The sequence below is a fragment of the Oncorhynchus kisutch genome, linkage group LG18, assembly GCF_002021735.2.
Source record: "Oncorhynchus kisutch isolate 150728-3 linkage group LG18, Okis_V2, whole genome shotgun sequence".
Lineage (NCBI taxonomy): Eukaryota > Metazoa > Chordata > Actinopteri > Salmoniformes > Salmonidae > Oncorhynchus > Oncorhynchus kisutch.
This window is the reverse complement of record NC_034191.2, coordinates 81,713,660-81,841,159: the sequence shown is the minus strand read 5'-3', so window position 1 is coordinate 81,841,159 and position 127,500 is coordinate 81,713,660. Positions and strand designations below refer to the sequence as shown.

Here is a 127,500-nt window from a genome sequence, read left to right as displayed (position 1 = left end):
GATGACGTTGTATCGCATCACCCAGAATGTGTACTCTGGAGCAGTAACCATGACAACTACTAGTATGGATGTATAGACTCAGTAACCATGACTACTACTAGTATGGATGTATAGACTCCGGAGCAGTAACCGTGACTACTACTAGTGTGGATGTATAGACTCCGGAGCAGTAACCATGACTACTACTGGTATGGATGTATAGATTTTGGAGCAGTAACCGTGACTACTATTAGTATGGGTGTATAGACTCAGTAACCATGACTACTACTAGTATGGATGTATAGACTCTGGAGCCATGACTACTACTAGTATGGATGTATAGACACTGGAGCAGTAACCATGACTACTAGTATGGATGTATAGACTCAGTAACCATGACTACTACTAGTATGGATGTATAGACACTGGAGCAGTAACCATGACTACTACTAGTATGGATGTATAGACTCAGTAACCATGACTACTACTAGTATGGATGTATAGACTCTGGAGCAGTAACCATGACTACTACTAGTATGGATGTATAGACTCAGTAACCATGACTACTACTAGTATGGATGTATAGACTCTGGAGCAGTAACCATGACTACTACTAGTATGGATGTACAGACTCAGGAGCAGTAACCATGACTACTACTAGTATGAATGTATAGACTCAGTAACCATGACTACTACTAGTATGGATGTATAGACTCTGGAGCAGTAACCATGACTACTACTAGTATGTGTTTGTACTTGCCAAAGTGTCAAATCATTACAGCTCTGACAAGCTCTTTACACACAATGTTATTCGATTGAAAATGTATTGTCTGGATATTTCAACTCCTTATGGCAAGAGTGAATGTCTGACTGCCTGACTGAAAATGTTTATGAGGCTACTTTGAGCCACAGCTCATTGTAGCTACGTTAACAATCTCATCACATCACATCAAGACTGCACGGTGTGGAGAATGGTCACGACCAAGTGAAGAACCCCACGTCTGTGTCACATTGTTTAGTGTCCTCGCCACTACGCTGGCAAGACACGACAGGAAAGACAGAGGCTCAGCCATGTTAGGATTTTAAAAGTTGTGTAGCGTCTTCCAGGCTTAACCAACCAAGAGGACGCCAGCACTGCTTCAGAAGAAAGAACCAAAATAAACTAAATCATGAACCAATCAAAGGACTTATATTTATAACGTTGGAAAAATAAAATGTAGAAGCAGAATAAAGTACCAAGTACAGGCTGAGTGACCACCGACTGGCAATAGAAACCGGCAGACATAAACCAACATGGCTACCCAAAGAGGAGCGTGTATGTGGTCACTGCACAACAGGGGAGGTAGAAACAGAAATGCAGAAATATTCCTCACCAAGAGATTAATTATTCACAGAAATTAATACATTTATTCACAATTGTAATTTATTAAATCCAGAGGAAAAACAAAAAATACTCATGGTTGAAGGAGAATTAGCTCCTCTTGAAGCCAAATATGTATTTTGCCCGAGGGCAAATGAATAATATCTGTATAGTAAGCAGTAACTTACTTAAATATTATTATTATTATTATTATTATTACTATAATTAGTAGTACTATAATTATTATTATTACTATACGTATTATTACTATACGTATTATTACTATAAATATTATTACTATTATTATTACTATTATTATTATTACTATTATTATTATTACTATTATTATTATTACTATAAATATTATTAGTATTATTATTATTATTATTATTATTACTATTATTATTACTATACATATTATTACTATAAATATTATTACTATTATTATTACTATTATTATTATTACTATTATTCTTACAACCATTATTATTACTGTTATTAGTATTAATATTAGTATTATTACTATAATTAGTATTAATATTATTACTATTATTACTATTAATACTATTACTATTATTATTACTATAATTGTTATTATTATTATTACTATCATTAGTATTACTATTATTAGTATTACTATTAGTATTGCTGAAAGTAGTATTACTACAATTATTACTATTATTATTATTACTATTATTATTACTATCATTAGTATTATTATTAATATTATTATTATTATTATTATTATTATTACTATAATTAGTAGTACTATAATTATTATTACTATTCATATTATTACTATTATTATTATTACTATTATTATTATTATTATTATTACTACTATCATTAGTATTACTATTATTATTATTACAACCATTATTATTACTGTTATTAGTATTAATATCAGTATTATTACTATTATTATTACTATAATTAGTATTAATATCAGTATTATTACTATTATTATTACTATAATTAGTATTACAATTATTATTATTATTATTATTATTATTACTATAATTAGTATTACTATTATTATTACAATTATTAATATTATTATTATTATTATTACTATTAGTATTACTATCATTATTGTTATTAATATTATTATTGCTATAATTAGTATTACTACTATTATTATTATTACTATTATTATTACTATTATTATTACTATAATTAGTATTACTACTATTATTATTATTACTATTATTATAACTATTATTATAACTATTATTATTACTATTATTATTACTATTATTATTACTATTATTATTACTATAATTAGTATTACTACTATTATTATAACTATTATTATTACTATTATTATTACTATCATTATTATTCACTAGTATTATTGTTATTAATATATTATTAATACATTATTAATGTTACTATTATTATTATAACTATTATTATTACTATTATTATTACTATTATTATTACTATTATTATTACTATCATTATTATTCACTAGTATTATTGTTATTAATATATTATTAATACATTATTAATGTTACTACTATTATTATAACTATTATTATTACTATTATTATTACTATTATTATTACTATTATTATTACTATCATTATTATTCACTAGTATTATTGTTATTAATATATTATTAATGTTACTATTATTATTATAACTATTATTATTACTATTAATATTATTACTATTATTATCAGTTTGAGTTTATTTTTACAGGGACAGTGCACATGAATCAACGTTTCAGTAAAAGTGCCGGTTTTAGCCAGCCGGCTAATTTTCAACCGCAGTCCCTTGGCAGGATATTAAAAACAATTACAATATAGACAATCATTGAGCAGTGAGCACACGCAGAGCAACATAGGACAAGCAAGACATAGCATGCAGACAGAGCGAAATAGAACAAGCAAGACATAGCATACAGACAGAGAAACATAGAACAAAAAGCAGCAAGACAAAATTCATAAAAGCAACAAAGTGTTTACACACCTCACAAGCTACAGACAACAGACAACATGGAAAGAGGCAATACAAAAGCTAGGGACCATGTTCACAAGTCTGATTGACCTTTAGCCATGTCTTCATGCATTTTGTGAAAGTGTGATATGTGGTGCAGTTATGTGTGTCTGATGGCAGTGTATTCCAGACATGGGAAGCTCTCACAGAGAGAGCGGATTTACTAAAGGTGCTTTTCCTTAAGGGAACTATACAGTCACCTCTCATGGCAGACCTGGTGGATCTGCTGCCATATGTTTTGGGTTTTCTGTTTAACCTCTCTGGGATATTCGTGATGGTAGCGTCCCACCCTGCCAACAGCCAGTGAAAGTGCAGGACATCAAATTCAAAACAACAACTATCTCATAATTAAAATTCCTCAAGCATACAAGTATTTTACACCATTTTAAAGATAAAATTATCGTTAATCCAGCCACAGTGTCTGATTTCAAAAAGGCTTTACAGCGAAAGCTCCACAAACGATTATGTTAGGTCACCACCAAGTCACAGAAAAACACAGCCATTTTTCCAGCCTAAGAGTGGAGTCACAAAAAGCAGAAAAATAGATCAAATTAATCACTAACCTTTGATGATCTTCATCAGATGACACTCATATGACTTCATGTTACACAATACATGTATGTTTTGTTCGATAAAGTGCATATTTATATCCAAAGATCTCATTTTACATTGGCGTGTTATGTTCAGTAGTGATTTTGCAGAGAGCCACATCAATTCACAGAAATACTCATAATAAACATTGATAAAAGATACATTATACATGGAACTTTAGATAAACTTCTCCTTAATGCAACCGCTGTGTCAGATTTTTTTTCAACTTTACGGAATAAGCACACCATGCAATAATCTGAGTACGGCGCTCAGAGCCCAAACCAGCCAAAGAAATATCCACCATGTTGTGTAGTCAACATTAGTCAGAAATAGCATTATAAATATTAACTTACCTTTGATGATCTTCATCAGAATGCACTCCCAGGAATCCCAGTTCCACAATAAACGTTTGATTTGTTCGATAATGTCCATCATTTATGTCCAAATAGCTACTTTTGTTATGGCGTTTAGTACACTACTTTTGTTAGCGCATTTTGTAAACAAATCCAAAGTTACGAGGCTCGTTCACTAGGAGCAGACAAAAAGTTCCGTTACAGTCCGTAGAAACATGTCAAACGATGTATAGAATCAATCTTTAGGATGTTTTTAACATAAATCTTCAATAATGTTCCAACCGGAGAATTCCTTTGTCTGTAGAAAAGCAATGGAACGCGAGCTAACTGTCTCATGACCGCACGTCACGAGCCCGTGGCTCTCTGCCAGACCTCTGACTCATTCCCCTCTTGTTCAGCCCCCCTTCACAGTAGAAGCCTGAAACAACGTTCTAAAGACTGTTGACATGTAGTGGAAGCCTTAGGAAGTGCAACATGACCACTGTATCTTCAATAGGGGCTGAGTTGAAAACCACTTCCTGGTTAGATTTTTTCTCAGGTTTTTGCCTGCTATATGTGTTCTCTAATACTCACAGACATCATTCAAACAGTTTAAGAAACTTCCGAGTGTTTTCTATCCAATACTACTAATGATATGCATATATTAGAATCTGGGACTGAGTAGCAGGCAGTTTACTCTGGGCACCTTATTCAGCCAAGCCACTCAATACTGCCCCCCAGTCACCAAGAAGTTAACAAAAATATGGTTGGGCTTCCTATCAAGCACTTTGAGAGCCTGTTTGTAGACAGACTGAATAGGTTGTAATGTTGTGCAGCAAGCTTGGGCCCAACTAGTCAAGCAGTATGTTTAAGTGGGGGAGTATCATAGATTTGAAGTACAGTTTTGCTACCTCTGTTGTCAAACAATATCGTATAAATCGTAAATTATCTAGGTTGAATATGGTTATTTGAATGACATTTTTTACATGCTTTTTATATCTGGTGAGTATGCAGGCCATGAAAGAACATGTTCAGCTTCTAGGAACTGTGTACAGATCCTCGCGGCATTGTCATGCTGAAACATGAGTTGTTTGGCGGCGGATGAATGGCACGACAACGGGCCACAGGATCTCGTCACAGTATCTCTGTACGTTCAAATTGCCATCGATAAAATGCAATTGTGTTTGTTGTCCGTAGCTTATGCCTGCCCATATCATAACTCCACCGCCACCATGGGGCACTCTGTTCACAACGTTGACATCAGCAAACCGCTCGCCCACATGACACCATATGGGTAGTATGCAGTTGTGAGGCCGGCTGGACGTACTGCCAAATTCTCTAAAACAACATTGAAGTCAGCATGCCAATTGCACTCTCCCTCAAAACTTAAGATAAATGGCCTGTTGTCTTTTACTATCCCCAGCACAAAATGCACCTGTGTAATGATCATGCTGTTTAATCAGCTTCTTGATATGCCACACCTGTCAGGTCTATGGATTATTTTGGCAAAGGAGAAATGCCCCCTAACAGGGATGCAAACTAATTTGTGCACAACATTTTCGAGAAATAAGGGTTTTGTTTGTGTGGAACATTCCTGGGATCTTTTATTTCAACTCATGAAACATGGGACCAACACTTTACATGTTGCGTTTATATTTTTGTTCTGTGTATATGCATGCTTTTCCATTTAATAATGATGAGGGGGAGCTTCGTCCAATTACAGGCCACCATCTGTTAGAATTTAAACAACTGAATAGCCAGACGTCAGGTCCATTCAATATAGAGAACGTACTGGAAGCTTCAGGCAGAGGTTTATTTAGTCAGCTGTCTGTCTGCCCTGTCGTTGGCCACTGTTACAGTCCTGCTGAGATAGAGCACACTCCTCCACACCAAGAGACTATGGATGCGTCCCAAATGGCTCCCTATTCCCCTTATAGTGCATTTATAGTGCACTACTTTTGACCAGAGCTCTACCGACCCTGTTCCCTATATAGTGCACTACGTTTGACCAGAGCTCTACGGACCCTGTTCCCTATATAGTGCCAGAGCTCTACGGACCCTGTTCCCTATATAGTGCCAGAGCTCTACGGACCCTGTTCCCTATATAGTGCCAGAGCTCTACGGACCCTGTTCCCTATATAGTGCCAGAGCTCTACGGACCCTGTTCCCTATATAGTGCCAGAGCTCTACGGACCCTGTTCCCTATATAGTGCCAGAGCTCTACGGACCCTGTTCCCTATATAGTGCCAGAGCTCTACGGACCCTGTTCCCTATATAGTGCCAGAGCTCTACGGACCCTGTTCCCTATATAGTGCCAGAGCTCTACGGACCCTGTTCCCTATATAGTGCCAGAGCTCTACGGACCCTGTTCCCTATATAGTGCCAGAGCTCTACGGACCCTGTTCCCTATATAGTGCCAGAGCTCTACGGACCCTGTTCCCTATATAGTGCCAGAGCTCTACGGACCCTGTTCCCTATATAGTGCCAGAGCTCTACGGACCCTGTTCCCTATATAGTGCCAGAGCTCTACGGACCCTGTTCCCTATATAGTGCCAGAGCTCTACGGACCCTGTTCCCTATATAGTGCCAGAGCTCTACGGACCCTGTTCCCTATATAGTGCCAGAGCTCTACGGACCCTGTTCCCTATATAGTGCCAGAGCTCTACGGACCCTGTTCCCTATATAGTGCCAGAGCTCTACGGACCCTGTTCCCTATATAGTGCCAGAGCTCTACGGACCCTGTTCCCTATATAGTGCCTATATAGTGCCAGCTCTACGGACCCTGTTCCCTATATAGTGCCAGAGCTCTACGGACCCTGTTCCCTATATAGTGCCAGAGCTCTACGGACCCTGTTCCCTATATAGTGCCAGAGCTCTACGGACCCTGTTCCCTATATAGTGCCAGAGCTCTACGGACCCTGTTCCCTATATAGTGCCAGAGCTCTACGGACCCTGTTCCCTATATAGTGCCAGAGCTCTACGGACCCTGTTCCCTATATAGTGCCAGAGCTCTACGGACCCTGTTCCCTATATAGTGCCAGAGCTCTACGGACCCTGTTCCCTATATAGTGCCAGAGCTCTACGGACCCTGTTCCCTATATAGTGCCAGAGCTCTACGGACCCTGTTCCCTATATAGTGCCAGAGCTCTACGGACCCTGTTCCCTATATAGTGCCAGAGCTCTACGGACCCTGTTCCCTATATAGTGCCAGAGCTCTACGGACCCTGTTCCCTATATAGTGCCAGAGCTCTACGGACCCTGTTCCCTATATAGTGCCAGAGCTCTACGGACCCTGTTCCCTATATAGTGCCAGAGCTCTACGGACCCTGTTCCCTATATAGTGCCAGAGCTCTACGGACCCTGTTCCCTATATAGTGCCAGAGCTCTACGGACCCTGTTCCCTATATAGTGCCAGAGCTCTACGGACCCTGTTCCCTATATAGTGCCAGAGCTCTACGGACCCTGTTCCCTATATAGTGCCAGAGCTCTACGGACCCTGTTCCCTATATAGTGCCAGAGCTCTACGGACCCTGTTCCCTATATAGTGCCAGAGCTCTACGGACCCTGTTCCCTATATAGTGCCAGAGCTCTACGGACCCTGTTCCCTATATAGTGCCAGAGCTCTACGGACCCTGTTCCCTATATAGTGCCAGAGCTCTACGGACCCTGTTCCCTATATAGTGCCAGAGCTCTACGGACCCTGTTCCCTATATAGTGCCAGAGCTCTACGGACCCTGTTCCCTATATAGTGCCAGAGCTCTACGGACCCTGTTCCCTATATAGTGCCAGAGCTCTACGGACCCTGTTCCCTATATAGTGCCAGAGCTCTACGGACCCTGTTCCCTATATAGTGCCAGAGCTCTACGGACCCTGTTCCCTATATAGTGCCAGAGCTCTACGGACCCTGTTCCCTATATAGTGCCAGAGCTCTACGGACCCTGTTCCCTATATAGTGCCAGAGCTCTACGGACCCTGTTCCCTATATAGTGCACTACGTTTTCCCAGAGCTCTATGGGCTGGATAATCCCAATGTCAAAGTAGTGCACTACATAGGGAATAGGGTGCCATTTGGGATAAACTATTACCACTGCAGGCAGAGTGTGAATAATTATGTCTCATTCAGGGGGTCTTAGACCCCTCTGGGCCCCCGTAGTTCTCACTCAGTGTGCTACCATGGCAACCATAAAGGCCAGAGCAAAAGGGTTCCAGTCTAGAAGCACAGTTTCCACTGCTCCAACAGTCTTGCTTCAGTTTCCACTTCTCCAACAGTCTTGCTTCAGTTTCCACTTCTCCAACAGTCTTGCTTCAGTTTCCACTGCTCCAACAGTCTTGCTTCAGTTTCCACTTCTCCAACAGTCTTGCTTCAGTTTCCACTTCTCCTACAGTCTTGCTTCGGTTTCCACTTCTCCAACAGTCTTGCTTCAGTTTCCACTTCTCCTACAGTCTTGCTTCAGTTTCCACTTCTCCAACAGTCTTGCTTCAGTTTCCACTTCTCCAACAGTCTTGCTTCAGTTTCCACTTCTCCAACAGTCTTGCTTCAGTTTCCACTGCTCCAACAGTCTTGCTTCAGTTTCCACTTCTCCAACAGTCTTGCTTCAGTTTCCACTTCTCCAACAGTCTTGCTTCAGTTTCCACTTCTCCAACAGTCTTGCTTCAGTTTCCACTGCTCCAACAGTCTTGCTTCAGTTTCCACTTCTCCAACAGTCTTGCTTCCGTTTCCACTGCTCCAACAGTCTTGCTTCAGTTTCCACTTCTCCAACAGTCTTGCTTCAGTTTCCACTTCTCCAACAGTCTTGCTTCCGTTTCCACTGCTCCAACAGTCTTGCTTCAGTTTCCACTTCTCCCACTTCAACAATCTTGCTTCAGTTTCCACTTCTCCAACAATCTTGCTTCAGTTTCCACTGCTCCAACAATCTTGCTTCAGTTTCCACTGCTCCTACAGTCTTGCTTCGGTAATTCAGTTTAACTAATGCCTGACCCAGAAAGACAATTTCCAAAGATGACAAAATTGTGAAGTCAGATTTCAAAATTCCTAATCAGACATTTCAGTCATCAACTTGTGCAAAAAATGTCTATTTAAATATTCAAATAATTGTCGCTGAAGGTGATTGTCACAGCTGAAGAAATTAAAATGTTATATTCATTCAATGTCTGTCATGTTTCTGTATGACATGATGAAGTAGTCACTGATCCCTGTGAGCACTGAGTGGTAGTGCGCACGTGAAGACGGACGTGTTGACTGGATGCAGAGAGAGGAGGGGGAGGGAATGTGGCTAGGAGAGGGAATGTGGCTAGGAGAGGGAATGTAGTTAGGAGAGGGAATGTAGTTAGGAGAGGGAATGTAGTTAGGAGAGGGAATGTAGCTAGGTGAGGGAATGTAGTTAGGAGAGGGAATGTAGTTAGGAGAGGGAATGTAGCTAGGAGAGGGAATGTAGCTAGGTGAGGGAATGTAGTTAGGAGAGGGAATGTAGCTAGGAGAGGGAATGTAGTTAGGAGAGGGAATGTAATTAGGAGAGGGAATGTAATTAGGAGAGGGAATGTAGTTAGGTGAGGGAATGTAGCTAGGAGAGGGAATGTAGCTAGGAGAGGGAATGTAGCTAGGTGAGGGAATGTAGTTAGGAGAGGGAATGTAGCTAGGAGAGGGAATGTAGCTAGGTGAGGGAATGTAGCTAGTAGAGGGAATGTAGCTAGAAGAGGGAATGTAGCTAGGAGAGGGAATGTAGCTAGGTGAGGGAATGTAGTTAGGAGAGGGAATGTAGCTAGGTGAGGGAATGTAGTTAGGAGAGGGAATGTAGCTAGGTGAGGGAATGTAGTTAGGAGAGGGAATGTAGCTAGGAGAGGGAATGTAGCTAGGTGAGGGAATGTAGCTAGGAGAGGGAATGTAGCTAGGAGAGGGAATGTAGTTAGGAGAGGGAATGTAGATAGGAGAGGGAATGTAGCTAGGAGAGGGAATGTAGTTAGGAGAGAGAATGTAGTTAGGTGAGGGAATGTAGCTAGGAGAGGGAATGTAGCTAGGAGAGGGAATGTAGCTAGGTGAGGGAATGTAGTTAGGAGAGGGAATGTAGCTAGGAGAGGGAATGTAGCTAGGTGAGGGAATGTAGCTAGGTGAGGGAATGTAGCTAGGAGAGGGAATGTAGCTAGGAGAGGGAATGTAGCTAGGTGAGGGAATGTAGTTAGGAGAGGGAATGTAGCTAGGTGAGGGAATGTAGTTAGGAGAGGGAATGTAGCTAGGTGAGGGAATGTAGTTAGGAGAGGGAATGTAGCTAGGAGAGGGAATGTAGCTAGGTGAGGGAATGTAGCTAGGAGAGGGAATGTAGCTAGGAGAGGGAATGTAGTTAGGAGAGGGAATGTAGATAGGAGAGGGAATGTAGCTAGGAGAGGGAATGTAGTTAGGAGAGAGAATGTAGTTAGGAGAGGGAATGTAGTTAGGAGAGGGAATATAGCTACTAGAGGGTTTGGTGAGGAAACACCACCACCTTGTGCAGAATAATATAGTCTGTCATGTCTCCACAAGTAGTATGAGGTTGACCAACACACTGAACTAAGGTCAAGTAGTATGAGGTTGAACAACACACTGAACTTAGGTCAAGTAGTATGAGGTTGAACAACACACTGAACTAAGGTCAAGTAGTATGAGGTTGACCAACACACTGAACTAAGGTCAAGTAGTATGAGGTTGACCAACACACTGAACTAAGGTCAAGTAGTATGAGGTTGACCAACACACTGAACTAAGGTCAAGTAGTATGAGGTTGACCAACACACTGAACTAAGGTCAAGTAGTATGAGGTTGACCAACACACTGAACTAAGGTCAAGTAGTATGAGGTTGACCAACACACTGAACTAAGGTCAAGTAGTATGAGGTTGACCAACACACTGAACTAAGGTCAAGTAGTATGAGGTTGACCAACACACTGAACTAAGGTCAAGTAGTATGAGGTTGAACAACACACTGAACTAAGGTCAAGTAGTATGAGGTTGACCAACACACTGAACTAAGGTCAAGTAGTATGAGGTTGACCAACACACTGAACTAAGGTCAAGTAGTATGATATTTTTTTTATTTTTTTTATTTCACCTTTATTTAACCAGGTAGGCTAGTTGAGAACACCTTTATTTAACCAGGTAGGCTAGTTGAGAACACCTTTATTTAACCAGGTAGGCTAGTTGAGAACAAGTTCTCATTTACAACTCTGACCTGGCCAAGATAAAGCAAAGCAGTTCCACACAAACAACACAGAGTTACACATAAACAAACGTACAGTCAATAACACAATAGAATAATCTGTATACAGTGTGTGCAAATGTAGAAGAGTAGAGGTAAGGCAATAAATAGGTCATAGAGGTGAAATAATTACAATTTAGCCATTAACACTGGAGTGATAGATGTGTAGATGATGATGTGCAAGTAGAGATACTGGGGTGCAAAAGAACAAGAGGATAAATAACAATATGGGGATGAGGTAGTTGGGTGTACTATTTACAGATGGGCTATGTACAGGTACAGAGGTTGAACTAACACACTAAACTGAAGGTCAGTAGTTGATGTAATCTGATCCTAGATCTGTGACCAAGGCAAACTTTCAACATGTATTTCTAAGAATATCATAGAAACATCAGATACTCAGGCCAAAAACAATGTTATTCATTTGAAAATGAGAATCACAGATTTACTCTTTGCAATGTGACACTGTAGAATACAAAACGTAAACTCATTCACTTTTGTACATCGCCTTGGTCCGTATAATTGCCCTTATTTTAGCGGCCAAACAACGTAATACTTCCAGATCAACTGTAATGTCAATACCATTGTAAAGCACCATTTCTCCCCTTTTCCAACAGAATCAATGACATGACCTACACGCTGCCCGGTTCTGCATAATTCAAGGCAATGAGCTCCGTCGGGTCTTTTTTTTAAATGGCAGGTGGGGAAGTGAAACTAATGCGTGATGATGAGAAGGAGAGATGTTAATTAAACTAATGAGTGATGATGAGAAGGAGAGATGTTAATTAAACTAATGAGTGATGATGAGAATGAGAGATGTTAATTAAACTAATGAGTGATGATGAGAAGGAGAGATGTTAATTAAACTAATGAGTGATAGTGAGAAGGAGAGATGTTAATTAAACTAATGAGTGATAGTGAGAAGGAGAGATGTTAATTAAACTAATGAGTGATAGTGAGAAGGAGAGATGTTAATTAAACTAATGAGTGATGATGAGAAGGAGAGGAGATGTCGTTTGGGGAAACAGCTTTTTTTCCCACTCGATCTGTCCAACTTATCACCTTATCGCCTCTAAAATGTCAATAAAACACTATAAAGAGTTTATATAATGTGTCATTACATACCTATTTTGAAGGTTTGTGTCGAATTTGAATCAGGTTTTTAGGGCGGTGCTAAAGTGATCTTAGAACAGCGGCTTTGAGAATGATGATCACATGCAATGTTGACGAAAAAATGACTAGGTATCCCCCCTTACCCCCATGTGTTACGGCTTTCTTCCATCGAAGGAGAGTCGGACCAAAATGCAGCGTGGTTAGTTCGATACATGTTTAATGAACGAAAATACGAACAAATACAAAAACAACAAACGGAAATGTGAAAACCTAATACAGCCTGTCTGGTGAATACAAACACACTGAGACAGGAACAATCACCCACCAACACACAGTGAAACCCAGGCTACCTAAATATGGTTCCCAATCAGAGACAACGAGAATCACCTGACTCTGATTGAGAACCTCAGGCAGCCATAGATTATGCTAGACACCCCTACTCAGCCACAATCCCAATACCTACTAAAACCCCCAATACCACAACACAACACAAAATAACCCCATGTCACACCCTGGCCTGACCAAATAAATATATAAACACTAAATACTAAGACCAGGGCGTGACACCGTCATTGTCCATTTCTTGTTTTTAAAGGATGAGACAAGTGCTACACCTGGTGGAGAGAGATTGTAAGACAGAAATAGTTGCTTTATGTGTGCTGTACGTTACGACATGACACGTCAAGATGTAACGGAGGGTCCGTTTTTTCAACTTTTCTCCAATACTATAGAGCCATTACCATGTCGATCAATGCTTGAATAGAAACCTAGTTCACACCCCCGATTTTGATGTCGACACAATCGTTACAGTCCCATTAGATGTCTTTGCAGCCTCGTTTGAATGTCGCGGTTGAGCACATTTGTACGGAACGGGGTGGGTTTACGTTATAAGTAATTTCAATAGGACTGCTTTTCTTGTACAGATCATATGTGGATTTTCCTTTCATGTGTCAATCAAACATTTCCCGGGTGTTTTATATGTTTTCCCGTCTCACAGTAGACATATAACCCACACGCACACGTGTGCAGCAGAAGGGAAGGAGGACACAGTCCAGTCAGTCAGGCCACAGACTGTCCAGAGGCTGATTGGATTCAAAGCCCTGTTAGGATACCTGTAGACCAGGGCTTGTGGATTTGCCTGGGTAGACTAGTCGGGGCTTGTGGATTTACCTGGGTAGACTAGTCGGGGCTTGTGGATTTGTCTGGGTAGACTAGTCGGGGCTTGTGGATTTACCTGGGTAGACTAGTCGGGGCTTGTGGATTTGTCTGGGTAGACTAGTCGAGGCTTGTGGATTTGCCTGGGTAGACTAGTCGGGGCTTGTGGATTTGCCTGGGTAGACTAGTCGGGGCTTGTGGATTTACCTGGGTAGACTAGTCGGGGCTTGTGGATTTGTCTGGTTAGACTAGTCGGGGCTTGTGGATTTGTCTGGGTAGACTGTTAGGGGCTTGGAGGGAGGGAGGGAGGGAGGGAGGGAGGGAGGGAGGGAGGGAGGGAGGGAGGGAGGGAGCGAGCAGAAGGGAGGGAGGTAGACTAATGGATATCGAAAGCAATCAAGACACTGGGAATTCAGGTTACCATTCTGACAAAGTGAAGAAAAGAGAGGGGGCCAGAGAGAGAGAGAGAGAGAGGGCCAGAGAGAGAGAGAGAGAGAGAGAGAGACAGAGAGAGATACAGAGAGAGAGATACAGAGAGAGAGAGAGAGAGACAGAGAGAGAGAGAGATAGAGAGAGAGAGACAGAGAGAGAGAGAGAGAGAGACAGAGACAGAGACAGAGAGAGAGAGAGACAGAGAGAGAGAGAGAGAGAGAGACAGAGACAGAGAGAGAGAGAGAGAGAGAGAGACAGAGAGAGAGAGCGAGAGAGGGCCAGAGAGAGAGAGAGAGAGAGAGACAGAGAGAGACAGAGAGAGAGACAGAGAGAGAGAGAGAGAGAGAGAGAGAGAGAGAGAGAGAGAGAGAGACAGAGAGAGAGAGCGAGAGAGGGCCAGAGAGAGAGGATTCATCAGAGTAAACCATTGATATTAGTTCTGAATCAAGTGAAAAAAGCTGTTTAATTTCATCAGGACAAGACAGGACACGGCAGCAAATTGTAGATATATAGCATTTTGCAAAAACACACACACACATTTTTATACACATCTAAAACCTATGCATGAAACATCTCAGAACAGTCATATTTTACACACACATCCAGGTACCCATAAGCAATCACTTCTGATGAAAAAACACAAATGTGAAAAATGTATGTATGTATGTATGTAATACACTGTATAACCAAGCAAAGAATTGACAAGCTACCAGAAGGTAGGAGGAACCACAGACTCAACTGACAATCTGACACACAAACTAAAGATGACTGAAAAAGTATATTTGGCCTATTAAATAATGCAATGAGCAAAACGGCAAAGAGAAATGTCCACATTATGTGAACAATAAAGTTATATTCAATAAAGTTATATTCTATTGTGTCTATGGTTTATGGACAATCCACTGCACCACAATGTACTGTACAGCAATGGGCAATGGTAGCTGTGTGTTACAGAGTAAAGCAACCCATTCTGGGTTTAAGCATATCTCTCTCTCCTTCCCTGCCTCTCTTCCCATCTCTCTCTCTCTCCTTCCCTACCTCTCTCTTCTCATATTTTACTCTCTCTCTCTGCCCCTGCCTCTCTTCCCATCTCTCTCTCTCTCTCTCTCTCTCTCTCTCTGTCCCTGCCTCTCTTCCCATCTCTCTCTCTCTCTCTCTCTCCCTGCCTCTCTCTCTCTCTTTCTCTTCCCATCTCTCTCTCTCTGTCCCTGCCACTCTCTTCCCATCTCTCTCTCTCTCTCTCTCTCTCTCTTTCTCTCTCTCTCTCTCTCACCTCTACCACCTGGTAATTAACATCCTGGTCTTCAGGTAAAGGAAGGCCAGGTACGTGGCTCCTCCCAGGATGCCTATGAGCAGCGTGGTGCCAACGAATGCTGGCGCGTGTTGCTTCGCCACCCGGAACGCGGCGGGTAGCACGGCCGAGATCAGGATGTTGTTTACGTGACCCAGAACCCTCCGGAAGGATGGGCGCTCCAGGACACGCTCGTAGTAGACCTCCAGGTTGCCGCGGTTCCCGTTGCCCCAGTAACGGCGGGAAAGCCCCAGGAACTTGAGGCGGTGCAGGGTGACAGCCAGGGAGACGTCGGCCATGCTGAAGAACTCTCCACACAGCCACGACTGACTACTGCCCTCCTCTGGTGGAAAGAAGAAGAGAAAGAAGATTTTCTACAGTGTCTTCTGTCTAAAAACAGCTGTGTTAATTATAAAGGCGTATTCATCTCTTCTCCTGTATGCTACCTGACGTCTCCTCCACCTGGTCCAGAACCTTCTCCTGTATACTACCTGGTGTCTCCTCCACCTGGTCCAGAACCTTCTCCTGTATGCTACCTGACGTCTCCTCCACCTGGTCCAGAACCTTCTCCTATATGCTACCTGACGTCTCCTCCACCTGGTCCAGAACCTTCTCCTGTATACTACCTGACGTCTCCTCCACCTGGTCCAGAACCTTCCCCAGTGTAATACCTACCTGGTGTCTCCTCCACCTGGTCCAGAACCTTCCCCAGTGTAATACCTACCTGGTGTCTCCTCTGCTCTCCTCTGTAGCTCTGTCTCAACCTGGTCCAGAACTTTCTCCAACTCATCCAGAATCTTCTTAAGATACTTCATGTTGTCATGGTCAAACAGCTTGTGCTACAAACGGAGGGAAACTGGGCTTTTAGGCTTTCATGACATCATGCAGAGATGGTAAACACTTCCAGGTTGAAAAGGAGTAGTAAAAGAGCCGTGTGGATTTGAGTCATGACGCTGTACCTTTAAACGCCTGGTTTTAGCCATATAGGCATCTTTTAGCTCTGGGTTTTCCTCCGCTAGCTTCTTCAGCTCCGACTCTGTGTTCCCAATCTGTGCTGTCACACACAAAGACAACCACGTCATTATTATACCCCCAATATACCACGGAAGTTAGTGTGTGTGTGTGTGTGTGCGTGCGTGTGTGTGCGTGCGCGTCTCACCTCGTATACGTGTGGTGGCGTAGGCTGGGATGTGTGAGTCCACGGTGATCTCTGGGTGGAGTATAGAGCCATGTGTATAGGCGTCCATCTGTAGAGAGTCCAGTAGTTCTCTGTAGTGCTGGACTCTGTGGTAGTACATACTGCCTTCCTCGGGGATCAGCTTAGCAGTTCCCTCTACAGACATACAAAAGGGACAAAGAACGGAGAAACAAAGATGGTTCATGAACAAGATCACTATAACGAAGCAGCATTACCCAAACCTCTCCAGCAGTACCCACAGCCGGCCCGGTTAGTTGATATGTCCCAGAAGTACAGTAGCACTGCAGATTCAACTAATGAAGGGCTTGATGACCATTTAAATGTGTTAGTTCTGGAATAAATCAATGAAGTGGGCTGGCTGAGGGTACTGGAGGAGAGGTTTGGGAAACAATGAGACAAAGGTTATTCTTCTGTTTTGTCTGAATATAGAGACAGACAATTAATTCAAAGTGTGAACCTGCAAAAGGTATTGCCATTAGGCATGGGCAAGTTTAATTAATACTACATTTAGATTTATTTGAAAAGTGTTTGTCAAATACAATCATATATGTGCTTGTATTTGAGATATAATTTTCAGACAAATCAATAAAAGCGCTCCTCTCCTCTCCGTATGCTTACCAGAATATCCCCTCTTATCTGCAGTAGACTGAACAACATGAGATGGATCCATTTCAACCAAGACAACAGGGGAACAAAATGAAACTGATAATAGTGAATGAAAACAATGAGCAAAGAGGAAAATAACACTAATAATGATAATGATAATAATAATAACAATACCAATAATAATTATGATAATAATAATAGTAAAAACCATAATAATAATAATAATAATAACAATAATAATAATAACAATAATAATAATAATAATAATAATAACAATAATAATAATAACAATAATAATAATAATAACAATAATAATAACAATAATAATAATAACAATAATAACAATAATAATAATAACAATCATAATAACAATAACAATAATAACAATAATAATAATAACAATAATAATAATAACAATAATAATAACAATAATAACAATAATAATAATAACAATAATAATAACAATAATAATAATGATAACAATAACAATAATAATAATAATATTAACAATACTAATAACAATAACTGCAATAATAACAACAATAACAACAATAAGAATTATAATAATAAATATAATAACAATAACAATAATAATAACAATAATAATGAGGAAGAACAAAAGATCAAAATGAACAGCTGGCAGAGTGGAGGCAGGGATGTTGAGAGTGGAGGCAGGGATGTTGAGAGTGGAGGCAGGGATGTTGAGAGTGGAGGCAGGGATGTTCAGAGTGGAGGCAGGGATGTTCAGAGTGGAGGCAGGGATGTGGAGAGTGGAGGCAGAGATGTTGAGAGTGGAGGCAGGGATGTTGAGAGTGGAGGCAGGGATGTTGAGAGTGGAGGCAGGGATGTTGAGAGTGGAGGCAGGGATGTTGAGAGTGGAGGCAGGGATGTTCAGAGTGGAGGCAGGGATGTTGAGAGTGGAGGCAGGGATGTTCAGAGTGGAGGCAGGGATGTTGAGAGTGGAGGCAGGGATGTTCAGAGTGGAGGCAGGAATGTTCAGAGTGGAGGCAGGAATGTTCAGAGTGGAGGCAGGAATGTTGAAAGTGGAGGCAGGGATGTTGAGAGTGGAGGCAGGGATGTTCAGAGTGGAGGCAGGAATGTTCAGAGTGGAGGCAGGAATGTTCAGAGTGGAGGCAGGAATGTTCAGAGTGGAGGCAGGGATGTTGAGAGTGGAGGCAGGGATGTTGAGAGTGGAGGCAGGGATGTTGAGGGAGGGATGTTGAGAGTGGAGGCAGGGATGTTCAAAGTGGAGGCAGGGATGTTGAGGGAGGGATGTTGAGAGTGGAGGCAGGGATGTTCAAAGTGGAGGCAGGGATGTTGAGGGAGGGATGTTGAGAGTGGAGGCAGGGATGTTGAGGGAGGGATGTTGAGAGTGGAGGCAGGGATGTTGAGGGAGGGATGTTGAGAGTGGAGGCAGGGATGTTGAGGCAGGGATATTCAGAGTGGAGGCAGGGATGTTGAGGCAGGGATGTTCAGAGTGGAGGCAGGGATGTTGAGGCAGGGATGTTCAGAGTGGAGGCAGGGATGCAATAAAAAGGGGAACAAAACTGAGCACTGAAAATCCATGTGTCAATTTGATCAGCGATTATACATTGACGTTTTGGGGGTTGTTGACGTGTCTTAGGGGGAACACCTAATTGGTTGCCCAGTCACCCTAGCCCTAAGGTTAGGGGTTGAAGGTTAGGGGTTAAGGGTTAAGGGTTAAGGGTTAAGGGTTAGGGGTTTAGGGTTAAGGGTTAGGGGGTTAGGGTTAGGTGTTAGGGTTAGGTGTCAGGGGTCAGTTACTTGCCATCTCTGAAGTTATGGTCTAGATAGTCCATGATCTGAACAGGGTCTGTGATGACGTTGTCATTGTGGACGAGGACTGGTACCTCTCCTGCCGGGTTCAGTCTCATGAACCAGGGCTCGTTGTGTTCACTAAGAGGCAGACTGACATCATACTCCTCACAGATCAGTCCCTTCTCTGCTATGGCCAGACGCACCTAGACAGGACAGTCACAGCACAGTTACATCTAGACAGGACAGTCACAGCACAGGTACACCTAGACAGGACAGTCACATCACAGGTACACCTAGACAGGACAGTCACAGCACAGGTACACCTAGACAGGACAGTCACAGCACAGGTACACCTAGACAGGACAGTCACATCACAGGTACACCTAGACAGGACAGTCACAGCACAGGTACATCTAGACAGGACGGTCACAGCACAGGTACATCTAGACACACCTAGACAGGACAGTCACAGCACAGTTACATCTAGACACACCTAGACTGGACAGTCACAGCACAGGTACATCTAGAAACACCTAGACTGGACAGTCACAGCACAGTTACATCTAGACAGGACGGTCACAGCACAGGTACATCTAGACACACCTAGACAGGACAGTCACAGCACAGTTACATCTAGACACACCTAGACAGGACAGTCACAGCACAGGTACATCTAGAAACACCTAGACAGGACAGTCACAGCACAGGTATATCTAGAAACACCTAGACAGGACGGTCACAGCACAGGTATAAATCTAGACACACCTAGACAGGACAGTCACAGCACAGTTACATCTAGAAACACCTAGACAGGACAGTCACAGCACAGTTACATCTAGGAACACCTAGACAGAACAGTCACAGCACAGGTACATCTAGACAGGACAGTCACAGCACAGGTACATCTAGACACACCTAGACAGGACAGTCACAGCACAGGTATACATCTAGACACACCTAGACAGCACAGGTACATCTAGGAACACCTAGACAGGACAGTCACAGCACAGGTACATCTAGACATGCCTAGACAGGACAGTCACAGCACAGGTACATCTAGACACACCTAGACAGGACAGTCACAGCACAGGTACATCTAGACGTACCTAGACAGGACAGTCACATCACAGGTACATCTAGACGCACCTAGACAGGACAGTCACAGCACAGTTACATCTAGACACACCTAGACAGGACAGTCACAGCACAGGTATATCTAGACAGACCTAGATAGGACAGTCACATCACAGTTAGTTAAGATGCACAGCTCAGTCCCTTCTCTGCTATAGCCAGACTCATGTACATAGATTGACAGATCTAGAATGAGATTATATTTCTAAGCACAGGACAACACAATTCAAAAAAGCAACATACCCACTCAGCAGCATCACATCTTTCTAAACTACGGCCCAGCCACACCTGCAATACACACCAGACCCTTCTCTATAATGATCAGACGCCCTACAATACAGCTCCACCTACAATACAGCTCCACCTACAATACAGCTCCACCTACAATACAGCTCCACCTACAATACAGCTCCACCTACAATACAGCTCCACCTACAATACAGCTCCACCTACAATACAGCTCCACCTACAATACAGCTCCACCTACAATACAGCTCCACCTACAATACAGCTCCACCTACAATACAGCTCCACCTACAATACAGCTCCACCTACAATACAGCTCCACCTACAATACAGCTCCACCTACAATACAGCTCCACCTACAATACAGCTCCACCTACAATACAGCTCCACCTACAATACAGCTCCACCTACAATACAGCTCCACCTACAATACAGCTCCACCTACAATACAGCTCCACCTACAATACAGCTACAATACAATACAGCTCCACCTACAATACAGCTCCACCTACAATACAGCTACAATACAGCTCCACCTACAATACAGCTCACCTACAATACAGCTCCACCTACAATACAGCTCACCTACAATACAGCTCCACCTACAATACAGCTCCACCTACAATACAGCTCCACCTACAATACAGCTCCACCTACAATACAGCTCCACCTACAATACAGCTCCACCTACAATACAGCTCACCTACAACAGCTCCACCTATAATACAGCTCCACCTACAATACAGCTCCACCTACAATACAGCTACAATACAGCTCCACCTACAATACAGCTCCACCTACAATACAGCTCCACCTACAATACAGCTCCACCTACAATACAGCTCCACCTACAATACAGCTCCACCTACATACAGCTCCACCTACAATACAGCTCCACCTACAATACAGCTCCACCTACAATACAGCTCCACCTACAATTCAGCTCCACCTATAATACAGCTCCACCTACAATACAGCTCCACCTACAATACAGCTCCACCTACAATACAGCTCCACCTACAATACAGCTACAATACAGCTCCACCTACAATACAGCTCCACCTACAATACAGCTCCACCTACAATACAGCTCCACCTACAATACAGCTAGAAGACAATACAGCTCCACCTATAATACCCTTACACTTGTGACATGTCATTATGAACCTGGAGTAGGACATCAAAGAATTCTCTATGATGGGGCTGTGGACTTCAAAGCATATGGATAGACTACATTGGAAAGCACAGCCGCGAGCTGCCCAGTGACACAGGCCAACCAGACAAGCTAAATTACTTTTATGCTCGCTTTGAGGCAAGTAACACTGAACCATGCATGAGAGCATCAGCAGTTCTGGGCGGCTGTATGATCACGCTCTCTGTAGCCGATGTGAGTAAGTCCTTTAAACAGATCAACATTCACAAGAACACAGGGCCAGACAGATTACCAGCACGTGTACTCCGAGCATGTGCTGACCAGCTGGCAAGTGTCTTCAGTGACATATTCAACCTCTCCCTGTCTGAGTCTGTAAAACCAACATGTTTCAAGCAGAACACCATATTCCCTGTGCTCAAGAACACAAAGGTAACCTGCCTAAATGACCACCGACCTGTAGCACTCACGTCTGTAGCCATGAAATGCTTTGAAAGGCTGGTCATGGCTCATATCAACACCATTATCCCAGAAACCCTAGATCCACTCCAATTTGCATACTGCCCCAAAAGATCCACAGATGATGCAATCTCTATTGCACTCAACACTGCCCTTTCACACCTGGACAAAAGGAACACCTATGTGAGAATGCTATTCATTGACTACAGCTCAGTGTTCAACACCATAGTGCCCTAAAAGCTCATCACTAAGCTAAGAACCGTGGGACTAAACACCTCCCTCTGCAACTGGATCCTGGACTTCCTGACGGGCCCCCCCAGGTGGTAAGGGTAGATAACAACACATCCGCCACGTTGATCCTCAACACAGGGGCCCCTCAGGGGTGCGTGCTCAGTCCCCTCCTGTACTCCCTGTTCACTCATGACTGCACGACCAGGCATGACTCCAACACCATCATTAAGTTTGCTGATGACACAACAGTGGTAAGACTGATCATCAACAACGAAGAGACAGCCTATAGGGAGGAGGTCAGAGATTTGACCGTTTGGTGCAAGTACAACAACCTCTCCCTCAATGTGATCAAGACTAGGGAGATGATTGTGGACTACAGGAGAAGGGGGACCGAGCATGCCCCCATTCTCCTCGACAGGGCTGTATTGGAGCAGGCTGAGATCTTCAACTTCCTTAGCATCCACATCCCCAACAAACTAACATGGTCCAAGCACACCAAGACAGTCGTGAAGAGGGCACGACAAAACCTATTTCCTCCCTGGAAACCGAAAAGATTTGGCATGGGTCCTCAGATCCTCAAAAGGTTATTCAGCTGCACCATCGAGAGCATTGGTTGCACTGGTTACATCACAGCCTGGTATGGCAACTGCTCGGCCTCTGACCGCAAGGCACTACAGAGGGTAGTGCGTACGGCCCAGTACATCACTGGGGCCAAGTTTCCTACCATGCAGGAACTCTATACCAGGAGGTGTCAGAGGAAGGCCCTAAAAATGGTCAAAGACTCCAGCCACCCTGGTCATAGACTGTTCTCTCTGCTAGAGCACGACAAGCGATACCGGAGCGCCATGTCTAGGTCCAAGAGGCTTCTAAACAGCTTCTACCCCCAAGCCATAAGACTCCATAACATCTAACCAAATGGCTACCCAGACAATTTGCATTGCCCCCCCTCCACATTGACTCTGTACCGGTACCCCCTGTATATAGCCTTCACATTGACTCTATACCGGTGCCCCCTGTATATAGCCTCCACATTGACTCTGTACCGTAACACCCTGTATATAGCCTCCACATTGACTCTGTACCGTAACACCCTGTATATAGCCTCCACATTGACTCTGTACCAGTACCCCCGTATAAAGCCTCAACATTGACTCTGTACCAGTACCCCCTGTATATAGCCTCCACATTGACTCTGTACTGGTACCCCCTGTATATAGCCTCCACATTGACTCTGTACCGTAACACCCTGTATATAGCCTCCACATTGACTCTGTACCGTAACACCCTGTATATAGTCTCCACATTGACTCTGTACCGTAACACCCTGTATATAGCCTCCATATTGACTCTGTACCGGTACCCCCTGTATATAGCCTTCACATTGACTCTGTACCGGTACCACCTGTATATAGCCTCCACATTGACTCTACACCGGTGCCCCCTGTATATAGCCTCCACATTGACTCTGTACCAGTACCCCCTGTATATAGCCTCCACATTGTCTCTGTACTGGTACCCCCTGTATATAGCCTCCACATTGACTCTGTACCGTAACACCCTGTATAAAGCCTCCACATTGACTCTGTACCAGTACCCCCTGTATATAGCCTCCACATTGACTCTGTACCGTAACACCCTGTATATAGCCTCCACATTGACTCTGTACCGTAATACCCTGTATATTGCCTCCACATTGACTCTGTACCGTAACACCCTGTATATTGCCTCCACATTGACTCTGTACCGTAACACCCTGTATATAGCCTCCACATTGACTCTGTACCGTAACACCCTGTATATAGCCTCCACATTGACTCTGTACCGTAACACCCTGTATATAGCCTTCACATTGACTCTGTACTGGTACCACCTGTATATAGCCTCCACATTGACTCTGTACCAGTACCCCCTATATATAGCCTCCACATTGACTCTGTACTGGTACCACCTGTATATAGCCTCCACATTGACTCTGTACCAGTACCCCCTATATATAGCCTCCACATTGACTCTGTACCGGTACCCCCTGTATATAGCCTCCACATTGACTCTGTACCGGTACCCCCTGTATATAGCCTCCACATTGACTCTGTACCGTAACACCCTGTATAAAGCCTCCACATTGACTCTGTACCAGTACCCCCTGTATAAAGCCTCCACATTGACTCTGTACCAGTACCCCCTGTATATAGCCTCCACATTGACTCTGTACCGGTACCCCCTGTATATAGCCTCCACATTGACTCTGTACCGGTACCCCCTGTATAAAGCCTCCACATTGACTCTGTACCGGTACCCCCTGTATAAAGCCTCCACATTGACTCTGTACCGTAATACCCTGTATATAGCCTCCACATTGACTCTGTACCGGTACCCCCTGTATAAAGCCTCCACATTGACTCTGTACCGTAATACCCTGTATATAGCCTCCACATTGACTCTGTACCGTAATACCCTGTATATAGCCTCAACATTGACTCTGTACCGTAATACCCTGTATATAGCCTCCACTTTGACTCTGTACCGTAATACCCTGTATATAGCCTCCACATTGACTCTGTACCGTAATACCCTGTATATAGCCTCCACATTGACTCTGTACCGTAATACCCTGTATATAGCCTCACTATTGTTATTTTACCGCTGCTCCTTAATGAATGATTATTATAATTGTATTTTATTTTTCCTTAAAACTGCATTGTTGGTTATGGGCTTGAAAGTAAACATTTCACTGTGAGGTCTACAGCTTTTGTATTCAGCATTTCACTGTAAGGTCTACTACACCTGTTGTATTCAGCATTTCACTGTAAGGTCTACTACACCTGTTGTATTCAGCATTTCACTGTAAGGTCTACTACACCTGTTGTATTCAGCATTTCACTGTGCGGTCTACTACACCTGTTGTATTCAGCATTTCACTGTGAGGTCTACTACACCTGTTGTATTCAGCATTTCACTGTAAGGTCTCCTACACCTGTTGTATTCAGCATTTCACTGTGAGGTCTACTACACCTGTTGTATTCAGCATTTCACTGTGAGGTCTACAGCTTTTGTATTCAGCATTTCACTGTAAGGTCTACAGCTTTTGTATATGATGCTATAACTTCATTTATTTTGTCATATCAGTGTTATTTTGATTAGCATGTCGCAATACCTTGCCTAGTCACGCAATCCACGTATACCCTTGAGGAGCTGTCCATTACGGCATGGTCCTGAAACACTCACCTTCTGCGAACTGAAGGACTGCGTCCAATGATACAGTGTCATTTTGGATGGTTTGGCAGTGGTACTTTCTGTGACAGCTCCGCTCTTTTGTTGTACCTCTTGAACATCACCCTTGTTGATGAGGATTTCTTTATCATCCTGAAATTCGGCGCTGTTTTCCGCCGCCATTTTAGCTATATGTCTGTCGCTGAGTTGTTGCTGTGTTTGGGACGGTTGTCACTAGTTACCACAGCCACAAAATCAATTTGTCTTTATCATAAAAATGCTTGAAAACAAAAATGTGGTTTTTGGACTTAATTTAAGGTTATGGTTATGCATAAGTATAGCATTGATTTTATGGTTAGTTTTAAGGTTAGGATTAGGTTCAAAATCAGATTTTTAAGAAGATAAATTGTAGAAGTAGGCGGGGTTTATATATTTGTGGCTGTTGTAACTAGTGACAACCAATTGGTTACGGATCCGAGCGAGGTCAGACCTCCAACGTATTGCGTTGCGTCATCAGCATCACACCCCTCTTAGTTTCATCAGGACTGATGAATGAGAGATGAATGGGAAATGGCCATGTTTGTGAGTACCTCTCTGAAAGATCACAACTTCGAGTAGTCCTATGTCTGTGTGTGTTATGAAAAGCCTCCGTGGTTGTAGATCTATATTTAAATTACCCTACGTAGTAGCTATTAATTTAAGTTTCTGTAACGTGTGTAAAATAATAGCAAGAAATATCCTTCTAGTTTTAGAAAACGATCTTTGTAATTTGATAAATCGTCGCTCGTGAGAGGTTGCGTTCCATACAACAGCTCTACGTAGTGTTGGCCATTGCTTCCAGTCATCAGCAGAGGTCGCTGCCATCCATTCCTTTTTCAAATCAATTCTATTCAATTCAAGGGGCTTTATTAGCATGGGAAACATATGTTTATATTGCCAATGCAAGTGATTTGTGATACTGTGATATTGTCAGTATTGTATTGATAAATGAATAGTTTCCCTTCGACTGAAGCTCATATATTTACATCATGTCTGAACTGATTGAATAATCAAGTTGTGTAGAATTAAGAATTAGAGTTTGACCTTATTATAGCCTATTTAAAAGATGCCAGAAGCTTATATATATGCAATTATAAGTTGACAGATTTAAGAAAATTACTTAAATACAACTGTCACAAAAAGTAGCCTTCAACAGCAAAGTGTACATATTCTTTTCATTACGACATGTTGAGAGTTTTGCCTGAAATCAGCGATTTCAGAGTTTTACAGTGGCCGTATGATGAAATTAGAATACGGGTTTAATCGGATCTTTATGGATCACACAGGACATTTATATTTTACCCACTGTTCACTCACACCTCAAAAAGAGCCATTCTGTAGAGGAAACACACACCTGTTCTATCGACGCGGGAGCGGCTATCTGACGGTTGCTCTGCTATTTGAACTATGTGATTTACTGGCGGACAGCGGCACATAATACAGGGGGCTAAAGCGGGTACACCCTCATAATTAGCTGAGGGGGTGGCAGTGGGGGTAGTGGGTGGGAGGTTCTACTGGCGTGACGTAGCAAATTGCCCGTGTCTTTCTTGTTTGGAGACTCGATGCTTCTCTCTCTCCCTCTGATCAGTGGAGGGGGGAGACGAGCTATCACACAGCGGCGGATACCGCGTGCGACTCCGGTAAATGACTCTTCCCCGTTCACACCCTACCCTAACCACATACACACTAAAGCCACTTCACGCATGCTTTTCTCTTTTACACGTCTATCGCTTGGAACCACACACTGCCCATGATCCCCCCCATAAACACTGTTTCTATTTGTTTGTTTTTAGTTCTTGTGCAAAACAGAGTCCTCTCTGTTTTCTCCACCTCTCCGCTCCCTGCTGGATCCCTTCTGGGGGGATAATAACACGACACCATTGAGTCAGCCTACGACCGTAGAGTTCTGGCTCCATTTCGAGGCTGTTCTGAATGACGGGCGGACGGTTCGACTTCGATGATGGAGGAACATACTGCGGAGGGTGGGAGGACGGTAAAGCCCATGGACACGGCATCTGTACCGGGCCAAAAGGCCAGGGCGAGTACGCCGGCTCCTGGTCGCATGGCTTTGAGATAGTGGGGGTGTACACCTGGCCCAGCGGGAATATGTACCATGGCTACTGGTCCCAGGGGAAGCGGCATGGATTGGGAGTAGAAACCAAAGGGAAGTGGATTTACCGCGGTGAGTGGAGTCACGGCTTCAAGGGTCGCTATGGACTCCGACAGAGCCACAATACACCTGCGAGGTACGACGGGACGTGGAGTAACGGGCTACAGGACGGATATGGGATTGAGACCTACGGCGACGGTGGTAAGATACCCGTTATAGGCTACTGTTATAAAGGATGGACATGTTGTTTTGGAAATTGCGTGTGTATCTCTTTAAACCGCGAACCAGTGGGATCCGTCTTGGCGATCTGTTGTGGTTTGGCGTGCGAAGAGGTTCATGCACATAGAGGCCAGATAATGGACATGTGACTGTAGGGTTATTGCAGGTTTATTATAGGGATGTTATTATATCTCCTAACATTTAGACTGATTGGGGATTTTGACTTTAGCTCTATTACGTGCATGTTAACATGCTCGCCTTGCATGCCCCATAAAATATTTGATTTAGTCCTATAATAAATAGGTTCCCCATAATTATTTTTGATAGAATAACATCCTTATTGATTTGTTTAAATACAAGCATCATTTCTAGGCTATCTGTGCTAGTTGTACAGGTATCTGACAAAATCAATTGTTATGTGAAAGTCTTAATAGGGAATTGGGCCGCAAACCAGAACAGCTTCAATGTGCCTTGGCATACATTCTACAAGTGTCTGGAACGCTATTGGACGGATTGCTTCACCATTATTCAACCTGACCTCAGAACATTTTATTTTATTTTCTATGCAAATCCTAGAAACTCCATGTAGGATGATATGTTGCGTTTTGTATGGTATGTATTCATTTGTGGATGTCCATCACCCATTTCCTACGATATATTACGAATTTGCAAAACTTAAAATATGTTATGAATTTGCAAAACGTATATGTTATGAATTCTAGCTAGGTGGCTAACTTTAGCTAACTGGCTTATGTTAGCTAGGCTAGCAGTTAGGGTTAAGTTTAGGAGTTAGGTTAATGGGTTAAGGTTAGGGAAAGGGTTAGCTAACATGCCAAGTAGTTGCTAATTAGCTAAAATGCTAAAGTTGTCAGTAAACCTCTATCTTATGTAACCATACCAAAGGTAACATATCTTACTAATTAGTGTCCCGGATTTACTTTACTATGTTACGTCTAGCCTATGAGACCAGGCTGTTCCACGATAAATTCCATCGTTTGGTGTTTTTGTTGATGTCGGGTGCTCTCAGGCGTTTCTCCAGAATCTCCCATAAGTGTTCAATCGAGTTGAGATCTGGTGACTGAGACACAAACACAAATCAAATCAAATGTATTTATATAGCCCTTCGTACATCAGCTGATATCTCAAAGTGCTGTACAGAAACCCAGCCTAAAACCCCAAACAGCAAGCAATGCAGGTGTAGAAGCACGGTGGCTAGGAAAAACTCCCTAGAAAGGCCAAAACCTAGGAAGAAACCTAGAGAGGAACCAGGCTATGTGGGGTGGCCAGTCCTCTTCTGGCTGTGCCGGGTGGAGATTATAACAGAACATGGCCAAGATGTTCAAATGTTCATAAATGACCAGCATGGTCAAATAATAATAAGGCAGAACAGTTGAAACTGGAGCAGCAGCACGGCCAGGTGGACTGGGGACAACAAGGAGTCATCATGCCAGGTAGTCCTGAGGCATGGTCCTAGGGCTCAGGTCCTCCGAGAGAGAGAAAGAAAGAGAGAATGAGAGAATTAGAGAGCGCATTCTTAAATTCACACAGGACACTGGATAAGACAGGAAAAATACTCCAGATATAACAGACTGGCTCTAGCCCCCCGACACATAAACTACTGCAGCATAAATACTGGAGGCTGAGACAGGAGGGGTCAGGAGACACTGTGGCACTGTGATACCCCCGGACAGGGCCAAACAGGCAGGATATAACCCCACCCACTTTGCCAAATCACAGACCCCACACCACTAGAGGGATATCTTCAACCACCAACTTACCATCCTGAGACAAAGCCGAGTATAGCCCTCGAAGATCTCCGCCACGGCACAACCTAAGGGGGGGCGCCAACCCAGACAGGAAAACCACGTCAGTGACTCAAACCACTCAAGTGACGCACCCCTCCTAGGGACGGCATGGAAGAGCACCAGTAAGCCAGTGACTCAGCCCCTGTAATAGGGTTAGAGGCAGAGAATCTCAGTGGAGAGAGGGGAACCGGCCAGGCAGAGACAGCAAGGGCGGTTCGTGGCTCCAGAGCCTTTCCGTTCACCTCCACACTCCTGGGCCAGACTACACACTATATGACCCACTGAAGAGATGAGTCTTCAGTAAAGAATTAAAGGTTGAGACTGAGTCTGCGTCTCTCACATGGGTAGGGAGACCATTCCATAAAAATGGAGCTCTATAGGAGAAAGCCCTGCCTCCAGCTGTTTGCTTAGAAATTCTAGGGACAATTAGGAGGCCTGCGTCTTGTGACCGTAGCGTACGTGTAGGTATGTACGGCAGGACCAAATCAGAGAGATAGGTAGGAGCAAGCCCATGTAATGCTTTGTAGGTTAGCAGTAAAACCTTGAAATCAGCCCTTGCCTTAACAGGAAGCCAGAGGCTAGCACTGGAGTGATATGATCAAATTTTGGGGTTTATTTAGTGATTTATCCGGGTAGCCGGAAAGTAGAGCATTGCAGTAGTCTAATCTAGAAGTAACAAAAGCATGGATACATTTTTCTGCATCATTTTTGGACAGAACATTTCGGATTTTTGCAATGTCACGTAATTGGAAAAAAACTGTCCCTGAAACAGTCTTGATATATTAGTCAAAAGAGAGAGACACAGACACAGACACACACACACACACACACACCCTTTAAACCCCATGTCCTCTTTCAAAGTCACTGAGATCTCTTCTTCTAACTGGGGTATTTTATACGTGATCCTAAGCATTATGGGATGTTTAGCATTATGGGATGTTAACTGCTTAATTAACTCAGGAACCTCACCTGTGTGGAAGCACCTGCTTTCAATATACTTTGCATCCCTCATTTCCTCAAGTGTTATATTTATTACCTGTATAGTCATTCAGAAGAGAGACTTTAGCATTTATCTATGTAGGATAACCATTATATATACCACAGTGTGTGGAGCACACCCCTTGCTGACAGATGTAGATGTTTCCAACAAGTCAGTTTGTAAGAGTTCTGCCCTGTTCGAGCTTCCCCGGTCAACTGAAAGTGTTATTCTGAAATTGAAAGGTCTAGGTGCAACAACGGCGAGGTTCGTACAGAAATGGTTTGTCAGAAATGGTGTGGAAGAACTTGACTGGCCTGCACAGAGCCCTGACCTCAACCTCATCGAACACCTTTGGGATGAATTGGAACGCCGACAGCGAGCCAGGCCGAATCGCTCCAACATCAGTCCCTGACCTCACTAATGCTCTTGTTGCTGAATGGAAGCAAGTCCCCTCAGCAATGTTCCAACATCTAGTGGAAGGCCTTCCCAGAAGAGTGGAGGCTGTTATAGCAGCAATGTTCCAACATCTAGTGGAAGGCCTTCCCAGAAGAGTGGAGGCTGTTATAGCAGCAATGTTCCAACATCTAGTGGAAGGCCTTCCCAGAAGAGTGGAGGCTGTTATAGCAGCAATGTTCCAACATCTAGTGGAAGGCCTTCCCAGAAGAGTGGAGGCTGTTATAGCAGCAATGTTCCAACATCTAGTGGAAAGCCTTCCCAGAAGAGTGGAGGCTGTTATAGCAGCAATGTTCCAACATCTAGTGGAAGGCCTTCCCAGAAGAGTGGAGGCTGTTATAGCAGCAATGTTCCAACATCTAGTGGAAGGCCTTCCCAGAAGAGTGGAGGCTGTTATAGCAGCAATGTTCCAACATCTAGTGGAAAGCCTTCCCAGAAGAGTGGAGGCTGTTATAGCAGCAATGTTCCAACATCTAGTGGAAAGCCTTCCCAGAAGAGTGGAGGCTTTTATAGCAGCAATGTTCCAACATCTAGTGGGAAGAGTGGAGGCTGTTATAGCAGCAATGTTCCAACATCTAGTGGAAAGCCTTTCCAGAAGAGTGGAGGCTTTTATAGCAGCAATGTTCCAACATCTAGTGGGAAGAGTGGAGGCTGTTATAGCAGCAAGGGACCAACTCCATATTAATGCCCATAATTTTGGAATTAGATGTTCATCGAGCAACTGTCCACATACTTTTGGCCATGTAGTGTATGTATTTACATTATTTACATATTATTTCCGTGGCTATGGGTGAGGGTTGGGGTGAGGGTTGGGGTGAGGGTTGGGGTGAGGGTTGGGGTGAGGGTTGGAGTGAGGGTTGGGGTGAGGGTTGGGGTGAGGGTTGGGGTGAGGGTTGGGGTGAGGGTTGGAGTGAGGGTTGGGGTGAGGGTTGGGGTGAGGGTTGGGGTGAGGGTTGGGGTGAGGGTTGGAGTGAGGGTTGGGGTGAGGGTTGGAGTGAGGGTTGGGGTGAGGGTTGGGGTGAGGGTTGGAGTGAGGGTTGGAGTGAGGGTTGGGGTGAGGGTGAGGGTTGGGGTGAGGGTTGGGGTGAGGGTTGGGGTGAGGGTTGGAGTGAGGGTTGGGGTGAGGGTTGGGGTGAGGGTTGGGGTGAGGGTTGGGGTGAGGGTTGGAGTGAGGGTTGGGGTGAGGGTTGGAGTGAGGGTTGGGGTGAGGGTTGGAGTGAGGGTTGGAGTGAGGGTTGGGGTGAGGGTGAGGGTTGGGGTGAGGGTTGGGGTGAGGGTTGGGGTGAGGGTTGGAGTGAGGGTTGGGGTGAGGGTTGGAGTGAGGGTTGGGGTGAGGGTTGGGGTGAGGGTTGGAGTGAGGGTTGGGGTGAGGGTTGGGGTGAGGGTTGGAGTGAGGGTTGGGGTGAGGGTTGGGGTGAGGGTTGGAGTGAGGGTTGGGGTGAGGGTTGGGGTGAGGGTTGGGGTGAGGGTTGGGGTGAGGGTTGGAGTGAGGGTTGGGGTGAGGGTTGGGGTGAGGGTTGGAGTGAGGGTTGGGGTGAGGGTTGGGGTGAGGGTTGGAGTTGGGTTAAAAGGTATGTATTTAGGGTGATTGCTGGGGTGAGGGTTGGAGTGAGGGTTGGGGTGAGGGTTGGAGTGAGGGTTGGGGTGAGGGTTGGAGTGAGGGTTGGGGTGAGGGTTGGAGTGAGGGTTGGGGTGAGGGTTGGGGTGAGGGTTGGAGTTGGGTTAAAAGGTATGTATTTAGGGTGATTGCTGGGGTGAGGGTTTGTGTGAGGGTTAGAGTTGGGTTAAAAGGATGGATGTTGGGTGAGCGCTGGGGTTGGGTTAAGATGTATTTAGGGTTTAGGTGAGATTGGGGTGAGGGTTTGGATGAGGGTGAGCGTTGAGGTGAGCGTTGGTTTAAGAGGTATTTTATTAGGGCTGCCAAGATTTGGACCAAAAATCGAATAAAGATTTCAAAGCAATTTCTTTTTCTCTTTTCTTCAAAACTTGGTAATTCCCTCAGACGTGGTTAAAACAAGTGTAGAGACGTTTTGTCCATTATCATTTTGCTTGTTGCTCACCATTCAGGCCCCCAGGCGAGGCGAAAGCTTCTCTCAAACCCCAGAGACATGTCTTCTCCTCAACCCCCAGAGACATGGCTTCTCTCAAACCCCAGAGATATGTCTTCTCTCAAACCCCAGAGATATGTCTTCTCTCAAACCCCAGAGATATGTCTTCTCTCAAACCCCAGAGACATGTCTTCTCTCAAACCCCAGAGACATGTCTTCTCTCAACCCCCAGAGACATGTCTTCTCTCAAACCCCAGAGACATGTCTTCTCCTCAACCCCCAGAGACATGTCTTCTCTCAAACCCCAGAGACATGTCTTCTCCTCACCCCCCAGAGACATGTCTTCTCCTCACCCCCCAGAGACATGTCTTCTCCTCAACCCCCAGAGACATGTCTTCTCTCAAACCCCAGAGACATGTCTTCTCTCAACCCCCAGAGACATGTCTTCTCTCTGTGGTCTCTGTGGGGAGTAGCCTATGATGACTGCAAGCACTGACCTTTCAGTTGGAACTCTATAATGTGTTGAAAACACATCCACAGGGATGCTGACCCATGTTGACTCTACAAGGTGTTGAAAGCGTTCCACAGGGATGCTGGCCCATGTTGACTCTACAAGGTGTTGAAAGCGTTCCACAGGGATGCTGGCCCATGTTGACTCTACAAGGTGTTGAAAGTGTTCCGCAGGGATGCTGGCCCATGTTGACTCTACAAGGTGTTGAAAGCGTTCCACAGGGATACTGGCCCCATGTTGACTCTACAAGGTGTTGAAAGCGTTCCACAGGGATGCTGGCCCATGTTGACTCTACAAGGTGTTGAAAGTGTTCCGCAGGGATTCTGGCCCATGTTGACTCTACAAGGTGTTGAAAGCGTTCCACAGGGATACTGGCCCCATGTTGACTCTACAAGGTGTTGAAAGCGTTCCACAGGGATGCTGGCCCATGTTGACTCTACAAGGTGTTGAAAGCCTTCCACAGGGATGCTGGCCCATGTTGACTCTACAAGGTGTTGAAAGCATTCCACAGGGATGCTGGCCCATGTTGACTCTACAAGGTGTTGAAAGCCTTCCACAGGGATGCTGGCCCATGTTGACTCTACAAGGTGTCTAAAGCGTTCCACAGGGATGCTGGCCCATGTTGACTCTACAAGGTGTTGAAAGCGTTCCACAGGGATGCTGGCCCATGTTGACTCTACAAGGTGTTGAAAGCATTCCACAGGGATGCTGGTCCATGTTGTCTCTACAAGGTGTTGAAAGCGTTCCGCAGGGATGCTGGCCCATGTTGACTCCAATGCTTCCCACAGTTGTATCAAGTTGGCTTGATTTCCTTTGGGTGGTGGACCCTTCTTGAAAAAAAAACTCTGAATGGCACACATACACAATCCATGTCTCAATTGTCTCCCCCCCCCCCCCCCCCCTAACCTGTCTCCTCCCTTTCATCTACACTGATTTGAAGTGGATTTAACAAGTGACATCAATGTGACCTTAATGTTCTGTACACTCAGTGTATATCTGAAGTACTACCAGGTGGGCATCCTTCCCATTTAATCCATAGTAAAGTCATGAAAGTCATTGATATGGGGCAGCAGGGTAGCCTAGTGGTTAGAGTGTAGAGGTGGTAGGGTAGCCTAGTGGTTAGAGCGTTGGACTAGTAACCGGAAGGTTGCAAGTTCAAATCCCTGAGCTGACAAGGTACAAAACTGTCATTCTGCCCCTGAACAGGCAGTTAACCCAACTTGTTCCTAGGCTGTCATTGAAAATAAGAATTTGTTCTTAACTGACTTGCCTAGTTAAATAAAGGTAAAATAAATATTGTTTTAGGGAATTAGTATCTTAGTTGAGACCGGTGGGTCAGTTTCTTTCTGTGGTTTTTAATTATTACTTTTAAAATCAATCAACCAATCGAGTAATCAATCAACCAGCCAACCGATCGATCTATTCACCCCAGATGTGTCCTGTCTCTCCTCCAGGTTCGTATCAGGGCCAGTGGATGGGTGGTATGCGGCATGGATATGGCGTGCGCCAGAGTGTTCCGTACGGCATGGCCACTGTGATCCAGTCCCCGCTACGTACCTCCTTGGCATCCCTGCGCTCCGAGCAGAGTAACGGCTCCGTGCTCCAGGATCTCTCCGGTGACACGCCCGCCGGCGGCCGCGGCGGGTTCGTCCTCAACTTCCACTCGGACGGCGAAGTGGCCACCGGGAAGAAGAAGAAGAAGGGTCTGTTCCGCCACGGGTCGCTGTTCGGGAGCCTCCGTCGGCTACACAAGTCCGAATCGAAGTCGTCCATCTCCAGTAAGAGGAGTTCGGCACGCAGTGACGCCGCTATGAGCCGCATCAGCTCCTCCGACGCGGACGCCAACTCCACCGTCTCCCTGGGTGACGGAGAGCTGCCGGAAGAGGACTTGCTGTTGGAGGATCACGTGGATGCCACCACCACCGAGACGTACACGGGGGAGTGGAAGAACGACAAGCGCAACGGGTTCGGTGTCAGCGAACGTTCCAACGGGATGAAGTACGAGGGGGAGTGGCTGAACAACAAGCGCCACGGTTACGGGTGCACCACCTTCCCCGAGGGGAACAAGGAAGAAGGGAAGTACAAGAATAATGTGTTGGTTCGTGGAATAAGGAAGCAGCTGATCCCGCTAAAGAACCCCAAAACCAAAGAGAAAGTGGACCGGGCCGTGGAGGGGGCGCGGAGGGCAGGGGCCATCGCCAGGACGAAAGTGGAAATAGCAGCTTCCAGGTAGGTCCCTGGGGATGTGGGGCGTGTGTGAATGTGTGTGTGTGCATGTGTGAGAGAGAGAGAAAGACATTCAGATACGCAAGATCAAAGCCCTTCCTACATTCCCATTCTGCCTGATATAACTAGAGTTGGGATCAAAGCCCCTCCTACATTCCCATTCTGCCTGATATAACTAGAGTTGGGATCAAAGCCCTTCCTACACACCCATTCTGCCTGATATAACTAGAGTTGGGATCAAAGCCCTTCCTACACACCCATTCTGACTGATATAACTAGAGTTGGGATCAAAGCCCTTCCTACACACCCATTCTGCCCGATATAACTAGAGTTGGGATCAAAGCCCTTCCTACACACCCATTCTGCCTGATATAACTAGAGTTGGGATCAAAGCCCTTCCTACACACCCATTCTGACTGATATGACTGATATAACTAGAGTTGGGATCAAAGCCCTTCCTACACACCCATTCTGCCTGATATGACTGATATAACTAGAGTTGGGATCAAAGCCCTTCCTACACACCCATTCTGCCTGATATGACTGATATAACTAGAGTTGGGATCAAAGCCCTTCCTACACACCCATTCTGCCTGATATAACTAGAGTTGGGACCAAAGCCCTTCCTACACACCCATTCTGCCTGATATAACTAGAGTTGGGATCAAAGCCCTTCCTACACACCCATTCTGACTGATATAACTAGAGTTGGGATCAAAGCCCTTCCTACACACCCATTCTGACTGATATAACTAGAGTTGGGATCAAAGCCCTTCCTACACACCCATTCTGACTGATATAACTAGAGTTGGGATCAAAGCCCTTCCTACACACCCATTCTGACTGATATAACTAGAGTTGGGATCAAAGCCCTTCCTACACACCCATTCTGACTGATATAACTAGAGTTGGGATCAAAGCCCTTCCTACACACCCATTCTGACTGATATAACTAGAGTTGGGATCAAAGCCCTTCCTACACACCCATTCTGCCTGATATAACTAGAGTTGGGATCAAAGCCCTTCCTACACACCCATTCTGCCTGATATAACTAGAGTTGGGATCAAAGCCCTTCCTACACACCCATTCTGACTGATATAACTAGAGTTGGGATCAAAGCCCTTCCTACACACCCATTCTGACTGATATAACTAGAGTTGGGATCAAAGCCCTTCCTACACACCCATTCTGACTGATATAACTAGAGTTGGGATCAAAGCCCTTCCTACACACCCATTCTGACTGATATAACTAGAGTTGGGATCAAAGCCCTTCCTACACACCCATTCTGACTGATATAACTAGAGTTGGGATCAAAGCCCTTCCTACACACCCATTCTGACTGATATAACTAGAGTTGGGATCAAAGCCCTTCCTACACACCCATTCTGCCTGATATAACTAGAGTTGGGATCAAAGCCCTTCCTACACACCCATTCTGACTGATATAACTAGAGTTGGGATCAAAGCCCTTCCTACACACCCATTCTGCCTGATATGACTGATATAACTAGAGTTGGGATCAAAGCCCTTCCTACACACCCATTCTGCCTGATATGACTGATATAACTAGAGTTGGGATCAAAGCCCTTCCTACACACCCATTCTGCCTGATATGACTGATATAACTAGAGTTGGGATCAAAGCCCTTCCTACACACCCATTCTGCCTGATATAACTAGAGTTGGGACCAAAGCCCTTCCTACACACCCATTCTGCCTGATATAACTAGAGTTGGGATCAAAGCCCTTCCTACACACCCATTCTGACTGATATAACTAGAGTTGGGATCAAAGCCCTTCCTACACACCCATTCTGCCTGATATAACTAGAGTTGGGATCAAAGCCCTTCCTACACACCCATTCTGACTGATATAACTAGAGTTGGGATCAAAGCCCTTCCTACACACCCATTCTGACTGATATAACTAGAGTTGGGATCAAAGCCCTTCCTACACACCCATTCTGACTGATATAACTAGAGTTGGGATCAAAGCCCTTCCTACACACCCATTCTGACTGATATAACTAGAGTTGGGATCAAAGCCCTTCCTACACACCCATTCTGACTGATATAACTAGAGTTGGGATCAAAGCCCTTCCTACACACCCATTCTGCCTGATATAACTAGAGTTGGGATCAAAGCCCTTCCTACACACCCATTCTGCCTGATATAACTAGAGTTGGGATCAAAGCCCTTCCTACACACCCATTCTGACTGATATAACTAGAGTTGGGATCAAAGCCCTTCCTACACACCCATTCTGACTGATATAACTAGAGTTGGGATCAAAGCCCTTCCTACACACCCATTCTGACTGATATAACTAGAGTTGGGATCAAAGCCCTTCCTACACACCCATTCTGACTGATATAACTAGAGTTGGGATCAAAGCCCTTCCTACACACCCATTCTGACTGATATAACTAGAGTTGGGATCAAAGCCCTTCCTACACACCCATTCTGACTGATATAACTAGAGTTGGGATCAAAGCCCTTCCTACACACCCATTCTGACTGATATAACTAGAGTTGGGATCAAAGCCCTTCCTACACACCCATTCTGACTGATATAACTAGAGTTGGGATCAAAGCCCTTCCTACACACCCATTCTGACTGATATAACTAGAGTTGGGATCAAAGCCCTTCCTACACACCCATTCTGCCTGATATAACTAGAGTTGGGATCAAAGCCCTTCCTACACACCCATTCTGACTGATATAACTAGAGTTGGGATCAAAGCCCTTCCTACACACCCATTCTGACTGATATAACTAGAGTTGGGATCAAAGCCCTTCCTACACACCCATTCTGACTGATATAACTAGAGTTGGGATCAAAGCCCTTCCTACACACCCATTCTGACTGATATAACTAGAGTTGGGATCAAAGCCCTTCCTACACACCCATTCTGACTGATATAACTAGAGTTGGGATCAAAGCCCTTCCTACACACCCATTCTGCCTGATATAACTAGAGTTGGGATCAAAGCCCTTCCTACACACCCATTCTGCCTGATATAACTAGAGTTGGGATCAAAGCCCTTCCTACACACCCATTCTGCCTGATATAACTAGAGTTGGGATCAAAGCCCTTCCTACACACCCATTCTGCCTGATATAACTAGAGTTGGGATCAAAGCCCTTCCTACACACCCATTCTGACTGATATAACTAGAGTTGGGATCAAAGCCCTTCCTACACACCCATTCTGACTGATGTAACTAGAGTTGGGATCAAAGCACTTCCTACACACCCATTCTGCCTGATATAACTAGAGTTGGGATCAAAGCCCTTCCTACACACCCATTCTGCCTGATATAACTAGAGTTGGGATCAAAGCCCTTCCTACACACCCATTCTGCCTGATATAACTAGAGTTGGGATCAAAGCCCTTCCTACACACCCATTCTGCCTGATATAACTAGAGTTGGGATCAAAGCCCTTCCTACACACCCATTCTGCCTGATATAACTAGAGTTGGGATCAAAGCCCTTCCTACACACCCATTCTGACTGATATAACTAGAGTTGGGATCAAAGCCCTTCCTACACACCCATTCTGCCTGATATAACTAGAGTTGGGATCAAAGCCCTTCCTACACACCCATTCTGACTGATATAACTAGAGTTGGGATTGAAGACCCAGCCTCCTATAAAAGCATTCTCATGACAGTGGGCCCTAATGTTCATTCACCATCACCAACCAGTGCTTCTGTGTGATGCCACCAGTTTATTAGTCCGTGTGTGTGTGTGTGTGTGTGTGTGTGTGTGTGGTGTGTGCACTCTTTGTGTTCTATGCTTCTATCCTCTCATATCACATACAGTGTTTCACCTGTGTTGACTTAGCAGACGCAGGCAGCCTGATTTAGGTCAATTCTGGGCCATGTCAAGTTTATCTGGTGTGCTGTATAATGATAGACACACACACACACACACACACACACACACACACACACACACACACACACACACACACACACACACACACACACACACACACACACACACACACACACACACACACACACACACACACACACACACTGCCAGGCACCCAGGGACAGGCACCCAGGGACAGGCACCCAGGGACAGGCACCCAGGGACAGGCACCCAGGGACAGGCACCCAGGGACAGGCACCCAGGGACAGGCACCCAGGGACAGGTACCCAGGGACAGGTACCCAGGGACAGGTACCCAGGGGAGAGCAGGTGTGCTGGATGTGACCTTTTCATGGGCGGCACATCCCAATGGCACCCTATTCCCTATATAGTGCACACTACTTTTGACCAGAGCTTCCTATAGGCTGTCTAGTCTAAAGTAGTGCACTACATAGGGAATAGGGTGCCATTTATGACACAGACAGTACATCTCTCCTTTCCCCTTCAGAAGACTGATTACTGTTTGGCGGTTTAGCAAATATGTGCTGCGTAGAGTTGTCATCACAAACCTACTCAATATTTGTAACAGTATGTGTTCTACCGCCAAGACTTAACTTTCGCAGTCTTTCTTTCAGTAGTATTATAGGTAGTAGATAGAGACTGTGTGGAGAGTCAGAATATATAGAGACTGTGTGAGAGAGTCAGAATATATAGAGACTGTGCGAGAGAGTCAGAATATATAGAGACTCTGTGAGAGAGTCAGAATATATAGAGACTGTGTTGGAGAGTCAGAATATATAGAGACTGTGTGAGAGAGTCAGAATATATAGAGACTGTGTGAGAGAGTCAGAATATATAGAGACTGTGTGAGAGAGTCAGAATATATAGAGACTGTGTGAGAGAGTCAGAATATATAGAGACTGTGTGAGAGAGTCAGAATATATAGAGACTGTGTGAGAGAGTCAGAATATATAGAGACTGTGTGAGAGAGTCAGAATATATAGAGACTGTGTGAGAGAGTCAGAATATATAGAGACTGTGTGAGAGAGTCAGAATATATAGAGACTGTGTGAGAGAGTCAGAATATATAGAGACTGTGTGAGAGAGTCAGAATATATAGAGACTGTGTGAGAGAGTCAGAATATATAGAGACTGTGTGAGAGAGTCAGAATATATAGAGACTGTGTGAGAGAGTCAGAATATATAGAGACTGTGTGAGAGAGTCAGAATATATAGAGACTGTGTGAGAGAGTCAGAATATTTAGAGACAGTGTGAGAGAGTCAGAATATATAGAGACAGAGAGAGAGAGTCAGAATATATAGAGTCTGAGAGAGAGAGAGTCAGAATATATAGAGACTGAGAGAGAGAGAGTCAGAATATATAGAGACAGAGAGAGAGAGTCAGAATATATAGAGACTGTGAGAGAGAGAGTCAGAATATATAGAGACTGAGAGAGAGAGTCAACAGAATATATAGATACTGAGAGTCAACAGAATATATAGATACTGAGAGTCAACAGAATATATAGAGACTGAGAGAGTCAGAATATATAGAGACAGAGAGAGAGTCAACAGAATATATAGAGACAGAGAGAGAGAGTCAACAGAATATATAGAGACAGAGAGAGAGAGTCAACAGAATATATAGAGACTGAGTCAACAGAATATATAGAGACTGAGAGAGAGTCAGAATATATAGAGACAGAGAGAGAGTCAACAGAATATATAGAGACAGAGAGAGAGAGTCAGAATATATAGAGACTGTGAAAGAGAGTCAGAATATATAGAGACAGAGAGAGAGAGTCAGAATATATAGAGTCTGAGAGAGAGAGAGTCAGAATATATAGAGACTGAGAGAGAGAGAGTCAGAATATATAGAGACAGAGAGAGAGAGTCAGAATATATAGAGACTGTGAGAGAGAGAGTCAGAATATATAGAGACTGAGAGAGAGAGTCAACAGAATATATAGATACTGAGAGTCAACAGAATATATAGATACTGAGAGTCAACAGAATATATAGAGACTGAGAGAGTCAGAATATATAGAGACAGAGAGAGAGTCAACAGAATATATAGAGACAGAGAGAGAGAGTCAACAGAATATATAGAGACAGAGAGAGAGAGTCAACAGAATATATAGAGACTGAGTCAACAGAATATATAGAGACTGAGAGAGAGTCAGAATATATAGAGACAGAGAGAGAGTCAACAGAATATATAGAGACAGAGAGAGAGAGTCAGAATATATAGAGACTGTGAAAGAGAGTCAGAATATATAGAGACTGAGGGAGAGAGTCAGAATATATAGACAGAGACAGAGTCAACAGAATATAGACAGAGTCAACAGAATATAGAGACAGAGAGAGTCAACAGAATATAGAGACAGAGAGAGTCAACAGAATATAGAGACAGAGAGAGTCAACAGAATATAGAGACTGAGAGAGAGAGTCAACAGAATATATAGAGACAGAGAGAGAGTCAACAGAATATATAGAGACAGAGACAGAGAGTCAACAGAATATATAGATCCTGAGAGTCAACAGAATATATAGAGACTGAGAGAGTCAGAATATATAGAGACAGAGAGAGAGAGTCAACAGAATATATAGAGACAGAGAGAGAGAGTCAACAGAATATATAGAGACAGAGAGAGAGAGTCAACAGAATATATAGAGACAGAGAGAGAGAGTCAACAGAATATATAGAGACAGAGAGAGAGAGTCAACAGAATATATAGAGACAGAGAGAGAGAGTCAACAGAATATATAGAGACAGAGAGAGAGAGTCAACAGAATATATAGAGACTGAGTCAACATAATATATAGAGACAGAGAGAGTCAGAATATATAGAGACTGAGAGAGTCAGAATATATAGAGACTGAGAGAGAGTCAACAGAATATATAGAGACAGAGAGAGAGAGAGTCAGAATATATAGAGACTGTGAAAGAGAGTCAGAATATATAGAGACTGAGAGAGAGTCAACAGAATATATAGAGACTGAGAGAGAGAGTCAACAGAATATAGAGACAGAGAGAGAGTCAACAGAATATAGAGACAGAGAGAGAGTCAACAGAATATATAGAGACAGAGAGAGAGAGTCAACAGAATATATAGAGACAGAGAGAGAGAGTCAACAGAATATATAGAGACGGGAGAGAGTCAGAAAATATAGAGACAGAGAGAGTCAGAATATATAGAGACAGAGAGTCAACAGAATATATAGACAGAGAGAGAGAGTCAACAGAATATATAGACAGAGAGAGAGTCAACAGAATATATAGAGACAGAGAGAGAGAGTCAACAGAATATATAGAGACTGAGAGAGAGTCAACAGAATATATAGAGACAGAGACAGAGAGTCAACAGAATATATAGATACTGAGAGTCAACAGAATATATAGAGACTGAGAGAGTCAGAATATATAGAGACAGAGAGAGAGTCAACAGAATATATAGAGACTCAACAGAATATATAGAGACAGAGAGAGAGAGTCAACAGAATATATAGAGACAGAGAGAGAGTCAACAGAATATATAGAGACTGAGTCAACAGAATATATAGAGACAGAGAGAGTCAGAATATATAGAGACAGAGAGAGTCAACAGAATATATAGAGACAGAGAGAGAGAGAGAGAGTCAGAATATATAGAGACTGTGAAAGAGAGTCAGAATATATAGAGACTGAGAGAGAGTCAACAGAATATATAGAGACTGAGAGAGAGAGTCAACAAATATAGAGACAGAGAGAGAGTCAACAGAATATAGAGACAGAGAGAGAGAGTCAACAGAATATATAGAGACAGAGAGAGAGAGTCAACAGAATATATAGAGACTGAGTCAACAGAATATATAGAGACAGAGAGAGTCAGAATATATAGAGACTGAGAGAGAGTCAACAGAATATAGAGACAGAGAGAGAGTCAACAGAATATAGAGAGGTGGCCACCCCCACAGAGAAGCCAGCAGAACAGCCCACCTCAGCACCCAACAAAAGTCTCGACACCACAGCAGAACAGTCCACACCAGACCCTGACCATAGAGTCGACATCACAGCACAACAGACAAATGAAGAACCCCAAGCCCAGAGGCTCTCACCCCCTCTGAGCACCCCCCCTGTCAGCCACCCTGATAGCCCTTCTGTCAACCCCCCCACACCCACTGAGGACAAACACAAGACACAGATTGTACTACTTATGGACTCAAATGGGAAATATATAGAAGAAAAAATACTTTTTCCCAAACACAGTGTGTCTAAACTCTGGTGTCCAAACACCCAGCGTGCCCTAGACCTTCTGTCTGAGGCCAAACTAGGCTCACCCAGCCACATAATAATACACACAGGCACAAACGACCTGAGAGCACAGCAGGAAAGAGTGGCCACAGCACTGAAGGGAGTGATTGAAAAGGCTTCTTCTACTTTCCCCAACGCACAAGTGGTTATCTCCACCCTGCTACCACGAAAAGACTTCCACCCCGCCACAATACAGCGGGTAAATGCAAGTATTTCCCGTGACTGTGCCTCAAAACCAAACGTTTTCCTGGCCCACCACTCCACCCTGGACTTGAACAGCCTCTATGACCAGGTCCACCTCTACAAGGCAGCAGTGCCCACCTTTGCCCGGACTCTAAAGGACATCGCTCTCAAACGTATCCCCAACACTCCACACAGGAGCAACAGATCAATAGACACCCCACCCAGACCAGCGAGACACCCTCCCAGATCTGCAGGACCTCCCCCTGGACCTACACATAGAGGACCCACGCCAAGAGGAATTACATCCAGACCACAGTACACCCAGACACATCCACACCCCCACCCCAACCAATCAACACCCCCCCACGTCAACCATGCCCACACTCCATTTAGGCCCCCTCAGATCAGACCTATGCCACTCCTGCCCACCCCATGCACCCCACCCCCGCAAAGAGGGCCTCAACATGGAAGCCACACATACGCCCAGGTAGTGAGCGGGCAAACAGTCCCAACCCCCACTCTCACACTCGCCCAAGCCAATGGCATGTACCAGATGCTGAGCAGGCTTTGCTCACACTTACTGGCCTGAGGCTAAACCACGACCAACAACATTGGACACTCTATGGAACAAAAAGCCTTCACTATATTATCCTGGAATATCCAAGGCCTGAGGTCATCTGCCTTTGGCCTAAAGAGCAGAAACCCGGACTTCACCAAAGAAATCGGTAATACAGACATTGTCATCCTGCAAGAAACCTGGTATAGAGGAGATGGACCCACTGGTTGCCCTCTAGGTTACAGAGAGCTGGTAGTCCCATCCACCAAACTACCAGGTGTGAAACAGGGAAGGGACTCAGGGGGTATGCTAATTTGGTATAGAGCAGACCTAACTCACTCCATTAAATTAATCAAAACAGGAACATTCTACATTTGGCTAGAAATTCAAAAAGAAATTATCCTAACAGAGAAAAATGTCCTCCTGTGTGCTACCTATATCCCCCCACTAGAATCCCCATATTTTAATGAAGACAGCTTCTCCATCCTAAAGGGGGAAATCAATCATTTCCAGGCCCAGGGACATGTACTAGTCTGTGGTGACCTAAATGCCAGAACCGGACAAGAACCTGACACCCTCAGCACACAGGGGGACAAACACCTGCCTGGAGGTGACAGCATTCCCTCCCCCATATGCCCCCCTAGGCACAACTATGACAACATAACCAACAAAAACGGGTCACAACTCCTGCAGCTCTGTCGCACGCTGGGTATGTACATAGTCAACGGTAGGCTTCGAGGGGACTCCTATGGTAGGTACACCTATAGCTCATCTCTTGGCAGTAGTACTGTAGACTACTTTATCACTGACCTCAACCCAGAGTCTCTCAGAGCGTTCACAGTCAGCCCACTGACACCCCTATCAGACCACAGCAAAATCACAGTCTACTTAAACAGAGCAATACTCAATCATGAGGCATCAAAGCCAAAGGAACTGAGTAACATTAAGAAATGCTATAGATGGAAGGAATGCAGTTTGGAAACCTACCAAAAAACAATTAGGCAACAACAAATTCAATCCCTCTTAGACAATTTCCTGGGTAAAACGTTCCACTGTAATAGTGAAGGTGTAAACTTGGCAGTAGAAAATCTTAACAGTATATTTGACCTCTCAGCTTCCCTATCAAATCTAAAAATCTCAAATAGAAAACCGAAGAAAATTAACAATAATGACAAATGGTTTGATGAAGAATGCAAAAATCTAAGAAAGAAATTGAGAAACCTGTCCAACCAAAAACATAGAGACCCGGAAAACCTGAGTCTACGCCTTCACTATGGTGAATCACTAAAACAATACAGAAATACACTACGGAAAAAGAAGGAACAGCATGTCAGAAATCAGCTCAATGCAATTGAAGAATCCATAGACTCTAACCACTTCTGGGAAAATTGGAAAACACTAAACAGACAACATGAAGAATTATCTATCCAAAATGGAGATGTATGGGTAAACCACTTCTCCAATCTTTTTGGCTCTATAACAAAGAATAAAGAGCAAAAACATATACATGATCAAACACAGATCTTAGAATCAACTATTAAAGACTACCAGAACCCACTGGATTCTCCAATTACATTGAAAGTGTTACAGGACAAAATAAAAACCCTCCAACCCAAAAAGGCCTGTGGTGTTGATGGTATCCTCAATGAAATGATCAAATATACAGACAACAAATTCCAATTGGCTATACTAAAACTCTTTAACATCATACTTAGCTCTGGCATCTTCCCCAATATTTGGAACCAAGGACTGATCACCCCAATCCACAAAAGTGGAGACAAATTTGACCCCAATAACTACCGTGGAATATGTGTCAACAGTAACCTTGGGAAAATCCTCTGCATTATTATTAACAGCAGACTCGTACATTTCCTCAATGAAAACAATGTACTGAGCAAATGTCAAATTGGCTTTTTACCAAATTACCGTACAACAGACCATGTATTCACCCTGCACACCCTAATTGACAATCAAACAAACCAAAACAAAGGCAAAGTCTTCTCATGCTTTGTTGATTTCAAAAAAGCCTTCGACTCAATCTGGCATGAGGGTCTGCTATACAAACTGATGGAAAGTGGTGTTGGGGGTAAAACATACGACATTATAAAATCCATGTACACAAACAACAAGTGTGCGGTTAAAATTGGCAAAAAAACATTTCTTCACACAGGGTCGTGGGGTTAGACAGGGATGCAGCTTAAGCCCCACCCTCTTCAACATATATATCAACGAATTGGCGAGGGCACTAGAAAAGTCTGCAGCACCCGGCCTCCCCCTGCTAGAATCCGAAGTCAAATGTTTGCTGATGATCTGGTGCTTCTGTCACCAACCAAGGAGGGCCTACAGCAGCACCTAGATCTTATGCACAGATTCTGTCAGACCTGGGCCCTGACAGTAAATCTCAGTAAGACCAAAATAATGGTGTTCCAAAAAAGGTCCAGTCACCAGGACCACAAATACAAATTCCATCTAGACACTGTTGCCCTAGAGCACACAAAAAACTATACATACCTTGGCCTAAACATCAGCACCACAGGTAACTTCCACAAAGCTGTGAACGATCTGAGAGACAAGGCAAGAAGGGCATTCTATGCCATCAAAAGAAACATAAATTTCAACATACCAATTAGGATCTGGCTAAAAATACTTGAATCAGTCATAGAGCCCATTGCCCTTTATGGCTGTGAGGTCTGGGGTCCGCTCACCAACCAAGACTTCACAAAATGGGACAAACACCAAATTGAGACTCTGCACGCAGAATTCTGCAAAAATATCCTCAGTGTACAACGTAGAACACCAAATAATGCATGCAGAGCAGAATTAGGCCGATACCCACTAATTATCAAAATCCAGAAAAGAGCTGTTAAATTCTACAACCACCTAAAAGGAAGTGATTCACAAACCTTCCATAACAAAGCCATCACCTACAGAGAGATGAACCTGGAGAAGAGTCCCCTAAGCAAGCTGGTCCTGGGGCTCTGTTCACAAACACAAACACACACTACAGAGCCCCAGGACAGCAGCACAATTAGACCCAACCAAATCATGAGAAAACAAAAAGATAACTACTTAACACATTGGAAAGAATTAACAAAAAAACAGAGCAAACTAGAATGCTATTTGGCCCTACACAGAGAGTACACAGCGGCAGAATACCTGACCACTGTGACTGACCCAAAATTAAGGAAAGCCTTGACTATGTACAGACTCAGTGAGCATAGCCTTGCTATTGAGAAAGGCCGCCGTAGGCAGACTTGGCTCTCAAGAGAAGACAGGCTATGTGCTCACTGCCCACAAAATGAGGTGGAAACTGAGCTGCACTTCCTAACCTCCTGCCCAATGTATGACCATATTAGAGAGACATATTTCCCTCAGATTACACAGATCCAGAAAGAATTCGAAAACAAATCCAATTTTGAAAAACTCCCATATCTACTGGGTGAAATTCCACAATGTGCCATCACAGCAGCAAGATTTGTGACCTGTTGCCACGAGAAAAGGGCAACCAGTGAAGAACAAACACCATTGTAAATACAACCCATATTTATGCTTATTTATTTTATCTTGTGTCCTTTAGCCATTTGTACATTGTTAGAACACTGTATATATATATAATATGACATTTGTAATGTCTTTACTGTTTTGAAACTTCTGTATGTGTAATGTTTACTGTTCATTTTTGTTGTTTTTCACTTTATATATTCACTTTATTTATTATCTACCTCACTTGCTTTGGCAATGTTAACACATGTTTCCCATGCCAATAAAGCCCTTGAATTGAATTGAAGTGAGAGTCAACAGAATATATAGAGACAGAGAGAGAGAGTCAACAGAATATATAGAGACGGGGAGAGTCAGAATATATAGAGACAGAGAGAGTCAGAATATATAGAGACAGAGAGAAAAAGTTAACAAGGTGTGGACACATTTTTGCGGATGACATTAGTTTATTGAAGGAAATGGACAGAGCTGATGTGGATGAGGTTATCTGTCGTGTAAATATCCTGCCGTTTATTGTAGGAAATGGACAGAGCTGATGTGGATACCCATAACACATTTCTTCAGGTGACTTGTGTTTATAACCAGGCGTTTTTCCTGCCTGACATCACCAGAAAAAACTATGGGACATAGACTGGTTTTTCCTGTACTGCTTATAAGCATGTTGTAAATAGCTTTGTGATGTAATTCAGTGTTATAACCAGCCTTTATAAACACTGTGGCTAGTTAGTGGTTATGTAAACATCACTATGTACTAGCTAGCTGACAGAGTGTTATAACCAGCCTTTATAAACACTATGGCTAGTTAGTGGTTATGTAAACATCACTATGTAGTAGCTAGCTGACAGAGTGTTATAACCAGCCTTTATAAACACTGTGGCTAGTTAGTGGTTATGTAAACATCACTATGTAGTAGCTAGCTGACAGAGTGTTATAACCAGCCTTTATAAACACTATGGCTAGTTAGTGGTTATGTAAACATCACTATGTAGTAGCTAGCTGACAGAGTGTTATAACCAGCTTCTAGAAACACTATGGCTAGTTAGTGGTTATGTAAACATCACTATGTAGTAGCTAGCTCACAGAGTGTTATAACCAGCCTTTATAAACACTGTGGCTAGTTAGTGGTTATGTAAACATCACTATGTAGTAGCTAGCTGACAGAGTGTTATAACCAGCCTTTATAAACACTGTGGCTAGTTAGTGGTTATGTAAACATCACTATGTAGTAGCTAGCTGACAGAGTGTTATAACCAGCCTTTATAAACACTGTGGCTAGTTAGTGGTTATGTAAACATCACTATGTGGTAGCTAGCTGACAGAGTGTTATAACCAGCCTTTATAAACACTGTGGCTAGTTAGTGGTTATGTAAACATCACTATGTAGTAGCTAGCTGACAGAGTGTTATAACCAGCCTTTATAAACACTGTGGCTAGTTAGTGGTTATGTAAACATCACTATGTAGTAGCTAGCTGACAGACATGCTGTGGTATTGATCAATAGAGGTGATCTGATTTCATTGTCCTGGAATAGCCTCAGTGGATCCAGAGAGAGGAAGAGGAGAGGAAACCAACTGACAGAGGAGAGGAAACCAACTGACGGAGGAGAGGAAACCAACTGACGGAGGAGAGGAAACCAACTGACGGAGGAGAGGAAACCAACTGACGGAGGAGAGGAAACCAACTGACGGAGGAGAGGAAACCAACTGACGGAGGAGAGGAAACCAACTGACGGAGGAGAGGAAACTAACTGACGGAGGAGATGGAGAGAAAGAGGAGAGGAAACCAACTGACAGAGGAGAGGGAGAGAGAGGAGAGGAAACGAACTGACGGAGGAGATGGAGAGAAAGAGGAGAGGAAACCAACTGACAGAGGAGAGGAAACCAACTGTCAGAGGAGAGGGAGAGAGAGAGGAGAGGAAACCAACTGTCAGAGGAGAGGGAGAGAGAGAGGAAAGGAAACCAACTGACAGAGGAGAGGGAGAGAGAGAGGAGAGGAAACCAACTGACAGAGGAGAGGGAGAGAAAGAGGAGAGGAAACCAACTGACGGAGGAGAGGGAGAGAAAGAGGAGAGGAAACCAACTGACAGAGGAGAGGGAGAGAAAGAGGAGAGGAAACCAACTGACAGAGGAGAGGGAGAGAAAGAGGAGAGGAAACCAACTGACGGAGGAGAGGAAACCAACTGACAGAGGAGAGGAAACCAACTGACAGAGGAGAGGGAGAGAAAGAGGAGAGGAAACCAACTGACGGAGGAGAGGAAAACAACTGACAGAGGAGAGGAAAACGACTGACAGAGGAGAGGAAACCGACTGACAGAGGAGAGGAAACGAACTGACGGAGGATATGGAGAGAAAGAGGAGAGGAAACCAACTGACAGAGGAGAGGAAACCAACTGTCAGAGGAGAGGGAGAGAGAGAGGAGAGGAAACCAACTGACAGAGGAGAGGGAGAGAAAGAGGAGAGGAAACCAACTGACAGAGGAGAGGGAGAGAAAGAGGAGAGGCAACCAACTGACAGAGGAGAGGGAGAGAAAGAGGAGAGGAAACCAACTGACAGAGGAGAGGGAGAGAAAGAGGAGAGGAAACCAACTGACAGAGGAGAGGGAGAGAGAGAGGAGAGGAAACCAACTGACAGAGGAGAGGGAGAGAAAGAGGAGAGGAAACCAACTGACGGAGGAGAGGGAGAGAAAGAGGAGAGGAAACCAACTGACAGAGGAGAGGGAGAGAAAGAGGAGAGGAAACCAACTGACAGAGGAGAGGGAGAGAAAGAGGAGAGGAAACCAACTGACGGAGGAGAGGAAACCAACTGACAGAGGAGAGGAAACCAACTGACAGAGGAGAGGGAGAGAAAGAGGAGAGGAAACCAACTGACGGAGGAGAGGAAAACAACTGACAGAGGAGAGGAAAACGACTGACAGAGGAGAGGAAAACGACTGACAGAGGAGAGGAAACCGACTGACAGAGGAGAGGAAACGAACTGACGGAGGATATGGAGAGAAAGAGGAGAGGAAACCAACTGACAGAGGAGAGGAAACCAACTGTCAGAGGAGAGGGAGAGAGAGAGGAGAGGAAACCAACTGACAGAGGAGAGGGAGAGAAAGAGGAGAGGAAACCAACTGACAGAGGAGAGGGAGAGAAAGAGGAGAGGAAACCAACTGACGGAGGAGAGGGAGAGAAAGAGGAGAGGAAACCAACTGACGGAGGAGAGGGAGAGAAAGAGGAGAGGAAACCAACTGACAGAGGAGAGGAAACCAACTGACGGAGGAGAGGAAACCAACTGACGGAGGAGAGGGAGAGAAAGAGGAGAGGAAACCAACTGATGGAGGAGAGGGAGAGAAAGAGGAGAGGAAACCAACTGACGGAGGAGAGGGAGAGAAAGAGGAGAGGAAACCAACTGACGGAGGAGAGGGAGAGAAAGAGGAGAGGAAACCAACTGACAGAGGAGAGGAAACCAACTGACGGAGGAGAGGAAACCAACTGACGGAGGAGAGGAAACCAACTGACAGAGGAGAGGGAGAGAAAGAGGAGAGGAAACCAACTGACAGAGGAGAGGGAGAGAAAGAGGAGAGGAAATGGGAATGAGAATGGATTCAGTCAAACGGCGAGAGGAGTTAATTTGCTGAGCAGGAGAAGGAGGTCAAAGGAGGGATAGATAGGTTGGGGAGTCTGGATGGACAGAAGTAATGGGATAACAGAAAGGAGAGGACATACACACCCAACACACACACACACACACACACACACCCAACACACACACACACACACACCCAACACACACACACACACCCAACACACACACACACACACCCAACACACACACACACACACCAACACAAACACACACACACACCCAACACACACCCAACACACACCCAACACAAACACACACACACCCAACACACACCCAACACAAACACACACACACCCAACACACACCCAACACAAACACACACACACCCAACACACACCCAACACACACACACACACACCCAACACAAACACACACACACCCAAAACACACACACACCCAACACACACACACACACCCAACACACACCCAACACAAACACACACACACCCAACACACACCCAACACAAACACACACACACCCAACACACACCCAACACAAACACCCAACACACACACCCAACACAAACACCCAACACACACACCCAACACACACCCAACACACACACACCCAACACACACACACCCAACACACACACCCAACACACCCAAACACACACCCAACACAAACACACACACACCCAACACACACCCAACACAAACACACACACACCCAACACACACCCAACACACACCCAACACAGACCCAACACACACAACACACACACCACTCTATGAGAAAGCAGGCCTCAACGAGCTGTCCAATCATCCCCTGGGGCAGAGCTAATGACCTCATGGTCTTGACCAGCCAATCAATAGCCTAGCGTGATGCTGGTGTAGAGTCCTCTGTGGTGCCAGCTTCCACGACCAGTCTGTGTGTCTGTGTAGTTTATGTGTCTCCTAGGTTAATGTGTCGGTGAGTTTCCTCATTCACAGACCCTTACTAAGCCTTCAGCCTTATCTCCACAGAATGAACCTCTCTTGGAAAGGTCATTACAGTATGAATGGGAGGTGTGGCGTGGTGTGTACCAGGTCTCTGCACAGAGATAAGTGCTGGCCGGCATTCCTCTCCTTCAAGAGTAGTAGATAGAGGATCAGAGAGACAGAGGAGCAGAGAGACAGAGGAGCAGAGAGACAGAGGAGCAGAGAGAGAGAGAGAGGAGCAGAGAGAGAGAGGAGCAGAGAGAGAGGATTAGTGAGACAGAGGAGCAGAGAGAGAGAGAGGAGCAGAGACAGAGGAGCAGAGAGAGAGAGAGGAGCAGAGAGACAGAGGAGCAGAGAGACAGAGGAGCAGAGAGAGAGAGAGAGGAGCAGAGAGACAGAGGAGCAGAGTGAGAGAGGAGCAGAGTGAGAGAGGAGCAGAGTGAGAGAGGAGCAGAGAGAGGGAGGGAGGAGCAGAGAGAGGGAGAGAGGAGCAGAGAGAGAGAGGAGAGGTGCTGGCTAGCAGAGTAGAACACCTGTTTAGGAGAGGTGCTGGCTAGCAGAGTAGAACACCTGTTTAGGAGAGGTGCTGGCTAGCAGAGTAGAACACCTGTTTAGGAGAGGTGCTGGCTAACAGAGTAGATCACTTGTTTAGGAGAGGTGCTGGCTAGCAGAGTAGAACACCTGGTTAGGAGAGGTGCTGGCTAACAGAGTAGAACACCTGTTTGGCTACTTAGGCCTACAGTTAGTGTGTGGAAGCCACAGCAGCAGATCAGCGGAGAAGTTGAGCCTCACGCTTCAAGGCTCTTAGTTGTTGTGTAAATTGATATGCTATGCTGTTTAGTTTGTGCGTCTACGATACATCACTGTCTACCTTTAAAGATAATTATCCTCTTGATTAAAACGGAACAATGCTGTTCTTATTCACCTCTGAACTGGAATCATTATCCGTCAGGGCAGAAAGACCTCTCTCTCTGTCTCTTTTTCTCTATCTCTCTGTCTCTCTCTCTCTCTGTCTCTCTCTCTCTCTCTCTCTCTCTCTCTCTCTGTCTCTCTCTCTCTGTCTCTCTGTCTCTCTCTCTCTCTCTCTGTGTCTCTGTTTCTCTCTCTGTCTCTTTTTCTCTATCTCTGTCTCTCTCTCTCTCTCTCTCTCTCTCTCTGTCTCTCTCCCTCTCTGTCTCTTTTTCTCTATCTCTGTCTCTCTCTCTCTCTCTCTCTCTCCTCTCTCTCTCTCTCTCTCTCTCTGTCTCTCTCTGTCTCTCTCTCTCTCTCTCTCTCTCTCTCTCTCTCTCTCTCTCTCTCTCTCTGTCTCTCTCTCTCTCTGTCTCTCTCTGTCTCTCTCTCTCTCTGTCTCTTTTTCTCTATCTCTGTCTCTCTCTCTCTCTCTCTCTCTCTCTCTCTCTCTCTCTCTCTCTCTCTCTGTCTCTCTCTGTCTCTCTCTCTCTGTCTCTTTTTCTCTATCTCTCTCTCTCTGTGTGTCTCTCTCTCTGTCTCTTTCTGTCTCTCTCTCTCTCAATTCAATTCAATTCAAGGGCTTTATTGGCATGGGAAACATGTGTTAACATTGCCAAAGCAAGTGAGGTAGATAATATATAAAGTGAAATAAACAATAAAAATGAACAGTAAACATTACACATACAGAAGTTTCAAAACAATAAAGACATTACAAATGTCATATTATATATATACAGTGTTTTAACAATGTACAAATGGTTAAAGGACACAAGATAAAATAAATAAGCATAAATATGGGTTGTATTTACAATGGTGTTCTTCACTGGTTGCCCTTTTCTCGTGGCAACAGGTCACAAATCTTGCTGTTGTGATGGCACATTGTGGAATTTCACCCAGTAGATATGGGAGTTTATCAAAATTGGATTTGTTTTCGAATTCTTTGTGGATCTGTGTAATCTGAGGGAAATATGTCTCTCTAATATGGTCATACATTGGGCAGGAGGTTAGGAAGTGCAGCTCAGTTTCCACCTCATTTTGTGGGCAGTGAGCACATAGCCTGTCTTCTCTTGAGAGCCATGTCTGCCTACGGCGGCCTTTCTCAATAGCAAGGCTATGCTCACTGAGTCTGTACATAGTCAAAGCTTTCCTTAATTTTGGGTCAGTCACAGTGGTCAGGTATTCTGCCGCTGTGTACTCTCTGTGTAGGGCCAAATAGCTTTCTAGTTTGCTCTGTTTTTTTGTTAATTCTTTCCAATGTGTCAAGTAATTATCTTTTTGTTTTCTCATGATTTGGTTGGGTCTAATTGTGCTGCTGTCCTGGGGCTCTGTGTGGTCTGTTTGTGTTTGTGAACAGAGCCCCAGGACCAGCTTGCTTAGGGGACTCTTCTCCAGGTTCATCTCTCTGTAGGTGATGGCTTTGTTATGGAAGGTTTGGGAATCTCTTCCTTTTAGGTGGTTCTTTTCTGGATTTTGATAATTAGTGGGTATCGGCCTAATTCTGCTCTGCATGCATTATTTGGTGTTCTACGTTGTACACGGAGGATATTTTTGCAGAATTCTGCGTGCAGAGTCTCAATTTGGTGTTTGTCCCATTTTGTGAAGTCTTGGTTGGTGAGCGGACTCCAGACCTCACAACCATAAAGGGCAATGGGCTCTATGACTGATTCAAGTATTTTTAGCCAAATCCTAATTGGTATGTTGAAATTTATGTTCCTTTTGATGGAATAGAATGCCCTTCTTGCCTTGTCTCTCAGATCGTTCACAGCTTTGTGGAAGTGACCTGTGGCGCTGATGTTTAGGCCAAGGTATGTATAGTTTTTTGTGTGCTCTAGGGCAACAGTGTCTAGATGGAATTTGTATTTGTGGGCCTGGTGACTGGACCTTTTTTGGAACACCATTATTTTGGTCTTACTGAGATTTACTGTTAGGGCCCAGGTCTGGCAGAATCTGTGCATAAGATCTAGGTGCTGCTGTAGGCCCTCCTTGGTTGGTGACAGAAGCACCAGATCATCAGCAAACAGCAGACATTTGAATTCGGATTCTAGTAGGGTGAGGCCGGGTGCTGCAGACTTTTCTAGTGCCCGCGCCAATTCGTTGATATATATATGTTGAATAGGGTGGGGCTTAAGCTGCATCCCTGTCTCACCCCACGACCCTGTGTGAAGAAATGTGTGTGTTTTTTGCCAATGTTAACCACACACTTGTTGTTTGTGTACATGGATTTTATTAATGTCGTATGTTTTACCCCCAACACCACTTTCCATCAGTTTGTATAGCAGACCCTCATGCCAAATTGAGTCGAAGGCTTTTTTGAAATCAACAAAGCATGAGAAGACATTGCCTTTGTTTTGGTTTGTTTGGTTGTCAATTAGGGTGTGCAGGGTGAATACATGGTCTGTTGTACGGTAATTTGGTAAAAAGCCAATTTGACATTTGCTCAGTACATTGTTTTCATTGAGGAAATGTACGAGTCTGCTGTTAATGATAATGCAGAGGATTTTCCCAAGGTTACTGTTGACGCATATTCCACGGTAGTTATTGGGGTCAAATTTGTCTCCACTTTTGTGGATTGGGCTGATCAGTCCTTGGTTCCAAATATTGGGGAAGATGCCAGAGCTAAGGATGACGTTAAAGAGTTTTAGTATAGCCAATTGGAATTTGTTGTCTGTATATTTGATCATTTCATTGAGGATACCATCAACACCACAGGCCTTTTTGGGTTGGAGGGTTTTTATTTTGTCCTGTAACTCATTCAATGTAATTGGAGAATCCAGTGGGTTCTGGTCTTTAATAGTTGATTCTAAGATCTGTATTTGATCATGTATATGTTTTTGCTCTTTATTCTTTGTTATAGAGCCAAAAAGATTGGAGAAGTGGTTTACCCATACATCTCCATTTTGGATAGATAATTCTTCATGTTGTTGTTTGTTTAGTGTTTTCAAATTTTCCCAGAAGTGGTTAGAGTCTATGGATTCTTCAATTATATTGAGCTGATTTCTGACATGCTGTTCCTTATTTTTCCATAGTGTATTTCTGTATTGTTTTAGTGATTCACCGTAGTGAAGGCGTAGACTCAGGTTTTCCGGGTCTCTATGTTTTTGGTTGGACAGGTTTCTCAATTTCTTTCTTAGATTTTTGCATTCTTCATCAAACCATTTGTCATTATTGTTAATTTTCTTCGGTTTTCTATTTGAGATTTTTAGATTTGATAGGGAAGCTGAGAGGTCAAATATACTGTTAATATTTTCTACTGCCAAGTTTACACCTTCACTATGACAGTGGAACGTTTTACCCAGGAAATTGTCTAAAAGGGATTGAATTTGTTGTTGCCTAATTGATTTTTGGTAGGTTTCCAAACTGCATTCCTTCCATCTATAGCATTTCTTAATGTTACTCAGTTCCTTTGGCTTTGATGCCTCATGATTGAGTATTGCTCTGTTTAAGTAGACTGTGATTTTGCTGTGGTCTGATAGGGGTGTCAGTGGGCTGACTGTGAACGCTCTGAGAGACTCTGGGTTGAGGTCAGTGATAAAGTAGTCTACAGTACTACTGCCAAGAGATGAGCTATAGGTGTGCCTACCATAGGAGTCCCCTCGAAGCCTACCGTTGACTATGTACATACCCAGCGTGTGACAGAGCTGCAGGAGTTGTGCCCCGTTTTTGTTGGTTATGTTGTCATAGTTGTGCCTAGGGGGGCATATGTGGGAGGGAATGCTGTCACCTCCAGGCAGGTGTTTGTCCCCCTGTGTGCTGAGGGTGTCAGGTTCTTGTCCGGTTCTGGCATTTAGGTCGCCACAGACTAGTACATGTCCCTGGGTCTGGAAATGATTGATTTCCCCCTCCAGGATGGAGAAGCTGTCTTCATTAAAGTATGGGGATTCTAGTGGGGGGATATAGGTAGCACACAGGAGGACATTTTTCTCTGTTAGGATCATTTCCTTTTGAATTTCTAGCCAAAAGTCTAGAATGTTCCTGTTTTGATTAATTTAATGGAGTGAGTTAGGTCTGCTCTATACCAAATTAGCATACCCCCTGAGTCCCTTCCCTGTTTCACACCTGGTAGTTTGGTGGATGGGACTACCAGCTCTCTGTAACCTAGAGGGCAACCAGTGGGTCCGTCTCCTCTATACCAGGTTTCTTGCAGGATGACAATGTCTGTATTACCGATTTCTTTGGTGAAGTCTGTGTTTCTGCTCTTTAGGCCAAAGGCAGATGACCTCAGGCCTTGGATATTCCAGGAAGATAGAGTGAAGGCTTTTTGTTCCATAGAGTGTCCAATGTTGTTGGTCGTGGTTTGTCCTCAGGCCTGTAAGTGTGAGCAGAGCCTGCTGAGCATCTGGTACATGCCATTGGCTTGGGCGAGTGTGAGAGTGGGGGTTGGGACTGTTTGCCCGCTCACTACCTGGGCGTATGTGTGGCTTCCATGTTGAGGCCCTCTTTGCGGGGGTGGGGTGCATGGGGTGGGCAGGAGTGGCATAGGTCTGATCTGAGGGGGCCTGAATGGGGTGTGGGCATGGTTGACATGGGGGGGGTGTTGATTGGATGTGTCTGGGGGTGCTGTGGTCTGTCTCTCTCTCTCTCTCTGTCTCTCTCTCTCTCTCTCTCTCTCTGTCTCTCTCGACCTCTCGACCTCTCTCTCGACCTCTCTCTCTCTCTCTCTCTCTCGACCTCTCTCTCTTGACCTCTCCCTTAGGGGGAGAGAGAGGAGGAGGAGTGTGAGAGAGATACAGATTCTGCCAGACCTGGGCCCTGCCAGTAAATCCTGGGCCCTGCCAGACCTGGGCCCTGCCAGACCTGGGCCCTGCCAGACCTGGGCCCTGCCAGACCTGGGCCCTGCCAGACCTGGGCCCTGACAGACCTGGGTCCTGACAGACCTGGGCCCTGCCAGACCTGGGCCCTGCCAGACCTGGGCCCTGCCAGACCTGGGCCCTGACAGACCTGGGCCCTGACAGACCTGGGCCCTGACAGTAAATCTCATTAAGACAAAAATAATGGTGTTACAAAAAAAGCTCCAGTTGCCATGACCACAAATACAAATTCCATCTAGACACCGTTGCCCTCGAGCACACAATCAACGATACAGACCTCGGCCTAAACATCAATGGATGACCATATTAGAGACACATATCTCCCTCAGATTATACAGATCCACAAATAATTTAAAAACAAATCCAATTTTGAGAAACTCCCATATCTACTAGGTGAAATTCCACAGTGTGCCATCACAGCAGCAAGATGTGTGACCTGTTGCCACCAGAAAAGGGCAACCAGTGAAGAACAAACACCATTGTAAATACAAATACAATACAACCCATATTTATGTTTATTCTTCCCTTTTGTACAGTAACTATTTGCACATCATTACAACACTGTGTAAAGACATAATATGACATTTGAAATGTCTTTATTCTTTTGGAACTTCTGTGAGTGTAATGTTTACTGTTAATTTTTATTGTTTATTTCACTTTTGTTTATTATCTACTTCACTTGTTTTGGCAATGTTAACAGGTTTCCCATGCCAATAAAGTTCTTAAATTTAATTTAATTGAATTGAGAGAGGGAGAGAGAGGGGAAGTTGAGAGAGAGAGCACAACAGCAGAACCTGAGACAGAGCTGACAAAAATGTATACAATTAGAGAGTGTCATTTCTTCAAATTTGAAACCCTTATTCAAGGTTTAAATATCCAAAGTAAGCTTTGGCAATATGTACATTGTTACGTCATGTCAATAAAGAAAATTGAATTTAATAGAGAGAGAGAGAGAGAGAGAGTTTAGCTAGCTGTCTGCTCTGTAAAATAGTATAGCCTAGAGTTTAGCTAGCTAGCTGTCTGCTCTGTAAAATAGTATAGCCTAGAGTTTAGCTAGCTAACAGTCTGCTCTGTAAAATAGTATAGCCTAGAGTTTAGCTAGCTAGCTGTCTGCTCTGTAAAATAGTATAGCCTAGAGTTTAGCTCGCTGTCTGCTCTGTAAAATAGTATAGCCTAGTTTAGCTAGCTAGCTGTCTGCTCTGTAAAATAGTATAGCCTAGAGTTTAGCTCGCTGTCTGCTCTGTAAAATAGTATAGCCTAGTTTAGCTAGCTCGCAGTCTGCTCTGTAAAATAGTATAGCCTAGAGTTTAGCTCGCTGTCTGCTCTGTAAAATAGTATAGCCTAGTTTAGCTAGCTAGCTGTCTCCTCTGTAAAATAGTATAGCCTAGAGTTTAGCTAGCTGTCTGCTCTGTAAAATAGTATAGCCTAGTTTAGCTAGCTCGCTGTCTGCTCTGTAAAATAGTATAGCCTAGTTTAGCTAGCTAGCTGTCTGCTCTGTAAAATAGTATAGCCTAGAGTTTAGCTAGCTGTCTGCTCTGTAAAATAGTATAGCCTAGTTTAGCTAGCTGTCTGCTCTGTAAAATAGTATAGCCTAGTTTAGCTAGCTAGCTGTCTGCTCTGTAAAATAGTATAGCCTAGAGTTTAGCTAGCTGTCTGCTCTGTAAAATAGTATAGCCTAGAGTTTAGCTAGCTAGCTGTCTGCTCTGTAAAATAGTATAGTCTAGAGTTTAGCTAGCTGTCTGCTCTGTAAAATAGTATAGCCTAGAGTTTAGCTAGCTAGCTGTCTGCTCTGTAAAATAGTATAGCCTAGTTTAGCTAGCTAGCTGTCTGCTCTGTAAAATAGTATAGCCTAGAGTTTAGCTAGCTAGCTGTCTGCTCTGTAAAATAGTATAGCCTAGAGTTTAGCTAGCTGTCTGCTCTGTAAAATAGTATAGCCTAGTTTAGCCAGCTAGCTGCCTGCTCTGTAAAATAGTATAGCCTAGAGTTTAGCTAGCTGTCTGCTCTGTAAAATAGTATAGCCTAGAGTTTAGCTAGCTAGCTGTCTGCTCTGTAAAATAGTATAGTCTAGAGTTTAGCTAGCTGTCTGCTCTGTAAAATAGTATAGCCTAGAGTTTAGCTAGCTAGCTGTCTGCTCTGTAAAATAGTATAGCCTAGTTTAGCTAGCTAGCTGTCTGCTCTGTAAAATAGTATAGCCTAGAGTTTAGCTAGCTGTCTGCTCTGTAAAATAGTATAGCCTAGAGTTTAGCTAGCTAGCTGTCTGCTCTGTAAAATAGTATAGCCTAGTTTAGCTAGCTAGCTGTCTGCTCTGTAAAATAGTATAGCCTAGAGTTTAGCTAGCTAGCTGTCTGCTCTGTAAAATAGTATAGCCTAGTTTAGCTAGCTAGCTGTCTGCTCTGTAAAATAGTATAGCCTAGAGTTTAGCTAGCTAGCTGTCTGCTCTGTAAAAAAGTATAGCCTAGAGTTTAGCTAGCTAGCTGTCTGCTCTGTAAAATAGTATAGCCTAGAGTTTAGCTAGCTGCCTGCTCTGTAAAATAGTATAGCCTAGAGTTTAGCTAGCTAGCTGTCTGCTCTGTAAAATAGCCTAGTTTAGCTAGCTAGCTGTCTGCTCTGTAAAATAGCTTGACTTTCTATAACTTTCTAGCAAGAAGTGGTGCAAAAAGTAACTAAACGAACCATGTGTTATTATCTAGTGAAACAATGTGTTTGGAAAGTTCATATTTTACAATCTACCTAAACAAATGCGATCCCTGACGAGAAACTAGGGTTTCCTCCATCTTGTCTTGTGTTGTGAATCTCTCCCTATCCTCTCCATCCAGTAGCGGAACGAGACTGCATGAAGATGACTTACAACCTAATTAAATATGTCACGGATGATCCGTGAGATACACCTGCTGGAGTGCGTGCTACGGGTGGGTGTTGCCGTCGTGACCAGTGAACTGAGATAAGGCGGAGCTTTACCTAGCATGGACTTGTAGATGACCTGGAGCCAGTGGGTCTGGCGACGAACATGTAAACGATGTGGCTGGATAAATATCACCACTCTCAAATGAATAGAACGAGCTGTTGATGCAAGGACTGACCATCCATGATATCCACATGTAATTATATTGTTTACAAACAATGGCGTAAAACAAGCTTGTATTTTGCATTCTGATAGGGCAAGATAGTTTAAATAAGCTCATTAGGCATTTATAAGTTATATTCTTTAAAAATCTATATGTATCACGAATTAAAAAATGTATGTATCAATCGCAGATTGCCCCTTTAATGTATGAGTTCTGCAGGGCCAAGTTTCCCATTCTCTGATTCTGCAGCAAATAAATTTTCAAATAAATTTGATTTGATTTGATTTGCAGCAGCTCTCTACATGTCTGCCTGCGGGGGTGTGTGTGTGTGTGTGTGTGTGCTCCATTGACCGGGTTAATGGTAGGCAGAGTCAGTAGAGTGTGTTTGATATCATATTAGCCTCATCTCTCCATCATCATACACACACACACACTCCATCATCAGCCAGACATGACACACACACTCTCTCCATCATCACACACACACTCCATCATCACACACTCCATCATCACACACACACACACTCTATCATCATCAGCCAGACGAGAAAGACAGGATGAGCTTCCATCCCCAGGGACCCACACCACGACCCACTCTCTTCCATCCCCAGGGACCTACACCACGACCCACTCTCTTCCATCCCCAGGGACCCACACCACGACCCACTCTCTTCCATCCCCAGGGACCCACACCACGACCCACTCTCTTCCATCCCCAGGGACCCACACCACGACCCACTCTCTTCCATCCCCAGGGACCCACACCACGACCCACTCTCTTCCATCCCCAGGGACCCACACCACGACCCACTCTCTTCCATCCCCAGGGACCCACACCACGACCCACTCTCTTCCATCCCCAGGGACCCACACCACGACCCACCTCTCTTCCATCCCCAGGGACCCCCACCACGACCCACTCTCTTCCATCCCCAGGGACCCCACACCACGACCACTCTCTTCCATCCCCAGGGACCCACACCACGACCCACTCTCTTCCATCCCCAGGGACCCACACCACGATCCCACTTTCTTCCATCCCCAGGGACCTACACCACGACCCACTCTCTTCCATCCCCAGGGACACACACCACGACCCACTCTCTTCCATCCCCAGGGACCCACACCACGACCCACTCTCTTCCATCCCCAGGGACCCACACCACGACCCACTCTCTTCCATCCCCAGGGACCTACACCACGACCCACTCTCTTCCATCCCCAGGGACCCACACCACGACCCACTCTCTTCCATCCCCAGGGACCCACACCACGACCCACTCTCTTCCATCCCCAGGGACCCACACCACGACCCACTCTCTTCCATCCCCAGGGACCCACACCACGACCCACTCTCTTCCATCCCCAGGGACCCACACCACGACCCACTCTCTTCCATCCCCAGGGACCCACACCACGACCCACTCTCTTCCATCCCCAGGGACCCACCTCACGACCCACTCTCTTCCATCCTCAGGGACCCACACCACGACCCACTCTCTTCCATCCCCAGGGACCCACACCACGACCCACTTTCTTCCATCCCCAGGGACCCCCCACCACGACCCACTTTCTTCCATCCCCAGGGACCCACACCACGTCCCACTCTCTTCCAGACCTCTGTGTGTAAACAACTTGCTAATAGGAATGTTTTTATAGGGTTGCTATTTCCAACGTGTACGTAATGTTTCTTCAACTGTAGTTGGTTAGCTGGGCACATTAGCATCCTGTCCAGGGGTGTACTTGTGCTGCCTCATGATACAGAATCAGGAGATGGGCTCCTGCCCTATGGACCATTCTGGCCTCAGACAAGGACCTACTTACTAGATTGGCTAGCTGTGTACAGTGGCTTGCTATTGGCTAGCTGTGTACAGTGGATTGCTATTGGCCAGCTGTGTACCGTGGCTTGCTATTGGCTAGCTGTGTACCGTGGCTTGCTATTGGCTAGCTGTGTACACTGGATTGCTATTGGCTAGCTGTGTACACTGGATTGCTATTGGCTAGCTGTTTACACTGGATTGCTATTGGCTAGCTGTGTACAGTAGCTTGCTATTGGCTAGCTGTGTACAGTAGCTTGCTATTGGCTAGCTGTGTACAGTGGCTTGCTATTGGCTAGCTGTGTACAGTGGCTTGCTATTGGCTAGCTGTGTACACTGGATTGCTTTTGGCTAGCTGTGTACACTGGATTGCTATTGGCTAGCTGTTTACACTGGATTGCTATTGGCTAGCTGTGTACACTGGATTGCTATTGGCTAGCTGTTTACACTGGATTGCTATTGGCTAGCTGTGTACACTGGATTGCTATTGGCTAGCTGTGTACAGTAGCTTGCTATTGGCTAGCTGTGTACAGTGGCTTGCTATTGGCTAGCTGTGTACAGTGGCTTGCTATTGGCTAGCTGTGTACAGTGGCTTGCTATTGGCTAGCTGTGTACAGTGGCTTGCTATTGGCTAGCTGTGTACACTGGATTGCTATTGGCTAGCTGTGTACACTGGATTTCTATTGGCTAGCTGTGTACAGTGGCTTGCTATTGGATAGTCGCGTTATGTACATAGATGTACGTTACACTCCAGATGTTGATTAGATTAGTGATCTGTTAGGTAACATATTAGATTGGTGATCTGTTAGGTAACTGATTAGATTAGTGATCTGTTAGGTAACATATTAGATTAGTGATCTGTTAAGTAACATTAGATTAGTGATCTGTTAGGTAACATATTAGATTAGTGATCTGTTAGGTAACATATTAGATTAGTGATCTGTTAGGTAACATATTAGATTAGTGATCTGTTAGGTAACACATTAGATTAGTGATCTGTTAGGTAACATATTAGATTAGTGATCTGTTAGGTAACATATTAGATTAGTGATCTGTTAGGTAACATATTAGATTAGTGATCTGTTAGGTAACATATTAGATTAGTGATCTGTTAGGTAACACATTAGATTAGTGATCTGGGGTCTTAGACCGTTCCTCCATAAATAATCTTTCCAGATCCTTGATATCCTTCGTCTGCGTTTATGGACCTCTTCAATTCAAACCAGGTTTTCAATGGGGTTCAAGATCACAGATTGAGATGGCCATTGCAAAATGTAGATTTTGTGGTGAATGAACCATTTCTTTGTGGGTTTCGTTGTCTGCTTGGAGTTATTGTCTTGCTGGAAGATCCAGTTGCTGCCAAGTTTAAGCCGACTGGCAGAGGCAACCAGGTTTTGGGCTAAAATGTCCTGAGGACCCCAGGAAGAGTAGCTGTTGCTTTGGCCATTTGGCACCAAATGAAGCGTGCAGGCAGAATAGAAGCCCAAACCTACTGTAGATGTCCATACATAGTGCACTACTTATGACCAGAACCACAACGTCTATCCCCGACCTAGCTCCAAGATCTAGGCTTCGGATAAGTACGAGACTACAGCCTCCATTAAGTGACCGTTAGACTTGACTGAATAAGATTGTAGGGGCATCAGTTATGATTACATTTATAATTTATCACTCTCACGTGCTCATTTCTGTCCATTTTAAGAACCAACGATGTGCTACCTTTTTGTAGCTTTTCTGACAATGCTAACATATTGTTTTAGCCGAAGCTCATAGTCCTATAATGTCACGTCTAATCAAGGTGGGTGGAATCAGGCGCAGAGAGCAGAATGCGATAATAGAGTTTATTCTCCGGTGAACAAACAAACACGGTCAACCCAAACAAACACAGGGTGAAATTATCCAACATAGGAGAACAGACTAATCGGAGAATAAGAAAACACGATAACCACGACAGACGAAAATGAAATGACAAATAAACAATCCCGCACAAAACAAGGGTGGGACAACCTACATTATATACAGACACTAATTAACTAAACAACACACAGGTGAAACCAATCAGACAAAACCAACAGATACACGAAAAGGGATCGGTAGTGGCTAGTAGGACGGTGACGACGAACGCCGAGCACCGCCCGAACGGGCAGGAGAGCAAACCTCGGCGGAAGTCGTGACATATAACCTGACCAACATCGCAGTTCCTGCGCAACAGCAGTAGCAGGCTAGTAAGCAGGCTAGTAGCAGGCTAGTAGCAGGCTAGTCGCAGGCTAGTCGCAGGCTAGTCGCAGGCTTGCTAGCTAACACCTGTCGGATGAGAAGCAAGATACAAGCGAAGGAAGTTAGCTAGCTAGGTATATTTAGCAATGGAAGGTTTTTCATATGGCTGAAGTCATCTGTGTAAACTAAATAAGCACCAACAAATGAGATAGGTCCTATGCTTTGGGATAGTTAAAAGGCTGCCTCTCCATGTCTCTTGGTCCTAGGCTTTGGGATAGTTAAAAGGCTGCCTCTCCATGCCTCTTGGTCCTGGGCTTTGGGATAGTTAAAAGGCTGTCTCTCCATGCCTCTTGGTCCTAGGCTTTGGGATAGTTAAAAGGCTGTCTCTCCATGCCTCTTGGTCCTTGGCTTTGGGATAGTTAAAAGGCTGCCTCTCCATGCCTCTTGGTCCTAGGCTTTGGGATAGTTAAAAGGCTGTCTCTCCATGCCTCTTGGTCCTAGGCTTTGGGATAGTTAAAAGGCTGTCTCTCCATGTCTCTTGGTCCTTGGCTTTGGGATAGTTAAAAGGCTGTCTCTCCATGCCTCAAGGTCCTAGGCTTTGGGATAGTTATAAGACCAGTGCCAGAGGACCTGAGGGACCTACTGGGTACATAACTTTAAATCATGTCTGACACGTATTGTGGTGCACAATCGTAGAAGAATGTTACAATTAATTCTAAAACTCACATGCAGCTAGGCAACCAGTGCGGAGGCTTTAAAAGCGGTGTAATGTGTGCTCTCCGTCTGGTCTTGGTCAGTTACCCGTGCTGCAGCATTCTGCACGTTTTTCTTTCATTGGTAGACCAGACAGGGAAGCGTTAAAGTAGTCAAGCCTGCTTGTAGTAAAAGCATGGATGCGTCTCTCTGTATCAGCCTGAGAGAGAAACAGACTCACCTTGGCAATGTTCCTCGGGTGATAAAAAGCCATTTTTTTGTCAAATTCCTAATGTGGGATTTGAACTTTAGTTCAGAATGTAAAATAACACCTAGGTTTTTGTATTTATCTTTATTGCCCATGAATTTAAATGTGCGGCTAGATTCTCTCTCTCTCTGTGCTTTGCCTCCAACAATGAATAAGTCCTTGTCTAGATTCTCTCTCTCTCTGTGCTTTGGCTCCGACAATGAATAAGTCCTTGTCTAGATTCAGGTGGAGGAAGTTGTGAGCCATTCAAGTATTTAAATCACTAATCCAGTCTAATAATTTATCTGTGGATCTAAAATCCTCAGGTGACAATATTTAGGTAGCCATTTCCTTTTGGTGTTTGTGGGATCTTGTCTATGTGTAGTTGCCTGTCAGCACCCATTTGTTTTGCCTCACGTGTCGTTTAGTTATTTTGGTTAGTTTGTTAATATAATAAAGAATGTACACATACCACCCTGCGCCTTGGTCCGATCCTTATAACGAACGTGACACTAATCATTTATCTGTGGATCTACAATCCTCTGGTGACACAGAAATGTAAAGTTGTGTATCGTCTACGTAGCAGTGGAAATCAATGCTGTGTTTTCTGATAACACTGCCAAGGGGTAACATATATAAATGGAACAATACCAGACTGATAACACTGCCAAGGGGTAACATATATAAATGGAACAATACCAGACTGATAACACTGCCAAGGGGTAACATATATAAATGGAACAATACCAGACTGATAACACTGCCAAGGGGTAACATATATAAATGGAACAATACCAGACTGATAACACTGCCAAGGGGTAACATATATAAATGGAACAATACCAGACTGATAACACTGCCAAGGGGTAACATATATAAATGGAACAATACCAGACTGATAACACTGCCAAGGGGTAACATATATAAATGGAACAATACCTGACCCAGAATCGAACCTCGTAGAACACCACGTGATATGTATTTTCTCTGAGTTATGTTCACCAAGGGTGACAAAAAACTCTGGCCCGGTTTAATAGGTCCTAAACCATTTAGAACTGGCCCGGAGAGGCCAAGCCACCTCTCCAGTCTGCCCAGAAGGACATCATGGTCAGCAGTGTCGAATGCAGCACTTAAATCTAAGATTACAAGGACAGAGAGCTGTTTGGCATCTGCGTTGGCTCTGGGATCATTTATCACTTGAACTAAGGCTGTCTCTGTGCTGTGGTGGACACCAAAACCAGAATGGAAAACAGTTGGCACATAAAACATATTGTAGCTGTTTGAACACCAATTTCTCCAGAATTTGGCTTAAGAATGGCCAGCTGAAGATTAGGTGAACATCGCTAAGAACTGGAAGACTCTAGATGACTTTCCTTCAGAAAGGTTTTCACCAGAGCAGTTTATAGTGCCGTGGGGGAAATGCCTTTTGAAACAGGAAGTGATTAACAATAGCGTGCACTTCATCAGATTTTGTAGAAGGTGGTAGGGGATAGGATGGAGGAGGCAGGTAGAAGACATACGTTGTGATATCACTTTCCTGAGCATGTCTGTGTCAACCAGGGAAAATACATCCATAGTTCCTTTTGCGTGGTCGGCTAGGGCTCATATCATCAAACTTCTCATCAGGTCTTGACTGATACCCAGCCTGACGTTGCTTATCTTATCTCTGAAATATGCAGAAAACACATCACATTTTAACGTGGAGGAAAGTTCACATAGATTTTGCAGGGTAGGATTTATCAAACGATCAATTATTCTGATTAATAGTGATCTAGTTCGTAAAATGAGCCCGTCTGGCATTTCTAATGGCCTTCTTATATATGCCAAGTTACTCTCTCAGAATATCATAATGACTGTGACTTCGACTTTCCCCTCTTCCGCTCTGCGGAGAGTGTGCCATGCTGTCATCGAGGCAAAGGGAGGCTACTTTGAAAAATCTCAAATTAATTTTTGATTAGTTTTAACACGTTGGTTACTACATGTACTACATGATTCCATATGTGTTATTTGTTATGAAGAACTCTTGAATGAGGAGGTGTGTCCAGGCTTTTGACTGGTACTGTATATATACGCTACCATTCAACAGTTTGGGGTCACTTAGAAATGTCCTTGTTTTTGAAAGTAAAGCGCATTTTTTGTCCATTAAAATAACATCAAATTGATCAGAAATTCAGTGTAGACGTTGTTAATGTTGTAAATGACTTTTGTAGCTGGGAACGACATAGGTGTACATAGGCCCATTATCAGCAACCATCACCCCTGTGTTCCAATGGCACATTGTGTTAGCCAATCCAAGTTTATCATTTTAAAAGGCTAATTGATCATTAGAAAACCAAATATCTAACCACCTGGCCACTACTGTCTGATCTGTCATCTATAACCCCCTGGCCACTACTGTCTGATCTGTCATCTATAACCCCCTGGCCACTACTGTCTGATCTGTCATCTATAACCCCCTGGTCACTACTGTCTGATCTGTCATCTCTAACCCCCTGGCCACTACTGTCTGATCTGTCATCTCTAACCCCCTGGTCACTACTGTCTGCTGATCTGTCATCTCTAACCCCCTGGCCACTACGGTCTGATCTGTCATCTATAACCCCCTGGCCACTACTGTCTGATCTGTCATCTATAACCCCCTGGACACTACTGTCTGATCTGTCATCTATAACCCCCTGGTCACTACTGTCTGATCTGTCATCTATAACCCCCTGGTCACTACTGTCTGATCTGTCATCTATAACCCCCTGGTCACTACTGTCTGATCTGTCATCTATAACCCCCTGGTCACTACTGTCTGATCTGTCATCTATAACCCCCTGGCCACTACTGTCTGATCTGTCATCTATAACCCCCTGGTCACTACTGTCTGATCTGTCATCTATAACCCCCTGGTCACTACTGTCTGATCTGTCATCTCTAACCCCTTGGCCACTACTGTCTGATCTGTCATCTCTAACCCACTGGCCACTACTGTCTGATCTGTCATCTCTAACCCACTGGCCACTACTGTCTGATCTGTCATCTCTAACCCCCTGGTCACTACTGTCTGATCTGTCATCTATAACCCCCTGGTCACTACTGTCTGATCTGTCATCTATAACCCCCTGGTCACTACTGTCTGATCTGTCATCTATAACCCTCTGGCCACTACTGTCTGATCTGTCATCTATAACCCCCTGGCCACTACTGTCTGATCTGTCATCTATAACCCCCTGGTCACTACTGTCTGATCTGTCATCTATAACCCCCTGGCCACTACTGTCTGATCTGTCATCTATAACCCCCTGGTCACTACTGTCTGATCTGTCATCTCTAACCCCCTGGCCACTACTGTCTGATCTGTCATCTCTAACCCCCTGGTCACTACTGTCTGATCTGTCATCTATAACCCCCTGGCCACTACTGTCTGATCTGTCATCTATAACCCCCTGGTCACTACTGTCTGCTGATCTGTCATCTCTAACCCCCTGGTCACTACGGTCTCATCTGTCATCTATAACCCCCTGGTCACTACTGTCTGATCTGTCATCTATAACCCCCTGGCCACTACTGTCTGATCTGTCATCTCTAACCCCCTGGCCACTACTGTCTGATCTGTCAACTCTAACCCCCTGGTCACTACTGTCTCATCTGTCATCTCTAACCCCCTGGTCACTACTGTCTGATCTGTCAACTCTAACCCCTGGTCACTACTGTCTCATCTGTCATCTCTAACCCCCTGGCCACTACTGTCTGATCTGTCATCTATAAACCCCTGGCCACTACTGTCTGATCTGTCATCTATAACCCCCTGGCCACTACTGTCTGATCTGTCATCTATAACCCCCTGGCCACTACTGTCTGATCTGTCATCTATAACCCCCTGGACACTACTGTCTGATCTGTCATCTATAACCCCCTGGTCACTACTGTCTGATCTGTCATCTATAACCCCCTGGTCACTACTGTCTGATCTGTCATCTATAACCCCCTGGTCACTACTGTCTGATCTGTCATCTATAACCCCCTGGTCACTACTGTCTGATCTGTCATCTATAACCCCCTGGCCACTACTGTCTGATCTGTCATCTATAACCCCCTGGTCACTACTGTCTGATCTGTCATCTATAACCCCCTGGTCACTACTGTCTGATCTGTCATCTATAACCCCTTGGCCACTACTGTCTGATCTGTCATCTCTAACCCCCTGGCCACTACTGTCTGATCTGTCATCTCTAACCCACTGGCCACTACTGTCTGATCTGTCATCTCTAACCCCCTGGTCACTACTGTCTGATCTGTCATCTATAACCCCCTGGTCACTACTGTCTGATCTGTCATCTATAACCCCCTGGTCACTACTGTCTGATCTGTCATCTATAACCCTCTGGCCACTACTGTCTGATCTGTCATCTATAACCCCCTGGCCACTACTGTCTGATCTGTCATCTATAACCCCCTGGTCACTACTGTCTGATCTGTCATCTATAACCCCCTGGCCACTACTGTCTGATCTGTCATCTATAACCCCCTGGTCACTACTGTCTGATCTGTCATCTCTAACCCCCTGGCCACTACTGTCTGATCTGTCATCTATAACCCCCTGGTCACTACTGTCTGATCTGTCATCTATAACCCTCTGGCCACTACTGTCTGATCTGTCATCTATAACCCCCTGGCCACTACTGTCTGATCTGTCATCTATAACCCCCTGGTCACTACTGTCTGATCTGTCATCTATAACCCCCTGGCCACTACTGTCTGATCTGTCATCTATAACCCCCTGGTCACTACTGTCTGATCTGTCATCTCTAACCCCCTGGCCACTACTGTCTGATCTGTCATCTCTAACCCCCTGGTCACTACTGTCTGATCTGTCATCTATAACCCCCTGGCCACTACTGTCTGATCTGTCATCTATAACCCCCTGGTCACTAATGTCTGATCTGTCATCTATAACCCCCTGGTCACTACTGTCTGATCTGTCATCTATAACCCCCTGGTCACTACTGTCTGATCTGTCATCTATAACCCCCTGGCCACTACTGTCTGATCTGTCATCTATAACCCCCTGGCCACTACTGTCTGATCTGTCATCTATAACGCCCTGGCCACTACTGTCTGATCTGTCATCTCTAACCCCCTGGTCACTACTGTCTGATCTGTCATCTCTAACCCCCTGGCCACTACTGTCTGATCTGTCATCTATAACCCCCTGGCCACTACTGTCTGATCTGTCATCTATAACCCCCTGGCCACTACTGTCTGATCTGTCATCTATAACCCCCTGGCCACTACTGTCTGATCTGTCATCTATAACCCCCTGGCCACTACTGTCTGATCTGTCATCTATAACCCCCTGGCCACTACTGTCTGATCTGTCATCTATAACCCCCTGGCCACTACTGTCTGATCTGTCATCTATAACCCCCTGGTCACTACTGTCTGATCTGTCATCTCTAACCCCCTAGCCACTACTGTCTGATCTGTCATCTCTAAACCCCTGGCCACTACTGTCTGATCTGTCATCTCTAAACCCCTGGCCACTACTGTCTGATCTGTCATCTATAATCCCCTGGCCACTACTGTCTGATCTGTCATCTATAACCCCCTGGCCACTACTGTCTGATCTGTCATCTATAACCCCCTGGCCACTACTGTCTGATCTGTCATCTATAACCCCCTGGCCACTACTGTCTGATCTGTCATCTATAACCCCCTGGCCACTACTGTCTGATCTGTCATCTATAATCCCCTGGCCACTACTGTCTGATCTGTCATCTATAACCCCCTGGCCACTACTGTCTGATCTGTCATCTATAACCCCCTGGCCACTACTGTCTGATCTGTCATCTATAACCCCCTGGCCACTACTGTCTGATCTGTCATCTATAACCCCCTGGCCACTACTGTCTGATCTGTCATCTATAACCCCCTGGCCACTACTGTCTGATCTGTCATCTATAACCCCCTGGTCACTACTGTCTGATCTGTCATCTATAATCCCCTGGCCACTACTGTCTGATCTGTCATCTATAACCCCCTGGCCACTACTGTCTGATCTGTCATCTATAACCCCATGGTCACTACTGTCTGATCTGTCATCTATAACCCCCTATAAGATGTAAGATTCTCCTACATGTCCAGAGGAAAACTACAGAGCGGAATTAGGCCAATATCCACTAATAATAAAAACTCAACAAAGAGCAATTAAGTTTTGGAAACATCTACAATACAGTGACCCCCTCTCATATCATTACCAAGCCCTGCAATGCCAAGAGCTGAGCAAAGAAAATAGTCCCCTCATCCAGCTGGTCCTGGGGCTGAGTTCACTAACCTGTTCTACTAACACACTGAAGCCTCAGCCCCCTCATCCAGCTGGTCCTGGGGCTGAGTTCACTAACCTGTTCTACTAACACACTGAAGCCTCAGTCCCCTCATCCAGCTGGTCCTGGGCTGAGTTCACTAACCTGTTCTACTAACACACTGAAGCCTCAGCCCCCTCATCCAGCTGGTCCTGGGGCTGAGTTCACTAACCTATTCTACTAACACACTGAAGCCTCAGCCCCCTCATCCAGCTGGTCCTGGGGCTGAGTTCACTAACCTGTTCTACTAACACACTGAAGCCTCAGTCCCCTCATCCAGCTGGTCCTGGGCTGAGTTCACTAACCTGTTCTACTAACACACTGAAGCCTCAGCCCCCTCATCCAGCTGGTCCTGGGGCTGAGTTCACTAACCTATTCTACTAACACACTGAAGCCTCAGCCCCCTCATCCAGCTGGTCCTGGGGCTGAGTTCACTAACCTGTTCTACTAATACACTGAAGCCTCAGTCCCCTCATCCAGCTGGTCCTGGGCTGAGTTCACTAACCTGTTCTACTAACACACTGAAGCCTCAGCCCCCTCATCCAGCTGGTCCTGGGGCTGAGTTCACTAACCTATTCTACTAACACACTGAAGCCTCAGCCCCCTCATCCAGCTGGTCCTGGGGCTGAGTTCACTAACCTGTTCTACTAACACACTGAAGCCTCAGTCCCCTCATCCAGCTGGTCCTGGGGCTGAGTTCACTAACCTGTTCTACTAACACACTGAAGCCTCAGCCCCCTCATCCAGCTGGTCCTGGGGCTGAGTTCACTAACCTGTTCTACTAACACACTGAAGCCTCAGCCCCCTCATCCAGCTGGTCCTGGGGCTGAGTTCACTAACCTGTTCTACTAACACACTGAAGCCTCAGCCCCCTCATCCAGCTGGTCCTGGGGCTGAGTTCACTAACCTGTTCTACTAACACACTGAAGCCTCAGCCCCCTCATCCAGCTGGTCCTGGGGCTGAGTTCACTAACCTGTTCTACTAACACACTGAAGCCTCAGCCCCCTCATCCAGCTGGTCCTGGGGCTGAGTTCACTAACCTGTTCTACTAACACACTGAAGAATCAGGACCAGAACATCCAATCAATCAGAACAAAAACGTATTACAACACAGTCAAAACTACATTGCTTATTGGGAAACACAAGCACAGAGCAAAATGCAGTGCTATCTGGCCCTAAATCGACAGTACACCGTGGCTAAATATTTGACTTTGGTTAGTAAGAAAAACCTTGACAAAGTGCAGGCTCAGTGAGCACAGCCTTGCCTTGCTATGTGTGTGTGTGTGTTTGCATTTTGTAGTGCGGTGATTGGTTGAAATTGCGAGCCCTCTTTTTATACTGCGGTGATTGGTCAGTTTTATGCGATATTATTATGATTATTTGACTGTTTTATAGGGAAATAGTGTTTGAAATTTGCAAGCCCTCGCAATAATATGCAGGCAATTTAGATTTTGCTAAAAATATCGCAGAATCCTGGAAAGACTGGTTAGTGATGAACCGCCTGGCATTGTGTCTGTGATGAGAGAGAGAGAGAGAGAGAGAGAGAGAGAGAGAGAGAGAGAGAGAGAGAGAGAGAGAGAGAGAGAGAGAGAGAGAGAGAGAGATAGAGAGAGAGAGAGAGAGAGAGAGAGAGAGAGAGAGAGAGAGAGAGAGAGAGAGAGAGAGAGAGAGAGAGAGAGAGAGAGAGAGAGAGAGAGAGAGAGAGAGAGAGAGAGAGAGAGAGAGAGAGAGAGAGAATATATACATACAGACTCAGTGAGCATAGCCTTGTCATTTAGAAAGGCCGCCGTAGGCAGACCTGGCTCTCAAGAGAAGACACTCTTCTGACTGAACTCTCACATCTACTGGGTGAAATACCACAGTGTTCCATCACAGCAGCAAGATTTGTGACCTGTTGCCAGAAGAAAAGGGCAACCAGTGAAGAACAAACACCATTGTAAATACAACCCATACCCTTAACCATTTGTACATCGTTGTAACACTGTATATATAATGACATTTGTAATGTCTTTATTGTTTTGAAACTTCTGTATGTTTACTATTAATTTGCATTGTTTATTTCACTTGTGTATATTATCTACCTCACTTGCTTTGGCAATGATAACACATGTTTTCCATGCCAATAAAGCCCCTTGAATTGAGAGAGAGTGGGGGGGTAGAGAGGGAAAGAGAGAGAGAGAGGTATAGAGACTGCTTCAAAATACAGTAGTACCTAATGTCTGCATCCCAAATGGCACCCTATTCCCTATGGGGCCCTGGTCAAAAGTAGTGCACTACATAGAGGATAGGGTCCCAAATGGCACCCTATTCCCTATGGGGCCCTGGTCAAAAGTAGTGCACTACATAGAGGATAGGGTCCCAAACGGCACCCTATTCCCTATGGGGCCCTGGTCAAAAGTAGTGCACTACATAGAGGATAGGGTCCCAAACGGCACCCTATTCCCTATGGGGCCCTGGTCAAAAGTAGTGCACTACATAGAGGATAGGGTCCCAAACGGCACCCTATTCCCTATGGGGCCCTGGTCAAAAGTAGTGCACTACATAGAGGATAGGATGCTATTTGGGACTGGGACACGGAGTCCTGCTCTCCTCTCCCCTGCTTTCCTCTTCCCGGCTCTACCATAATGTCCTCTACTCTCCCCTGCTCTAGTCTCCTCTTCCTTGCTCTCCTCTGCTCTTCTCTCCCCTGCTCTCCCCTACTCTACTCTACTCTCTCTTACTCTCCTCTCCCCTGCTCTCCCCTACTCTCCTCTCCCCTGCTCTCTCTTACTCTCCTCTCCCCTGCTCTCCCCTACTCTACTCTCCCCTGCTTTCCCCTCCCCTGCTCTCCCCTACTCTGCTCTCCCCTACTCTACTCTCCCCTGTTCTCCCCTCCCCTGCTCTCCCCTCCCCTCCTCTCCCTTACTCTCCTCTCCCCTCCTCTCCCCTGCTCTCCCCTACTCTCCCCTCCCCTGCTCTCCCTTACTCTCCTCTCCCCAGCTCTCCCTTACTCTCCTCTCCCCTGCTCTCCCCTAACCTGCTCTCCCATCCCCTGCCCTCCTTGGGTGCTCTCTCCTCTCTGACCACTTTATTCATTATCCTGCACCATCATCCTGTCTGTGTCAACTGGATTAGGTTCATGTAAGTGATAATGCACGAGAAGCTTGTGTTTTATGGATAAAGGCACGTTGAGGGCCGGCAAACCATGATATTATATCCTCCAAAACACCGGCTTCAAGGGCATTATTACTTTTATACAACCATTACCAACATATTCAAATAATGATTCACAAATTTTAATAACATTTTTTTGGGGGGGATTGATTTATTTATACTATTTCATCCTTCCACAAAGGCAAAAGTCCTGAGGTTGCTACCCAAGCCGTTGTTTTGTTTCCAGCCAAGGTTCACTAGTTTTGATGGCTGTCTGACTATCCATCTCTTCCTGACTCCGGACTTACTGGACGGGACATCGCAATACTGAAGCAATGTTGCAAAAATACTGAGGCAAACAGTTTATACAAATCTCAGCTGTTGAAAACCAATTGCTAGTTTAAAATAAATGTGAGATAAAGTCTAGATGCTTTGTACACTGGAGGTCACGTTTATAAATTGCCTGGCTGGGCTGATGAGACAGCGGGTTTGCGCAGTGAGATGAAAAGGCAAATAGGCATTTTAACGTCTTAGACTTAGCCGGTGGTAACTTGGTGAATTGGTTTTATTGATTTTAACCAATCAGCATCCAGGATTAGACTCAGCCATTGTACAATATGCAGCATCCTGACCTGCGCTACTATCTTACTGTCTGTCTCAACTAGAGCCCGTAAATATATCCCAAATGGCATCCTGTGTGCCAGTCTGTTTAGCTATCATGCCACTCCTCATCACTCCTAGTCATGTTTGGCATGAGTGGAATGTTAGCACAAAGCAGGCTGATATCACCAGGGTAACCAAATGGCACCTTCACCTGTAAAGGTGTCCCACTTACCACCAACAACAACAGGAGGTCAATGTCATGGTTTTGCAGGGAGACGTACCACATCATTTTGTGCTGGTATTTGACTATTATGAGTTGGCTGACATAGCGTTTGAATGACATAGCATTTTGACACAAATATACATTTTCACAAAGTCTGCTGCTTCAGTTTGTATGATGGCAATTTGCATATACTCCAGAATGTTATGAAGACTGATCAGATGAATTGCAATTAATTGCAAAGTCCCTCTTTGCCATGCAATTGAAGTGAATCCCAAAAAACATTTCCACTGCATTTCAGCCTTGCCACAAACGGACCAGCTGACATCATGTCAGTGATTCTCTCGTTAACACAGGTGTGAGTGTTGACGAGGACACGGCTGGAGATCACTCTGTCATGCTGATTGAGTTCAAATAACAGACTGGACGCTTCAAAAGGAGGGTGGTGCTTGGAATCATTGTTCTTCCTCTGTCAACCATGGTTACCTGCAAGGAAACACGTTTTGCACAAAAAGGGCTTCACAGGCAAGGATATTGCTGCCAGTAAGATTACACCTAAATCAACCGTTTATCTGATCATCAAGAACTTCAAGGAGAGTGGTTCAATTGTTGTGAAGACGGCTTCCAAGAAAGTCCAGCAAGCGCCAGGACCGTCTCCTAAAGTTGATTCAGCTGCGGGATCGGGGCACCACCAGTACAGAGCTTGCTCAGGAATGGCAGCAGGCAGGTGTGAGTGCATCTGCATGCACAGTGAGGTGAAGACTTTTGGAGGATGGCCTGGTGCCAAGAAGGGCAGGAAAGAAGCCACTTCTCTCCAGGAAAAACATCAGGGACAGACTCATTTTCTGCAAAAGGTACAGGGATTGGACTGCTGAGGACTGGGGTAAAGACATTTTCTCTGATGAATCCTCTTTCCGATTGTGTGGGGCATCTGGAAAAAGCTTGTCCGGAGAAGACAAGGTGAACGCTACATTCAGTCCTGTGTCAGGCCAACAGTAAAGCATCCTGAGACCATTCATGTGTGGGGTTGCTTCTCAGCCTAGGGAGTGGGCTCACTCACAATTTTGCCTAAAAACACAGCCATGAATAAAGAATGGTACCAGCCCATCCTCCGAGAGCAACTTCTCCCAACCATCCAGGAACAGTTTGGGGACGAACAATGCCTTTTCCAGCATGATGGAGCACCTTGCCATAAGGCAAAAGTGATAACTGAGTGGCTCGGGGAACAAAACATCAATATTTTGGGTCCATGGCCAGGAAACTCCTCAGACCTTAATCCCATTGAGAACTTGTGGTCAATCCTCAAGAGGCGGGTGGACAAACAAAACCCCACAAATTCTGACAAACTCCAAACATTGATTATGCAAGAATGGGCTGCCATCAGTCAGGATGTGGCCCAGGGCGGATTGCAGAGGTCTTGAACAAGAAGGGTCAACACTGCAAATATTGACTCTTTGAATCAACTTTATGTAATTGTCAATAAAATCCTTTGACACTTCTGAAATGCTTGTAATTATACTTCAGTATTCCATAGTAACATCTGACAAAAATACCTAAAGACACTGAAGCAGCAAACTTTGTGGAAATTACTATTTGTGTCATTCTCAAACATTTTGGTAGTAGTAGAGAACATGTTTCTCAGTTGTGATATAATGGTTGACAAATAGTAGATGCTTTTATAAATCTAAATCCTCCTTTTCAAAACACCTCTGTTGGCATTTAGAAGTTATATCCTTCAAGAATGGGTACGTATCATTCATTTAATTCAGTCCCAAAAAATGGATGTATCAACTGCTGATTGCTCTTTTAAGTCTGACGTAGCAGAAGTGCATTAGAATAGAACATCTCAAGACAACCGTTCTACAGCCGTCACCTCTAGCGTCACTGCCAGCCATTGATACTAAACCCAACTGACGTACATTAATCATTCTGAAATGATTTGGGTGTCTGGTTTCACTGGCCCACTGATAGAGTTAGTCAGGCTTAAGTAATCCCGACTTAACACTGGGCTTTCAGATCCCTTCTATAGCCACACAGGTTGGGTTCCACACCGGTGTTAATTTGTGCAGACGTTTTGTTATGCTACTGATACTTTAGTGTGTGTGTGTGTGTGTGTGTGTGTGTGTGTGTGTGTGTGTGTGTGTGTGTGTGTGTGTGTGTGTGTGTGTGTGTGTGTGTGTGTGTGTGTGTGTGTGTGTGTGTGTGTGTGTGTGTGGAGGAGAGATTGCAACAGTACCTGACTAACCCGGCTGAGAGCCATAGCTTTTGGCATTCATTTTGGGGTCATGGCTGAAGGTATTGTCCTGGTTATGAACATGTCACATGACAAATTATCAAGTTCAGTACAGTATGTTGTCCAGTGTAAAGTTCAGTACAGTATGTTGCCCAGTGTAAAGTACAGTATGTTGCCCAGTGTAAAGTTCAGTACAGTATGTTGCCCAGTGTAACGTACAGTATGTTGCCAGTGTAAAGTTCAGTACAGTATGTTGCCCAGTGTAAAGTTCAGTACAGTATGTTGCCCAGTGTAAAGTACAGTATGTTGCCCAGTGTAAAGTTCAGTACAGTATGTTGCCCAGTGTAAAGTACAGTATGTTGCCAGTGTAAAGTTCAGTACAGTATGTTGCCCAGTGTAAAGTTCAGTACAGTATGTTGCCCAGTGTAAAGTACAGTATGTTGCCCAGTGTAAGTTCAGTACAGTATGTTGCCCAGTGTAAAGTACAGTATGTTGCCCAGTGTAAAGTTCAGTACAGTATGTGGCCCAGTGTAAAGTTCAGTACAGTATGTTGCCCAGTGTAAAGTTCAGTATGTTGCTCAGTGTAAAGTACAGTACAGTATGTTGCCCAGTGTAAAGTTCAGTACAGTATGTTGCCAGTGTAAGTTCAGTACAGTATGTTGCCAGTGTAAATTTCAGTACAGTATGTTGCCCAGTGTAAAGTTCAGTACAGTATGTTGCCCAGTGTAAAGTACAGTATGTTGCTCAGTGTAAAGTACAGTATGTTGCCCAGTGTAAAGTTCAGTACAGTATGTTGCCAGTGCAAAGTTCAGTACAGTATGTTGCCAGTGTAAGTTCAGTACAGTATGTTGCCAGTGTAAGTTCAGTACAGTATGTTGCCAGTGTAAGTTCAGTACAGTATGTTGCCCAGTGTAAAGTACAGTATGTTGCCCAGTGTAAAGTTCAGTACAGTATGTTGCCCAGTGTAAAGTACAGTATGTTGCTCAGTGTAAAGTACAGTATGTTGCCCAGTGTAAAGTTCAGTACAGTATGTTGCCAGTGCAAAGTTCAGTACAGTATGTTGCCAGTGTAAGTTCAGTACAGTATGTTGCCAGTGTAAGTTCAGTACAGTATGTTGCCAGTGTAAGTTCAGTACAGTATGTTGCCCAGTGTAAAGTACAGTATGTTGCCCAGTGTAAAGTTCAGTACAGTATGTTGCCCAGTGTAAAGTTCAGTACAGTATGTTGCCCAGTGTAAAGTTCAGTACAGTATGTTGCCAGTGTGAAGGTCAGTCCAGTATGTTGCCCAGTGTAAAGTACAGTATGTTGACCAGTGTAAAGTACAGTATGTTGCCTAGTGTAAAGTACAGTATGTTGCCCAGTGTAAAGTACAGTATGTTGCCCAGTGTAAAGTTCAGTACAGTATGTTGCCCAGTGTAAAGTTCAGTACAGTATGTTGCCCAGTGTAAAGTTCAGTACAGTATGTTGCCCAGTGTAAAGTACAGTATGTTGCCCAGTGTAAAGTTCAGTACAGTATGTTGCCCAGTGTAAAGTACAGTATGTTGCCCAGTGTAAAGTTCAGTACAGTATGTTGCCCAGTGTAAAGTTCAGTACAGTATGTTGCCCAGTGTAAAGTACAGTATGTTGCCCAGTGTAAAGTTCAGTACAGTATGTTGCCCCGTGTAAAGTTCAGTACAGTATGTTGCCCAGTGTAAAGTACAGTATGTTGCCCAGTGTAAAGTACAGTATGTTGCCCAGTGTAAAGTTCAGTACAGTATGTTGCCCAGTGTAAATCAAATCAAATCAAATTTATTTATATAGCCCTTCGTACATCAGCTGATATCTCAAAGTGCTGTACAGAAACCCAGCCTAAAACCCCAAACAGCAAGCAATGCAGGTGGAGAAGCACAGTGGCTAGGAAAAACTCCCTAGAAAGGCCAATACCTAGGAAGAAACCTAGAGAGGAACCAGGCTATGTGGGGTGGCCAGTCCTCTTCTGGCTGTGCCGGGTGGAGATTATAACAGAACATGGTCAAGATGTTCAATGTTCATAAATGACCAGCATGGTCGAATAATAATAAGGCAGAACAGTTGAAACTAGAGCAGCAGCACAGTCAGGTGGAAGTTGAAACTGGAGCAGCAGCATGGCCAGGTAGACTGGGGACAGCAAGGAGTCATCATGTCAGGTAGTCCTGGGGCATGGTCCTAGGGCTCAGGTCAGTTGAAACTGGAACAGCAGCATGGCCAGGTGGACTGGGGACAGCAAGGAGTCATCATGTCAGGTAGTCCTGGGGCATGGTCCTAGGGCTCAGGTCCTCCGAGAGAGAGAAAGAAAGAGAGAAGGAGAGAATTAGAGAACGCACACTTAGATTCACACAGGACACCGAATAGGACAGGAGAAGTACTCCAGATATAACAAACTGACCCCAGCCCCCCGACACATAAACTACTGCAGCATAAATACTGGAGGCTGAGACAGGAGGGGTCAGGAGACACTGTGGCCCCATCCGAGGACACCCCCGGACAGGGCCAAACAGGAAGGATATAACCCCACCCACTTTGCCAAAGCACAGCCCCCACACCACTAGAGGGATATCTTCAACCACCAACTTACCATCCTGAGACAAGGCTGAGTATAGCCCACAAAGATCTCCGCCACGGCACAACCCAAGGGGGGGGGGGCGCCAACCCAGACAGGATGACCACAACAGTGAATCAACCCACTCAGGTGACGCACCCCCTCCAGGGACAGCATGAGAGAGCCCCAGCAAGCCAGTGACTCAGCCCCTGTAATAGGGTTAGAGGCAGAGAATCCCAGTGGAAAGAGGGGAACCGGCCAGGCAGAGACAGCAAGGGCGGTTCGTTGCTCCAGAGCCTTTCCGTTCACCTTCCCACTCCTGGGCCAGACTACACTCAATCATATGACCCACTGAAGAGATGAGTCTTCAGTAAAGACTTAAAGGTTGAGACCGAGTTTGCGTCTCTGACATGGGTAGGCAGACCGTTCCATAAAAATGGAGCTCTATAGGAGAAAGCCCTGCCTCCAGCTGTTTGCTTAGAAATTCTAGGGACAATTAGGAGGCCTGCGTCTTGTGACCGTAGCGTACGTATAGGTATGTACGGCAGGACCAAATCAGAGAGATAGGTAGGAGCAAGCCCATGTAATGCTTTGTAGGTTAGCAGTAAAACCTTGAAATCAGCCCTTGCTTTGACAGGAAGCCAGTGTAGAGAGGCTAGCACTGGAGTAATATGATCAAATTTTTTGGTTCTAGTCAGGATTCTAGCAGCCGTATTTAGCACTAACTGAAGTTTATTTAGTGCTTTATCCGGGTAGCCGGAAAATAGAGCATTGCAGTAGTCTAACCTAGAAGTGACAAAAGCATGGATTAATTTTTCTGCATCATTTTTGGACAGAAAGTTTCTGATTTTTGCAATGTTACGTAGATGGAAAAAAGCTGTCCTCGAAATGGTCTTGATATGTTCTTCAAAAGAGAGATCAGGGTCCAGAGTAACGCCGAGGTCCTTCACAGTTTTATTTGAGACGACTGTACAACCATTAAGATTAATTGTCAGATTCAACAGAAGATCTCTTTGTTTCTTGGGACCTAGAACAAGCATCTCTGTTTTGTCCGAGTTTAATAGTAGAAAGTTTGCAGCCATCCACTTCCTTATGTCTGAAACACAAAGTTCAGTACAGTATGTTGCCCAGTGTAAAGTTCAGTACAGTATGTTGCCCAGTGTAAAGTTCAGTACAGTATGTTGCCCAGTGTAAAGTACAGTATGTTGCCCCGTGTAAAGTTCAGTACAGTATGTTGCCCAGTGTAAAGTTCAGTACAGTATGTTGCCCAGTGTAATGTTCAGTACAGTATGTTGCCCAGTGTAAAGTTCAGTACAGTATGTTGCCCAGTGTAAAGTTCAGTACAGTATGTTGCCCAGTGTAAAGTTCAGTACAGTATGTTGCCCAGTGTAAAGTTCAGTACAGTATGTTGCCCAGTGTAAAGTTCAGTACAGTATGTTGCCCAGTGTAAAGTTCAGTACAGTATGTTGCCCAGTGTAAAGTACAGTATGTTGCCCAGTGTAAAGTTCAGTACGGTATGTTGCCAGTGTAAAGTGTAAGGGAGGGAGGGCATTTTCAAAGTTCAGATTTTACATGACTTTTCGTTAAGGTCCATCTCTTGACTCATTTCCATAACAACATATTGTATAGAATTAGTGTTAGGGTTAGGTTTAGGGTTAAGGTTAGATTTTGCAGTTAAGGCAGGAGTACAGTTTAGGGTTAGGTTTAGGGTTAAGGAAAATAGGATTTTGAATAGTGCTGAATTGTGTGTCCCCACAAGGTTAGTTATACAAGATTGCATGTCTGTGTGTCTTGCTGTGTTCCGGTATATTCCAGTCCTGTCTGCTGCTATATAAGTGAGTCCTTTGTCCCTGGTTGATGATGGCTTGTTTCTGGACCGGAAGCCATTTTAATATCTCACTTGACCCCGGCCACAACTGACCCCGGCCGCAACTGACCCCGGCCACAACTGACCCCGGCCGCAACTGACCCCGGCCGCAGCTGTCCCCGGCCACAACTGTCCCCGGCCACAACTGACCCCGGCCGCAACTGACCCCGGCCACAACTGACCCCGGCCACAACTGTCCCCGGCCACAACTGTCCCCGGCCACAACTGACCCCGGCCACAACTGTCCCCGGCCACAACTGACCCCGGCCACAACTGTCCCCGGCCACAACTGTCCCCGGCCACAACTGACCCCGGCCACAACTGTCCCCGGCCACAACTGACCCCGGCCACAACTGTCCCCGGCCACAACTGTCCCCGGCCACAACTGTCCCCGGCCACAACTGTCCCCGGCCACAACTGACCCCGGCCACAACTGTCCCCGGCCACAACTGACCCCGGCCACAACTGTCCCCGGCCACAACTGTCCCCGGCCACAACTGTCCCCGGCCACAACTGTCCCCGGCCACAACTGTCCCCGGCCACAACTGACCCCGGCCACAACTGTCCCCGGCCACAACTGTCCCCGGCCACAACTGACCCCGGCCACAACTGACCCCGGCCACAACTGACCCCGGCCACAACTGACCCCGGCCACAACTGTCCCCGGCCACAACTGTCCCCGGCCACAACTGTCCCCGGCCACAACTGTCCCCGGCCACAACTGTCCCCGGCCACAACTGACCCCGGCCACAACTGACCCCGGCAAGGCATCTGACATATATGATTTGATTTTGAAACAGGACGCCTCACTGTCCAAGAACTGGAGCACACATAATATCATACTCATGAGGAGACAGGGATGAGGGAAGAGAGAGAGAGAGGAGGGAGGGGGGGGGATGAGGGGGGGAGAGACAAACTGGGAAGGAGAGAGGGATACAGAGAGAGAGAGTGAGGCAAAGAGAGAGGGAGGGTAGAGAGGGGTGGGTGGCAGAGAGACCAGGGTTAAGTAGGTCATCAGAGTTCTCTTTCTGTAGTTTCTATATTGAGTCCTGACTAGTATCATTCAGCAGGAGTCTGGCACGTGAGACTAGAGCTGGACTGATTAATCCTGACTAGTATCATTCAGCAGGAGTCTGGCACGTGAGACTAGAGCTGGACTGATGAATCCTGACCAGTATCATTCAGCAGGAGTCTGGCACGTGAGACTAGAGCTGGACTGATGAATCCTGACTAGTATCATTCAGTAGGATTCTGGCTGCACTGAAGAGTCCTGACTAGTATCATTCAGCAGGAGTCTGGCTGGACTGATGAGTCCTGACTAGTATCATTCAGCAGGAGTCTGGCTGGACTGATGAGTCCTGACTAGTATCATTCAGCAGGAGTCTGGCTGGACTGATGAGTCCTGACTAGTATCATTCAGTAGGAGTCTGGCTGGACTGATGAGTCCTGACTAGTATCATTCAGCAGGAGTCTGGCTGGACTGATGAGTCCTGACTAGTATCATTCAGCAGGAGTCTGGCTGGACTGATGAGTCCTGACTAGTATCATTCAGCAGGAGTCTGGCTGGACTGATGACTCCTGACTAGTATCATTCAGCAGGAGTCTGGCTGGACTGATGAGTCCTGACTTGTATCATTCAGCAGGAGTCTGGCTGGACTGATGAGTCCTGACTAGTATCATTCAGCAGGAGTCTGGCTGGACTGATGCTATGGTACTTCCTGTCAGTCTCCATTGTCATGTATTGGTGACACTACTGACCAGAGCCCCATATGAAAGAGATGCATCCATTTTGTTGTTGCCTCCCTTCGTGTAGTGGTGGTCTGGTCGGAGTGTGTTCTGAGTGTGTTCACGAGTCAAACACACACACACACACACACGCGGCACCTCTCACAGCGATGTTCTGCTACTCTGCTCTTCATGCTGTGTGTTCATAATTAGTAATAATTAGTCAATAGAAAACCAAAAGCAGACTGCTCACAATACCAAAAGCAGACTGCTCACAATACCAAAAGCAGACTGCTCACAATACCAAAAGCAGACTGCTCACAATACCAAAAGCAGACTGCTCACAATACCAAAAGCAGACTGCTCACAATACCAAAAGCAGACTGCTCACAATACCAAAAGCAGACTGCTCACAATACCAAAAGCAGACTGCTCACAATACCAAAAGCAGACTGCTCACAATACCAAAAGCAGACTGCTCACAATACCAAAAGCAGTGAGTGAGTGAGTGAGTGAGTGAGTGAGTGAGTGAGTGAGTGAGTGAGTGAGTGAGTGAGTGAGTGAGTGAGTGAGTGAGTGAGTGAGTGAGTGAGTGAGTGAGTGAGTGAGTGAGTGAGTGAGTGAGTGTACCTGCTCTTATCTCACTGGGTTTTCAAAGGGTGGGTGGGTGCATGGTAGCAACACAACATGACAACACAGCATGATAGCAAAACAGCATGGTAGCAACATGTCAACACAGCATGGTAGCAACACAACATGACAACACAGCATGGTAGCAACACAACATGACAACACAGCATGAGACAACACAACATGACAACATAGCATGGTAGCAACACAATATGACAACACAGCATGATAGCAAAACAGCATGGTAGCAACATGACAACACAGCATGGTAGCAACACAACATGACAACACAGCATGGTAGCAACACAACATGACAACACAGCATGGTAGCAACACAACATGACAACATAGTATGGTAGCAACATAACATGACAGAAGCACAACATGGTACAAACATTATTGGGCACAGACAACAGCACAAAGGCAAGAAGACAATACATCACACAAAGCAGCCACATTTGTCAGTAAGAGTGTCCATGATGGAGTCTTTGAATGAAGAGATGGAGATCCTATCCTGCAGCAGAGCAGTGAGATCCTGCAGACTGGATTTAGGTCTTTGTGGGCCAGCTGACGGGCATAGCTCCGTTTGTGAAAGAAGGATTTGGATTTGAGATAGAAGCACAGGGGGTCAGGGTGGTATGTTATCCCTGATGGAGAGAGAGGGAGGGAGAGAGGGAGAGGGGGAGAGAGAGAGAGATGCGTTGTGAGTGTGTTGCTGTTCTAATGCAGTGTGTGTGTGTGTGTTGCAGGACGGCTCATGCCAGGACGAAGGGAGAGGCAGCAGACCAGGCAGCTCTCTCTGCCAGACAGGATTGTGACATCGCTAGGGCCGTCGCTAGGGAGCTGTCTCCAAACTTCCACCAACCAGGTAACATTGTAAACCACCAGATTCGTTATCACATAACTGCCCTGTATCAGTCCATTCACTATGTATTAGTCAGAGCCAGATTAAAGGTTCTGACAACGCCATAAGAGTTTGATGCACAGAACTATACATTTACCTGACTTTAGCAACTCGCCAGGTAACCTGTCGGCCCAATGACAAAACAACTTGAAGCATATGGGAACAGCAGACTGGGATAGGGGGAAATTTAAAATGTCCGTAAACACACCAGCCCAGCTGGTCTGCACATGCTCTGAGGACGCGGCTGGGGATGCCATCTGGGCCAGCAGCCTTGCAAGGGTTAACACGTTTAAATGTTTTACTCATGTCGGTCACGGAGAAGGAGAGCCCACAGTCCTTGGTAGCGGGCCAAGTCTGTGGCACTGTATTATCCTCAAAGCGGGCAAAGAAGGTGTTTAGTTTGTCTGGTAGCAAGACGTCGGTGTCCGTGACGTGGCTGGTTTTCTTTTTGTCGTCTGTGATTGTCTGTAGACCCTGTCACATACGTCTCGTGTCTGAGCCATTGAATTGCGACTCCACTTTGTCTCTGTACTGACATTTTGCTTGTTTGATTGCCTTGCAGAGGGAATTATTACACTGTTTGTATTCGGCATTAGTCTCAGTTGTCTTTCCATGGTTAAATGCAATGGTTCCGTGCTTTCAGTTTTGTGCGAATGCTGCCATCAATCCACAGTTTCTGGTTAGGGTAGGTTTTAATAGGTACAGTGGGTACAACATCTCCAATGCACTTCCTTATCAACTCACTCACTGAATCAGTTTATAAATCTATATTATTCTCTGAGGCTACCCGGAACATGTCCCAGTCCGCGTGATCATAACAATCTTGAAGCGTGGATTCCGATTGGTCAGACCAGCATTGAATGGTCCTTAGCACGGGTACTTCCTGTTTGAGTTTCTGCCTATAGGAAGGGAGGAGCTAAATGGATTAGTGGTCAGATTTGCCGAAAGGAGGGCGGGGGAGGGCCTTGTATGCACCGCAGAAGTTAGAGTAGCAGTGATCCAGTGTTTTTCCAGCGCGAGTGCTACAATCAATATGCTGATATAATTTAGGAAGCCTTGTTCTCAAATTTGCTTTGTTAAAATCCCCAGCTGCAATAAATACAGCCTCAGGATATGTGGTGTCCAGTTTACATAAAGTCCAGTGTAGTTCTTTGAGGGCCGTCGTGCTATCGGCTTGAGGGGGAATATACACGGCTGTGTACAATAACCGAAAATAATTCTCTAGGGAGATAATACGGTCGGCATTTGATTGTGAAGAATTCTAGGTCAGGGGAACAAAAGGACTTGAGTTCCTGTATGTTGTTAATCATGAAACATACACGCCCGCCCTTCTTCTTCCCGGAGAGATGTTTATTCCTGTTGGCTTGACGCATAACGATTCCAGGTGGCTGTACCGACTCAGACAGCACGTCCCGAGAGAGCCATGTTTCCATGAAACAGGAGTATGTTACAATCCCTGATGTCTCTCTGGAAAGCAACCATTTCCCTGATTTCGTCGACCTTGTAATCTAGAGACTGGACATTAGCGAGTAATGTACTCGGAAGCGGTGGGTGGTGTGCACGCCTCTGAAGTCTGACCAGAAGACCACTCCGTCTTCCTTTTCTCCGGCAGGGTTGTTTTGGGTCAACCTCTAGAATCATTTCAGATGCCATGGGTGGTTTGGACAAAGGAGTATTCCTGTTCGACATGCTGGTAAATTGACATCTCTCTGATATCCAATAGTTCTTAAGATTTTCTGGGCTAACCATGTAAGAAATAATACATAAAAGATATATATACTGTCAAGTTTCCTAAGGACTAGAAGCGAGGCAGCCCTCTTTGTCGGCACCATCTTGTGTATCAAACCTGTCCTTATACAAACAGGCCCCTATACAAACCGTTGGGGATAGATAGTACAGTAAACTCATTGCAGCCCCTGGTAACAGGTACCAGGTCCAGGGTTAAAGTTAGAGCCTGAGGGTGTGATTGGTTTAAGCCTCAGTTAGGGTTAGGGTTAGTGCACTTTTTAGGGAATAGGGTGCCATTCACTACAGAGACATCTGGCATTCTGGGTAATTTTAGACCAGAGTCTGTGAGGAAGGTTTCTTAGACCACAATGAACCACTGTGTTTCAACTGTGACAAAAACAGACTGTTAGGACGTGGTAGGAATGGGTACAGTACAGTACAGAATGACTTCTTTCAGACTCAAGAGGGAAATTGGTAGAGCATGGCTCAGTTAGTAGAGCATGGTTCTTGCAACGCAAGGATAGTGGGTTTGATTCCTGGGACCATCCATACGTAAACATATCATATGCACGCTTGACTGTAAGTTGCTTTGGATAAAAGCGTCTGATAACATCATTATAACATATATATATATACAGTGGGGCAAAAAAGTATTTAGTCAGCCACCAATTGTGCAAGTTCTCCCACTTAAAAAAGATGAGAGAGGCCTGTAATTTTCATCATAGGTACACTTCAACTATGACAGACAAAAGGAGAGAAAAAATCCAGAAAATCACATTGTAGGATTTTTTATGAATTTATTTGCAAATTATGGTGGAAAATAAGTATTTGGTCACCTACAAACAAGCAACATTTCTGGCTCTCACAGACCTGTAACTTCTTCTTTAAGAGGCTCCTCTGTCCTCCACTCGTTTCCTGTATTAATGGCGCCTGTTTGAACTTGTTATCAGTATAAAATACACCTATCCACAACCTCAAACAGTCACACTCCAAACTCCACTATGGCCAAGACCAAAGAGCTGTCAAAGGACACCAGAAACAAAATTGTAGACCTGCACCAGGCTGGGAAGACTGAATCTGCAGTAGGTAAGCAGCTTGGTTTGAAGAAATCAACTGTGGGAGCAATTATTAGGAAATGGAAGACCACTGATAATCTCCCTCGATCTGGGGCTAGCAGTAGGTTTATTTCATTGGTATTATCATTAGACAGTAGTTGTAGCAGTAGGTTTATTTCATTGGTATTATCATTAGACAGTAGTTGTAGCAGTAGGTTTATTTCATTGGTATTATCATTAGACAGTAGTTGTAGCAGTAGGTTTATTTAATTGGTATTATCATTAGACAGTAGTTGTAGCAGTAGGTTTATTTAATTGGTATTATCATTAGACAGTAGTTGTAGTAGTAGGTTTATTTCATTGGTATTATCATTAGACAGTAGTTGTAGTAGTATGTTTATTTAATTGGTATTATCATTAGACAGTAGTTGTAGTAGTAGGTTTATTTAATTGGTATTATCATTAGACAGTAGTTGTAGTAGTATGTTTATTTAATTGGTATTATCATTAGACAGTAGTTGTATCAGTAGGTTTATTTAATTGGTATTATCATTAGACAGTAGTTGTATCAGTAGGTTTATTTCATTGGTATTATCATTAGACAGTAGTTGTAGCAGTAGGTTTATTTAATTGGTATTATCATTAGACAGTAGTTGTAGTAGTATGTTTATTTAATTGCTATTATCATTAGACAGTAGTTGTAGTAGTAGGTTTATTTCATTGGTATTATCATTAGACAGTAGTTGTAGTAGTATGTTTATTTAATTGGTATTATCATTAGACAGTAGTTGTAGTAGTATGTTTATTTCATTGGTATTATCATTAGACAGTAGTTGTAGTAGTATGTTTATTTCATTGGTATTATCATTAGACAGTAGTTGTAGTAGTATGTTTATTTCATTGGTATTATCATTAGACAGTAGTTGTAGCAGTAGGTTTATTTCATTGGTATTATCATTAGACAGTAGTTGTAGCAGTAGGTTTATTTAATTGGTATTATCATTAGACAGTAGTTGTAGCAGTAGGTTTATTTCATTGGTATTATCATTAGACAGTAGTTGTAGCAGTAGGTTTATTTCATTGGTATTATCATTAGACAGTAGTTGTAGCAGTAGGTTTATTTCATTGGTATTATCATTAGACAGTAGTTGTAGCAGTAGGTTTATTTCATTGGTATTATCATTAGACAGTAGTTGTAGCAGTAGGTTTATTTAATTGGTATTATCATTAGACAGTAGTTGTAGCAGTAGGTTTATTTCATTGGTATTATCATTAGACAGTAGTTGTAGCAGTAGGTTTATTTCATTGGTATTATCATTAGACAGTAGTTGTAGCAGTAGGTTTATTTCATTGGTATTATCATTAGACAGTAGTTGTAGTAGTAGGTTTATTTCATTGGTATTATCATTAGACAGTAGTTGTAGCAGTAGGTTTATTTAATTATTATTAGACAGTCTTGAAAACGATTTCATCCTGCAATAAAACATGTTATTTTTAATTCTGTAGTAGCATCTGCAAATATAGAAATGTCCCTTTTATCTAGTCCAAGACACACACACCCACAAACACACACACACACACATACATACACACAAATACACACAGAGTGCCCCGTGCATGCATTGTGTATTCTGTTGGTTACTATCGTATTTTCTGACTGACTCCTGTGGCTGACATATTTCTGGCATGTGTGATTAAAATCAAATCAAGGCCACTCACACATAAAGAGCTTATTTAACTGATCTGACCTTCCATATCTCTCGCTCTCGCCGTCACGTGTCACTGCATGTGAGCGACCCCCTCCAGCTCCCTCTCCTCGCTCCCTCGCTCAGAACAACAGAAGAGAAAGACAATGATGAGTAGTTAGACACGTAAATGCGATTTATTGTGGATAGTCGGATTAATATAGTAGTTTGTTTTTAAAACGATTTCCCTCATAATACTGTTTCCATGGACACGTCTCAAATCAGGATAAATGCAGAAAATTGGCAATCAATCAAAATCAACGTTCTACCACAGCAAACAGGTTAATTATGGGAAGCATATTCATACGTTGCGTTGTTCTGAACTAAAGAGGGAGGCTCGCTCAGCTGATACTAGCATGCAAATACACCTGGATTGGCAATTAAGGGTTTTACATGTCGTAGTCATTGCAAAAATTGTTCAGAAATGTTTTAATCAGTGTATGCTAACTTTGACCTTAACGCCGATTTAAATAAATGAGAAGTTGTTATTAGTCACATAGTACACATAATTTTAGCAGATGTTATAGCGGGTGTAGCGAAATGAGAAGATGAGCAGAATAAGGTGTTTACATGACTATTGCCTCTGATTGAGAACCATATCAGGGCCAAACATAGAACTAGACAAACTAGACATGTAACATAGAATGGTCAGGGTGTGACAAGAGTAAGGTGTTTACCTTCTGCCGTATTCAGTTCAATAAGGATTCATCAGTGTGTAAATGTTCTCATTGACCAAACGATTCAACAGCATGTTAATGTTCTCATTGACCAAACGATTCAACAGCATGTTAATGTTCTCATTGACCAAATGATTCAACAGCATGTTAATGTTCTCATTGACCAAACGATTCAACAGCATGTTAATGTTCTCATTGACCAAGCGATTCATCAGCATGTTAATGTTCTCATTGACCAAACGATTCAACAGCATGTTAATGTTCTCATTGACCAAACGATTCAACAGCATATGAAGCTTGGCATTCATCTGTGCTGTTTTCTAGTGTGTGTGTGTGTGTGTGTGTGTGTGTGTGTGTGTGTGTGTGTGTGTGTGTGTGTGTGTGTGTGTGTGCACACTACATGTCCAACACCTGGTCGTCGAAAATCTAATTCCAAAATCATGGGCATTAATATGGAGTTGGGCCCTTCCCTTTGCTGCTATAACCTCCTCCACTCTTCTGGGAAGGCCTTCCACTAGATGTTGGAACATTGCTGCTATAACAGCCTCCACTCTTCTGGGAAGGCTTTCCACTAGATGTTGGAACATTGCTGCTATAACAGCCTCCACTCTTCTGGGAAGGCTTTCCACTAGATGTTGGAACATTGCTGCTATAACAGCCTCCACTCTTCTGGGAAGGCTTTCCACTAGATGTTGGAACATTGCTGCTATAACAGCCTCCACTCTTCTGGGAAGGCCTACCACTAGATGTTGGGACATTCCTGCTATAACAGCCTCCACTCTTCTGGGAAGGCTTTCCACTAGATGTTGGAACATTGCTGCTATAACAGCCTCCACTCTTCTGGGAAGGCCTACCACTAGATGTTGGGACATTCCTGCTATAACAGCCTCCACTCTTCTGGGAAGGCTTTCCACTAGATGTTGGAACATTGCTGCAGGGACTTGCTTCCATTCAGCCACAAGAGCATTAGTGAGGTCGGCACTGATGTTGGCCTGGCTCGCAGTCGGCATTCCTATTCATTCCATAGGTGTTTGATGGGGTTGAGGTCAGGGCTCTGTGCAGGCCAGTCAAGTTCTTCCACACTTATCTCGACAAACCATTTATTTATGGACCTCGCTTTGTGCATGGGGGCATTGTCATTCTGTAACAGGAAAGGGCTTTCCCCAAACTGTTCCCACAAAATTGGAAGCATAGAATCATCTAGAATGTCATTGTATGCTGTAGCGTCAAGATTTCCCTGCACTGAAACTAAAGGACCTAGCCCAAACCATGAAAAACATGTCTTTAATGTCACCAATCTTTAAAGTTGGCACTATGCATTAGAGCAGGTAGCGTTCTCCTGGCGATTCGTCCGTCGGACTGCCAGAGTTTTATACCACTCCAGCCGATGCTTGGCATTGCGCGTGGTGATCTTAGGCTTGTGTGCGGCTGATCGGCCATGGAAACCCATTTAATGAATCTCACGACGAACAGTTCTTGTGCTGACGTTGTTTCCAGAGGCCGTTCGGAACTCGATAGTGAGTGTTGCAACCGAGGACAGACAATCTTTACTGCTTTGATGTTTGTAGAGAACAACAGGTGTTGTCCAGGGTCACGGTTCATTGTGGAGTTGCCAATGGTGATGGAGAGGTCTTGGAGCGGGCAGGCCTTCCCCAGGAGGATTGACAGCTCGGTCTGATTGAGGTTGAGCTTGAGGTGTTGGGGTCGACCTCCAAGCTGAGATATCTGCCAGGCACCCAGAGATGCGTGTCGCCACCTTGGATTCAGAAGGGGGGAAGGAGAAAAGTAGTTGAGTGTCATCCGAGTAGCAATGATTGGATAGACCATGTGACGATACGACGGAGCTGAGTGACTTGGTGTATAGAGAGAAAAGGAGAGGGTCTAGAACCGAGCCCTGGGGGACATCACTAGTAAGAGCATGTGGTGCAGACAGGTCCTCTCCACGTCACCTGGTAGGAGCGGCCTGCCAGCTAGGATGCAATCCATGACTGTTTCAGAGCCTGAGCCTCCTTGACACAGAGGACCGCAGTCTCGGTTGAATGACCCATTTAAAGCCTGACTGGTTGGGATCAAGAAGATTGTTTTTGAGAGAGATAACGAGAGAGTTGGTCATAGACAGCACACTCAAGTGTTTTGGAAAGAAAAGAAAGAAGGGATACCTGTCTGTAGTTTTTGGACGTCAGATGAGTCAAGTATTAGTGTTGGTTTCTTGAGGAGGGCAGCAACTCGGGCCATTTTGAAGCCAGAGGAGACACAGCCAGCTGTCAGGGGTGAGTTGATGAGGGACGTGAGGAATGGGAGAAGGTCTCCAGAGATGGTCTGGAGGAAGGGAGGAGAGGGTGGAGTCGAGTGGGCAGGTTGTCGGGGTGACCAGACCTCACTACTCGGGAAGAGGTCAAGGCGTAGTGTAGTTCTGTGTAGTGGGACCAGTGTGAGAGGAACCCGTGGTTGTCAGTATGTGTATGTGAAGTACGATGAAAGATGGAATAAATGTTTCTCTTAATATTAGTTGCCAGTCTGTTGGCAGGAGTTGTCCGTAAACGCTGACTGAGACACGGTTAGGGCAGCAGGTAGCCTAGTGCTTAAGAGAGTTGGGTCAGTAAATGAAAGATCTCTGGTTTGAATCCCTGAGGAGACTATGTGAAAAATCTGCCTGATGTGCCCTTGAGCAAAGTACTTAACCCTAATTGCTTCTGTAAATCGCTCTGGAGAAGAGTGCCTGCTAAATTACAACAAAAATGTGAGAGAAAAATACGCACACACACCAGTACTTCCTGTAACCCTGATTGATTTTAGGTTCCTCTTGTTAAGGCGCTTCATCCCACATTAAGGTCAGCAGGAGTTAGGGAATGAACCATCAGAACGATGTGTGTGTTGGAGCGTGTGCCTGCTCTCTAGTGCCTGTGTTTGTGGTGTGTGTGTTGTGGTGTGTGTGTGTGTGTGTGTGTGTGTGTGTGTGTGTGTGTGTGTGTGTGTGTGTGTGTGTGTGTGTGTGTGTGTGTGTGTGTGTGTGTGTGTGTGTGTGTGTGTGTGTGTGTGTGTGTGTGTGTTGGCGTGGAAACATGCCCCAGGATTAGCATGAAGCGATCTGACATCTGTGGCTGAAACAAAAGCTCTTGCACTATGCTACTGTATTATTATACTACTGTATTACTATACTACTGTATTATTATACTACTGTATTATTATACTACTGTAGTACTATACTACTGTATTATTATACTACTGTATTATTATACTACTGTATTATTATACTACTGTAGTACTATACTACTGTATTATTATACTACTGTATTATTATGCTACTGTATTACAGTACTACTGTAGTACTATACTACTGTATTACTATACTACTGTATTATTATACTACTGTATTATTATACTACTGTATTACTATACTACTGTATTACTATACTACTGTATTATTATACTACTGTATTACTATACTACTGTATTACTATACTACTGTATTATTATACTACTGTATTACTATACTACTGTATTACTATACTACTGTATTACTATACTACTGTATTACTATACTACTGTATTATTATACTACTGTATTATTATACTACTGTATTACTATACTACTGTATTACTATACTACTGTATTACCACACTACTGTATTACAATACTACTATATTACTCTATTACTATACTACTGTATTACAGTACTACTGTAGTACTATACTACTGTATTGCAGTACTACTGTAGTGCTATACTGTATTACTATACTACTGTATTACTATACTACTGTATTACTATACTACTGTATTATTATACTACTGTGTTACTATACTTCTGTATTACTATACTTCTGTATTACTATACTACTGTATTACTATACTACTGTATTACCATACTACTATATTACTATACTACTGTATTACAATACTACTATATTACTGTATTGCTATACTACTGTATTACAGTACTACTGTATTATTATATCAAATCTAATCAAATCAAATGTATTTATATAGCCCTTCGTACATCAGCTGATATCTCAAAGTGCTGTACAGAAACTCAGCCTAAAACCCCAAACAGCAAGCAATGCAGGTGTAGAAGCACGGTGGCTAGGAAAAACTCCCTAGAAAGGCCAAAACCTAGGAAGAAACCTAGAGAGGAACCAGGCTATGTGGGGTGGCCAGTCCTCTTCTGGCTGTGCCGGGTGGAGATTATAACAGAACATGGCCAAGATGTTCAAATGTTCATAAATGAGAATAATAATAAGGCAGAACAGTTGAAACTGGAGCAGCAGCACGACCAAGTGGACTGGGGACAGCAAGGAGTCATCCTGTCAGGTAGTCCTGGGGCATGGTCCTAGGGCTCAGGTCCTAGGAGAGAGAAAGAAAGAGAGAAGGAGAGAATTAGAGAACGCACACTTAGATTCACACAGGACACCGAATAGGACAGGAGAAGTACTCCAGATATAACAAACTGACCCTAGCCCCCCGACACATAAACTACTGCAGCATAAATACTGGAGGCTGAGACAGGAGGGGTCAGGAGACACTGTGGCCCCATCCGAGGACACCCCCGGACAGGGCCAAACAGGAAGGATATAACCTCACCCACTTTGCCAAAGCACAGCCCCCACACCACTAGAGGGATATCTTCAACCACCAATTTACCATCCTGAGACAAGGCTGAGTATAGCCCACAAAGATCTCCGCCATGGCACAACCCAAGGGGGGGCACCAACCCAGACAGGATGACCACATCAGTGAATCAACCCACTCAGGTGACGCACCCCTTCCAGGGACGGCATGAAAGAGACCCAGTAAGCCAGTGACTCAGCCCCTGTAATAGGGTTAGAGGCAGAGAATCCCAGTGGAAAGAGGGGAACCGGCCAGGCAGAGACAGCAAGGGCGGTTCGTTGCTCCAGAGCCTTTCCGTTCACCTTCCCACTCCTGGGCCAGACTACACTCAATCATATGACCCACTGAAGAGATGAGTCTTCAGTAAAGACTTAAAGGTTGAGACCGAGTTTGCGTCTCTGACTTGGGTAGGCAGACCGTTCCATAAAAATGGAGCTCTATATGAGAAAGCCCTGCCTCCAGCTGTTTGCTTAGAAATTCTAGGGACAATTAGGAGGCCTGCGTCTTGTGACCGTAGCGTACGTGTAGGTATGTACGGCAGGACCAAATCAGAGAAATAGGTAGGAGCAAGCCCATGTAATGCTTTGTAGGTTAGCAGTAAAACCTTGAAATCAGCCCTTGCTTTGACAGGAAGCCAGTGTAGAGAGGCTAGCACTGGAGTAATATGATAAAATTTTTGGGTTCTAGTCATGATTCTAGCAGCCGTATTTAGCACTAACTGAAGTTTATTTAGTGCTTTATCCGGGTAGCCGGAAAGTAGAGCATTGCAGTAGTCTAACCTAGAAGTGACAAAAGCACGGATACATTTTTCTGCATCATTTTTGGACAGAACGTTTCTGATTTTTGCAATGTTATGTAGATGGAAAAAAGCTGTCCTTGAAATGGTCTTGATATGTTCTTCAAAAGAGAGATCAGGGTCCAGAGTAACGCCGAGGTCCTTCACAGTTTTATTTGAGACGACTGTACAACCATTAAGATTGATTGTCAGATTCAACAGAAGATCTCTTTGTTTCTTGGGACCTAGAACAAGCATCTCTGTTTTATCTGAGTTTAAAAGTAGAAAGTTTGCAGCCATCCACTTCCTTATGTCTGAAACACATGCTTCTAGCAAATGCAAGTTTGAGGCTTCACCATGTTTCATTGAAATGTACAGCTGTGTATCATCCGCATAGCATTGAAAGTTCACATTATGTTTTCGAATAACATCCCCAAGCGGTAAAATATATAGTGAAAACAATAGTGGTCCTAAAACGGAACCTTGAGGAACACCGAAATTTACAGTTGATTTGTCAGAGGACAAACCATTCACAGAGACAAACTGATATCTTTCCGACAGATGAGATCTAAACCAGGCCAGAACTTGTCCGTGTAGACCAATTTGGGTTTCCAATCTCTCCAAAATAACGTTGTGATCAATGGTATCAAAAGCAGCACTAAGGTCTAGGAGCACGAGGACAGATGCAGAGCCTCGGTCCGATGCCATTAAAATGTCATTTACCACCTTCACAAGTGCCGTCTCAGTGCTATGATGGGGTCTAAAACCAGACTGAAGCATTTCGTATACATTGTTTGTCTTCAGGAAGGCAGTGAGTTGCTGCGCAACAGCCTTTTCTAATAATTTTGAGAGGAATTGAAGATTCGATATAGGCCGATAGTTTTTTATATTTTCTGGGTCAAGGTTTGGCTTTTTCAAGAGAGGCTTTATTACTGCCACTTTTAGTGAGTTTGGTACACATCCGGTGGATAGAGAGCCGTTTATTATGTTCAACATAGGAGGGCCAAGCACAGGAAGCAGCTCTTTCAGTATTTTAGTTGGAATAGGGTCCAGTATGCAGCTTGAAGGTTTAGAGGCCATGATTATTTTCATTATTGTGTCAAGAGATATAGTACTAAAACACTTGAGCGTCTCTCTTGATCCTAGGTCCTGGCAGAGTTGTGCAGACTCAGGACAACTGAGCTTTGAAGGAATACGCAGATTTAAAGAGGAGTCCGTAATTTGCTTTCTAATAATCATAATCTTTTCCTCAAAGAAGTTCATGAATTTATCACTGCTAAAGTGAAAGTCATCCTCTCTTGGGGAATGCTGCTTTTTAGTTAGCTTTGCGACAGTATCAAAAAGGAATTTCGGATTGTTCTTATTTTCTTCAATTAAGTTAGAAAAATAGGATGATCGAGCAGCAGTAAGGGCTCTTCGGTACTGCACGGTACTGTCTTTCCAAGCTAGTAGGAAGACTTCCAGTTTGGTGGAGCAGCAGTAAGGGCTCTACGGTACTGCACAGTACTGTCTTTCCAAGCTAGTCGGAAGACTTCCAGTTTGGTGTGGCGCCATTTCCATTCCAATTTTCTGGAAGCTTGCTTCAGAGCTCGGGTATTTTCTGTGTACCAGGGAGCTAGTTTCTTATGAGAAATGTTTTTAGTTTTTAGGGGTGCAACTGCATCTAGGGTATTGCGCAAGGTTAAATTGAGTTCCTCAGTTAGGTGGTTAACTGATTTTTGTCCTCTGGCGTCCTTGGTTAGACAGAGGGATTCTGGAAGGACATCAAGGAATCTTTGTGTTGTCTGTGAATTTATAGCACGACTTTTGATGTTCCTTGGTTGGGGTCTGAGCAGATTATTTGTTGCAATTGCAAACATAATAAAATGGTGGTCCGATAGTCCAGGATTATGAGGAAAAACATTGAGATCCACAACATTTATTCCATGGGACAAAACTAGGTCCAGCGTATGACTGTGACAGTGAGTGGGTCCAGAGACATGTTGGACAAAACCCACTTAGTCGATGATTGCTCCGAAAGCCTTTTTGTAGTGGGTCTTTGGACTTTTCCATGTGAATATTAAAGTCACCAAAGATTAGAATATTATCTGCTATGACTACAAGGTCCAATAGGAATTCAGGGAACTCAGTGAGAAACGCTGTATATGGCCCAGGAGGCCTGTAAACAGTAGCTATAAAAAGTGATTGAGTAGGCTGCATAGATTTCATGACTAGAAGCTCAAAAGACAAAAACGTATTTTTGTTGTTTTTTTTGTAAATTGAAAGTTGCCATCGTAAATGTTAGCAACACCTCCGCCTTTGCGGGATGCACGGGGGATATGGTCACTAGTGTAGCCACGGTATTACTATACTACTATATTACCATACTACTGTATTACAATACTACTGTATTACAATACTACTGTATTATTATACTATTGTATTACAATACTACTCTATTACTATACTACTGTATTATTATACTACTGTATTACAATACTACTGTATTATTATACTATTGTATTACTATACTACTCTATTACTATACTACTCTATTACTATACTACTTTACTGTACTATGTTACTATACTACTATATTGCTGTACTACTCTATTACTATACTACTCTATTGTTATACTACTGTAGTACTATACTACTGTATTACTATACTACTATATTACTATACTACTGTATTATTATACTACTATATTATTATACTACTATATTACTATACTACTGTATTACTATACTACTGTATTATTATACTACTATATTACTATACTACTATGTTACTATACTACTGTATTACTATACCACGTTGCTGTACTATGTTACTATACTCCTGTATCACTGTATTACTATATTACTATACTACTGTATTACTATACTACTATACTACTATACTGCTATATTACTATACTACTATACCACTTTACTGTACTATGTTACTATACAACTATACTACTGTATTACTATACTACTGTACTACTATATTACTATACTACTATATTACTATACTACTATGCTACTTTACTGTACTATGTTACTGTACTACTATATTACTATACTACTATATTACTATACTACTATTCTACTTTACTGTACTATGCTGCTATACTACTATATTACTATACTACTATACTACTATGCTACTTTACTCTACTATGTTACGATACTACTATATTACTATACTACTATGCTACTTTACTGTACTATGTTACTGTACTACTATATTACTATACTACTATATTACTATACTACTATATTACTATACTACTATATTACTATACTACTATGCTACTTTACTGTACTATGTTACTGTACTACTATATTACTATACTACTATATTACTATACTACTATATTACTATACTACTATATTACTATACTACTATGCTACTTTACTGTACTATGTTACTGTACTACTATATTACTATACTACTATATTACTATACTACTATATTACTATACTACTATACTACTGTACTACTATGCTACTTTACTGTACTGTGTTACTGTAATACTACTGTATTACTATACTACTGTATTACTATACTACTGTATTACTATACTACTTTATTACTATACTGTTGTATTACTATGCTACTGTATTACTATACTACTTTGCTGTACTGTATTACTATACTACTGTATTACTATATTACTATACTACTGTATTACTACACTACTGTATTACTATACTACTGTATTACTATACTACTTTAATGTACTATATTACTATACTACTGTATTACTATACTACTGTATTACTATACCACTGTATTACTACACTACTGTATTACTATACTACTTTACTGTACTGTATTACTATACTACTGTATTACTATACTTCTGTATTACTATACTACTGTATTACTATACTACTGTATTACTATACTACTGTATTACTATACCACTGTATTACTACACTACTGTATTACTATACTACTTTACTGTACTGTATTACTATACTACTGTATTACTATACTTCTGTATTACTATACTACTGTATTACTATACTACTGTATTACTATACTACTGTATTACTATACCACTGTATTACTATACCACTGTATTACTATACTACTGTATTACTAGGAGGATGAAGAGTGCAGAGAATGATCGAGGAAGAGAGAGGTTGGAAAAGAAGGATAGAGAATAGAGGGAAAGGAGAAAGAGTCTGAGGTTTGACAGGTTTGTTTGTGTGTTATACTGTCACTGTACCAGCTAGTGATGCAGTCCCAGTTGTTTGTTCACCTGCAAATCTGAGGCCCACGCCCGACTCTAACCTGCAGGTAGTCAGATAGAAAATGCAGTGTACAGTCAGAGACAGCGGAGCGATTTTTTTTGACGGAGTGCGGGATTTATTTTCTGATGTCATTCCTGCCCTAGAAAACGATCATCTCTGCTTCTCTCACGCAGCAGACATTTAGGGACCGGGGAGAAAATGCAATGCCTCAACAATAACAACAAAAACATACATTCTCAACATTTTCAAATGACATCAGTTTGACCGGTTTTAAGGAAATTAAAATCAGTGATAGTGACCCAACATGTTTTCTGATAAGATTTAATTTCAGGTTGGATGCACATTTAATGACGCTGATGAAGATAGCACCTTTATAGACGGTCCCTAACAAGTATTAATTCTCTCAAAATACTGAAATAAATACATTTATATTTTCCACTTCTATTCCTTAGTCAAAATGTACATTTGGTGTTTAATTTTACTGCAATAAATACTTAATTCTGCAGGAGTTAATATTATATTAGACTATGTGTGTAATTCTGTAACGGCGTTCTTCGTTTGTTGAAATAGAGGACCGAAATGCAGCGTGGTGGTTAATCATGATCTTTAATGAAACAAATGACGGAACGATACATGAACTAACTTATAAATACAAAAAACAACAAACGGAACGTGAAACCTAATACAGCCTATCTGGTGAAACTACACAGAGACAGGAACAATCACCCACGAAAGACAAAGCGAACTCAGGCTACCTAAATACGGTTCCCAATCAGAGGCAACGAGAATCACCTGACTGCTGATTGAGAACCGCCTCAGGCAGCCAAGCCTATACAACACCCCTAATCAGCCGCGATCCCAAATACTACAAACCCCAATACGAAATACAATAACATAAACCCCTGTCACACCCTGGCCTGACCAAATATATAACGAAAACACAAAATACAATGACCAAGGCGTGACAATATGAGAGGTTATAAACCTAGAGTTAATATTATATTAGACTATGTGAGAGGTTATAGACCTATATGAGAGGTTATAGACCTATATGAGACGTTATAGACCTATATGAGAGGTTATAGACCTATATAAGAGGTTATAGACCTATATGAGAGGTTATAGACCTATATAAGAGGTTATAGACCTATATGAGAGGTTATAGACCTATATGAGAGGTTATAGACCTATATGAGAGGTTATAAACCTAGAGTTAATATTATATTAGACTATATGAGAGGTTATAGACCTATGTGAGAGGTTATAGACCTATATGAGAGGTTATAGACCTATGTGAGAGGTTATAGACCTATATGAGAGGTTATAGACCTATGTGAGAGGTTATAGACCTGTATGAGAGGTTATAGACCTAGAGTTAATATTATATTAGACTATATGAGGTTATAGACCTATGTGAGAGGTTATAGACCTATATGAGAGGTTATAGACCTACAGTCATTGTCCAGATTCAGTTCGGCTGCTGTTCCATCTGAACAGTAGGCTACAGTTATGAGAGGTTATAGACCTACAGTCATTGTCCAGATTCAGTTCGGCTGCTGTTCCATCTGAACAGTAGGCTACAGTTATGAGAGGTTATAGACCTAATGTCATTGTCCAGATTCAGTTCGGCTGCTGTTCCATCTGAACAGTAGGCTACAGTTATGAGAGGTTATAGACCTACAGTCATTGTCCAGATTCAGTTCGGCTGCTGTTCCATCTAACAGTAGGCTGCTGTTCCCTTGACACACCATTTTGACGTCCCCTGTCTTGTGACTCTCAGTTGTGTATAGCGCCTCACAATCATCACACAGCCGGCAACACAATCACCCTCTTTTATCACCTTACCAAGACTTTCCCTAACATTACTGTTCTGGCCCTACCCCCCATTTCACAGCTTTTCTCTTTTCTCTTATTGAATTCAACTCCAACATTGTCCTTCAACTCCAACATTGTGTGTGTGTGTGTGTGTGTGTGTGTGTGTGTGTGTGTGTGTGTGTGTGTGTGTGTGTGTGTGTGTGTGTGTATTTGGCGATTGGTGTTATGCCCTGAAGCTTAGCCTCACGTACTAACTAACACCAGATGAAAAAATAAACACTTTGTCACTTTGTTCATGACCAGAACCCTGGTATAAACATAGGGCTCTGGTCAAAGTAGTGCACTATATCGAGTATAGGATGCCATTTGGGACACACCCATAGCCAGGTACGTTCAGATGGAGTGTGTTTATTTCAGCACAGTCCTTCGTGGTTATTAGTAGTAGCTGGGCCTGTATTAGAGACCCTGTATTAACAGGCATGCTTGGGCAGGTTATCTGTCTGTCATGTGATCAACGCTGAGATAAACGCAGTCAGCGGACGTCCTGTGATGTTTTCATTTGGGACGTATTTAAAATGTAGTTCTGGAACACGTCGTCAGCTGACTCTCAACTTGTCATTCCCTGGCAGAGACGATAGCACAACAGTAACTACAACACTGACGTCATGGCCGATAACATGGCCAGATTATAGGAGATGTGAGTCTCGCATCACCGTGGTCAAGAGGTCGACGTGATTCAGTTCACTGTATATCACCTCGTATATCAAAAGACAAACCAAGTATACAGACACACACACATACCAGGTACAACATTCAAATAATTTTGAAACAACAGATTATGATGTCAACATAGCAACAGTTTGTCAGAGCACCAGCAGCTTTTCAAAATGGGAGCTGGTGCCAGGGGGGGCCCTTTGACTAGATACCAGGGGGGGCCCTTTGACTACAGACCAGGGGTGACCCTTTGACTACAGACCAGGGGTGACCCTTTGACTACAGACCAGGGGTGACCCTTTGACTACAGACCAGGGGTGACCCTTTGACTAAAGACCAGGGGTGACCCTTTGACTAGATTCCAGGGGCGACCATTTGACTAGATACCAGGGGGGCCCCTTTGACTAGATACCAGGGGGGCCCTTTGACTAGATACCAGGGGGGGCCCTTTGACTAGATACCAGGGGGGGCCCTTTGACTAGATACCAGGAGGGGCCCTTTGACTAGATACCAGGGGTGACCCTTTGACTAGATACAAGGGGGGGCCCTTTGACTAGATACCAGGGGGGGCCCTTTGACTAGATACCAGGGGGGCCCTTTGACTAGATACCAGGGGGGGCCCTTTGACTAGATACCAGGGGGGGCCCTTTGACTAGATACCAGGGGGGCCCCTTTGACTAGATTCCAGGGGTGACCCTTTGACTAGATACCAGGGGGGCCCCTTTGACTACAGACCAGGGGGGGGCCTTTGATTAGATACCAGGGGGGGCCCTTTGACTACAGACCAGGGGGGCCCTTTGACTACAGACCAGGGGGGGGGCCTTTGACTAGATTCCAGGGGGGGGGGCCTTTGACTAGATACCAGGGGGGGCCCTTTGACTAGATACCAGGGGCGGCCCTTTGACTAGATACCAGTGGTGGCCCTTTGACTAGATACCAGGGGGGGGCCCTTTGACTAGATACCAGGGGGGGCCCTTTGACTAGATACCAGGGGCGGCCCTTTGACTAGATACCAGTGGTGGCCCTTTGACTAGATACCAGGGGGGGCCCTTTGACTACAGACCAGGGGGGGGCCTTTGACTAGATACCAGGGGGGGCCCTTTGACTATAGACCAGGGGGGGCCCTTTGACTACAGACCAGGGGGGGCCCTTTGACTACAGACCAGGGGGGGGCCCTTTGACTACAGACCAGGGGTGACCCTTTGACTACAGACCAGGGGTGACCCTTTGACTAAAGACCAGGGGTGACCCTTTGACTAGATTCCAGGGGCGACCATTTGACTAGATACCAGGGGGGCCCCTTTGACTAGATACCAGGGGGGCCCTTTGACTAGATACCAGGGGGGGCCCTTTGACTAGATACCAGGGGGGGCCCTTTGACTAGATACCAGGAGGGGCCCTTTGACTATATACCAGGGGTGACCCTTTGACTAGATACAAGGGGGGGCCCTTTGACTAGATACCAGGGGGGGCCCTTTGACTAGATACCAGGGGGGCCCTTTGACTAGATACCAGGGGGGGCCCTTTGACTAGATACCAGGGGGGGCCCTTTGACTAGATACCAGGGGGGCCCCTTTGACTAGATTCCAGGGGTGACCCTTTGACTAGATACCAGGGGGGCCCCTTTGACTAGATACCAGGGGGGGCCCTTTGACTATAGACCAGGGGGGGCCCTTTGACTACAGACCAGGGGGGGCCCTTTGACTACAGACCAGGGGGGGGGCCTTTGACTACAGACCAGGGGTGACCCTTTGACTACAGACCAGGGGTGACCCTTTGACTAAAGACCAGGGGTGACCCTTTGACTAAAGACCAGGGGTGACCCTTTGACTAGATTCCAGGGGCGACCATTTGACTAGATACCAGGGGGGCCCCTTTGACTAGATACCAGGGGGGCCCTTTGACTAGATACCAGGGGGGGCCCTTTGACTAGATACCAGGGGGGGCCCTTTGACTAGATACCAGGAGGGGCCCTTTGACTATATACCAGGGGTGACCCTTTGACTAGATACAAGGGGGGGCCCTTTGACTAGATACCAGGGGGGGCCCTTTGACTAGATACCAGGGGGGCCCTTTGACTAGATACCAGGGGGGGCCCTTTGACTAGATACCAGGGGGGGCCCTTTGACTAGATACCAGGGGGGCCCCTTTGACTAGATTCCAGGGGTGACCCTTTGACTAGATACCAGGGGGGCCCCTTTGACTAGATACCAGGGGGGGGCCCTTTGACTAGATACCAGGGGGGGGCCCTTTGACTAGATACCAGGGGAGGCCCTTTGACTAGATACCAGGGGCGGCCCTTTGACTAGATACCAGTGGTGGCCCTTTGACTAGATACCAGGGGGGGCCCTTTGACTACAGACCAGGGGGGGGCCTTTGACTACAGACCAGGGGTGACCCTTTGACTACAGACCAGGGGTGACCCTTTGACTACAGACCAGGGGTGACCCTTTGACTACAGACCAGGGGTGACCCTTTGACTACAGACCAGGGGTGACCCTTTGACTACAGACCAGGGGTGACCTTTGACTAGATACCAGGGGAGGCCCTTTGACTATAGACCAGGGGGGGCCCTTTGACTACAGACCAGGGGGGGGCCTTTGACTACAGACCAGGGGGGGGCCCTTTGACTACAGACCAGGGGTGAACCTTTGACTACAGACCAGGGGTGACCCTTTGACTACAGACCAGGGGTGACCCTTTGACTACAGACCAGGGGTGACCCTTTGACTACAGACCAGGGGTGACCCTTTGACTACAGACCAGGGGTGACCTTTGACTAGATACCAGGGGAGGCCCTTTGACTATAGACCAGGGGGGGCCCTTTGACTACAGACCAGGGGGGGGCCTTTGACTACAGACCAGGGGGGGGCCCTTTGACTACAGACCAGGGGTGACCCTTTGACTACAGACCAGGGGTGACCCTTTGACTACAGACCAGGGGTGACCCTTTGACTACAGACCAGGGGTGACCCTTTGACTACAGACCAGGGGTGACCCTTTGACTACAGACCAGGGGTGACCTTTTGACTACAGACCAGGGGCGACCCTTTGACTAGATACCAGGGGGGCCCCTTTGACTAGATACCAGGGGGGCCCCTTTGACTAGATACCAGGGGGGCCCCTTTGACTAGATACCAGGGAGGGCCCTTTGACTAGATACTAGGGGGGGCCCTTTGACTACAGACCAGGGGGGGCCCTTTGACTACAGACCAGGGGGGGGCCTTTGACTACAGACCAGGGGGGGGGCCTTTGACTTGATACCAGGGGGGGGCCTTTGACTACAGACCAGGGGGGACCCTTTGACAAGATACCAGGGGGGGCCCTTTGACTACAGACCAGGGGGGGCCCTTTGACTACAGACCAGGGGTGACCCTTTGACTACAGACCAGGGGGGGGGGGCCTTTGACTACAGACCAGGGGGGGCCCTTTGACTACAGACCAGGGGTCACCCTTTGACTACAGACCAGTGGTGACCCTTTGACTACAGACCAGGGGTGACCCTTTGACTACAGACCAGGGGGGGTCCTTTGACTACAGACCAGGGGTGACCCTTTGACTACAGACCAGGGGTGACCCTTTGACTACAGACCAGGGGGGGTCCTTTGACTACAGACCAGGGGGGACCTTTGACTACAGACCGGGGGGCCCTTTGACTAGATACCAGGGGGGGCCCTTTGACTAGATACCAGGGGGGGCCCTTTGACTAGATACCAGGGGGGGGCCCTTTGACTAGATACCAGGGGGGGGCCCTTTGACTATAGACCAGGGGGGGCCCTTTGACTCCTTGGGATGTTAATTGGACATTGATGATGTTAGGACATCTGAACGTTTCTTGAGATTTGATTTGCATACGTACTGACAGGACACCACATTACATCATGGAAGACATCTTCAAAGCCAATGAGGAGCGATGTCGTCCTGGGGTCTGGACGCGGCTGCTTCTGTTCTTCTGACCAAAATGGTCAACCATGCCCTGATTCTGACCCGAGTTGAGCGTGCGTAAATGGAACGTAATTCCCCTTTTTATGGACTTTTCTCTCTACGCATTCTGACCTTTGAACTTAAGCATGAGAATAGCATGCTATTCCCCCGCTATTAGTTTGCGGTGGAGATAGAATACATTAAGGTGTGGTGGTGGTGGTGGTGTGTTTATAGTATAGTACATATAGAATAATACATGCTCTGTATTCTGACTTTAAGTCCCTCTTAATTCCACCACTTTTACGTTGTGTTGAAACAATCAATAAGGTAAACTGTCGGTTTCAAGTGGAACAACATCTACTTTCTTTATTCTGATAGAAATAACACCCTTCTCCATGTACTGTCCTTTACAGATGAGAGCTTTTGCTCAGAGCTGCTGGGTAAATGAGTAGATCTGTTTGGATCAGGGGATTGTAAATACAGCATCTCTGTGCTAGTGATGGCTGTTTAACAGTCTGGTGTCCGTGACGCAGCATCTCTGTGCTAGTGATGGCTGGTTAACAGTCTGGTGTCCGTGACGCAGCATCTCTGTGCTAGTGATGGCTGTTTAACAGTCTGGTGTCCGTGACGCAGCATCTCTGTGCTAGTGATGGCTGTTTAACAGTCTGGTGTCCGTGACGCAGCATCTCTGTGCTAGTGATGGCTGTTTAACAGTCTGGTGTCCGTGACGCAGCATCTCTGTGCTAGTGATGGCTGTTTAACAGTCTGGTGTCCGTGACGTGGCTGGTTTTCTTTTTGATTTCCTGTAGACCCTGTTACAGACGTCTCCTGTCTGAGCCGTTGAATTGCGACTCCATTTTGTCCCTATACTGACATGTCGCTTGTTTGCTTGCCTTGCGGATGGAATACCTACACTGTTTATATTCAGCCATATTTCCAGTCATCTTTACCATGGTTAAATGCGGTGGTTCGCGCTTTCAGTTTTGCATGAATGCCGCCATCTATCCACGGTTTTTGGTTAGGGGAGGTTTTACTAGTCACAGTGGGAACAACATCTCCTATGCACTTCCTTAAAGACTCACTCAAACGCGACAACAACATTAATGTTTAGTTAGCTATAGTTAATTAGTTAGCTAACTTAGTTAGCTATAGTTAATTAGTTAGTTAACTTAGTTAGCTATAGTTAATTAGTTAGTTAACTTAGTTAGCTATAGTTAATTAGTTAGTTAACTTAGTTAGCTATAGTTAATTAGTTAGTTAACTTAGTTAGCTATAGTTAATTAGTTAGTTAACTTAGTTAGCTATAGTTAATTAGTTAGCTAACTTAGTTAGCTATAGTTAATTAGTTAGTTAACTTAGTTAGCTATAGTTAATTAGTTAGTTAACTTAGTTAGCTATAGTTAATTAGTTAGTTAACTTAGTTAGCTATAGTTAATTAGTTAACTTGCAAAATTACTGTTACAAGTTTCATTTTGAATATAGTTATTCTGTTGTTTGTCATAATTTTCTACCTGCTGCTGAAATGTTGTGCTCTCTCTCCTTTGGGCCAGCTAACACAGCTAACACAGCTCACACAGCTAACACAGCTAACACAGCTCACACAGCTCACACAGCTAACACAGCTCACACAGCTAACACAGCTAACACAGCTAACACAGCTCACACAGCTCACACAGCTAACACAGCTCACACAGCTAACACAGCTAACACAGCTAACACAGCTAACACAGCACACACAGCTAACACAGCACACACAGCTAACACAGACGCTGAAGGGTCATTCCAGTGAAGGCCGATATGTAGATATTTAATTGTTGATAATATTCTAAAGTGCCTTCATGAATTATATGTTAAAAAAATATATACTTTTCAAAATGTTATTTGACAACATGTGTATTCAGGCTGGAGCATTTTCAATCCGCTCCATCTGGAACAGCCTATTGTCACGCACAGATTCACCGACTAGCGGCCAATACATTTGACAGCAGAATCGGCCAATACAATACAGCAGAATCAGGAAGTGAACGCCCACTCTGCTACTCAGATCCCGCCTTCATTCCGCTTTGATCAAGCCTTTTTTTTTCTCCTCAGTGTGTTAGCTGGGAAAGCATATCAACTCATGTAGAAATGCCACGATGTTAAAATCATCCACATCTAAATATGAGGAGTTTGCGAGCCTCCCTTTGCCTCGATGACAGCATGGCACACTCTCCGCAGAGCGGAAGAGGGGAAAGTCGAAGTCACAGTCATTATGATATTCTGAGAGAGTAACTTGGCATATATAAGAAGGCCATTAGAAATGCCAGACGGGCTCATTTTACTAACTAGATCACTATTAGTCAGAATAATTTATGGTTTGATAAATCCTACCCTGCAAAAATCTATGTGGACTTTCCTCCACATCAACATGTGATGTGTTTTCTGCATATTTCAGAGATAAGATAAGCAACGTCAGGCTGGGTATCAGTCAAGACCTGATGAGAAGTTTGATGATATGAGCCCTAGCCGACCACGCAAAAGGAACTATGGATGTATTTTCCCTGGTTGACACAGACATGCTCAGGAAAGTGATATCACAACTTATGTCTTCTACCTGCCTCCTCCATCCTATCCCCCACCACCTTCTACAAAACTGTTTTTCATTGCACATCTGATGAAGTGCACGCTATTGTTAATCACTTCCTGTTTCAAAAGGCATTTCCCCCACGGCACTATAAACTGCTCTGGTGAAAACCTTTCTGAAGGAAAGTCATCTAGAGTCTTCCAGTTCTTAGCGATGTTCACCTAATCTTCAGCTGGCCATTCTTAAGCCAAATTCTGGAGAAATTGGTGTTCAAACAGCTACAATATGTTTTATGTGCCAACTGTTTTCCATTCTGGTTTTGGTGTCCACCACAGCACAGAGACAGCCTTAGTTCAAGTGATAAATGATCCCAGAGCCAACGCAGATGCCAAACAGCTCTCTGTCCTTGTAATCTTAGATTTAAGTGCTGCATTCGACACTGCTGACCATGATGTCCTTCTGGACAGACTGGAGAGGTGGCTTGGCCTCTCCGGGCCAGTTCTAAATGGTTTAGGACCTATTAAACCGGGCGAGAGTTTGGTGAACATAACTCAGAGAAAATACATTTCACGTGGTGTTCTACGAGGTTCGATTCTGGGTCAGGTATTGTTCCATTTATATATGTTACCCCTTGGCAGTGTTATCAGTCTGGTATTGTTCCATTTATATATGTTACCCCTTGGCAGTGTTATCAGTCTGGTATTGTTCCATTTATATATGTTACCCCTTGGCAGTGTTATCAGTCTGGTATCGTTCCATTTATATATGTTACCCCTTGGCAGCGTTATCAGAAAACACAGCATTGATTTCCACTGCTACGTAGACGATACACAACTTTACATTTCTGTGTCACCAGAGGATTGTAGATCCACAGATAAATGATTAGTGTCACGTTCGTTATAAGGATCGGACCAAGGCGCAGGGTGGTATGTGTACATTCTTTATTATATTAACAAACTAACCAAAATAACTAAACGACACGTGAGGCAAAACAAATGGGTGCTGACAGGCAACTACACATAGACAAGATCCCACAAACACCAAAAGGAAATGGCTACCTAAATATGATCCCCAATCAGAGACAACGATAAACAGCTGTCTCTGATTGGGAACCATATCAGGCCAACATAAACATACAAATACCTAGACCTACAAAACCCTAGACATACAAAAACTCCTAGACAATACAACAACTAGCATATCCACCCTCGTCACACCCTGACCTCACCAAAATATCAAGAAAACAAAGATATCTCAGGTCAGGGCGTGACAGTACCCCCCCCCCAAAGGTGCAGACTCCCGGCCGCAAACCTAAACCTACCTATAGGGGAGGGTCTGGGTGGGCATCTAACCTCGGTGGCGGCTCTGGTTCTGGACGCCCCCCCCCCCCTTCTTTACGCTGATCCCGCCGCCTTTGTAGAACCGAACCGTGGATCATCGACGGAGACCCCGAACTGGGGACCGTTGCTGGAGGCCCCGAACTGGGGACCGTTGCTGGAGGCCAGCAACTGGGGACCGTTGTTGGAGGCCCCAGCGACTGGGGACTGTCGCCGGAAGCTCTGGACTGTGGCAGCGCACTGAAGATCTGATGTAGAGCTGGCACAATGCGTCCTGGCTCGAACTGGAGACACCGTGCGCATTTCTGCATAATATAGTGCCTGACCAGTACCACGCTCTCTACCAGTACATAACCAGTACATAACACTGGGTCTGGACTTTTTTCATTCAAGCTGATAAATGAAACTAGGGATGTAACCGCAATGCTCTCTCTCTCTTTCTCTCTCCTCTCAATCTCTCCTCTCTCTCTCTCCCCTCAATCTCTCCTCTCTCTTCTCTCTCCTTTTTCCTCTCTCTTCTCTCTCCTTTTTCCTGTCTCTTCTCTCTGCTATCTCTCCTCTCACATTCTCTTTCTCTCTCCTCTCTCCTCCCTCTCCTCTTTCCTCTCTCCTCTTTTCTCTCTCCTCTCTCCTGTCTACCTTGGGTGGTAGTTAAGGGTGGTAATTAAGGGTTGTAGTTATGTATTGTAGTTAAGGGTGCTAGTTAAGGGTTGTAGTTCAAATCAAATTGTATTAGTCACATGCGCCGAATACAACAGGTAGACCTTACAGTGAAATGCTGACTTACGAGCCCCTAACCAACAATGCAGTTTAAAAAATACGGATAAGAATAAGAAATAAAAGTAACAAGTAATTAACGAACTGCAGTAAAATAACAATAGTGGGACTACTGTATATAGAGGGTATTACGGTACAGAGTCAATGTGGAGGCTATATACAGGGTATTACGGTACAGAGTCAATGTGGAGGCTATATACAGGGGGTACCGGTACAGAGTCAATGTGGAGGCTATATACAGGGTATTACGGTACAGAGTCAATGTGGAGGCTATATACAGGGGGGTACCGGTACAGAGTCAATGTGGAGGCTATATACAGGGGGTATCGGTACAGAGTCAATGTGGAGGCTATATACAGGGGGTACCGGTACTGAGTCAATGTGGAGGCTATATACAGGAGGTACCAGTACAGAGTCAATGTGGAGGCTATATACAGGGGGTACCGGTACAGAGTCAATGTGGAGGCTATATACAGGGTATTACGGTACAGAGTCAATGTGGAGGCTATATACAGGGTATTACGGTACAGAGTCAATGTGGAGGCTATATACAGGGCATTACGGTACAGAGTCAATGTGGAGGCTATATACAGGGGGTACCGGTACAGAGTCAATGTGGAGGCTATATACAGGGGGTACCGGTACAGAGTCAATGTGGAGGCTATATACAGGGGGTACCGGTACAGAGTTGGTGTGCGGGGGCACCAGTTAGTTGAGGTAATATGTGCATGTAGGTAGAGTTACTAAAGGGACTATGATAAGGGGTGGTGGACAATGTTAATAGTCTGGGTAGCCATTTGATTAGATGTTCAGGAGTCTTATGGCTTGGGGGTTGGGCTGTTTTAGAAGCCTCTTGGACCTAGACTTGGTGCTCCGGTACCGCTTGCCGTGTGGTAGCAGAGAGAACAGTCTATGACCAGGGTGGCTGGAGTCTGACCATTTTTAGGGCCTTCCTCTGACACCACCTGGTATAGAGGTCAGGATGGCAGGAAGCTTGACCCCGGTGATGTACTGGGCCGTACAAACTACCCTCTGTAGTGTCTTGCGGTCAGAGGCCGAGCTGTTGCCATACCAGGCAGTGATGCAACCAGTCAGGATTGTAGTTAAGGGTGGTAGTTAAGGGTGGTAGGTAAGGGTGGTAGTTAAGGGTGGTAGTTAAGGTGGTGGTTAAGGGTGATAGTTAAGCCTTTTAGTTAAGGGTTGTAGTTAAGGGTTGTAGTTAAGGTGGTGGTTAAAGGTGATAGTTAGGGTGGTAGTTAAGGGTTTTAGTTAAGGGTTGTAGTTTAGGGTTGTAGTTAAGGTGGTGGTGAAGGGTGATAGTTAGGGTGGTAGTTAAGGGTGGTAGTTAAGGGTTGTAGTTTAGGGTTGTAGTTAAGGTGGTGGTTAAAGGTGATAGCTAGGGTGGTAGTTAAGGGTGGTAGTTAAGGGTTGTAGTTTAGGGTTGTAGTTAAGGTGGTGGTGAAGGGTGATAGTTAAGGTGGTAGTTAACGGTTTTAGTTAAGGGTGGTAATTAAAGTGGTGTATAGTAGACTATGATAACTTGTTGATAGAAATACAAACCTTCATTACAATGTTGAGTCTACATTGTCAAGATGATAATTCTTAGTTGTCCATTCCAGACAGATGAAACAGCAGTGGATAGCAGATAGCTTGGCTCTGTTCTACTAATCTAGACAGGAGCAATGGATAGCAGATAGCTGAGCTCTGTTCTACTAATCTAGACAGGAGCAGTGGATAGCAGATAGCTGAGCTCTGTTCTACTAATCTAGACAGGAGCAGTGGATAGCAGATAGCTGAGCTCTGTTCTACTAATCTAGACAGGAGCGTGTTTGTGTGCGTGTGTGTTCGTGCATGTGTGTTTGTGCGTGTGTGTGTGTGTGTGTGTGTGTGTGTGTGTGTGTGTGTGTGTGTGTGTGTGTGTGTGTGTGTGTGTGTGTGTGTGTGTGTCTATAGCTATGTATCTGTGTGTTGTTTTCACCACCACCAGATGAATGATTGATCAAATCAAATCAAAGGTTCATACCTGTTAATTGTAACGGGGTCTCTGTTACTGCACCCCACGACACCCTCTAATATTTCATACACATGGTGGTTTCATATTGCATGTAAGAGTGTGTTAATTGAATCAACATGAGTTGTGTCTCCCCTATAGGTCCTGACTATATCAAGCAGGCGTTCATGGAGGCAGTAGATCCTGCTGAAGAGAAGGAGGAGGACAACCCCACCAGCACCGCCCAGACCCCCGGGCCCACCCCTCCCCCATCGCCCCACAGCAAGAAGAGACCGCACAGCAACAGCGTCTCCACCTCCGCCTCCCGCAAGATCAGCAAGGACGAATCATCACACAGTCGCAAGGCCAGCAAAGACGAATCATCACACAGTCGCAATGCCAGCAAGGACGAATCATCACACAGTCGCAATGCCAGCAAGGACGAATCATCACACAGTCGCAAGGCCAGCAAGGACGAATCATCACACAGTCGCAATGCCAGCAAGGACGAATCATCACACAGTCGCAAGGCCAGCAAAGAGGAGAAGCCGGGCCTTAAGATTAGCAAGGAGGAGCGGTCGAGCAGAAAGTTGAGTAAAGAGGAGAGGGTGTCCATCGCTGCCGAGCCTTCAAGAGCTGCTGCTCCCTCTTCCCAGATGAGATACGAGGAGGCTCCAGCCAAACCCCCAAGGCCCCGGAGCCCGGCCCCACCAACGCACCACCTCCCCAGGCTGCTGCTCCGCAGACAGTGGTGGGTCCTGTTAATGGAGTGGGCCAACTCCACTCCCAGTACCATAGCTACTACGTCAAAGCCCCCTCCAGGGGACCCCTGCCCCCGGAACCTGAGCCTGAGGAGGACGAGGAGCCCAGTCAACTGACACTGGCACGGATGGCCCCGCCAACCCCCAAGCCGACGCCCACCAGCGAACCGTGCAAACTCAGGAAGCAGGATTCGCTAAAACCAAAGAGCCTGGCAGAGACCAAGAAGGCCAGTATGGAGATGGCTGAGGGGAAGGAGGAAGAGCATGTAAGTATACAGCGTCTCATAGTGGGAGAGCTGATCTAAGATCAGCCTTTTAGATCAGCCTTTTAGATCATAATGAATCAGATTACATGGAGAGGAGGGGACTGATACTAGATCATAATGATTCAGATTACATGGAGAGGAGGACCTGATCCTAGATCATAATAAATCAGATTACATGGAGAGGGGGGGACCTGATCCTAGATCACAATGAATCAGATTACATGGAGAGGGGGGGACCTGATCCTAGATCACAATGAATCAGATTACATGGAGAGGGGGGGACCTGATCCTAGATCATAATGAATCAGATTACATGGAGAGGAGGGGACTGATCCTAGATCATAATGATTCAGATTACATGGAGAGGACCTGATCCTAGATCATAATGAATCAGATTACATGGAGAGGAGGGGACTGATCCTAGATCATAATGATTCAGATTACATGGAGAGGAGGACCTGATCCTAGATCATAATGAATCAGATTACATGGAGAGGGGGGGACCTGATCCTAGATCATAATGAATCAGATTACATGGAGAGGAGGACCTGATCCTAGATCACAATGAATCAGATTACATGGAGAGGACCTGATCCTAGATCATAATGAATCAGATTACATGGAGAGGAGGGGACTGATCCTAGATCATAATGAATCAGATTACATAGAGAGGGGCAGGGGGCCTGATCCTAGACACTTGATACATACGGCCCCAGCAGAGGAGAGAGAGAAAGGTGGAAAGGCAATAGCTACCCCATAGCTACCCCTACCTAATCACCAAGCTACCCTATAGCTACTCCTACCTAATCACCAAGCTACCCCATAGCTACCCCTACCTAATCACTGAGATACCCCATAGCTACCCCTACCTAATCACCAAACTACCCCATAGCAACCCCTACCTAATCACAAAGCTACCCCTACCTAATCACCAAGCCTCCCCTACCTAATCACCAACCTACCCTAATCACCAACTTACTCCATAGTTACCCCTACCTAATCACCAAGCTACCCCATAGCTACCTCTACCTAATAACCAAGCTACCCCATAGTTACCCCTACCTAATCACCGAGCTACCCCATAGCTACCCCTACCTAATCACCAAACTACCCCATAGCAACCCCTACCTAATCACCAAGCTACCCCATAGCTACCCCTACCTAATCACCAAGCTACCCCATAGTTACCCCTACCTAATCACCAAGCTACCCCATAGCTACCCCTATCTAAGCACCAAGCTACCCCATAGTTACCCCTACCTAATCACCAAACTACCCCATAGTTACCCCTACCTAATCACCAACCTATCCCATAGTTACCCCTACCTAATCACAAAGCTACCCCATAGCTACCCCTACCTAATCACCAAGCTACCCCTACCTAATCACCAACCTACCCTACCTAATCACCAACCTACCCCATAGTTACCCCTACCTAATCACCAAGCTACCCCATAGCTACCTCTACCTAATAACCAAGCTACCCTATATTTACCCCTACCTAATCACCAAGCTACCCCATAGCTACCCCTATCTAAGCACCAAGCTACCCCATAGCTTCCCCTACCTAATCACCAACCTACCCCATAGTTACCCCCTCCTAATCACCAAGCTACCCCAAAGTTACCCCTACCTAATCACCAAGTTACCCCATAGCTACCTCTACCTAATCACCAAGCTACCCCATAGTTACCCCTAATCACCAAGCTACCCCATAGCTACCCCTACCTAATCACCAACCTACCCCATAGTTACCCCTACCTAATCACAAAGCTGCCCCATAGCTACCCCTACCTAATCACCAAGCTACCCCTACCTAATCACCAAGCTACACCATAGTTACCCCTACCTAATCACCAAGCTACCCCTACCTAATCACCAAGCTTACCCCATAGTTACCTCTACCTAATCACCAAGCTACCCCATAGTTACCTCTACCTAATCACCAAGCTACCCCTACCTAATCACCAAGCTACTACATAGTTACCTCTACCTAATCACCAAGCTACCCCATAGCTACCCCTACCTAAGCACCAAGCTACCCCATAGTTACCCCTACCTAATCACCAAGCTACCCCTACCTAATCACCAAGCTACCCCATAGTTACCCCTATGTAATCACCAAGCTACTCCATAGCTACCCCTACTTAATCACCAAGCTACACCATAGTTACCCCTACCTAATCACCAAGCTACCCCTACCTAATCATCAAGCTACCCCATAGTTACCCCTACCTAATCACCAAGCTACCCCATAGCTACCCCTACATAATCACCAAGCTACACCATAGATACCCCTACCTAATCACAAAGCTACCCCATATCTACCCCTACCTAATCACGAAGCTACCCCATAGTTACCCCTACCTAATCACCAAGCTACTCCATAGTTACCCCTACCTAATCACCAAGCTACACCATAGTTACCCCTACCTAATCACCAAGCTACACCATAGTTACCCCTACCTAATCACCAAACTACCCCTACCTAATCACCAAGCTACCCCTACCTAATCACCAAGCTTACCCCATAGTTACCCCTACCTAATCACCAAGCTACTCCATAGTTACCCCTAACTAATCACCAAGCTACCCCATAGTTACCCCTACCTAATCACCAAGCTACACCATAGTTACCCCTACCTAATCACCAAGCTACTCCATAGTTACCTCTACCTAATCACCAAGCTACCCCTACCTAATCACCAAACTACCCCTTGCTGATCACCCAGCTACCCCATAGTTACCTCAGTAAACAGAATCCTGTCTGCATCACTGACTATGTTGCGATAGTTAGACAAAAGGCTGCATTGAAATGATTGTTATTTATATCATTATTTGTTTATCTATCGGGAGTGAACAATTATTTATCTTATTCCTGTTAAAGTCCCAACTGTAAAGAGATGATTTGCATAATGAACAATTATTTATCTTATTCCTGTTAAAGTCCCAACTGTAAAGAGATGATTTGCATAATTAACAATTATTTATCTTATTCCTGTTAAAGTCCCAACTGTAAAGAGATGATTTGCATAATGAACAATTATTTATCTTATTCCTGTTAAAGTCCCAACTGTAAAGAGATGATTTGCATAATTAACAATTATTTATCTTATTCCTGTTAAAGTCCCAACTGTAAAGAGATGATTTGCATAATTAACAATTATTTATCTTATTCCTGTTAAAGTCCCAACTGTAAAGAGATGATTTGCATAATTAACAATTATTTATCTTATTCCTGTTAAAGTCCCAACTGTAAAGAGATGATTTGCATAATTAACAATTATTTGTCTTATTCCTGTTAAAGTCCCAACTGTAAAGAGATGATTTGCATAATTAACAATTATTTATCTTATTCCTGTTAAAGTCCCAACTGTAAAGAGATGATTTGCATAATTAACAATTATTTGTCTTATTCCTGTTAAAGTCCCAACTGTAAAGAGATGATTTGCATAATTAACAATTATTTATCTTATTCCTGTTAAAGTCCCAACTGTAAAGAGATGATTTGCATAATTAACAATTATTTATCTTATTCCTGTTAAAGTCCCAACTGTAAAGAGATGATTTGCATAATGAACAATTATTTGTCTTATTCCTGTTAAAGTCCCAACTGTAAAGAGATGATTTGCATAATGAACAATTATTTGTCTTATTCCTGTTAAAGTCCCAACTGTAAAGAGATGATTTGCATAATGAACAATTATTTGTCTTATTCCTGTTAAAGTCCCAACTGTAAAGAGATGATTTGCATAATTAACAATTATTTATCTTATTCCTGTTAAAGTCCCAACTGTAAAGAGATGATTTGCATAATTAACAATTATTTGTCTTATTCCTGTTAAAGTCCCAACTGTAAAGAGATGATTTGCATAATTAACAATTATTTGTCTTATTCCTGTTAAAGTCCCAACTGTAAAGAGATGATTTGCATAATTAACAATTATTTATCTTATTCCTGTTAAAGTCCCAACTGTAAAGAGATGATTTGCATAATTAACAATTATTTGTCTTATTCCTGTTAAAGTCCCAACTGTAAAGAGATGATTTGCATAATTAACAATTATTTATCTTATTCCTGTTAAAGTCCCAACTGTAAAGAGATGATTTGCATAATTAACAATTATTTATCTTATTCCTGTTAAAGTCCCAACTGTAAAGAGATGATTTGCATAATTCTGGGATGTGTCAGTTGAGTGTTCTCTCTCCTCACTCTCCTTTACGTTGTCTTGCAGGCTCCTAACTCTATCCTGGTTGCTATGGTGATGCTATTGAATATCGGCCTAGCGATCATATTTGTTCACTTCCTGACATGATGGTCCTGTTTCTCAGGTAACCTCCGTTTTTAAAGTTGTAGTTTTTCTAAAAATCTAAATGACCATACAACATGTTTGTTACTTCCCTAAAGAGCCTGATGATAACCTTCTGTGTGTTTTACAGTCCAATCAGTTAATAACTAATCAATGATACCCCATCTCAACTGTGTTTGACCCCCTCAGTGATGCCATGGCAACCGGTGCAGTTGCGTTGCCGGCCCGTCAAAATTCTAAATGGCGGCAGTCAGACTCGGGGTGAGGCCGCAGGAGCTTGGGAAACAGCTGTGTGACATAGGAGAGAAACAGGAGAGGCAGGAGAGAAGGACCCGTAGCCTGTCCTGGGTCGTCCACAGCCCTGCCTGATCAAAATACTCTCCTCTGGAGCCTGTGGAAGAACAAACTGATATGTCTGAGGGAGATAGTAAAAACACTACAACAGAAAATGTAAACACACACACACCACACACACAAACACACACCACACACACACCACACACACCACACACACCACACACACACCACACACACACACACACACCACACACACCACACACACACCACACACACACACCACACACACACCACACACACACACCACACACACACACCACACACACCACACACACACCACACACACCACACACAACACACACACCACACACACCACACACACCACACACAACACACACAACACACACACCACACACAACACACACACCACACACACACCACACACACCACACACACCACACACAACACACACACCACACACACAACACACACACCACACACACACCACACACACCACACACACCACACACACCACACACACCACACACAACACACACACCACACACACCACACACACCACACACAACACACACAACACACACACCACACACAACACACACACCACACACACACCACACACACCACACACACCACACACAACACACACACCACACACACACCACACACACCACACACACCACACACACACCACACACCACACACCACACCACACCACACACCACACACACCACACACACACACCACACACACACCACACACACACCACACACACACACACACACACACACACACCACACACACACACACACACACACACCACACACACACACACACACACACCACACACACACACACACACACACACACACACAGGACAAAATTAAGTAATTGAAACACGTCTGCTGACCCAAGCAGTGAGCTCTATGCTCTGCTCGTGCATGGACACTCCTTCTGTCCTGTTTCTGTCTGTCCTTCTGTCTATCCTCTGTCCTGTTTCTGTCTGTCCTTCTGTCTATCCTCTGTCCTGTTTCTGTCTGTCCTTCTGCCCTGTCTTTCTGTCCTGTTTCTGTCTGTCCTTCTGTCTGTCCTTCTGTCCTGTTTCTGTCTGTCCTTCTGTCATGTCCTTCTGTCCTGTTTCTGTCTGTCCTTCTGTCTATCCTCTGTCCTGTTTGTCTGTCCTTCTGTCTGTCCTTCTGTCCTGTTTCTGTCTGTCTTTCTGTCCTGTCTTTCTGTCCAGTTTCTGTCTGTCCTTCTGTCTATCCTTCTGTCTGTCCTTCTGTCTGTACTTCTGTCTGTCCTTCTGTCTGTCCTGTTTCTGTCTGTCCTTCTGTCTGTCCTTCTGTCCTGTTTCTGTCTGTCCTTCTGTCATGTCCTTCTGTCCTGTTTCTGTCTGTCCTTCTGTCTATCCTCTGTCCTGTTTCTGTCTGTCCTTCTGTCTGTCCTTCTGTCCTGTTTCTGTCTGTCCTTCTGTCCTGTTTCTGTCTGTGTTTCTGTCCTGTCTTTCTGTCCAGTTTCTTTCTGTCCTTCTGTCTGTCCTTCTGTCTATCCTTCTGTCTGTCCTTCTGTCTGTACTTCTGTCTATCTTTCTGTCCTCTGATTCTGTCATGTCCTTCTGTCCTGTTTCTGTCTGTCCTGTTTCTGTCTGTCCTTCTGTCTGTCCTGTTTCTGTCTGTCCTTCTGTCTGTCCTACCAGGGACACAGAGGGACTGACTGACTTTAACTGGCCCAGTGTGGAGAAGCGCTTTTAGTTGACAGAATCTAACAGCTGCCTTACTGTTTGACCCTCTGACGTTTTGATAGGGAGAAGTGAGCACAGCGAGGCCAGAGGACTGTTGCAGAGAGGTGCGCGTTCCAATGTTCCCACATTCTGAGTTCTGAGGCTCTAAGGTTCTAGTGCTCTAAGGTTCTAGTGTCCTGAGATTTTAAGGTTCTGGTGTTCTAAGGTTCTAGTGCTCTAAGGTGCTAGTGCTCTGAGGTTCTAAGGTTCTAGTGCTCTAAGGATCTAGTCCTCAAAGGTTCTAGTGCTCTGAGGTTCTAGTGCTCTGAGTTTCTAGTGCTCTAAGGTTCTATGGTTGTAGTGTTCTGAGGTTCTAAGGTTCTAGTGTTCTAAGGTTCTAGGGTTCTAAGGTTCTAGTGTTCTGAGGTTATACGGTTCTAGTGATCAGAGGTTATAACCAGCCCTTGCTGCAGGAAAGCAGATGTACTGTACATTAGCCGTCAGTCTTACTCTGTTAACCAATTACCATCAATCTCAGCTCCCTCTAGGCTTTGACACACTCCCAGTACATGGTAATGTTTTGATGACATTGTGGTTTGTTGTTATGGCTTTAGGGCTTGAATTAGATCCGCTTTTGCTAACGTCCGCGTTTGTTTTGACGGGGTCACAGGGGTGGAACTGCATTAGAGCTGTCAAATCCACAAGTGGCTCCCGGCATTATACCTAAAGCGGACATTGCCATTGGCTGCACAGAGTCGCATTAACAGAAATCCCATGCAGCCTGTAAGTTCAAACACTGGAATATGAGATGTAATCTACACCTCTGTTAGGATGATAGAAACCCTCATTATTTAGTTCAATTTGAGCGTCATTATTTCTATCTAGCCACACTTCCTCCCTCTGAACTTCTAACATCAGTGGAAATGGGTGTGGCTTCATGACAATTATCAAGAGCAAGCTGTTCACCGATTTGACGGCTCCGACGCAGTTCCACCCCTGACACGGCCAAAACATCAGCTATGTGGGCGTCGGCTATCGCCGGTTAACACCTGATTGAGTCTAGGCCTTCGTTTCAGGTGTTTTTGTTGCAGTCGTAGACGTGTAGTTAACAAAAGAAAGTGACCTACTACTGATCGTCTTTGACAAGAGTCTTTTTATTTTGGTATCATGAATGAACATCGTAACGATTTTATTCCTTCATAATGAGAAAATTATATCCTAATTTTATTAAATGTGCAATATGATTTATTTTTTTAAAGACGGATTATATATTTTGACAACAGAGGGTCTAGTCTATTGAGGATTTTAACTGTTTTAAAACATCTGCTTCTGTTATTTTATCATACAACAGGAAAGATGACCTGAATAGATAGGGCAGGAAGATTAACAGTAGGATTTGAGGAAGGAAGACACACTGTAGCCAGCCTTAGCTCTATATGACTGAAGGATGAAAAGTCTTATAAATTATGTCATTTTTTGAATCCAAAAGATTAACTGTTAATATCAGACAATTGTGTATGGGATTTACTTTGATTCTTCTTCTCTGCTTTCAATGTTAAAACCACTTAGCTATAAAGAGGAAGTAAAGCAGTTGGCTGAGTTTAGTCCAATAAAACCCTGTTGTTATTGTGATAAGGGACTAAAGTCATCTTGCATGTCAGTGAGACTGATGAGAGTGAACGTCCTGGATTGATTCTCAGTACCAGAATTGATTCTAGAATTGATTCTGTTGATTTTTAAAACTAGAAATGATTCTATTGATTCTCAGCACTATAATTGATTCTAGAATTGATTCTGTTGATTCTTATAACTAGAATTGATTCTATTGATTCTCAGAACTAGAATTGATTCTATAATTGATTATTGATTCTAAGAAGAAAGTTGGTTTAGAATTTATTCAGGTTGATTTCAGGGGGTAATATGGGTACCTATGGTTATGTGGTTAGGAGTGATGCCTTTAAAAAAAGAAAATTTGAACAGTCCTACTGTTTGTTTACCTCAGAAGAATATGAGGAAGAAGGGGGGGCCTCGTTAGGAGACGAAGGACGTGTCTTAATTGTGTTGTGTACGAAGTGACCTGACTGTTGCAATCAAAAAGAGGGGATTTATTAAACGGGACACTACACTGTAAGTGATAGTCTCTGTTGCAGGAACAGCTTGATTTTATTTGCATAAAATACAATAAAAAACAAACAAACAAATGGAAATATATAAATATAATAATGGAATATAAATAACATTTGCTGTTATCCATTTCAAAGATGATTTATGTATTTGTTCATCAGACATGTTTTGGTTTGAAATATTTTGGTCTTTGTGAAAAAGGGAATGAAAAGTGGCAAGATTTATTATAATTTTTTTGCAATTAAATTTTTATGAAACACTTGATACAAAAGGCAATATGAAGTGCAGTACTCCAAGCCTCTTTTGACATTGACTGGTCTGTGGATTCTGATTGGTCCTACAGTGGTCATGGCAATCCACCACAATAGAGGACATTTAAAGTGTGTGTGTGTGTGTGTGTGTGTGTGTGTGTGTGTGTGTGTGTGTGTGTGTGTGTGTGTGTGTGTGTGTGTGTGTGTGTGTGTGTGTGTGTGTGTGTGTGTGTGGTGTGTGTGTGTGTGTGTGGTGTGTGTGTGTGGTGTGTGTGTGTGTGGTATGTGTGTGTGTGGTGTGTGTGTGTGGTGTGTGTGTGTGGTGTGTGTGGTTTGTGGTGTGTGTGTGTGGTGTGTGTGTGTGTGTGTGTGGTGTGTGTGTGTGGTGTGTGTGTGGTGTGTGTGTGTGGTGTGTGTGTGGTGTGTGTGTGTGTGTGTGTGGTGTGTGTGGTGTGTGTGTTGAGTCTGTCTCATTCTTGGATGAACCACAACGATGTACTGCAGTTTGATAAATACTTAATAACAGGCCTTCTCATTGGATCCCTTCTGTTTTCACAGAGCAGGGTGAGAGAGGGAATCTACCAGGAGTTAAAAACAGGCAGTACTTGGGATATTTTTTTTAAACCAACATTGCATATTGTAAACCTTTATATATAGAGAATATATACTATTTGTAAAGATTTCTACAGAGTATAATCCAGAAAATGGTATAAATTGGTATTTTTTTCTAACAATTTGCACACCTGTATTTTGACAATGGATAATAACATGTTTGTAATGGGTAATGTAATGCACATACGGTAACATTTGACACAAAAAATCATTATTTTTAAATGGGTTGTAGGAGTTGATGTATTATTTGGGGGGGGTGGGGGGATGTAATTGGGCAGATTACACTTGTTTTGACTGTTTTTACCAAATAATGAGGAACTGTGTGAGACTTCTCAAAGTATGGTGTATACCTCACTGATTTGAGCAGTCTTTTGGAGATGTATTTCTGTGTTTAACAATAAAGAAGTTATGCCCTGTACACTGTCCCATCTCTATTTGATTGTCTTTGTCTCTTCCTTACTCCTGTACACTGTCCCATCTCTATTTGATTGTCTTTGTCTCTTCCTTACTCCTGTACACTGTCCCATCTCTATTTGATTGTCTTTGTCTCTTCCTTACTCCTGTACACCCTCCCATCTCTATTTGATTGTCTTTGTCTCTTCCTTACTCCTGTACACTGTCCCATCTCTATTTGATTGTCTTTGTCTCTTCCTTACTCCTGTACACTGTCCCATCTCTATTTGATTGTCTTTGTCTCTTCCTTACTCCTGTACACTGTCCCATCTCTATTTGATTGTCTTTGTCTCTTCCTTACTCCTGTACACTGTCCCATCTCTTTGTCTCTTCCTTACTCCTGTACACTGTCCCATCTCTATTTGATTGTCTTTGTCTCTTCCTTACTCCTGTACACTGTCCCATCTCTATTTGATTGTCTTTGTCTCTTCCTTACTCCTGTACACTGTCCCATCTCTATTTGATTGTCTTTGTCTCTTCCTTACTCCTGTACACTGTCCCATCTCTATTTGATTGTCTTTGTCTCTTCCTTACTCCTGTACACTGTCCCATCTCTATTTGATTGTCTTTGTCTCTTCCTTACTCCTGTATACTGTCCCATCTCTATTTGATTGTCTTTGTCTCTTCCTTACTCCTGTACACTGTCCCATCTCTATTTGATTGTCTTTGTCTCTTCCTTACTCCTGTACACTGTCCCATCTCTATTTGATTGTCTTTGTCTCTTCCTTACTCCTGTACACTGTCCCATCTCTATTTGATTGTCTTTGTCTCTTCCTTACTCCTGTACACTGTCCCATCTCTATTTGATTGTCTTTGTCTCTTCCTTACTCCTGTACACTGTCCCATCTCTATTTGATTGTCTTTGTCTCTTCCTTACTCCTGTACACTGTCCCATCTCTATTTGATTGTCTTTGTCTCTTCCTTACTCCTGTACACTGTCCCATCTCTATTTGATTGTCTTTGTCTCTTCCTTACTCCTGTATACTGTCCCATCTCTATTTGATTGTCTTTGTCTCTTCCTTACTCCTGTACACTGGAATGTGTCTTGGATTAGACATCGGAGGCATTAGAATGTGTCTTGGATTAGACATCGGAGGCATTAGAATGTGTCTTGGATTAGACATCGGAGGCATTAGAATGTGTCTTGGATTAGACATAGGAGGCATTAGAATGTGTCTTGGATTAGACATCGGAGGCATTAGAATGTGTCTTGGATTAGACATCGGAGGCATTAGAATGTGTCTTGGATTAGACATCGGAGGCATTAGAATGTGTCTTGGATTAGACATAGGAGGCATTAGAATGTGTCTTGGATTAGACATAGGAGGCATTAGAATGTGTCTTGGATTAGACATCGGAGGCATTAGAATGTGTCTTGGATTAGACATCGGAGGCATTAGAATGTGTCTTGGATTAGACATAGGAGGCATTAGAATGTGTCTTGGATTAGACATCGGAGGCATTAGAATGTGTCTTGGATTAGACATAGGAGGCATTAGAATGTGTCTTGGATTAGACATAGGAGGCATTAGAATGTGTATCCAGTAGAATGTGTCTTGGATTAGACATCGGAGGCATTAGAATGTGTCTTGGATTAGACATCGGAGGCATTAGAATGTGTCTTGGATTAGACATCAGAGGCATTAGAATGTGTCTTGGATTAGATATCGGAGGCATTAGAATGTGTCTTGGATTAGACGTAGGAGGCATTAGAATGTGTCTTGGATTAGACATAGGAGGCATTAGAATGTGTCTTGGATTAGACATCGGAGGCATTAGAATGTGTAGCCAGTAGAATGTGTCTTGGATTAGACATAGGAGGCATTAGAATGTGTCTTGGATTAGACATAGGAGGCATTAGAATGTGTAGCCAGTAGAATGTGTCTTGGATT

The 127,500-nt window shown here is 44.4% G+C and overlaps 2 protein-coding genes across 3 annotated transcripts; one reads left to right on the top strand and one right to left on the bottom strand.

Moving 5' to 3' along the window:
• Positions 1 to 14,636: 14,636 nt before the first annotated feature.
• Positions 14,637 to 25,711, bottom strand: gdap1 (ganglioside induced differentiation associated protein 1). Of its 2 annotated transcripts, XM_020508771.2 has the most exons (6): positions 25,507 to 25,711; positions 19,075 to 19,267; positions 16,641 to 16,814; positions 16,441 to 16,535; positions 16,206 to 16,320; positions 14,637 to 15,824 (listed from the first exon to the last, which is right to left on the bottom strand). In XM_020508771.2, the coding sequence occupies exons 1-6, from the start codon at positions 25,672 to 25,674 to the stop codon at positions 15,466 to 15,468; spliced, it is 1,104 nt and encodes a 367-aa protein (XP_020364360.1). In that variant the 5' UTR covers positions 25,675 to 25,711; the 3' UTR covers positions 14,637 to 15,465. The 2 variants fall into 2 exon arrangements, with proteins under 2 accessions (XP_020364360.1, XP_031651099.1); XM_031795239.1 differs by lacking the exon at positions 25,507 to 25,711 and having other exon boundaries at positions 17,298 to 19,268.
• A 1,378-nt stretch (positions 25,712 to 27,089) lies between these two features.
• LOC109876025 (junctophilin-1) lies at positions 27,090 to 120,679 on the top strand. Its single transcript, XM_031796897.1, is given in 8 exon segments — positions 27,090 to 27,170; positions 27,324 to 27,841; positions 35,110 to 35,884; positions 86,709 to 86,827; positions 114,959 to 115,480; positions 115,483 to 115,823; positions 120,059 to 120,155; positions 120,323 to 120,679. Coding segments are annotated over 6 exon segments (2,217 nt in total). The 5' UTR covers positions 27,090 to 27,170; positions 27,324 to 27,462; the 3' UTR covers positions 120,140 to 120,155; positions 120,323 to 120,679.
• Positions 120,680 to 127,500: the final 6,821 nt, after the last annotated feature.

Bases quoted from the DNA above. Each gene is read 5' to 3' on its own strand.
- gdap1 (XM_020508771.2), bottom strand. From the start codon at position 25,674: ATGGCGGCGGAAAACAGCGCCGAATTTCAGGATGATAAAGAAATCCTC. The intron at 16,536-16,640 runs GTGAGACGCGCA...TGTGTGTGACAG, and splicing joins CGCCACCACACGTATACGAG to CACAGATTGGGAACACAGAG. The intron at 15,825-16,205 runs GTAGGTATTACA...TCTTTCCACCAG, and splicing joins GAGAGCAGAGGAGACACCAG to AGGAGGGCAGTAGTCAGTCG.